The sequence below is a fragment of the Bufo gargarizans genome, chromosome 1, assembly GCF_014858855.1.
Source record: "Bufo gargarizans isolate SCDJY-AF-19 chromosome 1, ASM1485885v1, whole genome shotgun sequence".
In the NCBI taxonomy this organism is placed as follows: Eukaryota; Metazoa; Chordata; class Amphibia; order Anura; family Bufonidae; genus Bufo; species Bufo gargarizans.
In genome coordinates, this window is record NC_058080.1 from 432,792,061 (window position 1) to 432,913,956 (window position 121,896).

Sequence of the window (121,896 nt, forward strand, 5' to 3'; positions counted from 1 at the left end):
ATTTAATTTCACATTTATTACAAGCCTCTTAACGTGTGAAAACACTAAATAAAAGTTTACACATTTCACACATCACACCCCAATAAAGTAAAAATGTCCTATTCATCCCAACGAGTGCACTCAGCTGAAGAGGCATACACCATCCTTGCCTTCGATACTGAGTCTGAGGATGCCACTTTCCTCTATTCCTCTACCCCCTCATCATCATGATCATCCGCTGATGAGTGACCCTCTAGAAGTCGCCCCAGGATAGCAGAGGAGGCAGCCCCCCAGAGTGAACCCACAGGGACCTCACCCCCTGATGATTATCAGCCCCAAATTCCTGAGTTTGTGGGCAACTCAGGAATTCAGATAGATTGTGCGGACATCACTGAGCTAGATTTTTTCAAAATCTTCTTCTTTGAAGATTTTGTAAATCAAATGGTGGCCCAAACCAATATGTACGCCCAACAATTCATTGCTCAGAACCCTAGTTCGCCATACGCTAGACCCTTAGGTTGGACCCCAGTAGATGCAGCAGAGATGAAGAAGTTTTGGGGACTCGTGCTGCATATGGGCGTAGTAAAGAAGTCAAACGTTAGGCAATATTGGAGTTCGGACATTTTCTACCAGACTCCAATTCACAGTCAGACCATGATTTGAATCAATCCGAAAATTCCAACACTACAATGACAATACACAGTGCTCACCCCAAAACGACCCAACATTTGACCGACTGTTCAAGGTTAGGCCTGTCATTGACCACTTCAGCAACAAGTTTGCTGAGGTGTACAACCCAGAGAAAAATGTCAGTGTAGATGAGTCCCTATTATTGTTCAAAGGGAGGATTAGATTCTGCCAATACCTGCCTAGCAAACGGGCAAGGTATGGCATAACAATATACAAACTCTGTGAGAGTAGATCCGGGTACACCCACAAATTCTGCGTTTACGAAGGGAAACATTCCAGAATAGAACCCCCAGAATGCCCCCCCTCCCCGTCCTAGGAGTTAGTGGGAAGATTGTGTGGGAATTACTGCACCCACTGCTGGATAAGGGTTACCACTTCTATGTGGATAACTATTATACCAGTACCCCTATTCAGGTCCCTAACTGCCAGGGGTACTGTGGCTTGCGGCACAGTACGCAAAAATCAAAGAGGCCTCCCTAGATCCCTAGTAGGGCAACCACTGATAATGATCGAAAGTAGGGCTCTCCTCATTGAGAATATGCTGCTGGTTAAGTACAAGGATAAGAGGGACGTCCTTGTACTGACCACCATTCACACTAACGCCAGCTCCCCTGCGGCTGTACGAGGTACCACTACCCCTTTCCCCAAACAAGACTGCATCCTTGATTACAACAGGCACATGGAAGAGGTGGATCTTGCAGATCAACTTATGAAGTCCTACTGTGCCACACAAAAAACAAAAGCGTGGTACAAAAAGCTGTCCGTACACATTGTACAGATGGCAATGTGCAATGCGTACATCTTATTTCAATCTTCAGGCTACAGAGGAACTTTCCTTCAGTTCCAAGAGGTGGTTATCAAGGCCCTAATTTTAAAAAAAAGCCCAGGCTGGGGAGGGTCCCAGTACTTCAGGAAGTCATAGTGCCCGAGTTGTACCAGGGCAACATTTTCCAGGTCAAGTCCCCCAGACAGCAAGGAACGGAAGGACCCCAAAAAGATGCAGGGTGTGTCACAAAAGAGGGATAAGGAAAGACACCATTTACCAATGCGAAACCTGCCCTGAAAAACCTGGCCTGTGCATGCAGGACTGCTTCAGAATCTACAATTCTTCCATGGAATAAAAATTGTTATGCTCCCTGTAATATTTCCACTTTATATCTTATTTAGTCCACCTCGCTTGAATATCCACTTTCCAACAACCACTACATATTCGTTTTTGTGAGACACCTCTTTGTAAAAAGTAACCACTTAAAATGTTCGTACGGGGTGCTGTTTCCTAATTGGGGTCACTTCTTGGGGTTTTTCATTTCTGGGGACCTCAGGGATTTTTTTAAATGTGACATGGCAGCTAAAATCCATGTCTGCCAATTCAGGCCTACAAAAAACATATTTTGCACTTTGCCTTTGTAGAGGCCTGCTGTGCGCCAAAACAGCAGGCTATAAGCACATATAGGGTGTTCGCAAAATGGCGAGAAAATGGGGAACATATACTGGGGTGCATTTTCTCCTTTAACACATTGGGAAAGTGAAAAATTGGGGTCTGCTAGTATTTTTTCCTTTTTACAAATGTGTGCTTTGAAATCCTCTCTCTAGTATTTCTGCCTTCTGCGAGACACCTGTTTGGTAAAAAGTACCCTTTCCATCACTTAAAATGTTCGTACGGGGGTGTAGTTCCCGGAATGGGGTCACTTTTGGGGGTTTCCACTATAGGGCCACCTCAGGGTGTGCGACATAGCTCCCAATTACCATTCCAACTAAATCCTCTCTCCTAACCGCCATATGGTGCTCCTTCCACTCTGAAGTCTGCCGTGCGGCCATACATAATTTTTTTTAGCACATATTGGGTGTTGGCGTATTCAGGGGGAAATGGGCAACAGGGTGCATTTTGTCCTGTTACCCCTTGTAAAAGTGAAAAATGTGGGTGTAAAGCAACTTTTTCTGGAAATTGTTTTATGTTCACAGCCAAGCGTTTCCTAAATCTGTGAAACCCCTGATGGATCAATATGCTCACTACAGACCTTGAAATATTCCTTGAGGGGTGTAGTTTCTGGAAGAAGGTAATTTTTTTGGGGGGTCCACTCTAGGGGTACCTCAGGGTGTGTTCAATTGTAAGATGGCGCCTGTCAATTTTTCCGGTGAAATCTGCCTTCCAGATGCCATTTGGTGCGCCTTTCCTTCTGACCCCTGTGTTACGCCCATATAGCAGTATACAAGCACATATGGGGTATTGCTGTAATCAGGAGAAAATGGGCAATACAGGGGGTACATTTTCTCCAGTTCCCCCTTGTGAAAGTGAAAAATGTGGGTGTAAAGCAACTTTTTCAGGGGAAAAAATTTAATTTTTCATTTTCACAGCCAAGCGTTTTCTAATTCTGTGAAACGCCTGATGGGTCAAAGTGCTCACTACACACCTTGAAATATTCCTTGAGGGGTGTAATTTCCAGAATGGGGTCACTTTTTGGGGGTTTCAATTCTAGGGTTACCTCAGGGTGTGTTCAATTGCAAGAAGGCACCTTTGAATTAGTCCGGTGAAATCTGCCTTTCAGAAGCCATTTGGTGCTCCTTTCCTTCTGACCCCTGTGGTACGCCCATATAGCAGTATGCAAACACATGTGGGGTATTGCTGCAATCAGCAGAAAATGGGCAATAAATTAGGGGGTACATTTTCTCCAATTCCCCCTTTTGAAAGTAAAATAAATTGGGCCTAAAGTCAATTTTTCTGGAAAAAAAATTACATTTTTCATTTTCACAGCCAATTCCATGATTTACCTTTCAGGACAAAGTTATCTCTACACATCTTGAAATATTCATTGAGGGGTGTAGTTTCCAGAATGGGGTAACTTTTGGGGGGTTTCCCCTCTAGGGCTACCTCAGGGTGTCTCTATATGCGACATAGCTCTCGAAAGTCTGTCCCTTTTGGACCCTGACATGCACCCATACATCTTTTTTTGAGCACATATTGGGTGTTGGCGTATATAAGGGGGGGTTACTTTTTTGGGGTTTCCATTGTAGGGCCACCTCAGGGTGTCTTCATATGCGACATAGCTCCCAAATACCATTCCAGCTAAATCTGCTCTCCAAGAGCCATATGGTGCTCCTTCCACTCTGAAAGCCTGCTGTGCGCCCATATTTCGTTTTTTTAGCACACATGGGGTGTTTCTGTAAACTCCAGATTCAGGGTAATAGATTTTGAGTTTTGTTTGGCTGTTAACCCTTAATGTGTTAAAAAAAATAGATTAAAATGTAAAATCTGAAAAAACAAATTTGAAATTTCATGACCATTTTCATTTAATTCTCGTGGGGCACCTAAAGGGTTAAAAACATTTGTAAAATCAGTTTTGAATAGCTTGAGGGGTTTCGTTTCTAAAATGGGGTGATTTATGGGTGGTTTCTAATATGTAAGCCCCAGAAAGGGACTTCATAACTGAACTGGTCAGGAAAAATTTGGGGTTTGGAAACGTTCTTAAAAAGTTTAAGATTTGCTTCTAAACTTCTAAGCCTTCTAACGTCCCCAAAAAGTGTCATGTCATTTTCAAAATGATTCAAACATGAAGTAGACATATGGGAAATGTAAAGTAATTATTATTTTTGAAGGTATTACTATCTATTATAAAGTAGAGAAATTGAAATTTGGAAACTTGCTAAAAATTTTATTTTTTTACGCCATTTTACGACTGTCTTGAAGTACAATATGTGAAGAGAAAACAGTATCAGAATGGCCTGGATATGTGAAAGCGTTTTAAAGTTATTACCACATGAAGTGACACATGTCCTTATTGTTCTTTAATTCCTCCAGTGCGACCATCTCCCCTGGTTAAGTTAAGGCTACTTTCACACTGGCGTTTTGGCTTTCCGTTTCTGAGATCCGTTCAGGGCTCTCACAAGCGGTCCAAAACGGATCAGTTTTGTCCTAATGCATTCTGAATGGAAAAGGATCCGCTCAGAATGCATCAGTTTGCCTCCGTTTGCATCAGTTCAGTCTCCATTCTGCTTTGGAGGCGGATACCAAAACACTGCTTGCAGCGTTTTGGTGTCCGTCTGACGAAACTGAGCCAAACGGATCCGTTCTGACACACAATGTAAGTCAATGGGGACAGATCCGTTTTCTATGACACAATCTGGCACAATAAAAAACGGATCCGTCCTCCATTGACTCTCAATGGTATTCAGGATGGATCCGTCTTGGTGATATTGAAGATAATACAAACGGATCCGTTCAGAACGGATGCAGACATTTGTATTATCTGAACGGATTCGTCTGTGCAGATCCATGACGGATCCGCACCAAACACGAGTGTGAAAGAAGCCTAAGTTGGTAGGGATGTTATCTTTTGTTACTCTAAGTTTATTGATATCTATGGTTACCATTTCTACAAAGGTCTCAATATTATTGTATTGTGAGAAGGCCGGAGTCCATTGTGATCTGGGTTTAAGATCTGTCAATGGAGGTTCAATCTCAAACAGCCTTCCCTCACTTTCAGCATGCAGGCTCTCAAGTGTTCTTAATGTTTGCTGTTCCCTCTGGATTAGTTTGCGAGTGTCATACATAGTGCTAACATGTTGTTTGTGCAGTGCCAACTTACGTGCAAATAAATTTACATCTTTTACCCAACTAAACTTATCAAAATGTGGTACAGGTGTGAATGTGAGGCCTTTTTGTAATATTGTGATCTGTCTTTCAGTTAGTGACAGTGATGACATATTAATCACCTGGGTACTGTTAGATTCTACCGTCACATTGTCGGGGAATTGTCCCATAATCTCTGGACTGTCCACAGTCACTTTCGTGGGAGACCCCATGGTTACCAAGGTATTAATGACTTCCACCATTTTCTCTACTTCAGTATATCTGTTTTTTCTCGCTGGGAAATTGCTATTATTCTTCCAAGTGTAGACATGATCCGTGTCAAAATCCTGGCTATCACGTACGTATTTACGGTGTTTTCTGTCTTTTATTTCCCCTTTTAGGGTATCTAAGTTTTTCTGTAATCTCTGTTCCTGATTTTTGAAGTCAGGATGTTGACTGAAGGTAAGTATCTCTTTTATTTCTTTATTTAATTGTTCAGAAATCCCTGCAAAATAACATTTTTCATAATCAACCATATATTGCATGAGTTTTAGAGAGTTATCAGTCATGACCCTGTCCCATCCCTTGATGAATTCAGAGTCATCTGTATGGCTGTTAGGATTTAGTGGGTTCCTCAGGCCCCTATATACTAGACCCTGGTCTATATACAGTCTCGCACTGGAGGAATTAAAGACCAATAAAGAGATTGTCATAAAACCTAGTGACAAACATATTGTGATTAAAAAAAAGCAGACGACTAACATATGGTTGAGAGATTGTTAAAAGATGACACTATGTATGAGATTATGCCGGAAAATCTGACAGATAAATATCTCAGTGAATTGCATACTATCCTCAAAAGGCCAAAGGATTGTAAATTAATATCAAAAGAGGAATTTGATTTCCTATTTAATTTTACATCCCAGCATTGCTACATTCTATGCGCTCCCAAAGGTTCACAAGAACAAGACCCCTATACCAGGATGACCAATAGTCTCAGGCAATGACTCTTTCACTCAACCATCCAGTAAATATGTATTTGTACTATTAAGACCCTTTGTAACATTTCTACCCTCATATCTCAAGGACACCAGTGATATACTGGTGAAAATTAATGACATCACGTTACCAGCCTCAGCGTTTTTAGCCAGTCTCGACGTTGAGGCGCTATATAGTAATATTGAACATGAAATAGGCATCAGAGCGGTCAAATCTTTTCTGGACACTAAAAGCATGTCTCTTCATGAACACATTTGTTTTGTTTTGGATTTATTGAGATTTGTACTTACACACAATTATTTTATCTGTGGCGGTACTTTTTATCATCGAAAGGTACCACGATGTGTACGCCCATGTGCACCGACTTTTGCTAATTTATTTCTAGGGTAATGGGAGGACCAAATTGTTTTCTCAGAGACATTTTCACATTTTACTAGGCACATTTTATTCTGGGGCAGATTCATTGATGACATCCTTTTGTTTTGGGAAGGGGAATTACCACTGTTCTCTGAATTTGTGGAAAAATTTAATGCCAATACCATAGGGATGTATTTCACAAGAAAATTTACTTCTTGGATTAAAAAATCAGCAAAGATGCAAACTGACACATTCTGATTTTTAGGAAGACAACCTCCACTAATAGTCTTCTCCACTGGTCCAGCTGGCATCCGACAGCACTAAAGAATGGGATACCAGTGGGCCAGTACTTAAGAACTAAAAGAAATTACGAGGCTTTTGAAAAAGAAGCTGGCGAACTCTATAGACGCTTTAGGGAGAGGGGATAGCCATAAAAATCACTTAAAGGGGTTATCCCATCTTAGACAATGGGGGCATATCGCTAGGATATACCCCCATTGTCTGATAGGTGCGGGTCCCACCTCTGGGACAAGGAGAACAGAGCCGGGGGAATTGCGGCTGGAGGACCCCGGGTTTTCCAGGGTCCGTCCACCACCAGGCGCAGCTCCCCGCCTCTTCCATTGAAGTGAATGTGAGCGAACCGTGCATGCGCGGCCACTGCTCCCATTAATTTCTATGGGGCCGACGGAAATAGCCAAGCCAGCAGGCGGCTCCATAGAAATTAATGGAGGGCGGCTCCGCATGCGCAGTGCGCCCTCCTCAACTTTCCCTGCTCCGTTCTCCTTGTAGGTGCAGACCCGCACCTATCAGACATTGTCTAAGATGGGATAACCCCTTTAAGAGAGAACACAATAGAGCGAAGAACCAACAAAGCGAGGATTTGTTACTACCAAAAAATACAGATGACACCCCACAGAAGACCCAGAAGAATCAGATGTATTGGTACTTTTGACAGCCAGCACAAGTAATGAGGATTAAAAAAAAAAGTGCAGGACTGATTCCCATGTGGGAACTGCACTTTTTACTAATACTTACCCAGGATAAAAAAATTCAGTAATCCAGTTGATGGACGGGAATACATTATCACAGACTTTTTCAATTGTCGCAGCGGCATTGTGTATGTGGTGACGTGCACTTGTCCTAAGCTATATGTGGGCAAAACAGTACAGGAACTAAGAAGAAGAATTTCAGGACATGTTAGTGCCATCAATACTAAAAAGGACACTCCCCTGTACAGGCGCATTGCCTATGCACACAATGATAATCCTGAAGTGTTAAAATTCTGGGGCCTTGCAAAACTGAAATTAGGACTGAGAAGTGGATACTTGAATTTGAAATTGTTGCAGGAGGAAGCAATATTGATCTTTAGATTACAATCTTTTTTATTTTTTATTTTTTTAAACATTTTTTATTATGGGAGATTGTATACTTAACAAAAAAGACATTGCATATATCAGCCATATACAAGTGAGTAGGTGTACATATGACAATCGGGCTTTAGATCTTCACATCAAAATTGACCTTTTTCATGTCATATACTTGGCCAAGTTCAATCCAAAAGATTTATATTCTCCCAATTTTTTTTGGAATATATCCCCAACCATCCAATGCCTCCCCCCCAACATATTCCCAATAAACAGTGTCATGATAACAACTCTTGTGGTTCTTGTCAATTTGGCTTGGATGCACCATCATAATCTAAAGAATATAGAATATGGGTCCCCCCTTTCCCACCTATCTTCGATTTCCCAGCTATGCTCCTCAAACTAACTCCAGACTCCCCAAAGTCCCTTTTAATCTCTCCTCTAAGTACCATTTAGTATCCATAAATGGTGTCATTACCTCCTTTTTTTCCGTAAAAGGTCAATGAGTGAGTAATGAATTTTCTCCACTTACGGAAAAAAACTTTTGTTGATTTCTCCTGTTTTTTTTCTGCATCTAGTCTATCCATATACATGATATATTTCATTGTCCCTATTGCTTCTTGCATGGTAGGAACAGTGGGATATATCCAATGCCTGAGTATTATTTTCATTGCTAAGAGAAATAAATGAATTCCCTTAAGTTGCGTGGAATGGGAAATTTCTCCGTTACCATCAAAGGGAATATAATGGAATATACAATGCAATGGTGTAAGTTGGAGTTGTATCCCCCAGACTTGCTTTATATACCCAATAGTATCTTCCCAGAGGGTTTTCAGATTTGGGCAGTTCCATAATCCATGCAATAAATTGGCTTTTTGTAATAAACATTTAGGACACCATCTCAAATAATGCACCGGAGCATCCCTGTAAGGTAAGTCAAATGCATATGCCGCTTTATGTAGGATTTTGTAATGCATTTCCCTCCAGGTCTCGCTGCTAATTGCCTGCCAAACTCTTTCTATCCCCTCTCTCAGTTTAGGTGTCACCATCTCCTCTTCCAATTCCGCTTCCCACTTCTTATAAACAGAGTCTCCCAGTGAGGTAGATAGGATATTTTGGATTCTATTATAAAGGTCCGATAATGAAAGGTCTTGGGATCCCACCAAGGCTCCGAATCTCTCAGGTTCCCCCAATCTCTCGGCTTGGGTCGTACAGTAGGAATGTATCTGTTTATATGGTAAGAAGTGGGAAGCGGGGATCTGGAACTTGGATTGTATGTCAGGCCATGTGAGGAGTTCAGTACCCGCTTCATTCAGCAGTTGCCCCACTGAGGTGATACCTTTGCTTTTCCATAGTAGAAACATGCTGGACTGTCTGCCTTCTGGGAAGGCCTGAAGGGTCCATAGTGGCATAAAGGGAGTAATGTACATAGATAGTCTATACATTTTTCGTAGTCCCCTCCAAGCGGCTAATGTGTCTTTTAATAGTACATAATGTTTAAGCGGAGAAGGAAGATCTCTCACTTTAGTATGCAAAATTGCTCCTAGATCCCATGGGGCCACTAGTTCTTTCTCCAGGGGAGTATTAGAAAATTGCAACGTTCCTCTCAGCCAGTCTCTAGCATGTTGGAATAAAGAAGCTAGATTATATCTTCTTTTGCACGGTAATTGGAGTCCTCCCTCCCATTTCGTTAGACAGAGGGTAGAGTCGCAGAGAGCGATGAGGAGAAAGCAAAGCTGTTAAATATTTTTTTCTCCAATCTATTCACTGAGGAAAATAAACTGTCAGAAGAAATGCTGAATGTAAAAATAAATTCCCCATTAAAAGTGTCCTGTCTGATCCAGGAAGAAGTACAACAGCAACTTAAAAAGATTAAAATAGACAAAATCGCCAGGACCTGATGGCATACGCCCCCGTATCCTAAGGGAATTAAGTTATGTCATAGCCAGACCCTTATTTCTGATATTTGCAGACTCTATACTGACAGGGAATGTCCCACAGGATTGGTGCATAGCAAATGTGGTGCCAATATTCAAAAAGGGTAAAGTGGAAACTATAGGCCGGTAAGTTTAACATCTGTTGTGGGTAAACTGTTTGAAGGTTTTCTGAGAGATGCTATGTTAGAGCGTCTCAACGGAAATAAGCAAATAATGCCATATCAGCATGGCTTCATGAGGGATCGGTCATGTCAGACTAATTTAATCAGTTTCTATGAGGAGGTAAGTTCTAGACTTGACAGCGGCGAATCAATGGATGTCGTATATCTGGACTTCTCCAAAGCATTTGACACTGTACCCCATAAAAGGTTAGTATATAAAATGAGAATGCTTGGACTGGGAGAAAACGTCTGTATGTGGGTAAGTAACTGGCTTAGTGATAGAAAACAGAGGGTGGTTATTAATGGTACACACCCAGATTGGGTCACTGTCACTAGTGGGGTAAGTGGGGTACCTCAGGGGTCAGTATTGGGCCCTATTCTCTTCAATATATTTATTAATGATCTTGTAGAAGGCTTGCATAGTAAAATATCAATTTTCGCAGATGACACTAAGCTGTGTAAAGTAATTAACACTGAAGAGGACAGTATACTACTACAGAGGGATCTGGATAGATTGGAGGCTTGGGCAGATAAGTGGCAGATGAGGTTTAACACTGACAAATGTAAAGTTATGCATATGGGAAGGAATAATGCAAGTCACCCGTACATACTAAATGGTAAAAACACTCGGTAACACTGACATGGAAAAGGATCTAGGAATTTTAATAAACAGCAAACTAAGCTGCAAAAACCAGTGTCAGGCAGCTGCTGCCAAGGCCAATAAGATAATGGGTTTCATCACCACTTTACAAATCACTAGTCAGACCACACATGGAGTACTGTGTACAGTTCTGGGCTCCTGTGAACAAGGCAGACATAGCAGAGCTGGAGAGGGTCCAGAGGAGGGCAACTAAAGTAATAACTGGAATGGGGCAACTACAGTACCCTGAAAGATTATCAAAATTAGGGTTATTCACTTTAGAAAAAAAGACGACTGAGGGGAGATCTATTTACTATGTATAAATATATCAGGGGTCAGTACAGAGATCTATCCCATCATCTATTTATCCCCAGGACTGTAACTGTGACGAGGGGACATCCTCTGCGTCTGGAGGAAAGAAGGTTTGTACACAAACATAGAAGAGGTTTCTTTACGGTAAGAGCAGTGAGACTATGGAACTCTCTGCCTGAGGAGGTGGTGATGGTGAGTACAATAAAGGAATTCAAGAGGGGCCTGGATGTATTTCTGGAGTGTAATAATATTACAGGCTATAGCTACTAGAGAGGGGTCGTTGATCCAGGGAGTTATTCTGATTGCCTGATTGGAATCGGGAAGGAATTTTTTATTCCCCTAAAGTGAGGAAAATTGGCTTCTACCTCACAGTTTTTTTTTGGCCTTCCTCTGGATCAACTTGCAGGATAATAGGCCGAACTGGATGGACAAATGTCTTTTTTCGGCCTTATGTACTATGTTACTATGTTTATCATACGCTATCCGTGGTCGTTTCCCCTGCCACAGGAAGCGTACCAATGCCTTCTGGAGTCTGCTAACATCGGCATGTATTATTATAAGGGGTATAGTCTGAATGGGATAAAGCAACCGAGCGAAACTCACCATCTTCAGAAGGTGTGCCCTACCAAAAAGTGATAGGGGCAAATTAGACCACTTGTCTAACTCAACTTCAATCTTCCTAATTAAGGAGTCATAATTTAACTTATATAGTGATGACGAGTGTCTGCCTATGCAAGTTAAATAATGGGGTACCACCTCAACTTCGCATGGTTCCTGCTGGGTTGGGAGCCTACGCATAAGGTTACTCAAGTAAAGCAGTTGACTTTTACCTACGTTAATCCTGTAGCCAGTGGTATCTCCATAATATTCCAGTGTATTTAAGATCTTTAAAAGATGCAGATTCGGGGCATTGATAAATTTCAAGATGTTGCCTGCAAAGCCGACAAGTTTTAATTCCTTTCTCCCAATCCAAATCCCCCCCAAAATATCGGACTGGATAAGGTATTGGACAAGTGGCTCTAAGGCCAGGTTAAAAAGAAGAGTGGGACAGAGGGCAGCCCTGCCTCATACCCCTGCAGAAATGGAAAGGCTCAGACAAAAAACCTGGGGTGCTGACCCGCGCCTGTGGATTCTTATAGATGCTTTCTAGTAGGGATCTAAATGAGCCCTCTATCCCAAAAGCTTCCAGGGTCCTCCTTAGCCACCTCCAGTTCACAGTATCAAATGCCTTTTCCGCGTCAACAGACAAAAAGGCAGGGCCGTCCCCTCTATGTTCATTATGCAGGATATAGTCTTGCGCTGCTAACACCGTTCTAATATTTGCTACCGCGGCTCTCCCTTTTATAAATCCCACCTGGTGGGTGCCTATAAGTTTCGGCATGTATTGTGCTAGTCTGTTAGTCATTAATTTAGTCAATATCTTAAGGTCCTGATTTATTAATGAAATCGGCCTATACGAGGATGGCTGATCAGGATCCTTACCCGGTTTCGGTATAAGTTTAATATACGCCATATTGCCTGAGTGCATAATATCTTTTCCTCCCAGGCAACTGGTAAACAAGGCTGTCAAGATAAGAGCAACTTCCGCCGACAGGCCCTTATAGAAATCCGCCCCATAGCCATCTGGGCCTGGTGCTTTCCCGTTTTTTTGTGATTTTATAGTGGATTTAACTTCCTCTTCTGTAACCTGTTTATTAAGATTTGATCGCATATCTTCCGTGCGGGAGTGTAATTTTTTTTAGAAGTTCCTCTTCCTTAGCGTGGTCATAATCAGTCTTACAATACAGCTTAGCGTAGTATTGCCCAAAGCATTCAACTATACCTTTAGGATCCATAATCCTTTCCCCCAAGGTATTTACAATACGCCTGATACCTGTGCCATGTACAAATGGCTTTGCCAAATTTGCCAGCATCTTTCCTGCTTTGTTGCCAAATCTAAAGAAATGCGCTGTTTTATGATCTAAAAATAGCTTTGTCTTCTGCTCAAGATAGTGGTCATAATTGTGCTTGGCCGTGACCCATTGTATCCTATGTAACTCAGTCGGATTCACCAAGTAGGCTGTATACATCTTACGAACTTCATCTGTTGTGGCATTTAGACTCAGGGTTAGTTTCTTCTTTTTCGCTGCGACGTAATATATAATGCGTCCCCTAAGGACAACTTTTGCCGCATCCCAAAATAATGAGTGATTATCTCTATGCTCCGCATTTGTATCTGTATACTCCCACCACCATCCTTTTAGTCTTAGGATAAAGTCCTTATCTGTAGCGAGATAACTAGGCATACGCCAAATATAGTCTGTTCCTCTAGGTAAATTTTCCGAAAGAGTCAGGGATACCGGAGCATGGTCTGATATTACCATGTCCGATATATCGGACCGTAGAACCTTTCCCAAGAATTGGGTCGAAATCAGGATGTAGTGTATTCTAGACCATGACTGGTGGGCGTGGGAAAAATGTGTGAATTCGCGCTCAATCGGGTTTAAGTGTCTCCACACATCTATCAGATTTGTGGACTGTAAAAAGTGTTCAAGAGTCAGTCTGCCCGTGGAATTAGCACGCACTGCCTGCCCTCCTACTATCCTCCTGTACATTATGGATGGCATTTAGGTCTCCCGCCACTATAATTCCACCCTGATCTTCTTGTAAGATCTTCAGTTCTAGGTTTTTAAAGAATCTAACTTGTGCAGATTTAGGACCATATACATTAAACAGAGTTAGTTTACCCGCGTCCGTGTCTAAGGTTAATTTCAATAGTCTTCCGTTGTCATCATTTTCTGCAGAAAGAACTTCATATCTTAGTTTCTTATGTATGAGTATCAACACCCGCGCTCTCCTACCATTAGAGGGGGAGCCGTAAACCTGACCTACCCATAAGCGTTGAATGCGCCAGAAGTCAACCTCCCTCAGGTGCGTCTCCTGTATTAAGGCTATGTCTGCATTTAGTCACTTGAGATGCTTCAGCAACATTATTCTTTTTTGGGGGGAAATCGAAGTCCCTTAACATTCCACATGATAATTTTCATAATTCAATACCCCTAGTTAATATAAAGAGATTTTTTCCAAAGGGAGGCTTACTCCTGCCAGGCGCTGTTATTCTCGTCTTACCGGTGCATCCAAGTATCATGACAAAAAAGAACATACCCAATTTTTCCCCCCTTCCCAACAAGCTAACTGTAAACAAAAAGCTCTGTTGCATATAACATAGCATATAACAAAGAAACCAGCATAATTTCCATGCGGACTTCACTTTTTTGACACCGACCTGGTCAGAGCCGCTGGAAATCACCCGAACAGAGTCCTCCCACAAAGCCATTTACATATATCAGTGCTCTTCTTTCCCCAGAGGAATATAACATTATGAACCTCAATTCGTCTCCCATTTAAACCGCCCCACCATGTAACTCAGAATGGGGCCTTGCCCATAATATACTATGTGCGCAATGTTTATTACCCACGTCGGTATGACTCCTGGTTACGTCTCCAAGACACAACCCAGATGTGGTCTCAGGAGGTCAGTCCCGTTCCGGACTAGACATGGGATCACGCAACCGTCCAGGTGAAGCCGGAGAGTTCGCAGTAGATCTAGCGTTGCATCTGTTCCCATTATGGATTCCTCTCGGTGATGATCCTCCTCTGTTTGGTGTCCCCGAAATGGAGCCTTTTGAAGAGTCAGTCTCATCCAATGCCTCTGCTGCATCTGCTGGCGATAGGTACATATCAACTCTACCATCCCGTCTGAATTCCCCTTAAGATGGCGGGACATAATAGTGCAAATTTTATCTTCTTGTGCACCAGCTGAGTACACACATGGGAAAACGCTCTCCTTTTTTTTGATACCTCTATGGAGTAATCTCCAAATAGCAAGAACTTATTCCCGCGTATTTTAAGCGGTTGGTTAAGATGTTGGTATTTAAGCAATATTGACTCTTTATCCAATTGAGGAATTTGACTATAGTCGTCCTCAGTCTCCTTTTAGCCCCTTCTTCAGGTTGTTCTCTCAGTGGGCCTATCCTATGCGCTCTTTCCACCGTTATTGATGTCTGAAGTACCCAACTTGTGGTAGTTCAGTGGCACAGATTTGGATCAGCTGGTGGACCGGAATGCTTTCAGGTAGTCCTAGGATCCGTAGATTGCTCCTACGGGAGCTGTTTTCTAGGTCCTCGACCTTGTCCTTCAGCTCCCTGTTATTTAGTGTCACCTCTCTGATCTGGGAATGCGCCTTCTCCAGCTCATCTTCTATGACCCCCACTCTTTGCTCCAGCTCCTGAATATGCACTGAATTTTGGGCCACTGCGGCTTGCAGTTGCTGCATTGTAGCTGTAATTGTAGCCTCCAGTGTGGCTTTTATGTATGGGGCTAATAGTTTAGCCACTGTATTGGCCAATTCTTTACAGGGCAGTTCAAGTCCAGCAGTAGCTGGGTAGTTTCCAGCTGATAGCTCTGGGACTCACCTGCATCCTTTGGTGGGGGAGGCTGGGACGAGGATTGGGTCGCTCTCCTCTTAGCGTCGGCCATCTTGCTTTTCTGCTGCACGGAGATATCTCGTGGTGGGAGGGGAGAGCTTGCCAGCGGGGAGCCACTGCGCACCACAAACTTCTCCATGGACCTCCCGGTGTCAGCAGGAGGTATGATATTGGGGTTTTTAAGCCCCGGGTCTCGGCTGTGCCCGCAGATAATGTCTGGGGAGACGGAGCTCTCCTTTCTTGCCGCCTTATACAATACAGACCAAAAGTTTGGACACACCTTCTCATTCAAAGAGTTTTCTTTATTTTCATGACTATGAAAATTGTAGATTCACACTGAAGGCATCAAAACTATGAATTAACACATGTGGAATCATAAACATAACAAAAAAAGTGTGAAACAACTGAAAATGTCATATTCTAGGTAATGGATGTCAAACTCATGGCCCTCCAGATGTTGCAAAACTACAACTCCCATCATTCCCTGATAGCTGTAGTATGCCCAGGCATGATGGGAGTTGTAGTTTTGCAACAGCTGGAGGGCCACGAGTTTGACATCCCTGTTCTAGGTTCTTCAAAGTAGCCACCTTTTGCTTTGATTACTGCTTTGCACACTCTTGGCATTCTCTTGATGAGCTTCAAGAGGTAGTCACCTGAAATGGTCTTCCAACAGTCTTGAAGGAGTTCCCAGAGATGCTTAGCACTTGTTGGACCTTTTGCCTTCACTCTGCGGTCCAGCTCACCCCAAACCATCTCGATTGGGTTCAGGTCCGGTGACTGTGGAGGCCAGGTCATCTGGCGCAGCACCCCATCACTCTCCTTCATGGTCAAATAGCCCTTACACAGCCTGGAGGTGTGTTTGGGGTCATTGTCCTGTTGAAAAATAAATGATGGTACAACTAAACGCAAACCGGATGGAATAGCATGCCGCTGCAAGATGCTGAGGTAGCCATGCTGGTTCAGTATGCCTTCAATTTTGAATAAATCCCCAACAGTGTCACCAGCAAAGCAAGATCACACCTCCTCCTCCATGCTTAACGGTGGGAACCAGGCATGTAGAGTCCATCCGTTCACCTTTTCTGCGTCGCACAAAGACACGGTGGTTGGAATAGTCTAGGTCTAGTGGAATAGTAGCACTGCTACATCTGTGTGTTAGACGGTGTGAATGAATGATGGATGCTTGAAATATAGGAAATTAGGAGCATATCCAACCCATCAATAATAGGAATTTTCTATTTATAAGTGTCCATCAGGACATCACTGATTCACCATCAGGGGCCATACCATAGAGTCTGACACATAGTAAGCTGTGGCGCTATTACACAACCTATTTGAGGAGTAGTGCCATTATCTTTCTAGTAGATCCACAGTATCTAGCACCTGTTAATCAATACACCTACCCTACAGAGTGTAAAGCCTAGTGACAGAGATCACTTCAGATAGATAGTGAACATACCCAAGCCCTTAACTGTCTCCTGACAGTTTTAAACCACTCAATAGTATGGTTTTCTTCGAGTAGTATTTTAATTATTCAATAATAAAGTTTGTAGTTTTAAATATAAACAATAGGACCCCTAAATGACATTTTTGGTCAATTGACCGTATGTTACATTTTTTTCATCCCTAAAATATCAATGACATCCAGTGCACTTCTTCCGTAGACAGTGTCCGCTGTGGACAGTTAAATTATCCGCGCCACATCTCCTGTTTAAAGTGTGCGCATCCCTAAAATATCAGTGACATCTTGTGCACTTTTTCCATAGACGGTGTCCGCTGCATACAGTTAAATTATCCGAGCCACATCTCCTGTTTAAAGTGTGCGCATCCCTAAAATATAAGTGACATCCAGTGTACCTTTTTCTGTAGACACTGCGAACAGTGACATTACCTGTGGTACCTGTCCTGTATAACGTTTCCTAATCACAAATACCTTTGTACGTGTGACATACTTTCAAGCATATATCACATTTAAAATGAAAAAGGCGAACAGTAAAGGACGGGGCAGTGGCCGTGATGCTGATGGTGCACGCAGAGGCCGTGGCCCTGGGAGCGGAGAAACTGTGCCTGCTGCCAGAGCACAAGAAAAACAATGATCTACGATACCTAGCTTCATGTCCCAGTTTTCAGGGCAGCGCAGGACACCACTCTTGAAGTCAGACCAGTGCAACCAGGTGAGCGGTTGGATTGCAGCAGATAATGCTTCCAGTCAGTTTAGCACCACCCTGTTTTCCACCAAGTCCAGTCTCAGTAGCCAGTAGTCTGGTCAACACAATCCTCACCCTGATCCTCCATCCTCCCACCATGTACAGTCTGGCCAAACAAGTGATCCCACTCTCGGATATTCCGAGGACCTCTTTTCATCACCATTACTTGATTTGGCTCTTTCGCCAAGCACGCTTGAAGAGGGACTTGAGATCTTGTGCCCTGATTCCCAACCTCTTGAGCATCCACAGTCACCAGAACATGACGGTGGGGAACGGCAATTAGTGTTTAATGAGGTGGATGATGATGAGACACAGTTGCCAATGAGTCAACCGCAATTACTGTCTCAAGAGGTTGATGAAGAGGATGAGGAGCAGGAGACAGTTGCCTCCGCTACAGAGGGTAGTACCCATGGAAGTTTAATTTGATCTGTTCAGCATGGGTGGGCCAAAGAGGATAAGGAGATTGAGAGTGATCCTCCTGATGACGACAGCAAAGTTTTGCCTGTTGGTACTCTGGCACACATGGCTGACTTCATGTTAGGCTGCCTTTCCTGCGACCTGCGCATTATACGCATTTTAGACAACACGGATTACTGGTTGTTTACCCTTCTCGGCCGCCGCTACAAAGATAACTTCTCATCTCTCATTCCTCTGGTGGAGAGGACAAGCAAAACGATTGCTCCAAAAATTTATATCTGACAACACTGGCGGCAGAGTCCGTAGTTCCTTGGCCAACTGAGGAGGGGAGACAAGGGGAACACATAGCAGTTCCAACAGAGGCAGAGCAACACTCTCCAAAGCCTGGGACAGTTTCATGACACGCCGCCAGCACCCTCACCCTGATGCGCGGCCTAGTGTCACAAGGAGGGAAGAATTTTGAAAGATGGTGAAGGAGTACATAGCAGACTGTGTCAGCGTCCTCAATGATCCCTCAGTGCCTTACAACTACTGGGTGTCCAAGCTGGACAAGTGGCACGAACTGGCGCTCTACACCTTGGAGGTGCTGGCCTGCCCTGCCGCCAGCGTTTTGTCTGAGTGGGTATTTAATGCTGCTTGTGGGACTATAACAGATAAGCGTATCCGCCTGTCAACTGAAAAGGCTGACAGGTTGACTATTATAAAAACGAACAAGGCCTGGATTGACCATGACTTCTTGACTCCACCAGAGGAAAGCTGATGAACATAAAGGCATTTTAAATGTGTTGTTTATAATGTACTGAATACACTGTATTCCCATGCACCCCTTCCACCACAAACAAGGGTATGTGGTTGAATCTTCCTTTTTTCATCCTCCTTCTCCTCTTTCATCATATCAACACATGCTTATTCGTTGCATATAATGGCCTCGCATATATGCCCTTCGCATATAATGTTTTACAGGGTCAGCTCAGCTGCAGGCCCTCGCATATAATTTTTTAAAGGGGAAGCTCACCAGCAGCCCCTCTAGGGTGTTTCATTTTGTAATGGAAAAAAAATATGTAACATTTTTGCAGACTTTGCTTATGCCCGAGTCTCAGTGATGTAAAGATACTCTATATATGCCAAATTTCCAAGTGAGTTGAGCAGCTTATATGGCAGTAACACAGATCTGTGTTGAAGGAGCTCTCTAAAAAGCATCCATCATGATGTTCAGTCAGGCTCCGCCCCACCCCTCAAATTATTCAAACCTGGTTTTACAAACTATGTTAAACCTTTAGGTGTTGCACAAGAATTAAAGGAAAATGGAGGTGAAATTTTAAATTTTCAGTTTTTCTGCAGGGTTTTTCTTATAAAACGGCAAGGGTTAACAGCAAAGCGACCCTCAATATTTATTACCCTGATTCTGCAGTTTACAAAAACACCCCAGTTATATTCGGCTGGAAGGGAGATGGCAAAAACAGTAATACTGCTACTAAGTTTTTACATTATAAGTTTTACAGTGTAAATTTTTCGGTATAAATAAAATATATCTTTGTTCTCAGTAGGATTACAGCGATACCAAATACATATAGTTTTACTACTTTTGCTCACTAAAAACCCTTTTTGTTTTTTAAAAGGAAGAATCTTTTAGCATCAACGCTTCCCAAGACCCATAACTTTTTTATTTTTCTTTCTATGGAGTTGTGTGGGGGCTTGATTTTTGCGGGACGACTTGTAGTTTTCCTTGGTATCATTTTGGAGTAAATTACGCTTTTTTATCGCTTGTTAAGTTTTTTTTCAGCAGCAACTAAGAATAAATTAAGAATTTTATCTTTTTTTTTTACGGTGTTCACCGTAGGGGATAATTTACATGATCTTTATGTAGTGCAGGTCGTTGCAGAAGCAGCGATACCAAACATATGGGGAGATTTTTTTTTTACTGTAATTTGTTTTTATTTAATAAATGTTTTTTTTTTATTTAATAGACCCACAAGTGGACTATAACAGACATAATTTTGATAGATTTTAAAATACAATACACTATCCCTATAGTGCAGTGGTGGCGAAATGGCACGGGTGCCAAAGTCGGCACTCAGAGCCCTCTCTGTGGGCACCCACACCCTGGAAAAAGTCTATGGTGTGTATGGACACTTTTCCTGCCATTCATCAGAGCAGGGCGCACTATGAACAGCACAGGCAGCGCATTAAATCTAGGCAGGCTATTATAGCTAAATGATAAAGTACATGGAAGATATACTATATTGGACTGTAGAATTCAGGGTAAATTGCTGTGTTGGCACTTTGTGATAAATAGGTGGGTTTTGGGTTGCAGTTTGGGCACTCGGTCTGTAAAAGGTTCACCATCACTGCTATAGTGCATTGCATTTTAATGTCAGTGCTTTACTGACATTGACCAGCAGGATGCGCCAGAGAGGCACAGCCTGCTGGAAAATACTTAAGGCTGGCTTGGGACCTATATTAGACCCCAGACAGCCTTTACAATCATCGGCACCCCACGATCACATTTGCTCTGTCTCTTATTTACATGCGGCGGGCGCCATTGTGAGGATGGATGGTACATTCTGATGGTTTTAAGGAATAGGTTGGTTACCCAGGAGTTCTCTTCCCGGGTACCATGTGGTCAGCAAGAAATTCGTTTTCACTTTTACTTGGATATGTTGTGGTACATAGTAAGTATAAAACTTTCCGAAAGTTCAAAGAAAACCTTTTTTTTTTGTACATTCGGAAGATTATATCCAATTGATTTGGAGTAGCTTAACTTATTTTTCCAAAAACAGTTTATGAGAGGGTGCCTGGGGGTTATCCACACCTGCACACTACGTTTCTTGCTTCCGGAAAATGGAGTTTTGTGCTGCTCTTGGTGCATCTATTTTTAGAAGGCTCTAATCATCCAAAAATCATACAAAGATACGTGTGTCCAGCTTTTTCAGGTGGCAGGGATATGACACAGTTTAGCTCGGATGCAGAGTTCGTCTGAACTCTTCAACGAAATGGCAAAAGCAAGGGATGGATCCAGTGAGTAAAATTTAAATATGCTTTATTTCTTCCTTTAAAACATATATATTACAGCACAAGTCTCCATAGTAGTTATCTTCTGATGCATTTCGACTGATTAAGTCTTAGTCATAGATTATAAAATACAGTAAATGCTAAGCAGCTTTGTGACACACCAATTAGGCAACTTGTGCGCTATAAAATACAGGATATGCCAAGTAACTCTGTGACGCACCAATTAGGTAACCTGTGCGCTATAAAATATGGTATATGCAGTGACCTGGTATGAGGTGTCCACAATGCTACACTGAATCTCCCAGACAACGTTGAGGTGTCACTACGTGTTGCTGCTCTCCGGAGGGGTAGTAAGGTTTGGTGCATTCAATGGGAATTGAGTCCAGACAGTCAGAGGTTGCAGAAAACTAGTGTGCTCCTTTACCCGAGAAACGACAGGGAGGACATGAGGAATGGTGGGTCATCCTTGCTAGCGGACTCTGTATCAGAAGCGACAATGGCATAGGCCTTTTCTACTGTATACATACTTTTGTACATTTTTTGTGCGCTGTAAAATACAGTATCTGCTATGTAGCTTTGTGACGCATCAATTAGGCAACTTGTGTGCTGTAAAATATAATATATGCTATGTAGCTTTGTTACGCTCCAATTAGGTAACTCATCCGCTATCAAATACAATATATGTCAAGTAGCTTTGTGACACACCAATTAGGTAACTTGTGCACCATAAAATACAGTATATTCCAAGTACCTTTGTGACGCACCAATTAGGTAACTTGTGCGCTATAAAATATGGTACATGCAGTGGCCAGGTTTGAGGTGGCTCCAATGCTACCCTGGGTCCCCTGGACACAGTCAAGGTGTCACTATGTGTCCCTGCTCTCCAGTGAGGGTGTTAAGGTGTGGTGCACCCAATGGAAACTAAATTCAGATAGTCAAGGTTTGCAGTAAACCAATGTGCTTATTTACTGGAGGAACTCAAGTGCAAAACAATACAGGCAACACACTGAGCTGGCTTCTCCAGTCTCCCTTCTGGTAGCAGAAGGCTCTGTGGTGAGGAAAGGTCTGCACAAGCTGTCTCTCTATTTCTTAGAAGGCTGGTACCCTGACCAAAAGGGCTGGTGGCCAGGGGTCTGTGGTTCAGTCGTCCAGCTGGCTCCTTAGACACAAAACACGGACACAGGCCATGTGCGTTCTTCATTTTGTGGAGCGCACAGGGCCGGCACTATATAGAAAATGCCTATTTTTGTTCACAATTGCGGACAAGAATAGGACATGCTCTATCTTTTTTGCAGGGCCGCAGAACAGAACAACGGATGCGGACAGCAAATGGCCCCATCTTTTGCGACCCCATTGAAGTGAATGGGTCCGCACCCGTTCTGCAAAATTGCAGAACAGATATGGACCGATTCATACGGTCATGTGAATGAGCCCTAAGCATCAGCAGCAAGGAGTTTAGATGTGGAATGGTCCAGGGGTTGGTAGTGGGTGGAGTTAGGGGGGCCCAATTCAGATTCTTGCTATGGGGCCCAATGATTTCTGTGTACGTCCCTGGCACTACATATATGCTAAGCAGCTTTGTGATACACTAATTAGGTAACATGTGTGCTCTAAAATATAGTATATGCCAAGTAGCTTTATGGAACACCAGTTAGGTCACTTGTGCACTATAAAATACAGTATATACCAAGTAGCTTTGTGACACCCCAATTAGGCAAAAAAAATATAAGTTAGGAACCAATTAGGCATCAAGAAAATGTGATACACCAATAAGGCTACTTTTTACAAAGCAAATAATGCAAACGCTTGTATCCGTTAATAACGGATCCATTTGCATTATTCATTCAAAAAAAAGTCTAAGTCAAAACGGATCCATTTTTACATTGAAATTCAATGAGGGACGGATCCGTTTTCAATTGCACCATATTGTGTCAGTGAAAAACGGATCTGTCCCCATTGACTTACATTGTAAGTCTAGACGGATACGTTAGGCTCCGCATAGTCAGACGGTCACAAAAACGCTGCAAGCTGTTTAAAAGGATTAAAGTGGTCATCTCTCTACTGACCTTTATAGGAAAGAGACAGATAGAAATAGTATCCTCTTTTACACCAGTGCCCATCCTTCATCTTTGAAGAAAGCAATACCTAAGTCCCAATTCCAGAGAGTCCGGCGTATTGTTACGGATCCTGCAAGGCAAACCTCCAGATTAGAAGAAATGACCTTGAGATTTGTTGACAAGGGATACACTAGATCAGTCCTTGATGAAGTGAAATCTCATTTGAGCACACAGTCCCACCCCCCGTCCGGGAGAAAGCACGGAGGTTGGCATTCATACACAAATTCCATCCCTATAACTCGGGTTTTGATAATATGGTACGAAAACACTGGCACCTCTTAGTAAAAGCTTATCCAGGGGTGGAAGAATTTAAATATCCACCAATAATTTGTAATAAGAAAAACCCGAGCTATAGAGAGGAATTGGTGCATGCTGATTTGGGCAGTGGCAAAGAAATTTGCAGACAGAGCATTCTTGCTACACAGACTTTTCTGTGCCTCCATTGTTTTCAATGCTCTCACATTATTAAAGGCCCTTTATTTTATCACCCCCGTACAGGACAGACTTTTAAAATAGAAGGTTTTTCTTACCTGTGAATCGACTAATGTCATCTATAAAAAATCCCTGCAAAAAATGCACCAAAATGATACGCAACTGACAGTACTAGCTAATTCCTCAGGCCGATGTTAAAAGCTGAGAACGTTGCCAATATCTTGCAGTCAGGAACATATCGGAGCCCCTCATGCACCACGTCACGGTGTCTCAGCACGCATGGGGTCCTACCACTAAACTGCCCATGGTGTGTGAACAGGGTCTGAACAGTGCTAGAAACCAACTCACAGCCAGACATGCCTCCGTGGTGGTATCACCAATGCAATGCGGGGTAGGTAGAATAAAGCTGTGAGCCGCACCCACAGCAGACCATGTGACACAGAAGCTACCAGGTGCAAAAGAATGTTACCAACAAAATAAAGTGGCACATTCCATACACATAAGGACAAAAACTCACTGGCCTAAACGTGTGGAAATGCTCCAAACCCAGACACTGTAGCGTGTCTATAACCGGGGGAGCAATTCCTCCGTATGCAGTCCGCAGATGACAGCAATCCCCAGCAAAAAATGCGTACAATGGAGGATGTCGGGGCAGACCACATGCACCACAAGAATAATATGATAAAATGCCCATGTGGCTTGTTAGATATCGGGGAGACTATGCAGACAATAAGGGATTGGATTTGCAAACATAAGTCCACAATAAGAACAGAAAACCTATTGTTACCTCTCCCAAACCATTTTGATAAATATAAACACTCGATAGCACAATTAAAATTTCAAGTTTTGGAGCAAATCAAGAGACCAAGGAGGGATGGTGACATAAAAAAGCTTTTGTTGTGCAGAAAAGTATATTGGATCCATACATGGGATACACTTTATCCCAGAGGTTTGAATAGGGATTATGAGATAATGCGATTGCATTTTTTTATTTTTGTCCTATGAAGTGTTTCTTTAATATTGGTTTTCATTATATTTTTTTTTATAAACTTTGTCCTCGCGTTGAGTATGTATTAACACGGTTGCCTAAAAGTGAAACTCTTGTATTCACCGCCCACGGTGGGCATCTGACGTCATAAGCTTGTGATTGATTTACCTATATATGTACCTTTTAGATTCTGTCTTACTACCTGTTGATGAAAGCTATAATGCCGAAACGCGTCCTGGTATATCTTTGATGTATACAATGATCAGTAAATAAAACAAGAATACTGATAAGCAACGGCTGCTGGGATCTTTTTGGACTTACTGAAGTGAGACAAACCCTTTTAAGACCCTTGTGTACATAGATTGGCAGTAATGTAATTGAATGTCTCAGGCCCCCTTGTAAATAGGCGGTAGATCATTATGGTACGACAACCCTTTTAAATATACGGTAGATTATGTGCAATCTGAGGAGGTTTAAATTTAATAAATTTCATGCCACACATTTATGCTTAAAGAGGTTGTCTCACTTCAATAAATGGCATTTATCATGTAGAGAAAGTTAATATAAGGCACTTACTAATATATATTGTTATTATCCATATTGCCTCCTTTGCATTACATTATACAGAGCACATATCCATGGTTACGACCACCCTGCAATCCAGCAGCGGTGGCCATGCTTGACACTATAGGGAAAGGCTGGAAGTGCGCATAGGTCAACACCTTTACCTATAGTGTGCAAGCACGGCCACCGCTGCTGGATGGCAGAGTGGTCAAAACCATGGATACGAGCTGTGTATAATGTGATGGAAAAGAGCCAATATGGAGAATCAGAATACATTAGTAAGTGCCTTGTATTAACTTTCTCTACATGATAAATGCCATTTGTTGAAGTGAGGCAACCCCTTTAAGTGTGCTACACTTAATAGGGTTAGGCAAAAAAATTCTTGGTGCGTGCATTGCATGTTTCCTACGTGTGATAGAAACTGCATGTGTCTTGTTTCTGACTGACTTAAGAGCAACATATCCATATATGTGTAAGGCTACTATCACACTTGTGTTAGCAGGGTTCGGCAGGCTATTCCAGTGGGGCAACAGCCTGCCAGATACCCACTGTGCCGCCAGTGGTCGGCTCCGGCCCATTTCACTATAATGGCGGTGGGCCGGCGGCAGCAGGGCAAACATGCAGAGAGGCGGCCGAATAAAAACTACAGCGGTCTTCCGGCAGCACAGTGGGCTTGCGTTAGCACGGATGCGGCAGGCTGTTCCCCCGCCAGAACATCCTGCCAGACCCTAGCCTAAATTCTGCCACATGTATGTTTGTGCTTTTGCTGTGAGTGTCTACCATCATACTTCATTTTTAATATTTCTGTTATCACTGTAAGTGCTCATGAACACGATTGTTGGATGTTTTGCAGGCAGCAAATTGCGGATCTGCAAAACATGGATACTGGGTGTGTGCATTCCACATTATGCGGAACAGAACAGCCGGACTCTAATAGAACAGTCCTATAGTGAGATTGAGAAACAGCTCCCAATGTTTGAACACTGTTTTTGTGTGGATTAAATTACATGTTCTGGACTGACGTTTTGCTGTTTGGCCACAAGAGTGAAGCTGATCATTGTACAAGACCCAGATCCTGTCCAGGGAAAGGAGAATTGCTTCCATGAAGGCTAAGGAACAAGCTGCATACCCTGTGGGACTGCATGTTTGCTGGAAAGATTGGTTGTTCGGTTCAGAGACATCAGCGGATAAAGAGCAGACCGGGGTCGGTAAGATTGTGCACACATCTCACTGCAGTTTGGTGCCTAGAGACTTAGACCAGACCTGTAGTTAGCTAGTTAGGGTCTCTGCTTTGTGTCAGGTCTAAAAAGTTGCTACTGGTACTACAAGGACTCCATTACTAAAAGGGACATTTCACAATTGGGAGCTGATAAACACCCCCACGAACTCTATCCAGTTTAGCGTTGTGCTCAGGAGTAATAATCAGGCACGTGCTACAAGACTAGTTATGGGAGGGGGGAAACTATAGAGCACAGTAAGATTGTGAACTGTTGTGTTGTACTGCAGGCCAGCCCGTACTAAGCACCCAACCAATTGTTTGTGGGGTTTTTTCAGGGTAATAATTTGTACAGCGAGGCAGTTTTAGTTGTGCCCGCCAATAGGTAAATTACAGCGAAATTTTTGCTGCCATCCATCAGGGGGTGCCATGCTGTGCAACACAGGGGTCTCAGCCTTTGGGCTGGGTGTATGTAAACTTATTTTATGTTCTCAGCATTTGTGGTTGTGTTCCTTATCACGTGTTAGTAAAATTCAGTTTTTGCAAAAGCTGGTGTCAGAGTTGCTTTTCTCGTTCGTGACTTCGCTGTATCCTGGGAAGCTCAAACACAGCTCCTCAGCTCTCTCCTAAGATGGCTGCAGCTTTTTCTAGCAAGCTCTCAAACTCCACCTCTTTTAAATATTCAAATATCTGCAGTCTATTAGCTGTGTTAAAGAAACAGCGGCCTCTTGTGGCCAAACAGCAATACGTCAGTCCAGAACATTTAATTTAGTCCACACAAAAACAGTTTTCAAACATTGGGAGCTGTTTCTCAATCTCACATGCCACCCCACCCTGGTACAATGCTTACACTATCCTTGTCTGTAATGCCGACAATAATAGGAAATTTTGCGTAACGGCCATGGGGACATACAGACACGGAATGCAAACAGAGTTATTTCCGTTTTTTGCGGCCACATTGAAGTGAATGGTTTCACATACAGGCCCAAAGGTTTCACATACAGGCCCAAAAAAAAAAAAATGGTACGGACATGGAAAAAAAATAAGTTTGTGTGCAGGAGCCCCCTGAATCAGTTACACTGATGGGCCCTAGGTACCCCAGTCCGACACTGGCTGCAGGTGTCAGACCCCCACTGATCTGATACTGATCATCTATAAAAAGATGGACAACCCCTTTAGGTTCTTGAAATTGAACTCTACTGTTTCCCCTATGAGAAGACCAGCCACACAGTGCTTCATCCTCTCACTTTTTGCAACCAGGATTCTGAAGTTCAGGGCTTTATAAATTTTCCCCTTGGGCTATAGATTTTTTGAGGTTACTCAATTTGTTATTACAATGCCAGTGACACAAAACAAAGCCATCACATCTCATTGATACAATTACACCATTGAGAAGATTTAAGGAAATTGCATATTAAATAATAATCATGTTATGGAGACTTTTGTTTGAAAGGAGAATCCTAATCATTTCCTGCCTTTTCTTAGAAAAACGGACAATGCTCCTTCAGCTGGGATTTCTATATTATAGCTTAAATTTACCATTGTTTTGGACGCTGTGTCTATTGCACATGATATACTGCTTACTTACTGACTTTACAGTTGTTTTCTGGAGAGACTACAGAGGGCATAAGGGTGTATATTTTTATAAACTGCAGCTATCCAACTCTTTTTAGCTATCTCTGATTCTCTTTAAGGTGACCACAGTACAGTTGGTTCAACTAATCTCTGTTAATACATGTTGAGTATTGTCTGTTATCAAACAAGTGATGTTTGTACATACCAAATCAGTCATTCTTGAGAAGCATTGATTACATGGTGAATTTGAACACAATGGGCCTTCATTTATCAAAATTCTAGATGGCTGAATGCTCATTTGGACGCCAGCTATCTCTCACAGCTGCCCCCCACACACAAATGCTCAGGTCTGCCAAGCGTAAATGTGTGAGGAATGGTAGTTGGTCAAAAGTTGCTGTTACACTCCTCTGGCATCTCCCCAAGAACAAAAGGTGAGGGAGTCAGGATGCCCTCATACAAAGTCATAATCGAGATTGGGTCAAAATAGTTTGGTTCATCCTACAATGACTTAATGTGTATGACCAGTTTAATATCAGAGCCACACAGTCAGGTTTCCTGATATACAGGTCCTTCTAAAAAAATTAGCATATTGTGATAAAGTTCATTATTTTCTGTAATGTACTGATAAACATTAGACTTTCATATATTTTAGATTCATTACACACCAACTGAAGTAGTTCAAGCCTTTTATTGTTTTAATATTGATGATTTTGGCATACAGCTCATGAAAACCCAAAATTCCTATCTAAAAAAATTAGCATATCATGAAAAGGTTCTTTAAACAAGCTATTAACCTAATCATCTGAATCAACTAATTAACTCTAAACACCTGCAAAAGATTCCTGAGGCTTTTAAAAACTCCCAGCCTGGTTCATTACTCAAAACCGCAATCATGGGTAAGACTGCCGACCTAACTGCTGTCCAGAAGGCCATCATTGACACCCTCAAGCAAGAGGGTAAGACACAGAAATTTCTGAACGAATAGGCTGTTCCCAGAGTGCTGTATCAAGGCACCTCAGTGGGAAGTCTATGGGAAGGAAAAAGTGTGGCAGAAAATGCTGCACAACGAGAAGAGGTGACCGGACCCTGAGGAAGATTGTGGAGAAGGACCGATTCCAGACCTTGGGGGACCTGCGGAAGCAGTGGACCGAGTCTGGAGTAGAAACATCCAGAGCCACCGTGTACAGGCGTGTGCAGGAAATGGGCTACAGGTGCCGCATTCCCCAGGTCAAGCCACTTTTGAACCAGAAACAGCGGCAGAAGCGCCTGACCTGGGCTACAGAGAAGCAGCACTGGACTGTTGCATGTCATTCGGAAATCAAGGTGCCAGAATCTGGAGGAAGACTGGGGAGAGGGAAATGCCAAAATGCCTTAAGTCCAGTGTCAAGTACCCACAGTCAGTGATGGTCTGGGGTGCCATGTCAGCTGCTGGTGTTGGTCCACTGTGTTTTATCAAGGGCAGAGTCAATGCAGCTAGCTATCAGGAGATTTTGGAGCACTTCATGCTTCCATCTGCTGAAAAGCTTTATGGAGATGAAGATTTCATTTTTCAGCACGACCTGGCACCTGCTCACAGTGCCAAAACCACGGTTTACAGTGCCAAAACCATGGTTTACTGACCATGGTATTACTGTGCTCAATTGGCCTGCCAACTCTCCTGACCTGAACCCCATAGAGAATCTGTGGGATATTGTGAAGAGAAAGTTGAGAGAAGCAAGACCCAACACTCTGGATGAGCTTAAGGCCGCTATCGAAGCATCCTGGGCCTCCATAACACCTCAGCAGTGCCACAGGCTGATTGCCTCCATGCCACGCCGCATTGAAGCAGTCATTTCTGCAAAAGGATTCCCGACCAAGTATTGAGTGCATAACTGAACATAATTATTTGAAGGTTGACTTTTTTTGTATTAAAAACACTTTTCTTTTATTGGTTGGATGAAATATGCTAATTTTTTCAGATAGGAAATTTGGGTTTTCATGAGCTGTATGCCAAAATCATCAATATTAAAACAATAAAATGCTTGAACTACTTCAGTTGGTGTGTAATGAATCTAAAATATATGAAAGTCTAATGTTTATCAGTACATTACAGAAAATAATGAACTTTATCACAATATGCTAATTTTTTTAGAAGGACCTGTAGTTTTGGATCATAAAAGGAGAGAAAGCATAAAGGACAGGTACAACCTCTCAACTTTTTAATTCACTGCTGGTTTAGGCTTCCAAAACTGCACCAGGAAACCTGTGTGTGTCTATACCCACAGGGTACCTGCACACCAAACACACTGTACCATCCATACCAAAACCACACATAAATCTGCACTATTTATCACAGTTTTGGTGTGTTTTTAAATGTTGTTTTTTTTTGTTGCAAGATTTTCATGTGGATTTTCTGCTTATGTTAACAACAGGTCAATTTCCACATGGAAGAAAAAAGCAAAGTGTACATGAGATTTGTCAAATTTCATTCACTTTGCTGGTGCTGTATTACGCTGTGGTTTTGGTCCGCACGAAAGTCAAAATGCAAGTAATCCACATTATGTATAGGTATCTTCAGGGTTCTTTTACAGGGGCCTAAACCAAAGTGCAAGTAAACAATGTGATAATAAAACTCTTTTTGCATTGACGTTTTAGAAAATAGTCTCCCTTGTACTTTACATCTAGACTGCACTCTACGTAATAAATTTCTGGACAGGGCCAGACTGGGACTAAAAGGCAGCCTGGGCATACATGTCATATGAGTGCAAATACAATGTAGCAAACCCCCTAATATTGGAGAAAAAGAGTTTTGCAGTGACCCTCACCACACCCTTAGGCCTCTTGCGGGAAAAGGTGCGGGTGCGTTGCGGGAACATGCACGATTTTTCCGCGCGAGTGCAAAACATTGTCATGCATTTTGCATGCGCGTGAGAAAAATTGCGCATGTTTGGTACCCTGACCCGAACTTCTTCACAGAAGTTCGGGCTTGGGATCGGTGTCCTGTGGATTGCATTATTTTCCCTTATAACATGGTTATAAGGGAAAATAATAGCATTCTGAATACAATAGTAAAATCTAGTATAATAGCGCTGGAGGGGTTAAAAAAAAATAAAAAAATTATTTAACTCACCTCAATCCACTTGCTCACATAGCCGACATCTCTCCTGTCTCTTTCTTTGCTGATTGTAGTCAAGGACCTGTGGTGAAGTCACCATGGTGATGGATCATCTGATGGATCATGTGATGACCGGAGTGACGTCACCACAGGTCCTTGACTACAATCAGCAAAGAAAGAGACAGGACAGATGCCGGCTACGCGAGCAAGTGGATAAGGTGAGTTAAATAATAATAATTATTTTTTTTACCCCTCCAGCGCTATTTTACTATGCATTCTGTAGTCAGAATGCTATTATTTTCCCTTATAACCATGTTATAAGGGAAAATAATAATGATCGGGTCCCCATCCCGATCGTCTCCTAGCAACCGTGCCTGAAAATCGCACCGCATCAGCACTTGCTTGTGGATGCTAGCTATTTTCACGCAACCCCATTCACTTCTATGGGGCCTGCGTTGCGTGGATTATCGCACCGCAATGCACAATATAGAGCATGCTGCGATTTTCACGCATTGCATAAGTGATGCGTGAAAATCACCGCTCGTGTGCACAGCCCCATAGAAATGAATGGGTCCAGATTCAGTGCGCGGAATACTCGCCCGTGTGAAAGGGGCCTTAGGGTCCATTCACACGTCCGTGTGTGTTTTGCAGATCCACTGATCCGTGGATCCGCAAAACACAGACAACGGCAATGTGCACTCCGCATTTTGCGGACCCCACATCGCCGGCACTTATTAGAAAATGAAATGCCTATTCTTGTCCTCAATTGCGGACAAGAATAGGACATGTTCTATTTTTTTCGGGAACGAAATTGCGGATCCAGGCAGCACATTGTGCGGCCCCATAGAAATGCGGAACAGCATTGCGGACGTGTGAATGAACCCTAAAAGAGGTATTCCGGTTTTCTCTGTCACGGTCTCTCCCCTGACAGGGGTCAGAAGATCTAAGAGACTGGCTGCAGCCTCTTTTGGTTTCACTTGTTTCTGTGTTGTTGCTGGTTAGGACCACACCTCTTGTCTCAGGTGTAACTTAAGTGGTCATTCCCACTCCTCCATTTAGTCTGGTCTCACCCATCATGCTATGCGGTTGATAGCATCTTCTGGTTCTGGAAGTGCTGGTGTTTGGTTCTCCTCTGAGTTCCTGCTCATCCGCGTACTTCGGAGTTAAGTGTCTTTTCCCTGTTTCTTGTTTGTTGTATTCCCCTATCTTTTGGTATTAGGCCTGAGGGAGTCTCCTGTTCCTTCAGCTGGGAAGGAACAGGTCGTCTTTTGTCCTGACACTATTTTCAGGGTCCTTTAGGGTCAGATTGGACTCTAGGTTCCTGCGTATGAACATTCCTACCATCGAGGTCTGTTCATACTGATAGTAGTCAGGGCTCAGTTTAGAGATTCACTAGGTGATGACCTTTCCCCTTTCCCTAGTTTCCAGGTCTATTACCTATTCCCTTCCCTCCTGTGTTCGGTGTGGAGTTTACCACCCACACCGCGCCGTGACATTCTCATATTGATGACCTATCCTCAGTTTAAGTCAACAATATTAGATCAGTGGGGGTCCGACTCCCAGAACCCATGCTGATCAGCTGTTTGAAGAGACCACTGTACTCGTGTGTCACTGTTTAGCTGCTTGCCATCGACATTGCAGCAGCGGAGCTGTGTAATTACTGCTTCCACTTTCCATTCACTTAAAGGAAACCTGTCATCACTTTCTAAGCCTATTTATCTACTCACTTTTCTAAAAATACTTTTTAATACATTAATGATATTAAAATCAATTCTGAACGAACTATCAGTTCAGAGAAAAACCTAAAATAATTGTTCCTGCCATATATGTAAATGAACTTTAGATGAGTCCTGTCTCCTCCATGCTTCAGAGATGATTCCAGCAATCTCTGACTCTCGGAGTGCAGCCACACCCACTGTGAAGGAGCCCCGCATCCTCCGAATCTCCTCCTTGCTCCCCGACATCACAAAGCTAGAGCGCCGTAATCTTGCGATGCGCGAGCTAGCACATGCGCAGTTCGTTCCCTGAGACTAATGCCAGCACCGGGAAGGAACAATATGCTGACACTGCGCATGCGCTAGCTCGCTCATCGCGAGATTACGGCGCTCTAGCTTTGTGAAGTCAGGGAGCAAGGAGGAGATTCGGAGGATGTGGGGCGGTGCTGGGCTCCTTCGAAGTGGGCGTGGCTGGGCTCCAGAAACGTTAGTAACAGCTACTTGGGCTTCTTACTTGCCTTAATTGCATATATATATATTTTTTACACAATAAAAGTACACAGAGCTATGGGGACTGGGTATTGCGGATGTGCTAGCTGCCATCTAGCAGCCCATGTCCTCAGCTCTATACCCAAAATCCAGGTGACAGGTTCCCTTTAAATGTAAAGAAGCAGTTGTAGTTACACTTAGTCATATTTAAGAGAATGGGATGGGGAAGCTGTAATTACACTACTCCTCCGCTGCAATATTGACGGTGAGCAGGTAAACAAATTAGCTGTAACCCTTAGGCTTCCAGCACCGTATGGCACTGGGGGGGGCTTAAAATATGGCGCCCGCTTGGAGCACCGGGGATGCCATAGCCAACGGGTCCCTGCTTATTCAAACAGCAGAGGCCCACAGCTAATGTCTGCAAATAGCATTAGTGCTGATCCCAAACATTAAACCCTTCAGATGCCATGGACAAGATTGACCATCTTCCAGGTTAGGACCGGCTCCCCTGTGCACCGATCGAGGGAGCCATACCTTTACTCTAATGGGCTGAGTCACACACAATCCAAAAGGGTATCAATAAAAACTACAGATCATCCTGTAAAAAATGAGCAAACCACCCCCTCCCCCCACACACACACAGCTTGGTAGACATAACTCTAAAAAAGTTATGGGTGTCAGAATATGGTGATGTAAAAAAAAGACTTTTTTTTTTCAAAGATTTTTTTTTTTCAGTATTGAAATATAAAAAACTTATACAAATTTGGTATATTTGTAATCGTACTGACCCAGAGAATGAAGAGCATAGGTCAGTTTTGCCTTATAGAGAATGCTATAGGGACAAAATCGGTAAAAATGGGTTTGAATAGCATTTTTCTTTTCAATTCCACCCCATTTGGAATTTTTTTCCAGCTTACACCTACACTGTATGTCATATAAAATGAGAATTAGAAAATACAACTTGTCCCACAAAAAACAAGCCCTCATATGGCTATGTGAACAGAAAAATAAAAAAGCTATGGCTCCGTGACAAGACGGAAGAAAAATGAAAATGCAAAAATGAAAAAAAAATACGTATTCAAGGGGTTAGAATTAGCTAAGCCTATCTGATGCCAACAGATGTAAGATGTGCTAATCTTCATGTATTTTCCCCAAAAACCAAGAGAAGCATTGGCTGACATTATTGCTCATATAAGATCAGTTAATCTTACATAACACTCATTGCACAATATGAAATGGAAGTGAAGTGTTTAAATACACAGGTATGATGGGAAAAAAGTTGTATGGAGAACCTGGAATACATTCCATGAGAATGACAAATCGCAGTACAATTAAAAATAGGAAACTATATTTCAATCGGATAACAATAGAATGCTGCCTACTAATAGAAATACGATAAGTCAGTTCTCAGATTCATACCCAAAGGCTAGTTTCACACTAGCGGCAGCCTTCTCTGGCAGGTGAACAGCCTGCTGGATCCGTGCTGCTGCTAGTGCACGCGTGCTGCCGGAGGTCCGCTCCGGCTCTATTGGATACAATTGGAGCCGGTCGGAGTTCCGGCGGCAGCTCAGCAAACATGCCAAGAGGTGGACGGAATGAAACTCCGACATGTCGTAGTTTTATTCTGGCTGCCTCTCGGCACGTTTGCCGTGCTGCTGCCGCATCTCCATCTCGGCCTGCCCCCATTATAGTCAATGTGGCCGGAGCGGACCTCCGGCAGCACGCCTGCAGGGCCGGCCTTTGGGGTGTGCGGGCTGTGCGGCCGCACAGGGCGCCATAGCAACAGGGGCGCCGGGCGGCCGACAGCCCGCAATGTAATATGGGCAGGCGAGGCGGCACTTATGTTTCCCCCCCCCCTCCTGTACTCAGCAGGGGGCGCCCGGCGCCCGTTGCGGTAAAAAAAAAAGTTGCTTATATAAGTTGGGGGCGGCTGGCGGCGCCCCTCATTCTGCGCCGCCTGAGTGGCTTGCCGCTCTAAAGAATCCTGCCTGCGCCTGTTAGTGTAGCGTGGCCGAGCTCTGTTAGGTCCGCGGTACAGGAGCTTTTGTTTCCTGTACCCGGCCGGACTGACAGGAAGTGCTCACTTAGTGTGCACTTCCTGTCAGTCCGGCCGGGTACAGGAAACAAATGCTCCTGTACCGCGGATCGAACAGAGCTCGGCCACGCTACACTAGAGGTACACTAGAGTGACAAGGGGGGAGGAAAGAAAGAGAGAGAGTGACAAGGGGGGAGGAAAGAAAGAGAGAGTGACGAGGGGGGAGGAAAGAAAGAGAGAGAGTGACAAGGGGGGAGGGAAGAGAGAGAGTGACAAGGGGGGAGGGGGGAGGAAATAATGAGAGTGATGGGGGGGGAGGAAATAATGAGTGATGGGGGGGGGGAGGAAATAATGAGTGATGGGGGGGGGGGAGGAAATAATGAGTGATGGGGGGGGGGGAAATAATGAGAGTGATGGGGGGGGGGGAAATAATGAGAGTGATGGGGGGGGGGGGGAAATAATGAGAGTGATGGGGGGGGGGGGGAAATAATGAGAGTGATGGGGGGGGGGAAATAATGAGAGTGATGGGGGGGGGGGAAATAATGAGAGTGATGGGGGGGGGGGAAATAATGAGAGTGATGGGGGGGGAAATAATGAGAGTGATGGGGGGGGGGAATAGTGAGAGTGATGGGGGGGGGAATAATGAGAGTGATGGGGGGGGGATAATGAGCGTGACAAGGGAGGGCGGGTGGAATAATGAGTGACAAGGGGGGAGGAAAGAAAGAGAGAGAGTGACAAGGGGGGAGGAAAGAAAGAGAGAGTGACGAGGGGGGAGGAAAGAAAGAGAGAGAGTGACAAGGGGGGAGGGAAGAGAGAGAGTGACAAGGGGGGAGGGGGGAGGAAATAATGAGAGTGATGGGGGGGGGAGGAAATAATGAGTGATGGGGGGGGGGAGGAAATAATGAGTGATGGGGGGGGGGGGAGGAAATAATGAGTGATGGGGGGGGGGGGAAATAATGAGAGTGATGGGGGGGGGGGGAAATAATGAGAGTGATGGGGGGGGGGGGGAAATAATGAGAGTGATGGGGGGGGGGGAAATAATGAGAGTGATGGGGGGGGGGGGAAATAATGAGAGTGATGGGGGGGGGGGAAATAATGAGAGTGATGGGGGGGGGGAAATAATGAGAGTGATGGGGGGGAAATAATGAGAGTGATGGGGGGGAAATAATGAGAGTGATGGGGGGGGGAATAGTGAGAGTGATGGGGGGGGGAATAATGAGAGTGATGGGGGGGGGGATAATGAGCGTGACAAGGGAGGGCGGGTGGAATAATGAGTGACAAGGGAGAGGGGGGATAATGAGAGTGACAAGGGAAGGGGGGGGGGGGGGAGAGAATGACAATGGAGTCCCCAGAGCCAGACTGCAGCCAGAGTCCAGATCATCTTATTGTCCTGGTGGTAAGTAGACAATGCAATATGTTTATTATTTAATTGTTTAGTTATTAATACTACATTGGAAACAAATTTTCTCAGCTGGACACCGGCCGACACTGTGCATGCGCTGGGAGCCTCACCAGCGTTTAGGGTAGGGAAAAAGCACTGGCCCGTACGTAATTTTTCCCTTCCCTAACCGCTGGTGAGGCTCCCGGTGCATGCGCAGTGTCGGCCGGTGTTCAGCTGAAAACATCCATCCGATCACTGCGCATTGGCCCATAGTTTTTCCCTACCCTAACCGCCGGCGAGGCTCCTGGCGCATGCGCACTCTGCTGTGAAATTTCCCTAACCTGTCGTTGTGCGCCTGCGCGGCGCTGCACACCTCCTCACGTCATGTCCGGTGCGACCGGAAGTGACGAGGGTAGGGAAATCTCACGAACTAGGGAAGTATAACATTACACCGGCCTTTGGGGTGTGAGGGCTGGTAACTACTTGGTTGGATAGTCAGCCAGCCTATGCCATGATGCCAGCAACAAGCAGTGTTTTTATTTTTTTTTGGGGGGGGGGGGGGCGCCACAAGGTTAGCTCGCACAGGGCGCCTGAACACCTAAGGCCGGCCCTGCACGCCTGCACTAGCGGTAGCATGGATCCGGCAGGCTGTTCACCTGCCAGAGAAGGCTGCCGTTAGTGTGAAACGAGCCTTAGGAGATAGACTTTTAAATGTTAAAATCCAAAAGGCCTCGCTCCTTTTTGTGAGTTGTAGGATTTATTTTTCTCATGTCATGTGTTACAAGAAAACAATATCAGAATGGCCTGGATAAGTAAAAGTGTTCCAAAGTTATTTCCACATAAAGTGACACATGTCAGATTTGCAAAACTGCGTTCTGGGCAGGAAGGTGAAAACTGGTGTGGGGTAGAAGAGGTTAAAGGGATTCTGTCACCAAGTTTTGGGCTATAGAGCTGTGGACATGCACGGCTAGATCGCCGCTAGCATGTCCGCAATATACCTGTCCTATAGGGCTGTGTGGTTTTAATTTCTTAAAAAAATGATTTTATAGATATGTAAATGAGTCTTGTATGTGTCCAAGGGGCTGTACGAACCTTACTTGTGCCCAGCCACGCCTGCCTGTGAAGGAGCCCACCACCGCCTATGTCCTCCGAATCTCCTCCTTTCATCAACTATAGATTGCCGTAATCTCGCGATGCACGAGCTCGCGCATGCGCAGTGCCAGTATAGTGTTCCTTCCCTGTGCTGGCATCAGCCTCACGGAAAGAACTGTGCATGCGCAAGCTCGTGCATCGCGAAATTACGGCAATCTATAGTTGATGAAAGGAGGAGATTCGGAGGACATAGGCGGTGCTGGGCTCCTTCACAGGCGGGCGTGGCTGGGCACAAGTAAGGTTCGTACAGCCCCTTGGACACATACAAGACTCATTTACATATCTATAAAATCCTTTTTAAAGAAATTAAAACCACACAGCCCTATAGGACAGATATATTGCGGACATGCTAGTGGCGACCTAGCCGTGCATGTCCACATCTCTATAGCCCAAAACTTGGTGACAGAATCCCTTTAAAGAGGATATTTCATGGGTTTATGTATTAAAAGCTGGCAAGCTTAGTGCAGCCCCTATAGATGCAAAAAATATTTTAAAAAATACCCCTGGGTTCCGCAGCTGTGCCTAAGCTGTTTTTGGCACCTGATATGCTAATTTAGAGTATCGGTACAGGGAGGAAGAGACATTTGGGTGTCTCCTTCTCCCTGGCTGTGATACCCGTCCGATTGCAGCGGACCACACCACAGCCAGAGAGAAGCTGAGCTCTTCTAGTGAGATTATCAGATTTCACGAGAACAGGCTATGTAAGTGAGCATAGCAAGTACTATACTCATGTACAGTCGTGGCCAAAAGTTTTGAGAATGACACAAATATTAGTTTTTACAAAGTTTGCTGCTAAACTGCTTTTAGATCTTTGTTTCAGTTGTTTCTGTGATGCAGTGAAATATAATTACACGCACTTCATACGTTTCAAAGGCTTTTATCGACAATTACATGACATTTATGCAGAGTCAGTATTTGCAGTGTTGGCCCTTCTTTTTCAGGACCTGTGCAATTCGACTGGGCATGCTCTCAATCAACCTCTGGGCCAATTCCTGACTGATAGCAACCCATTCTTTCATAATCACTTCTTGGAGTTTGTCAGAATTAGTGGGTTTTTGTTTGTCCACCCGCCTATTGAGGATTGACCACAAGTTCTCAATGGGATTAAGATCTGGGGAGTTTCCAGGCCATGGACCCAAAATGTCAACGTTTTGGTCCTCGAGCCACTTAGTTATCACTTTTGCCTTATGGCACGGTGCTCCATCGTGCTGGAGAATGCATTGTTCTTCACCAAACTGTTGTTGGATTGTTGGAAGAAGTTGCTGTTGGAGGGTGTTTTGGTACCATTCTTTATTCATGGCTGTGTTTTTGGGCAAAATTGAGAGTGAGCCCACTCCCTTGGATGAGAAGCAACCCCACACATGAATGGTCTCAGGATGCTTTACTGTTGGCATGACACAGGACTGATGGTAGCGCTCATGTCACAAGGGTGTCAAGAACCACGCCTGACTCCGTTATACCCGGGGTCAGGAAGTCGCAGCGGTTGGCTGGACTGATGGTAGCGCTCACCTTTTCTTCTCCGGACAAGCCTTTTTCCTGATGCCCCAAAAATTCGGAAAGAGGCTTCATCAGAGAATATGACTTTGCCCCAGTCCTCAGCAGTCCATTCACCATATTTTCTGCAGAAGATCAATCTGTCCCTGATGTTTTTTTTGGAGAGAAGTGGCTTTTTTGCTGCCCTTCTTGACACCAGGCCATCTTCCAAAAGTCTTCGCCTCACTGTGCGTGCAGATGCGCTCACACCTGCCTGCTGCCATTCCTGAGCAAGCTCTGCACTGGTGGCACTCCAATCCCGCAGGTGAATCCTCTTTAGGAGACGATCCTGGCGCTTGCTGGACTTTCTTGGACGCCCTGAAGCCTTCTTAACAAGAATTGAACCTCTTTCCCTGAAGTTCTTGATGATCCTATAAATTGTTGATTGAGGTGCAATCTTAGTAGCCACAATATCCTTGCCTGTGAACCATTGTTATGCAACGCAATGATGGCTGCACGCGTTTCTTTGCAGGTCACCATGGTTAACAATGGAAGAACAATGATTTCAAGCATCACCCTCCTTTTAACAGGTCAAGTCTGTCATTTAACCCAATCAGCCTGACATAATGATCTCCAGCCTTGTGCTCGTCAACATTCTCACCTGAGTTAACAAGACGATTACTGAAATGATCTCAGAAGGTCCTTTAATGACAGCAATGAAATGCAGTGGAAATGTTTTTTGGGGATTAAGTTAATTTTCATGTCAAAGAACGACTATGCAATTCATCTGATCACTCTTCATAACATTCTGGAGTATATGCAAATTGCTATTATAAAAACTTTAGCACTAACTTTTCCAATTTCCAATATTTATGTAATTCTTAAAACTTTTGGCCACGACTGTACATAGCCTGTTCTCCTAAATCTCACAAGAACAGCTCACCTTCTCCCTGGCTGTGGTGTGGTCCGCTGCAGTCAGATGGGTATCACAGCCAGGGAGAAGTAAACGCCCTCTGAGAAAACCAAACGTCTCCTCCTCCCTGTACCGATACTCTGACTTAGCATATCAGGTGCCAAAAACCGTGGGGGGGGGGGGGGGCACAGCAGCGGAACAGAGGGGTATTTTTTTAACCTTTATAGATTGTTGTGAAAAAACTGTCATCTGTAACATTGGTTGAACCACTTAGCGCTACGCTAACGCCGAAAGGCGTCATCTCTGCGGCGCTCCCAGGCTACGCTAACGCCAATAGGCGTCATCTTGCGATCGCTCGCTGGCAGGCTGGAGATGTGATTTTTTTAACCCCTAACAGGCATATTAGACGCTGTTTTGATAACAGCGTCTAATATACCTGCTACCTGGTCCTCTGGTGGTCCCTTTTGTTAGGATCGACCACCAGAGGACTCAGGCAGCTCACTAAAGTAGCACCAAACACCACTACACTACACCCCCCCCTGTCACTTATTAACCCTTTATAAACCACTGATCAGCCCATATAGACTCCCTGATCACCCCCCTGTCATTGATCACCCCCCTGTCATTGATCACCCCCCTGTAAGGCTCCATTCAGAGGTCCGTATGATTTTTACGGATCCACGGATACATGGATCGGATCCGCAAAACGCATACGGACGTCTGAATGGAGCCTTACAGGGGGGTGATCAATGACAAGGCGGTGATCACGCATATAGACTTCCTGATTACTTCCCTGTCATTGATCACCCCCCTGTAAGGCTCCATTCAGACGTCCGTATGATTTTTACGGATCCACTGATACATGGATCGGATCCGCAAAACACATGCGGTGGTCTGAATGGAGCCTTACAGGGGGGTGATCAATTACAGAGGAGTGATCACCCATATAGACTCCCTGATCACCTCCGTCATTGATCACCCCCCTGTAAGGCTCCATTCAGACGTCCGTATGATTTTTACGGATCCACGGATACATGGATCGGATCCGCAAAACACATACGGACGTCTGAATGGAGCCTTACAGGGGGGTGATCAATGACAGAGGGGTGATCACCCATATAGACTTCCTGATCACCCCCTGTCATTGATCACCCCCCTGTCATTGATCACCCCCCTGTAAGGCTCCATTCAGACGTCCGTATGATTTTTACGGATCCACGGATACATGGATCGGATCCGCAAAACACATACGGACTTCTGAATGGAGCCTTACAGGGGGGTGATCACCCCATATACACTCCCTGATCACCCCCTGTCATTGATCACCCCCCTGTAAGGCTCCATTCAGACGTCCGTATGATTTTTTACGGATCCACGGATACATGGATCGGATCCGCAAAACACATGCGGACGTCTGAATGGAGCCTTACAGGGGGGTGATGATTTTTTTTTTTTTCCCTTACAAAGTCTCATATTCCACTAACTTGTGACAAAAAATAAAAACCCACCTAGGCTGCAAAAAAGTGTTACACATCTGGTATCGCCGTACTCAGGAGAAGTTGGGCAATGTGTTTTGGGGTGTCATTTTACATATACCCATGCTGGGTGATATAAATATCTTGGTCAAATGCCAACTGTGTATAAAAAAATGGGAAAAGTTGTCTTTTGCCAAGATATTTCTCTCACCCAGCATGGGTATATGTAAAATGACACCCCAAAACACATTCCCCAACTTCTCCTGAGTACGGCGATACCAGATGTGTGTCACTTTTTTGCCGCCTAGGTGGGCAAAGGGGCACACATTCCAAAGAGCACCTTTCGGATTTCACAGGCCATTTTTTACACATTTTGATTTCAAACTACTAACCACACATTTGGGCCCCTAAATTGCCAGGGCAGTATAACTACCCCACAAGTGACCCCATTTTGGAAAGAAGACACCCCAAGGTATTTCGTGATGGGCATAGTGAGTTCATGGAAGTTTTTATTTTTTGTCACAAGTTAGTGGAATATGAGACTTTGTAAGAAAAAAAAATAATAATAATAAATCATCATTTTCCGCTAACTTGTGATAAAAAATAAAAAGTTCTATGAACTCACTATGCCCATCAACGAATACCTTAGGGTGTCTACTTTCCGAAATGGGGTCATTTGTGGGGTAGTTATACTGTTTGGGCATTGTAGAACCTCAGGAATCATGACAGGTGCTCAGAAAATCAGAGCTGCTTCAAAAAGCGGAAATTCACATTTTTGTACCATAGTTTGTAAACGCTATAACTTTTACCCAAACAATTTTTTTTTTTTACCCAAACATTTTTTTTTAATCAAAGACATGTAGAACAATAAATTTAGCGAAAAATTTATATATGGATGTCGTTTTTTTTGCAACATTTTACAACTGAAAGTGAAAAATGACATTTTTTTGCAAAAAAATTGTTAAATTTTGATTAATAACAAAAAAAGTAAAAATGTCAGCAGCAATGAAATACCACCAAATGAAAGCTCTATTAGTGAGAAGAAAAGGAGGTAAAATTCATTTGGGTGGTAAGTTGCATGACCGAGCAATAAACCGCTAAAGTTGTGGAGTGCCGATTTGTAAAAAAGGGCCTGGTCACTAGGGGTGTATAAACCTGTGGTCCTTAAGTGGTTAAATCTGATGAAGGGTCCTAAACGAAATCATACTTATCTTCTCATCCTTGTTCTTCTGACCCACCGAGAAGAGTAGAGCCACTTCTTCCTTACAGGGTAACAAGCATAACAGCTTCCATGGGGCCCTACAAAAAAGGGGACCATCTCAATTCAGGCTTAGGTGTAGTTAGTGATGGCTATGGACAATGAAAGGAGATGTTTTGCAAAAGGTCTGTGCTGTAACCTCACTGCGTTATCCACAGTATATCCAAAGAATGAAGTATGGAGACAGCAAGTACTTCTTGTGAAGTTTATTCCAGATTCCAAACTTCACAAGGAGGATGTGCTGTCTCCATACTTTATTCTTTGGATATATGGGCTTCCGATCAATTAAGGGAAGCTCACCACTTTCCTTGGAGACGCGCACCCACTGCTTATTTTAAACAGGAGCGCTGTCAGATTTTTATTTTTTGCATTATCCACAGTGTTACATTATACAGTACATTTTGACTTTTTTGGTTTGAGTTGTCCATTTACTTGGATATCTCTGTATACATTATCCCACTTTTTTGACACCACTGTGTGCATTATCCCCGTATTGCGACATCACCCTGAACATCCTTCTGCTATTAGCATTGTAGGAATTAGCTCTGTGTATTACCAAAAATGAAATAATCAGTTCATGCTCTAAACTTTCTGCTGAAGGTGATTCTGGTGGAAGGGGGTCTATTCCAAGTTTTGCAATGGGACCATAAGGTTATTTGTTGTGCCCCTGGTTGCAGTGAATGGGCATAAAGCCCTGTTCCTGTCCTGAACTTCCTGTCTTGTGTGTGAGCTCACGCATTGGCCATAGCCTGTCTCTAATCAAAGATGGAGGGATTGTGGGGTGAAAGCACTTCTTTGTGTGCAAGCAGGGGCGTAGCTATAGCAGGTGCAGAGGTAGCAGTTGGTCCCGGGGACCAGGAGCCCGAGGGGGCCCTTGTGCCGCATAAGAAAACACTGGTATTATAGAAAGTGCATGCAGGTTAAGTTACACCTGTCCCCATTCCTAAAGCTGATATATCCCTATTGCAGCCCTACAAGAACAGAATAAGGGAGCAATAAACGCTCCTAAATATATACATGAATAAATCTGGTGCAGTAACCCGACGCGTTTCCCCTTTGACTAGAGGTTCGTCAAGGGTGGCAAACATTGATAGACAACAAAAAACGTAGGGATAAAGAAACATGGAAAATCAGATAACTGCTGATAATACTTACAGGAAATCATCTGTTGCGTTCCAGGGTGCATTCCACCGTAACTCCCCTAGCGTCCGGAAGCTCTATGCGGCGCTGGCGCTAAAATTTGGGCGCCGGCACCGCAGCCATCAGCTGCATAGGCTATGTATCGACCAGACTGTTTGAACGTGGGCTCCCCATGATTAGTGAGTAATCCAATATGAGATCGTCATACCTCATTTACTTATTTCCATATACATCGCTATTATGTACATCTTCATATCCACTTTTCAGGATATTACCTGGTTTCATCATTCTACCTTGGGGATCCTCTTGTCCCACCTCCGTCCGGGAGCTAAGTGTTATCAGCAGTTATCTGATTTTCTAGGTTTCTTCGCCCCTACGTTTTTTTGTTGTCTATAAATGTTTACCACCCCCTGATAAACCTCTAGTTAAAGGAGAAACGCGTCGGGTTTACTGCACCAACTTTATTCATGTATATATTTAGGAACGTGTATTGCTCCATTATTCTGTTCTTGTAGGACTGCAATAGGGATATATCAGCTTTAGGCCTCATGAACACGACCGTTCCGTTTTTTGCGGAAGCCGCCCGCGTGCTTTCCGCAATTTGCGGAAAGGAATAGACGGCCTATTGTAGAAATGCCTATTTTTGTCAGCCAAACGGACAAGAATAGGACATGTTATATTTTTTTTTGCGGGGCCACGGAACGGAGCAACGGATGCGGACAGCACGCGGAGTGCTGTCCACATCTTTTGCTGTCCTATTGAAGTGAATGGGTCCGCACCCGAGCTGCAAAAACTGCGGCTCGGATGCGGACCTGAACAACAGTAGTGTGCATGAGGCCTTAGGAACGGGGACAGGGAACCTCCACCATCAGGCTAAGGGATATACAGGGTGACGTAGGGACGGGTCACCAAAGCTAATCCCCCAACCTCCCTATTGCATATATGTTCATCGTTCACTTCATAGATTTTTTTCTGTGGGGTTTTGTTACTGGCTATATAGCAATTCTAATATGGGCACATTTGTTCCCTTACCATCTATGTGATACATTAAAGGTATGTTAGAAATAGTCTTTTTCACGTTAGCTCTGATTACCTCGATTTCGTTTTCCGCGTGACTTATTGTATATCCAGCTATATCTCAATCTTGATTTTCCAAGTTACACCTCTGGCTGGAGGGAAAGGGTTAGGTCAAGAATTCGGCATGGGGGGGGCCTTCAAGTTTTGCGTCAGACAGCACAAAGCCCCTGGCCACAAAGCACTGAGGTAAGGGGGTCCCAAGGTGAACTTGAGCCTTTAGCTACGCCCCTGTGTGCAAGATTTCTCCTCAAATGTTACTTTTAGCAGTGCGCAGAGCACCTTGTAGAGCAGGGATCAGCAACCTCCGGCACTCCAGGTGTTGTGAAACTACATCTCCCATCATGCACACTTGCTTAGCTGTTCTCTGAACTCCCACAGAAGTGTAAGAAGCATGCTGGGAGTTGTAGTTTCACAACAGCTGGAGTGCCGAAGGTTGCTGATCCCTGTTGTAGACTAATGTGCACACAACCAGCTCTTTACATGTTTTTGGCTTTACAAGTTTTAGGTTCCATTCCATATGTGCCTCTCTTTTTCCATCCAATGTCATATTTCTTGGTCACCATTTGAATGGGATCCAAGACAAAGAACAGGTGTACATAAAAGACTGACACCTTCTTCCCCTTGGACCCAGTTCTCATTTTTAATACAATAGCAGCCATCTACCTCCAGGCCGTGTGAGGTGTTTGTCAGCAGCACTTGGCCTCCATTGTCCACATCTTCCATGAGGACATTCTGAGGAGAGCTCAGCAGTGAAAGTGTCACTGAACAAGTGATGAGGAAATAACAGTGATTCACCGTGAGCGAAATAAACAGCGAGGCGGGACGAGGAACAATGCCCATTTATTAGGGAGGAGGGCGGCCAGGTTGGTGAGGCAGTGCCCACAGGTACTCGTCATTATCAGCCCTTCCCGCCAGCAGCAGCAGCAGACACCTCCGGGCTCCTGCCGCAGTCACACAGTGCAGCTCCGCATCGTCACACGCCCCCGCATCGTCTCCGCCATGGGGAAGAAGATGAAGAAAGGCTGCGACTGCAAGCGGATCCTGAAGAACAACTGGCTGCTCATCACCACCGTGGTGGCTGTGGTCCTAGGTCAGTGTGCTGCATCCATGTCTGTGCTATGGGGACGGGGGACATCCTACACAAGGCATTGCTATGTGCTCTGGAAGGCAGGAGGTGGTAATGCTGCAGAGGAGCAGTCAGATAATATGGTGGTTACCAAGGACCAGGGCACCGTCTCCATGTGGGCCTGTAGGAATGGGGGCTGCAAGAGGGCTTCATTCTGCACTAGCTAGTCTATAGATGGGGAGAAGCTTCATGGACATCGTGTATGAGATAGATGTCAGATGGATGGGTATTAGATAATATATATTAGACAGACAGATGTTAGATAAATAGATGATAGACAGATGATATTAGCTTGTTAGACAGATAGATATGAAATAGATTGATAGATATTAGATACATAGATAGGTAGATACCTATCTGTCAAACAAGCTAATGTCATCTGTCTATCATCTATTTATCTAACATCTGTCTGTCTAATTTATATTATCTAATACCCATCCATCTGATTTCTATCTATCTACTTTAATACCTATCCTATAATATATCCTATTATAATATATGTATCAATCCATATCTATCTATCTATCTATCTATCTATCCGATTTCTATCTACGTTATATTATCTATTAGATAGCGGTAGATAGAAATCAGATACAGAGATAGATATAGCAATCCATCTATGATCTGGGGTCCTAGGTTTGAATCCGACCAAGGACAACATCTGCATGGAGTTTGTATGTTCTCCCCGTGTTTACGTGGCTTTCCTCCGGGGACTCCGGTTTCCTCCCACACTCCAAACACATACTGATAGGGAACTTAGATTGTGAGCCCCACTTGGGGACAGTGATGATGATGTCTGTAAAGCGCTGCGGAATATAGTAGCGCTATATAAGTGAGTATACTAAATAACTAGATTTTAGCATAGAATAATGAATAAAGCAGAGATGCAAGTCCCAAGGAGCTTGACTCAAGGACCCAAGCTGAATGTGAACGGAGCCTAAGTCAGTTACCTTTACAGTCACTTAGATGCACAACTTAGGCGCTGTTCGCACCTCTCCATTACCCTCCGTTCCAAGGTACACATCAGGAGAATACCACTCACAGCAGACTGCAACATAAGCCCCTGCATCAGTATACCGTGGCATACATTGCCCATATAGGACCCCATAGTAATAAAGTATATACCACGCAGTTTACGTTTTTCTCTTCTGTATAGTCTACTATACCAGAGAAATAAAGTTCTGCCCCTGTATACGGGCCTGGCATATGCCAAAAGGACCCTTTCGATTAGTTTAGCATATGGACCTGGAATTTTCCAGCTTTACAGCCATGCAGTTATAGAGTAATACATTCTTGCTTTATTACAAAGTCCACTGTAATATAGATTACTTATGGGAGCATCCCTTTATGGTTAATGTATGATGGATTGAACAGTACGGGATGTTTTTCAGTACATTCACTTTTATGAATGGGGAATACACCCACTGTACCATCCCCTGTGAATATCTGTTGGGTCAGAGACCCTGGGTCTCAGGTACTCCACCAATTTTTAGATCACTGTTCCCCTTTGACCTGTTTTCACGTGAACCTGGAGAGAATCCACGGCAAAGCTGCCGACCACTCACTTGTCAGTCACGCGGCACCCCCCATCCCGTATGTGTAACCTGCGGACTACACGTTCACTCTATAATATCTATCTATCCATATCTATCTATCCATCCATCTGATTTCTACCATCTATCTATCTATCTGATTTCTACCTAATATCTAGCTATCTATCTATCCATCTGATTTCTACCTAATATCTATCTTTCTATCTGATTTCTACCTAATATCTATCTGTCTGATTTCTACCTAATATCTAGCTATCTATCTATCCATCTGATTTCTACCTAATATCTGTCTGATTTCTACCTAATATCTATCTATCCATCTATCTGATTTCTACCTAATATCTATCTTGTTGCATACATTTTTGAAACTGAAAATCTGTTCCATATATCTGAATGGGTTTTTTGGTAGCATAGGGGTTTCTGCAAGCTTCATTCAGATAAGTAGGGTAACAGCAGAAGTCGTATGCAGCCTTTAAACCGGACTGTAGGCTGACAGGCTATACAGTGGGGCCACTAGTTTATCTCAGGACATATTATGGGCTTATTCACACAGCAGTTTTTTTTACTGTCAGTGAAATACGGACTTTAAAATTTTTTACATGTTCTATCTTGTCCGTTTTTCACTGACAGACTGCTCCCATGCAATTCAATTTCTCAGAAAGGCATTAGTGAAAAAAAAGTCAGTTAAAAAATGGACAGTTTATCCGTTTTTAACAAAAAAAAAATCACTGTCGTGTGCATGTAGCCTTAGACTTTTTTCACATAGGTCTCATGCACACAACATTTTTTTTTTTCCTGCATCCGATTTGCATTTTTTGCAGTTCAGATGTGGACCCATTTACTTCAACTGGGCTGCAAAAGATGGGGACAGCTTCCATATGTCCGTTCTGCAGCACCTGTCCTATTCTTTAGCTGTATTATGGACAAGGATAGGACAGTTCTATAGAGGGCCGGACATTCAGTTCCGCAAAATGCAGAACACGCATGGACAGTATTCGTGTTTTGCTGATCCGCAATTTGCTGACCACAAAAACGGCTATGGCCGTGTATGGCCCTCAGTGATTTCCATCAGTAATTTTGAGCCAAAACACAGAACAGGTGCAGATCTTTCCCTTATATCTTATGTCTATGGAGGCTCCAATCCTGGTTTGGCTCACAATCACTGATGGAAATCACTGACCGAACACTGACGTGTGAATGAGGCTTTAATCTTATGGATAGATATCAGACTGATCAGAAAGAAAAATCATCATGCAGTTACAAATGCTGACGTAGACCTCCAGCAACAGCAGATAGCGGAGCATGCTGTAAAGGATAGTCATAAACCATTTCTGCTGAGCCATTGAGCTTAGGAGAAGAGAGTAATGTAACTCTTCAGGTTATTTCAGGATAGCCTTTCTCTTCCGACCATCTGTCCAAAAAGTGGGCAAAACCCAGGTTTGTCTTTTGTAATAATATGACATGGGTTCTGAAGAGACAATGATCGAGGAGGAGGGTCAAATCCCAAAGAACTAATTACTGTAAGACTGTAAGATGTGAAGTAAGGTGAGTATAAATGGACCGCAAATGAGAATACACGTAGTCATAGGCAAGCAAGTTAGGGTCCATTCAAATGAGTATACGTGCTCCATGCCCATGCACCAGCCATGTGCACCACATTTGCTTGAATGTGTCTGCGATCCACAAGATACGGAAACAGATAGGACATTCTTTATGTTTTGAGCCGAAAGCCCACAGAATCGCTTGGCCTTCAGATCCATGCCTCTGGTCCGCATTACGGGCACAGAGTCCTACGGTCTCTGAATGGACCCTAAAGCTACTTTCTCTGAAAGCTCTCCTGAACTGTCACGAGCAGGAGCAGAGAAGCACCCTTGATGGATAACCACCAGACTGTAGACTGCAGGAAATTGTATGTTATGAAGCATGAGGATACGTGGTCTATAACACGTGGAATGTGATCATTTCCGCAGGAGGTACATTCTGTTACGTTTTGGATGCAGTGAGCAAAATAAAAATCAAGTTAAATGTGCATGCTAGCAGTGGCACAGCTGGACATGGTGGAGGCTAGTCTGTGCACAGACCTTCTTATTGTGGAAGGGTTAATAGGCTGCCTAGTATTAGTTGTGTTGATAGGTTGTTTATGCCAGATTGTAACACTGTTTCAAAGTATCCTTGGAAATAGATTCACAGAAAGCTATTAGCTTCACAGTAGTATTTCTCATATAAAGAGGACCACAAAATGCTATACAGGCAGCATGCTATAGAGCAGGAGGGGCTGAGCAGATTGATAGTTTTATGGGAAAAGATTCAGTAAAACCTGTAATTTATACGTTTATATCTCTGCTCTTTCTGATTTCATTGTTTACAGGGGAGGTGTTATTAGTGATTGATAGCATTCTCTGTGTAAGGGTACTTTCACACTAGCGTTATTCTTTTCCGGCGCTGAGTTCCGTTATAGGGGCTCAATACCGGAAAAGAACTGATCAGTTTCATCCCCATGCATTCTGAATGCAGAGCAATCCGTTCAGGATGCATCAGGATGTCTTCCGTTCAGTCACTGAAAGGCGTTTTGGATGGAGGAAATACTTCAGCATGCTGCGGTATTATCTCCGTCCCAAATTCTGGATCAGTTGCCAGAATGCCGGATCCAGCATTAATTTACATTGAAATGTATTAGTGCCGGATCCGGGATTAAAAATACCGGAATGTCGGACCCGGATGTGAAAAAAAAATAAAAAATAGAGACGGATAAACGGAGAGACATTACTGACAGCTATCTATGTATACACACTTAGAAAAAAAGAGAATGCTAACAATCACTGATAACACCTCCCCGTGTACAACTATCAGTGACTGACAGCTATCTATGTATACACACTTACAAAGAGAATGCTATCACTGATAACACCTCCCCGTGTACAACTATCAGTGACTGACAGCTATCTATATATACACACACACACAGAGAATGCTATCAATCACTGATAATACCTCCCCTGTGTACAAACTATTGGTGACTGACAGCGATCTGTCTATATACACTTAGGCTACTTTCACACTTGCGGCAGAGTGATCACAAATGCATTGCAAGAACGGATCCGCATCTACAAATGCTGTCCGTTTGCATGCAGATTGCCTGATCCGGCAGGCAGTTCCGGCAATGGAAACATTTTGTTTGGACTGGACTGCAGGCATAATGTGCCTTGCGATCCTGTGCAGCCGATCGCATTGCAGCCGCTGGGCATAGTTATGGTGCCAATCACTTCAACAGACCACTACGCCCCCTCCTGCCCCACAAGATAGTTAGCCGGCCGCAATGCGGTGCAGTGCATTCTGGACAGAATCAGGCCGGAACGCACTGCCTGGTGTGAACGAGGCCTTAATGTGATCATAGCAACTAGTTTAGTGCACACTCTTGCTCTTAGCACGTTACTACCCGTACTTCTAGGTGGTTTAGGCAAATTTGCTGCTGATGTGACATGGAAAGGACCCCCTCACCTTCCCAGTTTGACAACACCTGCAGAAAGGGGGTCCTCTGAGGGATGCTGGCAGAGTTGAGAGTTCTATCAATGCCCCTGGCTCTGTAACGGCTCTGTCACTGCTCCCAGAAACTTTCATTGCTCCACCCCTCCAGCTCTGTCATTTCTTCTTCCCCACGCTATCACTACACCGTGCCCCCCCCCTCCTCTGTCACCGCTGCTGCGTCACTGCTCTACTCACACTGCTCAGTCACCGCTAGTGTTGAGCGAACCCGGTGAAGTTTGGGTTCGCCGGGTTCGGCCGAACTTTAGGTCAAAGTTTGGGTTTTAGGACCCAAACTTGACCCCGAACCCGGACTCCATTAAAGTCAATGGGGACGCGAACTTCACTTTATTATTTTCCAATTTTAACATGGTTATAACGGAAAATAATACTATTAGCTTTTTCAGATCTGAGTTTTCACGATCGTGAAAACTCACATCCAATGGTATATTCTAACACAGAGGCGTTCCCATGGTGATGGGGATTCTTGAAGTTAAAATATACCATCGGATTTGAGAAAACTCGGATCCAATGGTATATTCTAAACCCGAGGCATTCCCATGGTGATGGGGACGCACCCCTGACAGGTTGCTGCCATCCGCGGCACCTGAGGGGTTAATTGCACGGACGGCAGCTCCCTGTCAGAGGTCGGTTGCCGGGAATGTTTCTACAATGTTTGCATTGGTGGGCAATGCCCCCCCCCCAGTAGTAAAATCATTGGTGGGCAGTGCGCCCTCCCCCCCTTCCCAGTATTAAAATCATTGGTGGACACTGCGCCCTCCCCCCCATCAGCGACAGTTCTGATCGGAGTCCCAACATTGTAACTCACAGGTCTGTGCGGTGCATTGCTTATGCTTATAGCAATGCGCCGCACAGACCTGTGAGTTACATTAAGAAGGAGCGCTGGGCGGCCACAGCGCATGTAAGTATAATGCTGCTAAGTAACTGACCATGGCAGACAGGACTTCAAAAGCGTCCTGGCTGCCATGGTGACTGATCGGAGCCCCAGCATTACACTGTTGGGACTCCGATCGGAACTGCCGCTGCTGCCAATGATGGAGGACACACTGCCCACCAATGATTTTAATACTGAGGGGGCACACTGCCCACCAATGATTTTAATACTGGAAAGGGGAGGAGGAGGACGCACTGCCGACCAATGTTTTTAATACCGGGGGGAGGGGAGGGCGCACTGCCCACCAATACAAACATTGTAGAAACATTCCCAGCACCCGACCTCCGACCTCAGGTGCCGTGGATGGATTGGGACGCACCTCTGACAGGGCGTCAGAGGTGCGTCCCAATCACCATGGGAACACCTCAGGTTTAGAATATACCATCGGCTCTCAGTTTTCTCTAATCCGATGGTATATTTTCACTTCAAGCGTCCCCATCACCATGGGAACGCCTCTCCATGCCCAGCTTGTCGCCGATCCACTCCAGTAAACAAAGCCATCTCAGCCCTGCTACTTGCCCGCAGCAGGGCTAAGATACTGAACAAACTACCTGCCCGGCACCCGGAACTGCATGACCCGGGCGTCGGGCGATACGATTTCCACACCCCTGGGGAACTTACTTACATACTTACTTGTTCCCTGCCCTTGTTGATCCTGGCTCCTTCACTCCCTGGCCTCGGCTGCCGCGCTCAAGTCCTCCACAGTCAACATCCACTTTGATGCCCCTGCAACCAATGACTGGCCACAACGGTGACGTGCTCCCCTTGTGTCATGTCAATTGCTCACATGATGCAAGTGTGGGACAGGTCAACGTCGTGGCCAGTCATTGGCTGCAGAGGGTCAAAGCGAATGTTGACAGTGAGAGAGCCGAGCGAGCCAACCAAGGTCAGAAAGCGAAAGAGCTATAGCTGGAACCTAACGGCGGGGAGGAGGTAAACATGCTTCCTTATGCAGGTCTGGCCAGGAGGGGCGGCTGCTAAAAATCCCCAAAAGGTGACCAACCCCTGTACATGTAATGAAAAGCATGTACACAAGTTTTCTGGTGCAAATTGCACTAGGATTAAGACACATGTTGATTAGCACATTTCCCCAAGTACGTTTTTGGCCATATTGAGACACATTGGACAGGACTGTATCTGGAAATGCCTGCCAAAACACACACAAAGCAGTTTGAAAGGCCTTTTGTAATTACTGGTGGTTTACATGAAAATCACTTTTGAAATATCACTTTGAAAAAATAAAAAGGGCGGGTAATGTTTTTCAATATTCACAGGGGTTCAGTCTTTTATTATTCGCCACAGCAGTTTATAGTAACAACCAAAATTCAAAAAAACTAAAACTCCACTTGAGTTGTACTGTATGAAAAGAACGGCTGCTTATTACACATTGACAGCTTCCCTATGCGATTCAAACAATACTGCGTGTGTTTGTCACGTTTACTCCATACCCAAAAATATGATGAAAAGACTATAACGTAAATCCATGTAATTGTTTGGAAAGACAAATATATTACAACATAATAGCATATATTTCATAGAGATGTATATGGTATGAATGGTAACTATGGCTGGAGCGAGGGAGAAAATTGACAGAGGGGTTAATGTCTTGTTGCATATTGTTGGCAAATTCACATTGCATTCATATTTCATTCAAGATTACTTTCAGGCATTGTATTTTCACATCAAATGGGTTTTTTAGATCTGTAGGTCCAGGAGTTGGTGACTTACCATAGCTACACTCCCATGTTTTGCTGACTGTGTATATTTTGATGTTTTTGAAGTATTTTTTAAATCAGTCTTTTTTTTTTCTTTTTTTTTGTATATTGGTGCTAATAAAAGCCCTTGTTACTACTATGATTTTTTTGTACAGTTTGTGCATGTAGTGCAGCATCACATACCACGTGTTACTCTGTTTTTTACTTTCTTAAAAAGCATATTTATTAAAATACAGTTCATTTTCCCCTCTCCTACATTGTCATTTGATGACCTCCAAAACTCTTAGATGTCATGCAAACACTCCTGGACCTCCTTAAAGGGGTTCTGCACTTTGTTTAAACTGATGATCTATCCTCTGGATAGATCATCAGCATCTGATCGGCGGGGGTCCGACACCCAGGACCCCCGCCGATCAGCTGTTTGAGAAAGCAGCGGCACTCCAGCAGTGCCACAGCCTTCTCACTGTTTACCACCGGCCCAGTGACATCACGACTAGTATCAACTGGCCTGGGCGCGGCTAGGCTCGGTTCCCTTGAATGGAGCTTAGCCCCGCCCAGGCCAGTTGATACAAGTCGTGACGTCACTGGGCCGGCGGTAAACAGTGAGAAGGCTGCGGCGCTGCTGGAGCGCAGCTGCCTACTCAAACAGCTGATTGGCGGGTGTCCCGAGTGTCCTACTCAAGCAATTCCGCATGTTGATATGGAAAGGGGGCTAGTCTCATAGCATTAGGACCTATAAATTACAACAATATAAGGCAGATGGTGCCTCCCTAATTTTAAATTATATTCACTTGGATGTCATTTAAAATGGAGTTACACCCCAGAATTGTCAAGCAGATTATAATCTGCCCATGTATTTGTGATACTCATCACTCGATGAATGAGCAAAACACTCGTCCATGGGGTGAAATTATTTTTTATGCACCACATTAGATCATCATTTCTGGGCAGCAGATATTAGTGTGGGAACTGCAATCTGCTGCCCAGAAACAGGTAATCTGTATGGAGACAAGTGATGGCAGTAGCCATTACTCGTCCCCTGACAGTGAAGTTCATTGCTGCATGTAACTGATGAGCAAGTAACGATAGGGAAGAAATGGGTCTTTCCCGATAGGTGGTGCTCTATCACCGTATGGCTAGATCTATCCTGTTCCATTAGCTCTATTCATTGCTAAGGTAGAATACCGTTTTTTTTTTTGTATGGACCAGTTTAACACCACTTTACAAAAAGAGAAACTGAAAAATGGTTCCTTTTTTTACATGGCAACCCTTTATTAAAACCAGAGCATTGACTGTTCATACTTCTGTTTATGATTGTTAAAACACACGACTTGGTACGCAAGCTTAATTGTGGTAGGATGCCAATTCCGTTAACATAATGCTTATTTTATTTGGCAAGTGGTGAGTGACCTGCTTGCTTATTGTGTGAGTTCTTCTTTCCCCTAATGTCTCTGGACTGCACGTGGACTGCTATTTTCATCATATACAGTATATATTCCTCAGTAGAACAAAAAGTTAATAAACATGAGTTTTTTAGAACGTTTGTTCCAAGATCCGTAATGTATTATTCTTTTCATTCTACCGGAATGTAACTGAACAAGGGTTTGGAGAATATCTTACATAGTTTTGCCAAAGGGTTAGTGTTGCCCGAAACGCGTCACGCAAACTCAGTCTTTTTTAATTGCATGTGTACACTTCAATAAAGTCTACAGTTCGGAGAAAGGCAGTGCTGGATCCTTGTTTTCCATTTTGGGAGTCTTCACTCACCGTGACACGCCGCATCCACTGACATATGATATAATCCTGGGTTGGAGCTGGTAAGGGAGTTTTTCTTCCTATTTACATAGTTGTTAAGGTTGGAAAAAGATAAAAGTCCATCAAGTCCAACCTGTAATCCTGCTATGATGATCCACGGAACAAATCCCTGGATAAATGTCCATCTTCCTTTTAAAAAGAGGTTGGGCCAAAGGGAAAGGGAGCCTTTTCCAGTCAGACCTTTTCTCCTAAAAGAAAAACTTTGTTGTCCATAGTGACTCATCTGAGAGCAGTGTTCAGGTTCATTTCTTATTCTGCTCTTGAGAAATGAAAGTTGTGCTGTAATTGGTTGCCATAGAGAGTTTTACATTAATACATTTTATAAATTTCCTAAATCTGCCCCATTGCCCTTTAAGCAGACCAGTGCAATGGTCTACATCACCAACCTGTATTTCATAGGTCTTTGGATTAGTCCTTATAAAATGGGCTATTGGTTCCATAAATAGCAAGAAGATTAATGGGGACACTGGGCACAACTGATGAGTCCATTTAGTGATCTGAAATCTTATGTCATTCCTTAATCTGATCCCTCTAGCCGAAGAGCTGAAATTAGAGTTGCCAGCTGGCTTTCTTTGAAGCTGGAGAACCTTGTACACGTTGTTATCATTATTATTATTGCAACAATTTACAGGGAATGCTGCTAATGGCCCTAGGATATACATTACTAGAATCTATTATGGTTTCCTACTTTGTCCATAAAACATTGACTATGAGTTTTGGATATGTTGCCCAGATAAAAAAATAATCAGGACCATAACTTATGGTCCGTGGTAGCGGAATCCATAACGTAATTCTTAGATAACCCGAACTTGAAAACACAAGTTCACTCAACACTACCAAGCCATTATTGCAGAAATGATGATAGCAGAAAACGGAGCTTTATAAGTACAGCTATAACATACTTCTAGATTCTACATTGATAAAAGCACAGAAGGTATGAATTGCTGCTCATCAGGTGCTACTCTCAGAGTATTGTCTGAGGTATTGAAAAGATAAAACCTAATATAGCCTAGTCTGTTAATTTTGCATAGATTGTAATGATAGAATGAAGTAGGTAAGACAATAATTGTCCACCAATCACTCAAAATCCCTTGGTAACCACAATGTTTGCCTCCAGCTTTCAGTCCCTTTTGAAAAAAAAAAAAACATTCTACAAATGGTTGTTGTTGCAGCATAGTCCTTTCAAGTTCAGAAGCATGAATTAAGTGGTTACATACACATACAGTAGGTGTGTACTATATTTTCTGTCAAACCCAGTTCTGCCAATTATAAACTGTATGAACAATTAGGGTTGCTCAATTTTGGAATGTTATTAAGTCTTTCAGATTGATCTCCTGGATTTACTGGGCACTGTACCAAAATATATTGTTTTTCCCGCTAAACGTGTTGTAGAGGTTTGGTAGAGCTTTTAGTTACACATCTCAATTCCCTGATAGATCAGCTATTGTTAAGGTAGTGTCTTGAAAAATGAGCTAGGCTAGAACGTATGAGCATTTTTTTAAATGCAGGCCTAGTTCACAGTGTTTTGTTCAGTATTTGATCAGTTATTTCCATCAGTGATTGGGAGCCAAAACCAGGTGTCGGCCAAAAACACAGAACAGAAACAGAGCTTTCCATTATACATTAGTCTGTGTAGCCTCCACTCTTGGTTTTGGCTCAAAATCACTGATGGAAATCACTGACTAAACACTGACATGTGAACTAGGCCTGAGTCCTTCCTTTAAATTTTCCTTTTCTTTTGAAGTCATTAATGGGATTGTTTCAAAGTACTGCATCAGTCTCTACGTTTCTGTTTCTAGCCTAATGCCTGCAAATCATTTCTCAAAGCTGTAGCTATCGCATCATTTCCAGTTGTTAACTGTATATCCTCACGGAACAAATCAGGGTTTCTATCTATTGGCATTTTTCAGCTATAATTAGATTGATTGGTAAGAAATAGTAAATCTTAAATTTTCAAAGTTTGTCACGCTTATGGAGCTCCATGTGAAATCTTAAGAGGGTTGGGGATGTGACAGTGCATCCTTCTTACAGGGAGTCTGTCAGCACCTTTAACCATGCTAAACTACTGACTGCTCTAGGTGGGGAGAGCAGTACAAACACTCCCCATGTTTTAAAAGTCAGACAGTCCTTTTGACAATGCTAAGTTACTGACAGCACTAGGTCAGGGCTGAGGAGAGAAGTACAAACATACTTTTTTGCTGAGCCTTTATCATCAGGAGTAGTGAGAATGTGATGTTTTATTCTGACAGATTTGGGCCTGCAGGTGCCCTGGATGTGGTACTTATTTGTGAAGTGCTCCAGCAATGGATATAAACAGTGGCAGCTAAATAGGTCTCCTGGTTTGATGCTACAGCTGTCACTAAGAGCAGAGTGGAGGATCTGTGAAGCAGCGCAATGCAGACTCACTGTGAAGCTCTGCCATGGGCACTTAAGAGCAGAATTTGGCAGACTATAACTTCATATTCTCACTACTCCTGATAAAAGCTCCTCCACGTTTGTCCTCAGCTCATACCTTGTGCTGTCAGCAGTTTATCATGGTCAAAAGTGCTGACAGACTCCCTTAAAAAGATGATGAATGTTCATTAAAATGTCATTGACTGCCTGTTTCTCATCCCTCTATTAAACTTTTCAAACATGCCGTAAAAATATAGCAGTGCTGAATTTGTTGAAGAACTGTTTTTAACTCACTGAAATTTTAACAGTAGTCAATAGCTTGGTTATCATCTATGCATGGTATGGAGTAACGTTAACAAGCTGCACACAGAGTGTGTGTTCACACATTATCTTACATTTTATTGTCAAATCTTAAATGATCATGAGACTATAGTTAATACTGGTCCTGTTATAGTTGTAAAACTTCCCATGCAGAAAGAGTGTAAATAAGATGACATTTCCAGAAAGGAATTTCATGTCCAAAGGTTGATACATGCAGATCAATACAATAATGTATTTATGTCCTGCTGGGAGAAGCTAGCTCTAGAATGACAAACATTAACAAGAACACATCAGCCTCTGACACTTAGCGAGGTAAATTTTAACTTCACTGTCTGTGAGCCTATGAGGAAGCACATCAGGGATTAAAAACCTGTTTATGACATAAATTCATTGCCTCAGCTCAGTGTTTCTTGATGAGTTGACCTACATTCATTAATAAGGCTTATTTCTGCCACGATAAAACATGCTTTTGTACATCAACACTTTACACAGTGATGTGGCAATTACCAGTAATATTTCCTTGATGAATAGTTGGAGACTGCCTAAACTAATCACTGAATACATAACAGTTTAATTCAGGACCCTACAGGGAAGGTTCCTGGTGGACCGGTGCCACCCAGGTACATAGCAATCTGACACGTTCAGTGTTAACGCTTGGAGTGTTGGGTACTTATTTACCCAGCTGGTGGCTGCAGGTCCCCTTCCTCAATTCAACTGTATCACATCCTCAGGATAACGATACAGTTGAATACTGCGATGGGGCACGGGATCCAATGGCTCTAAGAGCCCTATAGGGGTATTTCTCTGGGCATTTTTAATACAGGGACACAATAGAGGCATTATGCGGTCATTTTTAATACAGGGACACAATAGGGCCATTATGCGGTCATTTTTAATACTGGGGGCACAATAGGGTGCGTCATTATTGCTGGAGGCACCAGGCCTGGCGCTATAATAAGGCAGACCAAGTGGCTGCCTTAGGGTGCAGAGACGCCGAGTCAAGGGGGGGGAAGGCGGAAAAATTAACTTTTTTTTTTAAATAAATAACTTGCGCGCCACCCGTGGCTTTTCTCCTCTGTGTGGTCCTTGTATCTTCTCTCTGGACAAGTTTGAGCACCTTTCCCACTCAGCCAATCAGTGGCTGCAGCTGTGTCACGTGTCAGGCCAGTGATTCCCCGCTGAGCCAATCACTGGCCTGACTTGTGACACAGCTGTGGCCACTGATTGGCTGAGTGGGAATGGTCCTCAAACTTGTCGGGAGCCCACAGAGAAGATACCAGGACCACACAGAGGAGAAGGGGAGCTGCTGCAGACGGGACCAGGGCCAGGTGAGCATAATGTTTTTTTATACAACATTAATAGAGGGGGGGGTGACATGGGAGGGGGGAAATGTGCCATGGAGGGGGAGAAATGTGACATAGGAGGGTGAAATGTGACATTGAGGGGGAGAAATGTGACATGAAGGGGGAGAAACGTGACATTGAGGGGCTGAAATGTGACAAAGGGGGAGAAATGTGACATGAGGGGGGTGATGTGACGTGGAGGGGGAGAAATGTGACATGGGGGGATGATGTGCCATGGGGGGAAGAAATGTGACACATGTCACATTTCTCCCCCTCCATGTCACATTTCTCCCCTCTCCATGTCACATTTCTCCCTCCTCCATGTCACATCACCCCCTCCGTGTCACATTTCTCATCACCCCCTCCATGTCACATTTCACCCCCTCCATGTCACATTTCACCCCCTCCATGTCACATTTCTCCCCCTCCATGTCACATTTCTCCCCCTCCATGTCACTTTTCTCCACCTCCATGTCACATCACCCCCTCCTTTTTGCATGACCCCTGCCGAGTTCTGGTGGGGGGGGGGGGTGACAAAATGAAGCTTTGCTTGCGTTGGTAAAAATCCTTGCCAGCCCTGGGAGGCACTATAGTGGGCATTATTATTGTGGGCTCTATGGGAACATTAATATTACTGGGGCATTTTTGGGGGACTTATTATTTCTGAAGGCACAATAGGTTGCATAGTACTGCTGGCCCCATCTACCTTTATTTCCCTGCCCATTTGTGTTGTCTCTGCCTACTTGTGTTGTTCCCGCCTACAACATGGTTTAAGTTTTTAGTTTTTTTTTATTCTAGGGCCACTTAAAGTTCCCAGTGCATCCCTGCTGTAATTCATAAACATTTCTATACAAAGAGCCTCACAATAGTACTATAAAGAACTAGGGAAGGGATACACAGCTAGAAGAGGACTATCTGTATAATTACTGATTTTTATTCTGTCTGCTCAAAAGTGTTATTTTTGAGATTTCCGCCTAGAAGGGCTTGCAATATCCAAAGGAGAAAAGTGCAGCACTCCATTTCAGCTTAAAGTTCTTTAGGTTTTATGTAATGTTTCGACTTCCCACATTCTTTATCAATCAGTGCGAATGAGTATCCCCTACACCTATAAATACATACCCACAGTGGTCATGTGATGTCCAATTGCGCAGTATTTGCTCTTCAATATCCATATACAAAATACCGTATTTTTCGCCCTATAGGACGCACCGGCCCATAAGACGCACCTAGGTTTTTGGGGAGGAAAATAAGAAAAAAAATATTTTTTACCAAAAGGTGTGCTGTGTGTTTGGTGGGTTTGGAACTAATGGTGGTCTGTGTATGGCACTATTACTGGGGATCTGTGGATGACTGACACTGTTATGGTGGGGGATCTGTGGATGACGGACACTGTTATGGGGGGGATCTGTGGATGACGGACACTGTTATGGGGGGGATCTGTGGATGACGGACACTGTTATGGGGGAGATCTGTGGATGACGGACACTGTTATGGGGGAGATCTGTGGATGACGGACACTGTTATGGGGGGGATCTGTGGATGACGGACACTGTTATGGGGGGATCTGTGGATGACGGACACTGTTATGGTGGGGATCTGTGGATGACGGACACTGTTATGGGGGGATCTGTGGATGACGGACACTGTTATGGGGGGGATCTGTGGATGAGGGTCACTGTTATGGGGGGGATCTGTGGCTTGCACTGTTACAGGGGGATCTGTGGCTTGCACTGTTACAGGGGGGATCTGTGGCTGGCACTGTTACAGGGGGGGATCTGTGGCTGGCACTGTTACGGGGGGGATCTGTGGCTGGCACTGTTACAGGGGGGATCTGTGGCTGGCACTGTTACAGGGGGGGATCTGTGGCTGGCACTGTTACAGGGGGGGGGGTCTGTGGCTGGCACTGTTGTATATGTGCCATCCACAGACCCCCAGCCCATAACAGTGCCATCCACAGACCCCCCAGCCCATAACTGTGCCATCCACAGATCGCCGCCGCCGCCACCATACAAATATAAGATGTGATATTCAATTAATAATTATCAAACATGCCCCCTCACTGTCTCCTATTACTACCTTACATCCTAATCGCTGCTGTTTTCAGGCAGGCCGGCGTGTCTCACTGACGTCACTTGCCTGCGCCGCCTGCTTCATTCATAAAGTAGGCGGCGCAGGCACGTGACAAGAGTTACGCTGCCGCCCGCCCGGCCTGCATGAATTCAGCAGCAGCGATTAGGATGTAAGGTAGTAATAGGAGTGAGGGGGCATGTTTGATAATTATTAATTGAATATGACATCGTATATTAGTATACCAGAGCGGCGGGCGGTGCTATACTACACTGACTGCACCGCCCCGCCGCTATTGCCAGCCCCCAGCCCCTCCTCCAAGTCCCTCCCCGAGTCCCCACTCGCTCCTACATCGCTGCCAGCGAAGAAAAAGTGCGTCTTATGGGGCGAAAAATACGGTAATCATACATACACCCCCATTATTGCATAATTAGTGAAATTTGTGGCTCTGCCACCATGTGTCCTGAAGGACAGACCATGGAGGAGGATCATATTTCATATCTCCATAATCGGTGTTTCTATTTTGTTAATGCACATGCGCCATCTGGAGGGGGATCATGTACTGGATGTTTCATAGTAAAAGCAAGGCTGGCGTCTCGATTGCGCTTGTGCGCATGCAGCACTACGTCATTTCCTGGATGTAAGGCAACCTAGGGCCTGCATTTACCTCTGCTTTTGTGTATTCTGAATGTTTTTGAACTAATGATTTATACTATGTACTTATGTCTATATAAATTGTTTTGTAGAATATTTTGCCAAAATTATTTCCGAACACTATTCGTGGGCTCTGTTCTAAAGATAGGTGTGGGTCATATCCTATCAATATGTCTCCAATGTCTGAGGTGAGACAACTCCTTTAAAGGAGTTTTCCGGGAGTAGAATATTGATGACCTACCCCCAGGATAGGTCATTAATGGCTGATCGGTAGGGGTCTGACACCCAGCAACGCCTCTGATCAGCTGTTTAAAGGCCGCAGTGCAATTCCAATGAGTTGGTTAAAAGTTTAACTACACAGTATTGTTAATATACAGTCTTATCTGAAGGTGTGTGAGGTGGTTTCTCAGTTCTATAAAAGCCATCCTTCAACATCTCTAATAATGCATTTGAGCTTAGCAAAAACTTTGTAACCCCAGGATTATTTATTCAGTTATAGATCTTTTATGTGACGTGTCTTCTATTTGCAGAGATGGAGCAAGAGAAAAAAACTCAAATACATTAGTTACTTACATAACATGTTAACAGTGTCATAAATTAAGCCTAGTTAGTAGACATTGCAGATATGGCCCTAATATTAAAGCATTACAGTTCAGATTTGGAATTTCTGACCTCCTTGTTGTGAGCACATTTCAAAAAGATAGCAAAGGAATCCCAAATATGCTAACTAATAAGTATTGTTATGTTTTATTCACTAAGTAGTGGGTTTCCTAAATGTAGAAATCCACAGGGATCTGCCCAGCAATGCCAAGTATCTGTTTGCTTTTAGGAGATTATTAAATGTTGCTAAATTTTTACCACCTGTGAAGTACAGATAGCTATGGTACCACTTGGAACCGAACCCGAGTTCAGGAAATGTTTTTTTTACAGTACAAATTAATTTATTAAGTTATTGCACAAAGTCTTACAAGACTTTGCAAAGCAATAACTTCAGCTCATCGGAGCCAATACATTCTAATACTGTACGGAGGTCCTGCTCCATACAGTATTAAAACAAAGTTTTATGCGAATCGACTTTAGATGTTTTATCTGAAGTTGATTCGCTTATCCCTAATTACATCACAGATATAAAATACATTAAGAAAAACTATGAATTCCTCCCTTGTGTATATTCATATGCCTTGTTGCAACATCTGTTTGATAATCCTTAATTACATAGTAACATAGTTTATAAGGCCGAAAAAAGACATCTGTGAATAACCCTAATTTTGATAATCTTTCAGGGTACTGTAGTCCACCCATTCCAGTTATTACTTTAGATGCCCTCGTCTGAACCCTCTCCAGCTCTGCTATGTCTGCCTTGTTCACAGGAGCCCAGAACTGTACACAGTACTCCATGTGTGGTCTGACTAGCGATTTGTAAAGTGGTAGGACTATGTTCTCATCATAGGCATCTATGCCCCTTTTGATGCAACCCATTATCTTATTGGCCTTGGCAGCAGCTGCCTGACACTGGTTTTTGCAGCTTAGTTTGCTGTTTATTAAAATTCCTAGATCCTTTTCCATGTCAGTGTTACCGAGTGTTTTACCATTTAGTATGTACGGGTGACTTGCATTATTCCTTCCCATGTGCATAACTTTACATTTGTCAGTGTTAAACCTCATCTGCCACTTATCTGCCCAAGCCTCCAATCTATCCAGATCGCTCTGTAGTAGTATACTGTACTCTTCAGTGTTAATTACTTTACACAGTTTAGTGTCATGTGCGAAAATTTATATTTTACTATGCAAGCCTTTTACAAGATCATTAATAAATATATTGAAGAGAATAGGGCCCAATACTGACCCCTGAGGTACTCCACTAGTGACAGTGACCCAATCTGAGTGTGTACCGTTAATAACCACCCTCTGTTTTCTATCACTAAGCCAGTTACTTACCCACATACAGACATTTTCTCCCAGTCCGAGCATTCTCATTTTATATACTAACCTTTTTATTCTGTACAGTGTGAAATGCTTTGGAGAAATCCAGATATAGGACATCCATTGATTCGCCGCTGTCAAGTCTAGAACTTACCTCCTCATAGAAACTGATTAAATTAGTTTGACATGACCGATCCCTTATGAAGCCATGCTGATATGCCGTTATTTGCTTATTTTCATTGAGGTTCTCCAAGATAGCATCTCTTAGAAAACCTTCAAACAGGTTACCCACGACAGATGTTAAACTTAACAGCCTATAGTTTCCGGGCTCTGTTTTTGGACCCTTTTTAAATATTGGCACCACATTTGCTATGCGCCATTAATAGCTTTGCTTTCTCCTCGTCGCTCTCTGCGACTCCCCCCTCATTACTCTGTAGAGGGCTGACACCTTTAGATTTATACTTTTTACCATTTATGTAATTGAAGAACATTTTAGGGTTAGTTTTTCTCTCTTTGGCAATGAATCTCTCGGTCTCTAGTTTGGCTGCTTTTATTTGTTTTTCTGTTCTTCCTCGCTACCCTCCTGTCTTAGTGATTTGAATGCTTTCTTTTTGTCATTTATTGCTTTCTTTACAGTTCTATTTATCCACATAGTTTTTTTTCTTGTACTTTAACCTTTTATCCCCATAAGGTATGTACCTCTCACAATTAGATTTTAGGATGCTTTTAGAAATATCCCATTTTGTGGCTGTATTTTTATTTTTAAGGACTTTTGTCCCAGTTAGTTAGACCTATGGCCTCTCTTAGTTGGCTAAATTTAGCTTTTTTGAAGTTTGGTATTTTTGTTCCTCCCTGAAGAAACACTGTCAGGTCTATTGGTTAATACTAAGTCTAGTATGGCCGTCCGTCTAGTCGGGTCCTGAACCAGTTGGGAAGGGTAATTGCCTTTGGTTATTACGAAGGACCTGTTTCCTTTATGGGATATACAGGTTTCAGTTTTCCAGTCTATATCTGGGTAGTTGAAGTCCCCTTCTTTCATAATTTATGAAAATCAGCAGAGGAATTATAAATATGGAGACAAGTGAATATCCATGACAATGAAAATGTTCTTTTGTTCTTTTAGTAGCTGATTTATTCACTGTAAAGTTTGGCTGATATGGATTTGTTTAGGATATATTGCCCAAATCTATGGGAAGAATTTATCATGAGGGGAATAAAGGTAGTTTTGCTTGAGTTTGTGTTGGCATACTTTATATCATATTTATAAAATGCCACATGTTGATAAATTTGTCTCATCCTTAAACCTGACACTCTAGAAAAAAATACTCCAGTTTTTCCACTCCACTCTCCTATTGGAATGAGACTGCACCTTTTTGAAGCCAGAATTCTGGAGTCAAGGCATGTAGATCAGGGCCTATGAATTATGTACAATCAAGAAATACTTATGTCACCAGAGGACTTGATGATATATATGAGAACAGAGAACTTTTATACATCCAGCAGTAATCAATCTATGAAGGTGAACCCAGAAGGGTACTGAAAAGTGAGGCAGTATTTAGAAACGTAGCCTCTCACGTTTATAACATATGGAAAGTTATTAAATATGATGCATTAAATATAGAGATTGAAAGGAAGGAGGCCGACTGCATGTGTGGTTTTCTGACTGTTGAGATAAATACTTAAAAAGAAACTCAAGGGTTTGTAAATTTTCCATGCCATCACCTAACAATGTTTAATTTCTTCAGACACCAAGGCTAGGCTTCCACATAGAGGCCCTGATGTGGTTGCCAACAGCATCTTAAACTCCACCCATGACAGCAGCAATTTGTGGGTTGATGGAGGTATAGCTTTCAAAAATCATGCAACTATTGGCTGCCCTGGGTGGGTGTCTACTATGTGTAAACCCAGCCTAAAAGAAAGGTTTAGAAATATATTCAATTTATGCACTTATATAGCGCTACTATATTGTCCAGCGCTTTACAGACATTATCATCCAACTGTCCCCAATGGGGCTCACAATCTAAGTTCCCAGTATGTCTTTACACTACGTGCAGAATTATTAGGCAAATGAGTATTTTGACCACATCATCCTCTTTATGCATGTTGTCTTACTCCAAGCTGTATAGGCTCGAAAGCCTACTACCAATTAAGCATATTAGGTGATGTGCATCTCTGTAATGAGAAGGGGTGTGGTCTAATGACATCAACACCCTATATCAGGTGTGCATAATTATTAGGCAACTTCCTTTCCTTTGACAAAATGGGTCAAAAGAAGGACTTGACAGGCTCAGAAAAGTCAAAAATAGTGAGATATCTTGCAGAGGGATGCAGCACTCTTAAAATTGCAAAGCTTCTGAAGCGTGATCATCGAACAATCAAGCGTTTCATTCAAAATAGTCAACAGGGTCGCAAGAAGCGTGTGGAAAAACCAAGGTGCAAAATAACTGCCCATGAACTGAGAAAAGTCAAGCGTGCAGCTGCCAAGATGCCACTTGCCACCAGTTTGGCCATATTTCAGAGCTGCAACATCACTGGAGTGCCCAAAAGCACAAGGTGTGCAATACTCAGAGACATGGCCAAGGTAAGAAAGGCTGAAAGACGACCACCACTGAACAAGACACACAAGCTGAAACGTCAAGACTGGGCCAAGAAATATCTCAAGACTGATTTTTCTAAGGTTTTATGGACTGATAAAATGGGAGTGAGTCTTGATGGGCCAGATGGCTGGATTGGTAAAGGGCAGAGAGCTCCAGTCCAACTCAGACGCCAGCAAGGTGGAGGTGGAGTACTGGTTTGGGCTGGTATCATCAAAGATGAGCTTGTGGGGCCTTTTTGGGTTGAGGATGGAGTCAAGCTCAACTCCCAGTCCTACTGCCAGTTTCTGGAAGACACCTTCTTCAAGCAGTGGTACAGGAAGAAGTCTGCAAGGTAAGAAAAACATGATTTTCATGCAGGACAATGCTCCATCACACGCGTCCAAGTACTCCACAACGTGGCTGGCAAGAAAGGGTATAAAAGAAGAAAATCTAATGACATGGCCTCCTTGTTCACCTGATCTGAACCCCATTGAGAACCTGTGGTCCATCATCAAATGTGACATTTACAAGGAGGGAAAACAGTACACCTCTCTGAACAGTGTCTGGGAGGCTGTGGTTGCTGCTGCACGCAATGTTGATGGTGAACAGATCAAAACACTGACAGAATCCATGGATGGCAGGCTTTTGAGTGTCCTTGCAAAGAAAGGTGGCTATATTGGTCACTGATTTGTTTTTGTTTTGTTTTTGAATGTCAGAAATGTATATTTGTGAATGTTGAGATGTTATATTGGTTTCACTGGTAAAAATAAATAATTGAAATGGGTATATATTTGTTTTTTGTTAAGTTGCCTAATAATTATGTACAGTAATAGTCACCTGCACACACAGATATCCCCCTAAAATAGCTAAAACTAAAAACAAACTAAAAACTACTTCCAAAAATATTCAGCTTTGATATTAATGAGTTTTTTGGGTTCATTGAGAACATGGTTGTTGTTCAATAATAAAATTAATCCTCAAAAATACAACTTGCCTAATAATTCTGCACTCCCTGTAGAGTGTGGGAGGAAACCCACACAGACACAGGAAGAACATACAAACTCCATGCAGATGTTGTCCTTGGTTGGATTTGATTCTAGGACCCCAGTGCTGTAAGGCACCAGTGCTAACCACTGAGCCACTGTGCTGCTTAAATCATGATTCTCCTTCATTAATGCTATGCCTTAGAACATTTAAAAGCTATGGAAGTGGCCTTCAGTTGATAAGGTATAGTTTAGCTACATATCGAGTGTGTGGTATAAAAAGGTAAAAGAACGGATATGCACTCTCACTGATCTAGTGTGGATCCTATTCCAACACTGATGGAAACAAGCAGAGGGTTCTGACCAGAATAGATTGGGATAGATGGAATGCCATATAACTATAGGGTCATGCTACACAGAGTTAGTTTAATTACACAGCTTCAAATGAATGCTGCACTACGAATATTAGACTTAGGGGGAGATTTATCATCTTTCTTGTGCCTGAAAAGTGGTTAAACAATTGCAAACTATGTGTTTGCGACTTAAAAAAAAAAAATCTAAATTGTAATAGTAAATCCGACGGGCCGTTTGAAGCCTTGCCCCTCCTGCTAAACCCCTTCCCCTTTTCTTACCACTTCAGAAAAGTGGAAAATTAGAACCTCTTCTGGTCTTGCTTTCTTACTCAACTGTCCACACCACCCCTTTACTGGAGTAAGATTGAGACACTTTTTATTACATTTTAAAAAGTCACAGTTGATAAATATGGAGTAAAACTAAGTAACATAGCTAACTACTCCCACCCATTGTTTGAAACTGGAGTGAGTGGTGTAAAATGCAATGGTACAATATTTCTGTCCTAATAAGGAAAAAGAGTTGCAAATGTCTATTTGTTTCCGACGTTTTTAAGCCACAATTCTGAAGTGCAGAACTTGATAAATACTCCCACTGTTTTCAACAACTGTGACACCACTACCATTCTTATTCTCCAGCCTAGTGAAAATAAAGCAGTTCCTGAGCAACCATGAGTATTCAGATATAGATACAAAACAATGCGCTTAACCTAATTGGCGTATATTCGTTAGGAGTCTACAGGTGCCCATACACCATCAATAGCTGTCGGCCAACTTCTCGTTCGTCCATCAGCTATTCCTCCTTATGCATGCATGCATGATTCTGTTTTCAATGGCAAGACATCTCTGGTCGCAGCTTATTTTCATACTAGAACAAAATCATCAGGCATTGAAATTCAGCTTGCCTAATCCATCTTCCCCCGATATTAACTTCTAGGGGAAGGTAAGGAGGCCCCTATAAACATTAGTCAGCCAGCCATTCCAAAATCAGTAGGTTGCGCCAACAATAACTTAATGCATATGAGAGTCTTTAAATTTTCTTAACCCCTTAAGGACCGGGCTCATTTTCACCTTAAGGACCAGGCCATTTTTTGCAAATCTGACCAGTGTCACTTTATGTGTGAATAACTTTAAAACGCTTTGACTTATCCAGGCCATTCTGAGATTGTTTTTTTTTCGTCACATATTGTACTTTATGACACTGGTAAAATGGAGTAAAAAAAAAACATCATTTTTATTTATGAAAAATACCACATTTACCAAATATTTGGAAAAATTAGCAAATCTCCAAGTTTCAATTTCTCTACTTCTATAATACATAGTAATATCTCAAAAAATAGTTATTAATTTACATTCCCCATATGTCTACTTCATGTTTGGATCATTTTGGGAATGCCATTTTATTTTTTGGGGGACGTTACGAGGCTTAGAAGTTTAGAAGCAAATCTTGAAATCTTTCCCAAAATTTCCAAAACCCACTTTTTAAGGACCAGTTCAGGTCTGAAGTTACTTTGTGAGGCTTACATAATAGAAACCACCCATGACCCCATTTTAGAAACTACACCCCTCAAGGTATTAAAAACTGATTTTACAAACGTTGTTAACCCTTTAAGTGGTCCACAAGAATTAATGTAAAATGGAGATGAAATTTCAGAATTTCACTTTCTGGGCAGATTTTCTATTTAATCATTTTTTTCCGCTAACAAATCAAGGATTAACAGCCAAACTAAACTCAATATTTATGGCCCTGATTCTGTAGTTAACAGAAAGATCCCATATGTGGTCGTAAACTTCTGTATGGGCACATGGCAGGAACACCATATGGTTTTTGGAAGGCAGATTGCACTGGGATAATTTTAACTTGTCATGTCTCATTTGAAGACCCCCTGATACACCCCTAGAGTAGAAACTCCAAAAAAGTAACCCTATTTTGGAAACTATGGGATAAGGTTGCAATTCTGTAGGTACTATTTTAGGGTACAGATGATTTTTGGTTGCTCTATATTACACTTTTTGTGAGGCAAGGTAACAAAAAAATAACAGTTTTGGCACTGTTTTTATTTTTTGTCATTTACAACGTTCATCTGACAGGTTAGATCATGAGCTATTTTTATAGAGCAGGTTGTTACGGACGTGACAATACCAAATATGACATTTTTTTGTTGTTTGTTTCAGTTTTATATAATAAAGCATTTTTGAAAAAAAAAATTTTTTTGTGTCTCCATATTCTGAAAGCCATCGTTTTTTTTGTTTTTTGGGCGACTGTCTTATGTAGGGGCTAATTTTTTTTTGCATGAGATGACGATTTTATTTGTGCTATTTTAGAGTGCATATGACTTTTTAATCGCTTGGTATTACACTTTTTGTGACGTAAGGTGACAAAAAAATAGCTTTTTTGACAGCGTTTTTTTTTTTACGTTGTTCATCTGAGGGGTTAGGTCATGTGATGTTTTTATAGAGAAGGTTTTTACGGACGCGGCGATACCTAAAATGTCAACTTTTTTTTATTTACACTAATATAATTTTTGAAACAAAAAAAAAATCATGTTTTAGTGTCTCAATAGTTTTTTTTTTTTTTTGGGCGATTGCCCTATGTAGGGGCTCATTTTTTGCAGGATGAGGGATTGGTACTATTTTGGGGGGCATACGACTTTTTGATCGCTTAGTGTTGCACTTTTAGTGATGTAAGGTGACAATAATGGCTTTTTTTTTACACAGTTTTATTTTTATTTTTTTATGGTGTCTATCCGACGGGGTGGATCATATGATATATTTATAGAGCCGTCCGTTAGGGACGCGGCAATATCTAATATGTGTGTTTTGTCTTATTTTTTTTCTTTTTTTTTATTATACTTTTTTTTTAAACTTTATTTCTGGGACTTCAACTTTTGGGGGTCTGATCCCCTCTGCAATGCATTACAATACATCTGTATTGAAATGCATTGCCTGTTAGTGTATGACACTAAATCATACACTAACAGGTTGCCTAGGAGACCCAGCCTGAGGCTGGATCTCCTCGGCTTCCGTAGAGGGCAGGTCCCGATGCCGTGCAATGCATTGGGCAGCCTCTGCACCGCATCGGGCTGCCTTCTCACCCATCGGGTCCCCTCCACAGCACCGCGGGAACTCGATTGGCTCCCTCAACCACAAACAACTTCTATGTCGCTGTCAGTGCGGACCATGGCATAGAAGGGGTTAATCCGCAGTGATCTCCGATACAGGGGGTCACAGGACCCCCCTCGGCATTGTCACAGGGTGCCTGCTGAATGATTTCAGCAGGCACCCTTTTCCGATCACCCCCCGCCGCGCGGCGTTGATCGGAAATACACAGGGTGTACCTGTACGCCCTGTTTTCTCAAGGACTCGGACATCAGGGCGTACAGGTACTCCCTGTGTCCGTAAGAGGTTAAAAGGGTTATCCCATGACTAATCTAAAGAATTAAAATCCATCATATAGTACATGACAATCTCTTTCTAACAAAGCTAAAACCAGCCCTGTACCTCACATGGATCCGGAGATCTCCACATTCATTGCTCTGTTAGATTTTTATCAAGCTGAGAGCTCAAGGGGTGTGTCTCAGCTCTCCCTATCACAGCTCAAGGGGAATGTCTTTTCTGCTGCAGCTCAGGGGGCGTGTCTCTGCTCTCGCTATCACAGCTCAGGAGGCAGTTGAAGGATGAAACTGAGTATGTGCGGCCATATCAGTGAGCAGGACAAAGAAATAAGAAAAAATAACAAACAGGGTCTGTGGCTCAGTATCACTGTCTCAGCATCTTCTTCTGGTCACTTGTGCAATCTAATAGAGTCTCTGCTAATGAGCACTGGTCCCTATCTGCAGATAACTAGGGATACAGACTGCTCTCCTTTTATACAGTTTCCAACTGAACTAGAACCTTCCAGTGGGAGGGGTAGAGTGGAGAAGCACAGCCTAACAGAAACAATGTTGCAGTTTCTGTTTTCCATAGACATATATGGAGCCTCAATACAAGGTAATAAGGATGACTAAATGGTTTACAGATGTAAACAACAGTTTAGACAGAGCTAAACCAGACAGCCAAAATGTCACTTTTTTCCCCCTCCAAAACTTAGCTCTGCATATTCTCTTATAGTAACTGTGGGAAATGACTAGCTTCTCAGTGTATAGGTCCTGTAGATAGGGGATAACTTGAAACAACCAGAATACCCTTTAACCCTTTCCACAGTGCAGTGCAAATACAATGCGGTAACAGTGAAAATAAACAGGATATAAAAAAGCAGTTCAACAATATAAAACAGTATAATTGTAAACAACAGCATACATCATAGTGCAAGTTAACCCTTAAAAGTGTAATAAAGTAGGAAGTTGATGGCTTTGCAGTAGGGGTAAATATCCACAAATGTCCATACTCCACAGTACCCCTGCTCCAGGGCTCTACATAAGTATGGGCATGTGTAGTCAGGTTCTTGCTGCAGGGAAATTGACGGGATTATAGTGAGAAACAGCTTCAGGTGGTTATCCTATGTGTGATAAGTAACTGGAATATCATTATTATCTGAATGTAGTTGTCTTCCTGTATCTCTTACTGATATGGAATCTTTGACTTTTTTCTGGTCAGTTAATCATTGTGTGTGTAGATTTCACATGCGGTTATTATTAAGGGGACAATAAAGCATTTAAGTGGGACCTGTTGTACAGTGCAATAAATCATCTACAGACTTGTGGGCCTTTTGCACAGGCGGTCAAAAGGAATGAATGAAATGTTCCTGATAATTGTATGATAGTGAGGTGACAGCTGCATTTACATGCAACTATCATTTACTGTGACTGCTCGTCTCCCTACAGAATTTATTGCCGGCAGGAGATCCCCATTTACCCAGGGTGATCTGCTGCTGAGAAACAAAAATATAATCACATTGGGTGGAGAGTGGCACATTTACATAGGCCAGTTATTGGGAACGATTGTCCGTACTTATAAAAGGATCTTTACATCAGCAGTGAGCTGTCTTTCTGTGTAAAGCTGGCAATACAAATTAGATACATGTTGGCCAAACCTGCCAATTTCAGCAGGACCAGCCAACCCTCTCCCGACAGCAGATGTCGGTACAGAAGGGTCAGGCATGTTGGATTTCAAAATATCTGATCCTTTTGTTCTCAGGATAGATAAGTTGGCACTAGAGGTCTCTAGTAGCGGCTTATTGCCCTCTCCTTATTGAGAACACATTTGTGATTGACCAAGCCATGCATTCATGTATGATGGGGGTTCTGCTGGATGGATAGATGTCAGCCGCTATCTAATGTGCATGGCCAGCCTTAGGGTCCTTTTACAATGAAAACCAAAATATCGCCAACAGGAGCATAACCCTATCACTCATGTGTGGACACATAGAAGCCTCTCTACCAAATCACATAGACCACACATGTAATATAACAAAACATCACTTTATTGAAACACAATGTAACAATGACAATAAACACATATAAAATCATGCGGATGAGTACTGTGATAGAGACCCCACTTGGCCAGTAAAGTGCATCCAATATTAGATAGAGTGACCAGTGCAAAATAGCAAGAACCAGGAATTACTGTAGGGAAAACAACTCAGACTGCCAACTGAGTAACAGGTTTAACCCACATTAGTTGGCCCATACTGGTATCAGAATTCAAGTCTTGATCAATACAGTCTACTGGTGCAGCCATAATCAATGCATACAGTAAATACAAAAATATACATAAATTGATACGCCATACTAACCCAGGGGAGGGAAAATAAGCATTTTCCCTGATGCGTGTTTTGCCTCGCCAAGCTTTTTTTTAAAAAAAAAAAAGCTTGGCAAGGCGAAACGCGCATCAGGGAAACTGTTTTGTCCTTTTACAATGACTATCGGTACAATGATCAGAAATGAACGTCCGTAGAAAGGCTCTTTCCTGATAATTTCCCAGTGTAAAGTTGCCACTGATCACAAAGGTGGGGTGAATAGGGTTGTGCTACCCAGAAAAAATGCATTTGTACAGGATGAACAATCACACTAATGGTCTCTCTGCCCCATTGAAAAGGGTGAAACCAGCACACACAAAAAACACACAATTGACATGCTGCAGATTTCTTTTTTTGCACCACAAATTAAAGGGTTTGCAGTTTGTTTAAAACTGATGATCTACCCTCTGTATAGATCATCAGCATCTGACCGGCAGGGATCCAACACCCAGCACCCCTGCTGATCAGCTGTTTGAAAAGGCAGTGCCTCGGCCTTCTCACTGTTTACTGCAGGCCCAGTGACATCGCAACGTGCTGTCCACATTAATATGTCCGTTCGGTAGCCCCGAAAAAAAATAGAACATGTCCTATTCTTGTCCATTTTAGGCATTGTTACAATGGATCCGCAAAAAAAAATAATGGATGGCATACTTTTTTTTGGCGGATCCGCAATTTGCTGACCACAAAACACATACGGTCGTGTGCATGTAGCCTAAGGCCTCATGCACACGACAGTGTTTTTTTACTGTCAGTGATTTGGCTTCAGTGGTCCGTGTCCGATTTTGCTTCAGTTGTGCTTCCTTGTGTCTTCCTTTTTTTTTGTCTGACAGGGGGGAAAAAGGAAGGTTATTGAAAAGTGTAATTTTATTGCACCAAGGTCTTGTAGAAAAAAGCGGACGCAGACACGGATGACATACCAGTTGTGCATCCGTTTTTTTGGATGGACCCATTGACTTGAATGGGTCCGTCCTCCGTTTTCCACTGACAAGAATAGGACAGGTTATATTTTTTTGACGGACTGGAATCACAGATGCAGAGAAAAAACGGAGGACTATCAGTTTTTTTTCACAGCTCCATAGAAATGAATGGGACCTCCACTAAACTGTGAAAAATGACAGAACGAACGTGGATGCACACAACGGTCGTGTGCATGAGGCCTAAATAGTAGTTGCATATTTTGATGTAGTGAGCAATGCTTTTCAATGCTGGGGAATCCTGGTATACTTTTTACTTTACAATAGGAATCAGTGGGCACTATATGCAATCATACGACATATAGTTGCATATGTTGGAGCTATTCGTGTGCCATATAGATTGCATGTTGTATACGCTGAATGGCCACCACAAATAGGAGTTAAAGGGTTTCTGTCATGAGAAATTGCGTTATGTAGCTGACTGGCGTTAGCGATGGGCTAATGTCAGCAGTACATAACAGTGTGCTTTATAACTCCCTGCCTGCCGCCGTTCTCTTAAAGTAATGACTTTTAAAATATGCTAATGAGCCTCTAGGTCAGGGATGGCCAACCTGAGGCTCTCCAGCTGTTGCAAAACTACAACTCCCAGCATGCCCACACTGCCTACAGCTATTAGCCTACAGCATGGCATGATGGGAGTTGTAGTTTTGCAACAGCTGGAGAGCCTCAGGTTGGCCATCCCTGCTCTAGGTGCTATGAGGGCATTGCTTCAGCACCTAGAGGCTCTGTCTTCTCACCCTTTGCCACGCCCAGGTCCCGTTGATTGACTGTCGAGTTCTCCTCATCGTCACGTAAATCTCACGCTTGCGCCATCCCGTTTAGTATTCTGCGCAGGCGCAGTGAGTGAAGGACTCTCTCCTGCTGCCGGCTTCCTCACTGCGCCGAAGGAAGGAAGCCGGCACCAGGAGCGCGTCCTTCACTCACTGCGCCTGCGCAGAATACTAAACGGGTCAGCGCAGGCGTGGGATTTACGTGACGATGAGGAGAACTCGACAGTCAATCAACAGGACCTGGGCGTGCCAAAGGGTGATAAGACACAGCCTCTAGGTGCTGAAGCAACGCCCTCATAGCACCTAGAGGCTCATTAGCATATTTTAAAACGTAATTTCTCATGACAGAAACGCTTTAAAGAATAACGTTTGTATCTTGTAAATAGTTTTTTTTAACCCGTTCATGACCAAGCTGGTTTGGGCCTCTATGACTAAAGAAAACTTTCACCTTTTGGAGTGCTGCATTCTAAGGCCTAGTTCACACTTCAGTGGTTTCCATCAGTGACTGTGAGCCAAAACTTGTGCAGATCAAAAACACAGAACAGGTGCTAATCTTTCCATTATACATTATCTCTGTGGAGGCTTCACTACTGGTTTTAGCTCACAATCACTGATGAATATCACTGAAGTGTGAACTAGACCGAAAGGTGTTAGGCAAGGGCTAAACAGCAATCTTGGCCGCTCACCTGTTGCGTGACCAAAGATCACTGTGCAGTATAGCTACCTCACTGAAAGGGGGGCAGTGAAACTCACAAGCTGCCACCACTGTGACCCCAGAATCGCATAAAGTCCAGCAGTGCAGATTTTTTTGCAATTCTGGGGTCGTGGCAACTTGTGAGTCGGTCTGCGATCCAATTCAATCCAATAGCTCCACTTCTATACAGCAATCTTTGGACACCATGTGGCCCCAACCTTATTGAGGAAGAAATAGTCAGAAGCAGGGGAAAAAAATAACATTTCATCATTTTTATACTATATTTTAATGTGGTTTTTCAATGCATAATATTTTAGCAAAAAAATGAATCCTCTAGTCAGGGGCGTTGCTAGGGTCTCAAAAGATCCGGGGCACAAGCCCCAATAAATATGCCCGCACTATGCTGTACTTGCTATACAGCGGCACTTACCTGTCACATCCAGGGCCTCCAGGTGACGTCTCCTCTCTGTCATCATCTTCTCTACTTGGTCTGGACAACTTCTCTCAGCCGCCTCGTCTCTGCAGAGTGTGACACACAGACATCTTAGCTTCCTCACATTCTATCATTATCCCCCAACTGGAGTCCCCACAGTGTTATCCTGCTGCTTGCTGTGCCAAAACCTCAACCCCCCCACCCCAATACCCCCAAATACTATCCTAAAGAAACATTACTGCCCCCCATAGTAATAGTGCTCCTCATAGTCCCACCAATAGTAATTCCCTTCTAGAATGCCCTCGTTAGTAACACTGCCCCAACCGTGATAATGCTCCTCAACAATGCCCCCATTATTAGAAGAGCCCTCCCATATTAATAATACCCTCACAGAGTCTGCAGTAGAAATAAGGCCCCCTATTCTTCCCCCAGTGGTAATAAAGCTCCCTACAGACCCCTCAGTAGTAATCAGGCCCCCATAGTGCGCTTAGTAGAAATAAGGCGGATCTCTAAGACCCTCCTATAGAGCCCCCAGTAGTAATAAGACCGCCTATAATGTCCCCTGGATCTGCAGTGCCCCCTGCAGTTATAATCCTCCCTCCACCATACAGTCCCATGTAAATAACATCACCTCCTCCCCAGCCGCCTCCAACGCACAATCCCATTTAAACATCACCTCCTAAAGCTACTTTCACACTTGCGTTCCTGCAGATCTGTCCTGTACTTGTAGAGGACGGATCCGCACTGATATAATACAAATTAATGCATCCGTTCAGGACTGACTCGTTTGTATTAGATTTTAATTTCTAAGTCCCAATACGGATCCGTCCTGACTTACATTAAAAGTCAATGGGGGACGGATCCGTTTACAATTGCACCATTTTGTGTCAATGCAAAGAGATCTGTCCCTATTGACTTACATTGTAAGTCAGGACGGATCCGTTTGGCTCCGCAAGGCCATGCGGACACAAAAACGCTGCTTGCAGCATTTTGGGGTCCGCCTCCAAAATGGAATGGGGGGGCCGTACGGAGCCGAACGAATGCATTCTGAATGGATCCGCATCCATTCAGAATGCATTGGGGTTAAACTGATGCATTTGGGTCTGCTTGTGAGAGACCTGAAACGGATCTCACAAGCTGATCACCAAACGCAAGTGTGAACGTAGCCTAAACCAGTGTTTCCCAACCAGTGTGCCTCCAGCTGTTGCAAAACTACAACTCCCAGCATGCCCGCACAGCCAAAGGCTGTCCAGGCATGCTGGGAGTTGTAGTTTTACAACAGCTGGAGGCACACTGGTTGGGAAACACGGGCCTAAACATTAAGTCCCATGTACATAAACATCATTCCCCCCCACCATCCACTTTCCACATACAGTCCCATGTAAATAACATCACTCCCTCCCCCAGCCACCTCAAGCACACAGTTCCATGTCAATAACATCCCTCCCTTCAGCCCTAACACACATTCCAGTTAAATAACTACAACTCCCAGCATCTGCCTCTCCCTTCACTTACCTCTCCTGTACAGACATCACCATTAGGCTCCTTCTCCTCTTCACTCCGGTCCAATCCTGCACTGGTCACATGATGGTGACATCATCCAGGTCATCCTATCACAGCCCGTTTTGCTGATCACATGACCTGTGATGTCACCAAAGGTCCTTCACCTCTTCCCAGTGTAAGATTCAATTGTATTGCCGTTCTGTGTACGGCAATACAGTTGTATCTAGCAGGCAGGACATTCGGGGCATGGGACAAAACATCCGGAGCCCAGGCCCCGAATGTTTTAACCTAGCGACGCCCCTGCCTCTAGTTCTTCCACGCATAATGATACCAAGTATATGTACAGTCGTGGCCAAAAGTTTTGAGAATTACATAAATATTGGAAATTGGAAAAGTTGCTGCTTAAGTTTTTATAATAGCAATTTGCATATCCTCCAGAATGTTATGAAGAGTGATCAGATGAATTGCATAGTCCTTCTTTGCCATGAAAATTAACTTAATCCCAAAAAAAACCTTTCCACTGCATTTCATTGCTGTCATTAAAGGACCTGCTGAGATCATTTCCGTAATCGTCTTGTTAACTCAGGTGAGAACGTTGACGAGCACAAGGCTGGAGATCATTATGTCAGGCTGATTGGGTTAAAATGGCAGACTTGACCTGTTAAAAGGAGGGTGATGCTTGAAATCATTGTTCTTCCATTGTTAACCATGGTGACTTGCAAAGAAACGCGTGCAGCCATCATTGCATTGCATAAAAATGGCTTCACAGGCAAGGATATTGTGGCTACTAAGATTGCACCTCAATCAACAATTTATAGGATCATCAAGAACTTCAAGGAAAGAGGTTCAATTCTTGTTAAGAAGGCTTCAGGGCATCCAAGAAAGTCCAGCAAGCGCCAGGAACATCTCCTAAATAGGATTCAGCTGCGGGATCGGAGTGCCACCAGTGCAGAGCTTGCTCAGGAATGGCAGCAGGCAGGAGTGAGTGCATCTGCACGCACAGTGAGGCGAAGACTTTTGGAAGATGGCCTGGTGTCAAGAAGGGCAGCAAAGAAGCCACTTCTCTCCAAAAAAAACATCAGGGACAGATTGATCTTCTGCAGAAAATATGGTGAATGGACTGCTGAGGACTGGGGCAAAGTCATATTCTCAGATGAAGCCTCTTTCCGATTGTTTGGGGCATCAGGAAAAAGGCTTGTCCGGAGAAGAAAAGGTGAGCGCTACCATCAGTCCTGTGTCATGCCAACAGTAAAGCATCCTGAGACCATTCATGTGTGGGGTTGCTTCTCATCCAAGGGAGTGGGCTCACTCGCAATTTTGCCCAAAAACACAGCCATGAATAAAGAATGGTACCAAAACAGCCTCCAACAGCAACTTCTTCCAACAATCCAACAACAGTTTGGTGAAGAACAATGCATTTTCCAGCACGATGTAGCACCGTGCCATAAGGCAAAAGTGATAACTAAGTGGCTCGAGGACCAAAACATTGACATTTTGGGTCCATGGTCTGGAAACTCCCCAGATCTTAATCCCATTGAGAACTTTTGGTCAATCCTCAAGAGGCGGGTGGACAAACAAAGACCCACTAATTCTGACAAACTCCAAGAAGTGATTATGAAAGAATGGGTTGCTATCAGTCAGGAATTGGCCCAGAAGTTGATTGAGAGCATGCCCGGTCAAATTGCAGAGGTCCTGAAAAAGAAGGGCCAACACTGCAAATACTGACTCTTTGCATAAATGTCATGTAATTGTCGATAAAAGCCTTTGAAACGTATGAAGTGCGTGTAATTATATTTCACTACATCACATCTAAAAGCAGTTTAGCAGCAAACTTTGTAAAAACTAATATTTGTGTCATTCTCAAAACTTTTGGCCACGACTGTATATTGTGTAAAGAATGACGTTGTTACAGCGCCAAAGAAATAACAAAACCTATTGTAGCTTTGTATGGATTTCAACAACCCCCCACTTCATGCAGCTTCTATATGTGAAGGATAATCATTGAAGTACAGTAAAGGGAAGGGCTGCACTCTTTTGGAGGGGGGCGATGCTTTATTAATTAGCCAATTAAATAATTGTTAGGAGGAAACACATTGGCAGAGATTTATCAAAACTGGTATAACGGAAAACTGGCCTAGTTGCCCAAAGCAACCAATCAGATTCCACCTTTCATTTTCCAAAGGAGCTCTGAAAAATTTAAGGAGAAATCTGATTGGTTGCAATGGGCAACTAGGCCAGGTTTCCTTTAGACCACTTTTGGCAAATTTCCCCCATTATGTTTTTCCCTGCTATCCCCATATACTGATCACTGATCCATAGAATCAGGATATCGTTATAGGTGCTCTATTTTACATACTGTACATGCTGAAAAGACACAGATTGCGCCCTCTCCGCGTGGTTCTAAGCCTCCTCTGCACAGGCAGTCCCTGTGATATCAGTAACGTCATGGGGTGCCTTGGCAACTGCCTAAAAGCAGAAGCAGCGTTTCTGCATCCGGCAATAAAAGATTGGTATGAGCTCTGTTTTCAGGGTTATTCTGTTATAGGGAACTGGTTATTTCACTTCCCTGTCCCAGTACAGGATCGAGCTGTCCACCCATACCTCAGCCCTAGTGCAGGAGCGCGCAGTGCCTGTTAGCCCCACTGTGATTGGCAAGAGAAGGGGCAGTGTAAATATATCTACATGTGGCTTTATGATGTTTACATAGTACTATCTTTTTTTTTTCCTATGGTGTTTTTCTACACACTCAACCGATGTTGTGTAATGTTATCGTTCCATAATTATCAGATTGTAATAGCCCAGTTATTGCTTGGAGCTATTATCAGACTATGTATGTAAAGGCTGCATAGTGTAAGGAATTTACATTACCACTGATTGTGCTGAAGTGTCGTCATTTATTTTCAGTTTTTTATCTTGAACAATTGTACTGCAGTGTATTGTAATAGTGACCACTAAAACCACTAACCTACCCTAGTCACAGTGATTGCAGAGGCAAAATACTGCGATAAGAAGGAATGCAACACTTTGAAATCCATAGTGGTAGAGTATGGTTCTATAGAAGTGGGCTCCGAATTGTTATTAGTATGATGAGGTTTAGGGTACACTGACACATAGCAAATCAGAAAATCAGGTCCATGGGCTTGTGGGATGTTTTGGCAGCAAGCACATGCATTTCGTCTAGCCCTATTCAGACTTTCACACTAGCGTTTTAGTTTTCTGGTATTGAGATCCATCATAAAACGCTTCAGTTTCGTCCCCATTCATTGTCAATGGGAACAAAACTGAACTGAACAGAACGGAACGCTCTAAAATGCATTCCGTTCCGTTTAGTTGTGTTCCCATACCGGAGAGAAAACCTTCAACATGTTGTCGTTTGCTTTCCGTCCTGGGATGCGGAGCATGACCCTCAAGGCAAGTCAATGGGGACGGATCTGTTTTCTCTGACACTATCTGCCACAATAGAAAACAGATCTGCCCTTCATTGACTTTCAGTGGAGTACATGACGGATCCGTCTTGGCTATGTTAAAGATAATACAACCGGATCCGTTCCTAACGGATGCAGACGGTTCTATTATCAGTAACTGAAGCGTTTTTGATGAACCCTGCCGGATCCAGTAAAAACGCTAGTGTGAAAGTAGCCTAAGGGCTTGTTCACACAATGTTTTTTGGTGCAGTTTTTTCTGCATGGAATCCACACCAAAAACGCATCTAAAACACTTCCCATTAACTTCAATGGCAGGCAGAATTAGCTTTTTATGATCCACTCCTGACTTTAGTCTTCCAAACGGCATCAGAAAACTGACCGTAAGGGTACCTGTGCATGTTGTGAATTATGTGCATTATACAGTACCAGCAAAATGAATGAGGATGTGTGATTTTTTTATTTTATTTTTTGTTTGGATTTCACCCTTTTCTCTGCAAAAGGTGAGATCTGTGGCAAATCCATAGCAAATTCCACAATAAAAAATGCAACATGCGTTTGGGTACCTACTCGCGCGGGTTTGCCGCAGTACACCTGGGACACATCCTGAACAAATCTGTCACGCCCGTGTGAACTCAGCCTAACAGAGCAGATCTATCTGTTCAGATCTAAGTCATGGTTTCCCCTATAAACTGAAACCACGACACAGTGGCACATGATAGAACCAGAGGCACTTGAAGGGTCCGTTGTCTTTTTGGTGTAGCAGACTCTACTATGGCATCTCCAGAAGGCACCTCCAACACCACTGAGAACATAGCTTTATTATGGATTCAGGATTCTACACATACAGTATGTAATTAATCATAGAATGTTACCTGCCCTGCTTAATAAATTATACATAAGAAATGAGACTAGAAAGTTCAATTGAGCCACGGGGGCCTGTGGTCTTAACCAGCACATGATAAGTAGGAGTAAAAGAAAGTAAAACAGTAGTCCAATGACTTAAATGCAGTAGACAGTGATACAAAATATACTACATGGAGTCATACATATCAGTATATGTTCTGTATAGCATGTCATCATTAGACACAGTGGCTTGTGAAGTCATTGACAAGTAGGTAGAGGGGGAGATCTAGCTTTTCTTTTACCGGACCTATTATATCTAAGCTATATCATTATGAATTAAAGAATATACTGTACTTTATACTCCTAAAACTTTCCTACTCATTCATGTATTTACGGTATATAGATGTGTTTGCTGCATGCTGGAAACTCTGTATGTGTTCAGTTCACTACATATTAAATTCATATCTTCTACATATGTTTAATATGATTTTGTGTTTTTCCCTTTTAAGGTATTGGACTTGGGCTTTTGGTTCGTGAATATGGGAAACTTTCCAACTTGGACAAGTTTTACTTTGCATTTCCTGGAGAGATTCTGATGCGGATGCTAAAACTCATCATTTTGCCATTGATTGTATCCAGCATGATCACAGGTACATAATGTTTTACTCGAGGAATCGTTTGGGCAAACTGTGGACTGCAGTGGCAACTCCAGGTGCGGCCCAGCATTTAGAAGTAACTGCAGTCCAGTACCAGCGGCTCAGGTTGCACATTTAATAGCACCCTTAAAATATAATGTGGATGTTTGGATGATCTGATCAAGTGCATTTCACTGAACCAGAAATAGTCTATGAGGGGAATTTATTAAAGACCTGGTATTTTAGGCCAGTCTTTGATTTCCCCTGTGTCGCCAGAGGATGCGCTTAATTTATGTCGAGGCACACAACTCATTATACATTAGGTGCATCTTACCGCAGTCCATGACCCTAAACTGAAATCTGTGCCAGCTCACAGTCATTTACACTAGAAAACTGGAGTAAATCATGATAAATATGCCAGACCAATGGCCAACCCACACTCCACTCTCAACATGCCCCTTTTTCAGAAAGTGATGAGGGCAGCATAGCACTTGTGCCTAGATTTATGTGCAATGGCATTTAAGAAGTCGCAAACTATAAAAATTCCCCCATGTCTTTTTTTATACTGTATATAGAAAACCAAGAAACGGTGTAGCCTCGTTAAACTAGACTTAAATATCACCTTGATAGAATGTCAGAATTACCAGGTGCACTGATCATTATTTTTTATATATGGAGAAAGAGAAAATTATACAAAAAAAAAATCATCATTTTCACTGTTGTTCTTGTCCCCAGCAAGACATAAAATCTAAAATAATATATCAAATCTAGCTTATCTGACAGGCAAAGCAGTGGAGATTTTAGAGGAAATCTCTTTGTGGTTATTGAGTGTTATTTGTCTCACCCGACCACCCAATACAATTTTTGACAATCTGGTGCAATATTCTATAGTGAACCCTATAACAAACAAACAAGTAACTAAAAAGAACACTACAGCCAATTTATGATGTACAAACCGGATTCCAAAAAAGTTGGGATACTAAACAAATTGTGAATAAAAACTGAATGCAATGATGTGGAGATGGCAAATGTCAATACTTTATTTGTAATAGAACGTAGATGACAGATCAAACGTTTAATCCGAGTAAATGTATCATTTTAAAGGAAAAATGCGTTGATTCAAATTCTCACGGTGTCATCAAATCCCAAAAAGTTGGGACAAGTAGCAATAAGAGGCTGGAAAAAGTAAATTTGAGCATAACGAAGAGCTGGAAGACCAATTAACACTAATTAGGTCAATTGGCAACATGATTGGGTATAAAAAGAGCTTCTCAGAGCGGCAGTGTCTCTCAGAAGCCAAGATGGGTAGAGGATCACCAATTCCCACAATGTTGCGCAGAAAGACAGTGGAACAATATCAGAAAGGTGTTACCCAGCGAAAATTGCAAAGACCTTTGCATCTATCATCATCAACTGTGCATAACATCATCCGAAGATTCAGAGAATCTGGAACAATCTCTGTGCGTTAAGGGTCAAGGCCGTAAAACCATACTGGATGCCCGTGATCTCCGGGCCCTTAAACGACACTGCACCACAAACAGGAATGCTACTGTAAAGGAAATCACAGAATGGGCTCAGGAATACTTCCAGAAACCATTGTCAGTGAACATAATCCACGGTGCCATCCGCCGTTGCCAGCTGAAACTCTACAGTGCAAAGAAGAAGCCATTTCTAAGCAAGATCCACAAGCTCAGGCGTTTTCACTGGGCCAGGGATCATTTAAAATGGAGTGTGGCAAAATGGAAGACTGTTCTGTGGTCAGACGAGTCATAATTCGAAGTTCTTTTTGGAAATCTGGGACGCCATGTCATCCGGACCAAAGAGGACAAGGACAACCCAAGTTGTTATCAACGCTCAGTTCAGAAGCCTGCATCTCTGATGGTATGGGGTTGCATGAGTGTGTGACATGGGCAGCTTGCATGTCTGGAAAGGCACCATCAATGCAGAAAAATATATTCAGGTTCTAGAACAACATATGCTCCCATCCAGACATCATCTCTTTCAGGGAAGACCCTGCATTTTTCAACAAGATAATGCCAGACCACATTCTGCATCAATCACAACATCATGGCTGCGTAGGAGAAGGATCCGGGTACTGAAATGGCCAGTCTGCAGTCCAGATCTTTCACCTATAGAGAACATTTGGCGCATCATAAAGAGGAAGGTGCAACAAAGAAGGCCCAAGACGATTGAACAGTTAGAGGCCTGTATTAGACAAGAATGGGAGAGCATTCCTATTTCTAAACTTGAGAAACTGGTCTCCTCAGTCCCCAGACGTCTGTTGAGTGTTGTAAGAAGAGGGGGAGATGCCACACAGTGGTCAAAATGGCCTTGTCCCAACTTTTTGGGGATTTGTTGACACCATGAAATTCTGATTCAACATATTTTCCCCTTAAAATGGTACATTTTCTCAGTTTAAACTTTTGTTCCGTGATTTATGTTCTATTCTGAATAAAATATTAGAAGTTGGCACCTGCACATCATTGCATTCAGTTTTTATTCACGATTTGTATAGTGTCCCAACTTTTTTGGAATCCGGTTTGTAGATAATTTCTGTATATACTGTAAGCCTTAACACAGTTCTCAAAAGTTATAAATACTCCCTATACCTCATAAGATTTCATCTGATTGTTTCAAGCCACATTGAACTATGTTTAGTGTATATTCTCATCCACAAGCCTCATTGTTTATCAGAATTACATTAGAGCTGCCAATAACCATATATTTTTTTCTTAGGTGTTGCTGCTTTGGATTCCAGCGTATCTGGGAAAATCGGTTTGCGAGCTATTGTGTATTATTTCAGCACTACAGTCTTAGCTGTTATTCTTGGTAATTATTTATATCATATGGTTTAGTATATTGTAATTTTCCTAACTCAGTGAAAGCCTTTTTAATACATGTGAAGTCATTCACAATGAGGCCTTTTCCGTAATATACTGTCTAGATGATCAGTCAAAACAGCTAAGAATAAGTGCATCTGTGCTAAGATTGCGGTATTCTGTTCCAGCACAGTTGGCACTCAACAAATTCCATTAACTATAATGGGTTCTGTCGGGTGTCCGGAGCGAATACCTAGATTTTACTGGACAGAATACCTCTGCATGTACTTTGTCCTTTTTCTGCCGGAATCTTTAATGAGACTCCTGCCAGGACCTCTGGCGCAGATTTGAACCTGGCGTTAGGCTGCTCATACACATCTAATATGTACTGGTTGAACATTGCCAATTTGGGTGGCACCCGCCATCAATCTAATGTGCATGGGGGCCTCCCAACAACCTCAGTGACAGATGCTGGGTTATATAAGCCATTATAAGTAAGTGCTTTGACCATCCACTGGAATCAGATAGATGGTCCCAATTTTCATGTTTTTCCAAATAGATAATTGTGCTGGTCAGTTTTTCTTCGATGACTCATTGTTAGGCCTAGTTCACACGAACGTTTTTTTCTTTTTGCGAGTGTACGGGCCGTTTTTTTGTGTTCCGTATACGGAACCATTCATTTCAATGGTTCCGCAAAAAAAACTGAATGTGTTCCGTATGCATTCCGTTTCCGTATTTCCGTTTTTCCGTTCTGTTGAAAGATAGAACATGTCCTATACTTGGCCGCAAATCACGTTCCATTAAAATCAATGGGTCTGCAAAAAAACCGGAACACATACGGAAATGCATCCGTATGTCTTCCGTATCTGTTCCGTTTTTGCTGAGCCATCTATTGAAAATGTTATGCCCAGCCCAATTTTTTCTATGTAATTACTGTATACTGTATATGCCATACGGAAAAACGGAACAGTAACGGAAACACAACGGAACTCAAAAACGGAACAACGGATCTGTGAAAAACGGACCGCAAAAACTATAAAAGCCATACGTTCGTGTAAACTAGGCCTTAGTCATTAAAATTCTGCACTGATTTACTGCACTTGTGTGTCTATATATCACCGCTAACATTTTTAGGACATACAGTGTGTATTTGAAATAGCTTATATTATCCCATACAGGAGAGTTTGGTATACAACATACCTGTACTTGTTACTTTGTAAAGTAAATGCAAAATTGAATAACGCTGTTTGTCACAAAAAAAATATACACTTCAGACTTTAAGAACACCATTTATCAAACAGCAAGTTTGAGGTGTGTTGGGAAGGCACTGCAATAGCACAGAAACCACAACTGAACTTTTATTGTTCATCTACAGGAATTGTTCTAGTTGTGAGCATCAAACCTGGAGTGTCTCAAAATCCAGATGAAATTGACAGAACAGGGAGTACACCAGAAGTCACTACTGTTGATGCACTGCTCGACCTGTTAAGGTAGGATAATAGTACTCATGTTCATAGGTAACTGGAAAGTTACATTCTCATTCGCTGCGCATATACTTTTCAAGATGGCTATCTGACATACAAAAGGTGAAATGTTTTTCAGAACAACCCTGTATCAGTAAAGTAAAGAAAATATTATAGTAATAAAACAACATAATCATAATGATTATGGTATTTTCGTAAAATATTGGGGTGTTCTGAGATGGCGTATCTTTGGAATAGGTCATCAATATCAGATCGGTGGTGCCCTGAATCTCAGAATCCCCACCGACTAGCTATTTGTAGGGGCCGTGCAAGTGCTACAGATGCTTCAGTGTTAACCTGTGTTAAGTCTACCTTTGCTCTGTATACTGTATATATTCTCAGCAGTGCAGGGTTGGGTAGGTTTGTCCCAATCGGAGAATACTTTGCACCACCAGACTAAAAGCAGACACAATTAGGTAAAAAACTAAAATAGGTTGTAGGGTTCGGACGAGCATTGCAGTCCCTTCTAATAGCTGATCAATGGGGGTACTGAGTAAGACCCCCACTAGTCTCATATCAATGACCTATCCCAAGGTTCCCAAAGCGTCAGCTGTAAGATAAAAATAAATCTGAAGAACCTAAGGTGGCACCTACAGATAGTACTTGCTAATCACAATATGTTACATACTGTATTTGGCCCAATTTTTTTTTTTAAATAACCGAACTTATAAAAAGCACAATATTTATCTAATTAATAATAGACTGTATTTTCTGGGCAACAGTTTAATACTTGTAGCCATTTCTGCTATTTTAACCATTTTTGGTGAGATTGGTCTATCTAGATCAGGGGTCATCAACCTTTGGCACTCCGGCTGTTGTGAAGAGCAGAGAAGGTATGCATGCTGGAAGTTGAAGCTTCACAATAGCTGGAGTGCCAGAGGTTGTCTATCCCTGGTCTAGATATATAGATATGCTGTATATATCTATTTATACAGTAAATTTAGTTGCAGTTTATATCAGAAGGCATATTTTAAGGTTCCTGTCTCTTAAACGTACCTTCTCTAATTTATATATAAAAGGGGTTTTCTGAGATTTTAATACTGATGACCTATCCTTTGGCCAAGGCCTCTCAGCTTTTCCTATCCATCAGTCCATCAGTCATGTGGCCTAGGAGCAGCTCAGGCCCATTGAAGTGAATGGGGCTCAGTGCAATACCACACATAGCTGCTATACAATGTACAGTGCTGTGCTTCATAAGCTGCAAAAAATCCCCAGTGCCTTCTCAAACAGCTGATCGGCAGCGGTGTCGGACCCCTATTTATCAGATACTGACAACCTATCCAGAGGATAGTTCATCGGTATTAAAACTTCAGAAAACCCTTTTAAAACACTGAATAACGGCTTAGCTTTAAGCAATGTTTGGCAATAGGTTATACCAAATCTATTAGGACAATGGCTGAAGACTCAGGGAGGGATTTCTTGTCCCTCCATGCCTGTTTTTTGGCATAGGTTTTCAACTTATTAAACACCATGATCAAATTTAGATAAACTTGGCGTTTTTACGACACTTTTGTTGGTTTCCAAAAGGGGGCGTGGTGAGGGTGGGACATGGGGGGGGGCCATTGTGTCCAGATTTATCATCATTTACAACATGACTTAAATCTATGCCAGTTGTGTCATGTTATAATGGGCAATGTCCAACTTAAATTAGCTTTACTTAGAAAAAGGTACACTGTGCCATAAATTCAGTGTACTCATTTACGAAAGCTCCTCAAAGGTATTATCAATATATATATGGCATTCTAGGTAATCTTGGAGATAACGGTTGCTGAATAACAGACAGAGAGAGCTGTTGTGACTAGGCAGCTAATGCACAACAAAATGTTGCAGTTAAGGTCATTTATGGTCACAATTAACATCAGTGCTACAGTAAAACCTTCATACAAATTCAGGGAAGACAAATGAAATAGCTTCTGCTATATATTGCACAAATATACATAACTTAGAGCATATGTGGAGGCATGCGATCCAGGGATTAAAGGACTTTTTTGGGAGTTTAATAATGAGGACCTGTCCTTAGCATAGGTTATCAATGTCAGATCAGCAGGGGTTCAGCTGAAGCTTCTGTGTTCCAGAACCAGGCATTGGAATAACCATAGCTCCGCACACTGTGTAGTGGCTGTGCCTGGTTACTGCAGTGCTTTCTCCTGTATGAACAATAGGTCAGTAATATTAAACTCCCCTATAAACCTTTGAATTGATTGGCACTTGTCAGAGTGAAAGGTAGCGCTAGTCATCATTGTCTCCTGTGATAGTTTGGAATTTTTGGGACTTTTCTTTATTTTTTTGTGTTATTTTTTGCAAATAACTGATTTTTCAGAGGTACAAGTCCTAAAGTACAGTAGCTACTGTTGTTACCTTTACAATTGATCAAAGTTGTTGTAAGAGTTTTTACCAAAAAATAATCTGTCTTTAATTTTCATGTTTCTAAAATTATTTGTATATTTTTATTTTCTAAAGAACATTTAATATAGTATTAGATAATCAGCATAGAAGTGGTTTTGTATGAAAGTGTAAAAGAAAGTTAGACAAGCACCTCGAAGCTATGTATAAAAAGAGGCGTTAAAAGTGCAAGCTACCATGGCTGCAGTGTAAAAGCAAACGAGGACTACGAGTAGCAGCACATTGCTTTATGCGCAAAGACACATGAAAATAATGGAAACACGAATAACTGTAAATTGCATTACTGCTATACTTACTGTATGAAAATTAGAAGCTCTTTGAGCATATTTTTGATCAAAAGTGTGTTAGGCCCATCTGCTAACGACAAGGTGGCTTCCAAAAGATGGGACCTACACTAAAAGACTTTCCTATCCTGGGAAACCAAGCTATATGATACTCTTATTAGAAGCACTAGGCATATGGACAGTGCACGATCTAAATAGGAGAAGCCACTCCAACAAAAATACAATTCAAAAGAAAGTAAGACCACCACCTCCAAGCTCTGTATAAAAAGAGGGGTTCATGTGCAAGCTACCATGGCTGCGATGTAAAAGCAAACCTTTAAACTTCGGATTGGCACATGTGCCAGAGTGGAAGGTAGCTCTTGTCGTTATTGTCTCCCATGGTAGAATACCTTTAGTTGTTTGGAATTTTTGGATTTAGATTTTTAGATTTTAGATTTTTTTGTGTTATTTTGTACAAATAAGTGACTTTTTAAAGGTGCAAGTCTTAAAGTACAGTATCTTTTGTTGTCACCTTCACAGTTTATCAAAGTTGTTGTAAAAGTTTATACCAAAAATCATTTTTCTTTAATTTGTATGTTTCTAAATGCTTTGTGTGGTTTTATTTTCAAGAACATTTCATTTAGAGTTAGATAATCAGCATGGAAGAAGTTTCTTAACTGTATGAACCATGAGCCTATGGAACTCAGTGCCTCATGATGTTATGATAGTTGAGCAATGAAGGATTCTAAAAGAGGTCTGGATATGCCTTTCTAGAAATAAAAAAACATTACAACTTATAGGGAGTAGATAGAGACTGGAGATGGGTCATTGATACAGGGAGTTATTATGACATACTTGGATTTGGGACAAAATTTGTAGATGTAACTAGATCAGTCTGCACTTTATTTTGTTACGAAAATGGAATAAGTGTGGACATATCTGTGTTGTATATCTTTTAATACATCATTATTGTCTTTGAGAATGGCGTTCTTAACTAAACATATGCTTACCTCTTAGAAATATGTTCCCGGAAAATCTTGTCCAGGCATGCTTCCAACAGGTAAGACGACACCCTTCATTTATTGCTTTTCACATATAATTCAGTATTGTCAAGTAACTTGCTAATGACCGTAGATCATATGTTATTATTTTTGGATGATTTTGCTTATATCATATCACTACAAGTTATTAGCTTGCAGAAGACTAAAGAAATGTGTCACGACCATGTTTATGGCCGTGACTCCTTGGGAGCCGCATACAGTTGCCCGCGGTTTGGGTTGTAGTGTCAACCGCAGCTGGAGGCATAATGTTGTTTGCCTCAAGTGCAGTTGCCGCGGACAATAGGTATGTGTGCAGTTTCCTTGGAGTTGTATGCGTGTATGTATGCACTTTTGTATGTCTGTGTGCACTCTGATTTATGTTTGGTGTGCACTGACATCTTCCCTTCACTGTGGCTGTCCGTGGCAACGTTTGGTTGTATTGTGTACATGTGGTGGCAGTCCTGACTCCCAGGACATGGTTGCCACCCATGTCGTTGCCTGCGGTAACAGCCACAGTGTGTTCTTGGGTTTGACACTTCCCCTTTAAGTTGTGTTTTCCCCATCCTCAGCCGTGACAAAATGTTGCCCAATATGATAAAATTGCAGAATTATCCCTTAGGAATTATGCTGAGCTCCAGGATAATGTGTTAATGTGTCTTATGGTACTTTCACACTTGTGGCAGAGTGATCTGGCAAGCAGTTCCGTCCCCGGAACTGCCTGCCATATGAGGCAATCTGCATGCAAACGGACAGCATTTGTAGACTGATCCGGATGCAGATCCGTCTTACAAATGCATTGCAAGAATGGATCCGTCTCTCCAGATGTCAACCGGAGAAACGGATCGGTTATATATATATATTTTTACATTTTTACCGGTCTGCGCATACTGTATTTTTAATGCCGGATCCAGCACTAATACATTTCAATGTAAATTTATTTCAGCAACTGATCTGGAATTTTGGATGGAGATAATACCGCAGCATGCTGCAGTATTTCCTCCGTACAAAACGCCGTTCAGTGACTGAACCAATGACATCCTGATGCATCCTGAACGGATTTCTCTCCATTCAGAATGCATTAGGATAAAACTGATTAGTTCTTTTCCTGTATTAAGCTCCTATGACCCTTAATCAGTGAGAAATTCTATAAATGGTTAGTCCAGTAGATGGGGAAAATATCACTTACCAATGTCAACCAAATACTATGGGATTTCACATGGCAGTCTTGGTAAAAACCTTGCAGTGGAAGATCCGACCAATTTATTAAGAGACACATGCCTCTTAATAAGTTTGTCACATCTTCTGCTGTTTGTGCCAGTCAGGCCGCAGAGCTCCCACCCTTTGTCCCCTGGTGTAGTACAAACTGACTGAGCCTTTGTAAAAAATATGATTAGACTTAGGCCTCATTAACACGGCCGTTGTTTTGGTGCACATCGGCGGCTCGGATGCGGACCCATTCACTTCAATGGGGCCGCAAAAGATGCGGACAACACTCCATGTGCTGTCTGCATCCGTTGCTCTGTTCCGTGGCCCCGCAAAAAAATAATAACATGTCCTATGCTTGTCCGCGCTTTGCAGACAAGAATAGGCATTTATATTTAAGGCTGTCCGTTCCGTGTCATAAATTTCGGGAACATACACGGAAGCCATCCGTGTTTTGCAGATCCGCGATTTGCGGACCGCAAAACACACCACGGTCGTGTGCATGAGGCCTTATCTACAGGTATTTTGAGCTTCAAATCTAAATTACTTCAAACCAGACAAAAGTGCAAATACAGTGGGATGCGAAAGTTTGGGCAACCTTGTTAATCGTCAATATTTTCCTGTATAAATCGTTGGTTGTTACGATAAAAAATGTCAGTTAAATATATCATATAGGAGACACACAGTGATATTTGAGAAGTGAAATGAAGTTTATTGGATTTACAGAAAGTGTGCTATAATTGTTTAAACAAAATTAGGCAGGTGCATAAATTTGGGCACCACAAAAAAGAAATGAAATGAATATTTAGTAGATCCTCCTTTTGCAGAAATTACAGCCTCTAAACACTTCCTGTAGGTTCCAATGAGAGTCTGGATTCTGGTTGAAGGTATTTTGGACCATTCCTCTTTACAAAACATCTTTAGTTCATTCAGGTTTGATGGCTTCACACCACAGATTTTCAATTATATTCAGGTCTGGGGACTGAGATGGCCATTCCAGAACGTTGTACTTGTTCCTCTGCATAAATGCCTTAGTGGATTTTGAGCAGTGTTTAGGGTCGTTGTCTTCAGCTTTGTCAATGATTCCTGGACAGTGGTCTCCATAATCTGCTGATACTGAGTGGAATCCATGCATCCCTCAACTTTGACAAGATTCCCAGTCCCTGCACTGGCCACACAGCCCCACAGCATGATGGAACCACCACCATATTTTACTGTAGGTAGCAGGTGTTTTTCTTGGAATGCTGTGTTCTTTTTCCTCCATGCATAACGCCCCTTGTTATGGCCAAATAACTCAATTTTAGTTTCATCAGCCCACAGCACCTTATTCCAAAATGAAGCTGGCTTGTTCAAATGTGCTTTAGCCCACCTCAAGCGGCACTTTTTGTGCTGTGGGCGGAGAAAAGGCTTCCTCTGCATCACTCTCGCATACAGCATCTCCTTGTGTAAAGTGCGGCGAATGGTTGAACGATGCACAGTGACTCCATCTGCAGCAAGATGATGTTGTAGGTCTTTGGTGCTGGTCTGTGGGTTGACTCTGACTGTTCTCACCCTTCGTCTCTTCTGTCTATCCGAGATTTTTCTTGGTCTGCCACTTAGAGCCTTAACTTGAACGGAGCCTGTGGTCTTCCATTTCCTCAATATGTTCCTAACTGTGGAAACAGACAGCTGAAATCTCTGAGACAGCTTTCTGTATCCTTCCCCTAAACCATGATGGTGAACAAGCTTTGTCTTCAGGTCATTTGAGAGTTGTTTTGAGACCCCCATGTTGCTACTCTTCAGAGAAAATTAAGAGGAGGGAAACTTACAATTGACCCCCTTAAATACGCTTTCTCATAATTGGATTCACCTGTGTATGTAGGTCAGGGGTCACTGAGCTTACCAAGCCAATTTGAGTTCCAATAATTAGTTTTAAAGGTTTTGGAATCAATAAAATGACAACAGTGCCCAAATTTATGCACCTGCCTAATTTTGTTTAAAGGGAACCTGTCACCGGGATTTTGTGTATAGAGCTGAGGACATGGGTTGCTAGATGGCCACTAGCACATCCGCAATACCCAGTCCCCATAGCTCTCTGTGCTTTTATTGTGTAACAATCCCGATTTGATACATATGCAAATTAACATAAAAGCGTCATATCTTTCTTGTGTGACCAGAGAAGAGTCTTATTTTCAAGCTCTAACTCATCTCAGGTTAATTTGCATATGTATCAAATCGTTTTTTTTTTTCCACAATAAAAGCACACAGAGCTATGAGGACTGGATATTGCGGATGTGCTAGTGGCCATCTAGCAGCCCATGTCCTCAGCTCTATACCCAAAATCCTGGTGACAGGTTCCTTTTAAACAATTATAGCACACTTTCTGTAAATCCAATAAACTTCATTTCACTTCTCTAATATCACTGTGTGTGTCTCCTATATGATATATTTAACTGACATTTTTTATCGTAACATCCAACGATTTATACAGGAAAATCATGACGATTAACAAGGTTGCCCAAACTTTCGCATCCCACTGTATTGCCTATTAATATGGTACCCCCTTAGTATATTAAACTGCACCAGATTTATCACAATGACTGACTAGTCTAAGGGGGGTAATGTATGTGACTTGTTGGCCTTTTAACTGTTTGGTTTGAAGCCATTTTTTGTGACAAATTTACAAAATGTTGGAAGCCATTTCTTACATTTTTTGCACAAAATACCTATGGATTTTTCAGTCTAAAATCTAATCATAGGCTCCATTAGTTTGTACTCCACCAGGGGACTGAAGTACACTTGCAACAATTTGGCTTTTTTCAGCAAAAAGTGTCAATGATAAATCTGGCTAAAAATTTACCACCACAAAACATCTGGCTGCCCCTTTGTTAATGCTAAAGACCGGATAGTGCACAAACTTACCTAAAAATGGAGCAAATGCGACATAAATTTGGAGCAAATGGCTTCTCCGCCAACAAAACAGGCAAAATCACTCAATTTATCTGGCACAGTGCACTTGATACATTACGCCCCATTTGTTGGCATAGTTTATTCAAAAGAAAATGTGGCAAGTGGCATAGGTTTTGGTGCACGTGAGACATTTAGACCATGCCTCCTTTCCTGTGAAGCCATACCTCTTTTGCAATAAGCCAACACCCTTTGTCAGGCAAGTTGCCTAAAATTGTCTATAACGCTTAATAAATGTAGAAGACATGTACACCGTTTTGTGGCGCAAATTGCACAAGAATCCTGATGCATTTTCATTACTATCATTTTGGGTGGGTTGGAGGTGAAATGCAGTGCAATCTATCTGCAGGCAGCTTGTTATACTGAATATACAAGTGAATCATTTCCCAAATATCTGTATATATCAGTCTGCTCAGCTCCTTCGCTATAACCTGCTTTCTGCAGACTGCACTGCATTTCCATGGTGACAGGTTCCCTTTAAAGATTCATATGCTGCCATCTGACGATTGATAACCTCTTGAAAACCAATTGCATGCGTGTCTGTTTTTCAATTCAGACTGAAATTGGCTCCTCTTTGATATCTTGTTTAATTGTGGATTTCTCAAATAGTAATTTTCTGATTGATTGTATCTGTAGGAGTGGTCTGAAAACACTAGCCTAGTTCAAAATCTATGCTCCTTCATGTACAGTTTATCCCGATGTTGAGCACCCTATAATATACAGACCACTTGAAGACTTCAGACTGATGAATTTCAGATGTGGCGTATAGTTCAGTCAAAATAGCTCCAGAAGTAGTACAGATTCAAATGTAGGTTAACTGTACCAGTATCAGATGAGTTATAGTACCTCCACTATTTTCAATACAGCAATTTCAGGCTGGGTTTCCACATTCAAGTTGTTTGGTGCAGTTTTTGAAGCCAGAACCAGGAACAAGTCATAAACAGCATGAAAAACCTGAATGTGAAAGCCCATCCTTAGAAAAATACATTCTAGGATAGGGTGCACAACCTTTTTTGGTCTGAGGGCCGCATTGTCACATTGCTCTATTTCAAGTTGCAAATTAAAAAAAATGTTGATCGGCGCTAATTTGCATCGGCCTATTACACAGGCATATGTAAAGGGACTGGGGATGAATAATCGCTACCACTGTCATTCCTCCTTCATTTAGTTATATTGATTATCGGTAGCACATCCCTGATTACACAAAGAGACGTGCGGCACGATTATACCGGCCAGATATCAGGAATGAACGTTCCTATTAACACTTGTTCCCAGTAATTGACCTGAATATCTCACAGTGTATTAGGGTCTTAATGGGATTTCCCAGTAAAAATGTATTTTTAACACGTTCCTGCAGCACAGCCCCTGAAACCGAAGAGTTAAACTTACCCGCTCCCCTCCGCTCCGGTCCTCTGCGCTGCCCCCACTGCCTCCATCTTCCAGTCCCTGCGCGGTTTTCATCTGGCAGTGCATGGCCATGGTCACATGCAGCCCTCAAGCCAATGACTGGCTTCAGCAGTGATGTGGCCACAAGCAGCATGTCACCACTGGAGCCAGTCATTGACTGGAGCAGTGCATGTGACCATGACCATGCACTGCCAGGTGTAAACAGTGCAGGAACCAGAAGATGGAGGCAGCGGGGGAAGCGCAGAGGACCAGAGCAGGGTGGAGCAGTTAAGTATGAATCTTCTGTTTCAAGGGCCATGCTGCAGGAACTTGTTAAAAAAAATCATTTTTACAGGAAAAACCCAGAAAAGTGGCGACATTTCCCTCCATCCTGCCCCTTATTCATAAATCAGTGCTTTCCTTTACTGCAGAGGACGGCGCTCATTGGTTATTACCACCTTCTGCCCCACACTTACAGGCGCCATGTAATAACCAGTAGGCACTTTCCCTTACTAGTGGGGAAAGCGCTTATTGGTAAACCCTTTGATAACCAGTCCTGAACATACACTTTTTTTGTGATTTATCGCACTTGGTGGTTCAAACCATTATAACTTTTTTATGTTTTATGTGTTGGGACTACCAAAATAATTTTTACAACAATTTTTTACTTGACACATAGGTCCTTTTTCTTAATTTTTCATTTTTATTTTATACTTTTATTTGTATTTTATTAATATTTTATTGTATTATTTTTTTTAATTGGTTTATCACTTATTTTTTAAATATATTTTTGCCACATAATATGTCCCCAAGAGGTCATAAAAAGACTGTGGGGGACAATGAACACTATTTTTCACTTTTTATTTTTTTCTTTTATTTGTATTTTATTATTATTATTATTATTATTATTACTTTTTATTTTTTTCTTATAATTTTCAATTTATTTTTATATATATTTTTGCCACATAATATAAAATCATAAAAAGCGTGTTGGGGGACAGTGAACACTCTTATATTTTTCAATTTTCAATTTTATTTTTTGTCTTTTTTTTTATAATTTCCTATTTATTTAGCCACATTATATTTTAATTCTTTTTTCTTTCATTTGTGTTTTATTATATATACTTTTTTTTCTTTTTTTTTCAATCATTTTTAACTTATTTTTTTAATATACTTTTTCCACATAATTTGTCCCCAAGAGGTCACTGAAAGACCTTTGGGAGACAATAGAAGATTTTTTTTTTTGCACTATTTCCACTGTAACTGGGGCATTCAAAGGATCCCCAGTTACAGGGGAAACCAGCCTGCTGTAGGGGCATTGTACAGGGCATAGCTGATCAGAGTCTCCTGACCCTGCAGCTCTGTGCTCCTCTGCCCCCAAGCAGGGTCCAGAGTGCCGCTCACCTATCTGAGGAGAAGGCAGGAGCGCTGATACACTGCTTCTGCCTTCTTCTTGGCAGCCGGGGACCCGTCCTGCTCCTGCTACAGTGCGGGAGCAGGAGCTGTAATGCTCTGCCATGCGGTTCTCAGGGCAGTAACACAGCTGATCACATGATCATCTGTGTTTCTGTCCAGCAGGACGGGGGCTGCAAACCATGGCTCTAAGGGCCGCATACGTCCCGTGGGTTGTGCAACCCTGTTCTAGGAGAACCTAGCATATATATGGTTTAAGTTTAAAATCAAGCCTTAGTGGTTCTTAACTATACAATCAAAGAATCTGGGACAATAACACATAGAATATTTTCTATTACAGTACAAAACCAAGCGTGAAGAGCTGAAACCATCAAAGGAACCTGACAAGAACAGCACCATTCAGAATAATAGTTCCTTCGATCTGTTTTCGACAGGAGATCAAGAGGTAAAATGCAGTTTTGCTTAATACGTTTTGTGTTGATGCCATGGATGTATAGCTTAGTTTATTGATGCTTGGATCCAACATTCCTCATTTTGTATTCTGTACATGGTATAATTTTGTCTTTCCATGCATTTTTTAAATAAGATATAGAGAGCCGATTGCTGAAATGCTATAGGTCAGTCTAAAGGACAAACCCATTGTCATTGCAAATGAAGAAACTGTAGTAGGGGCCTTTGCTGTATATTTGCAAGTTGCCTCTTTGGTGAGTATAGACGTGTGTGAAATAAAAAAAGCGTATACTTTTCTGTAAAGGGTGTATTAGACACCCCAATTATGCGATTATCGGGAGGGAAGCATTCTTTCCCAGCCATCGGCAGATAGCTAGCAGAGGACACTGCTGCCACTACATGCAGCGATGTCCTCCGCAGTATGAGGAGGAGCGATCGCTATGCTATTGCTCATCTCCATTCAGGACAGCAGTGTGCTGGCGGCAGGTCGCTATTAGACAGCGCAATCTGCTGCCAGCAAATCCAGATCTTTCAGCATGCTGAAAGGTCCGGACTGCCCAATGAATGAGCGCTTGCTCGTTCATTGGGCATTTAGAGGCAGTATTAGACTGCGAGATGATCGCATAGGAACGCTTGTTAGCGATTATTGGGCAAAAAATCTGGCAGTCTGATATACCCTTAAGAGACGATTGAACTGGATTGTCCACTTGGCAGCAGAAATTGAGGTGTCTCTATAGAATTCAGCTTTCAAGCCAACAAAATGTAGGTAGTAGAGACAATGGAGCACAGACAGGAGGGGGCGAATAGAATAAAACAGCATATTTGAATAGGAGAGATGTATGCGAGATGCAGTAACTTTGGTAAAGCATCCATTTTTGTATTTGTTCATTAAGATGATAGATGTTTGTTTGATCGACCTGTCCTGTATTCTTTTAAGTTAGGATTCATTTTGCTCTTACAGAACAAAACAACGGAATACAAAATTGTTGGCCTCTACAGCGATGGGGTCAATGTCTTAGGCCTCATTGTCTTTTGCCTTGTATTTGGCGTTGTCATCGGAAAAATGGGGGAGAAGGGACAAGTTTTGGTGGATTTTTTCAATGCACTAAATGATGCAACAATGCAAATAGTCCAGATCATCATGTGGTAAGTGATGAAGATTTATCATACCTAGCAAGCAACACATGCACATGCCTAAACTGGACCTGTTACCACAAAATGCACTGCAATTGGTAAGCACCATGTTATAGGACTGTAATGGCTAACTCCAGCTGTCCAGCTGCTTGGCTGTTCTCAGAACCATATAGAAATGAATGGAGCATCACTGTTATACGAGAAGTTGCGCGGATTGATATATATATATATATATATATATATAATTATAGGAAAATATTCAGTAAAACCAGTATTTTATAAATGTAGCTATCGGTGTAGGGAAAAAAAATCTATAAAACTTGTAATTTATACATTTATATCTTTGCTTTTAACACCTCCTGTGAACAGCTATCGGTGTAGGGAAGAGGTGTTACCAGTGACTGACAGCTATCTCTGCCCTTATACACACAATGCTATCAATCACTGATAACACACCCCTCCTGTACCGATAGCTGTTCACAGGAGGTGTTAAAAGCAAACATATAAATGTATAAATTACAAGTTTTATAGATTTTTTTGCCCCACAAAACTATATAGTAATTCACTCAGCCCCTCCTGCTCTATAACATGGTGCGACGGCTGAGCCTAGTGCTCAGGCGCGGGATCTGTCAGAGCGACGGGTGGGATTGCGGAGGCGGCGCTGAGCTGTAGAAGGCGGCGCAGAAGACAGCGAAGGCGGCGCTGGGCACCCTGTATTAACGGACCTCCCCTTGGGCACCTTAAGTGAGTGATTGACAGGTTATAAAAACCTGTTTTTTGGGAAAATAGAGCCACAGTGAAGTTTAATAAGGCCAGCTTAGTATTATTCTTATTACTCCGGACATGAGCATATGTTTAGGTTATAGGGGTAAAATCTCATGACAGAATCCCTTTAAGCAAAACCTGTACCACTCTGTGCATGATTTGAGACTAGGACGGAGGTTCACCTTCCAGCAGGACAGTGACCCCAAACACACTGCTAAAGCAACACTTGAGTGGTTTAAGGGGAAATGTGTTGGAATGGCCTAGTCAAAGCCCAGATCTCAATCCAATAGAAAATCTGTGGTCAGACGTAAAGATTGCTGTTCACAAGCGCAAACCATCCAACTTGAAGGAGCTGGAGCAGTTTTGCAAGGAGGAATGGGCAAAATCCCAGTGGTAAGATGTGGCAAGCTCATAGAGAATTATCCAAAGCTGTGATTGGAGCTGTGATTGCCGCAAAAGGTGGCTCTACAAAGTATTGACTTTAGGGGGGTGAATAGTTATGCACATTGACTTTTTCTGTTATTTTGTCTTATTTGTTGTTTGCTTCACAATAAAAAAAGAATAAACATCTTCAAAGTTGTGGGCATGTTCTGTAAATTAAATTATGCAAATCCTCAAACAATCCATGTTAATTCCAGGTTGTGAGGCACCAAAAAAAAAAAGGGGGTGAATACTTTTGCAAGGCACTGTATATATATATATATATATATATATATATGTTAGGGGCGTTAATAGGGGCAGTGCTGGAGCTGTGGCAGAGAAAGGAGAAGTGCATTATGAATTTGGAAGCGCTACATATAGTACGTAAACAAATCAGAATAAGTTATTTACATGATGAAAATGGGTTAGGAGAGTCCAAACTGAAAAAAACATGGGAAGATGATGTAAGCAACTACATGAGTATATTTGCTAAAAACTATAGTATGTCCGGAAAATCGCTTTAAGCCTGTCACTACCATTTATATGCAATATAGGTATACAAAATTTACTATAAAGCCCACTGAACTTTAAAGGGAGTCTGTCACCTCCATATGGCCATATACAGTGCTCACATGGCTCTGTAGCACACCTATACAGGATTGTAACGGTACCTTTGTCTTTGTCTTTAGACTTGCACCAGCAGGAAAAACTGAGTTTAATTCATATGCAAATGAGCACTCGCAAGTGCCCAGGGGCGGTGTTCAGTGTGTAGGTGCCCAGGCTGCTCTGCCTTCTTTTCACTTTACTCCTCCCCAGCCTCTGCCTTTGCCCGCCCTCCAAGTCCGGACCTATCAATGAGGCAAGAGACTTGGAGGGCGGGCAAAGGCAGAGGCTGGGGAGGAGTAAAGTGAAAAGAAGGCAGAGCAGCCTGGGCACCTACACACTGAACTCCGCCCCTGGGCACTTGCGAGTGCTCATTTGCATATGAATTAAACTCAGTTTTTCCTGCTGGTGCAAGTTTGAAGACAAAGACAAAGGTACTGTTACAATCTTGTATAGGTGTGCTACAGAGCCATGTGAGCGCTGTATATGGCCATATGGAGGTGACAGACTCCCTTTAAATAGTGTGAAAAAATTAGTTTAGGAATAAATGGGTACACTTTTCAGCTGATCTCTGTAATAAACAGTGAAGATATAGTAACTAGAAATTATTGAACTCTGGTGATATTTCCGAAATGTACAGTTCACAAGTTGGCTGTTTTTCTTCCAATTCTTGTCTCTCTTCCTGAATTCAATAGTTTACTTACTGTCATTTACAGGCTGTCATTGTTTCTTACTAGTCATATAACTTTTCATTCAAATAACACATATACTTATTTCATGCATTTTAGGTACATGCCCATTGGCATCTTGTTTTTGATTGCAGGGAAGATAATTGAAGTTAATGACTGGGAGATCTTCCGTAAGCTTGGTCTTTATATGGCAACAGTATTAAGTGGGTACGTTTTTGTGTAACATATAAAACATACATGTGTTTCTTGCCTCAAGGTTTAGTGATGGCAGGAATGAGCAATATAATGTCAGGTTGACACATTTCATAATGGTGTGACTTTTTTTTTTTTTTTTTTTACAGACTTGCCATCCATTCCTTGATAGTATTGCCACTTATTTATCTAATAATAGTACGAAAGAATCCTTTCCAGTTTGCAATGGGTATGGCACAGGCTCTTCTTACAGCTCTAATGATATCATCAAGGTAAGTATTATTTCATTGTACCATGTGTTACTACTGTAAACACTTCCAAGTTTTCATACACAATTCTCCTGCGGAAAATCTGCAGAGTTTACTCATATGTGGCTGTACACTTCCTTCTCAATAATTTTTATTGCCCTCAATAACATAAAATTGTGCAAGAAATGGATTATAAAATACAGATGTTTAGCACCCAGGCAGATTTACCCTTCGTGCTGAAATCCATCCAAAGTAGTCCTATAAAATGATGTTCACCTAATGTAGCATGTACATAAAATAATATATTATATACCAGTATGTTTTCTTTAGTAAATAAGTATTATAAATTCATATACTTTTGGTCTAAAGAAGGAATAAGCTACATAATTATGTGCAGTGTTAGAGGATAACTGACTATTCTGTTATTCATAATGTCACCACAGAAAACTTCTAGTCGTAGAATATGCAGCCAGGTATATTACTTCTAATATGATGTATTAATGCTTTTCAGCTCAGCCACCCTACCAGTAACTTTCCGATGTGCTGAGGAGAAGAACAGGGTGGACAAAAGGATAACGAGATTTGTTTTACCAGTTGGAGCCACTATCAATATGGATGGCACAGCTCTCTATGAAGCAGTGGCAGCAGTATTCATTGCGCAGCTAAATGACATGAACCTGGATGTTGGTCAGATTGTCACAATTAGGTATGTAGATTCAGTGTTAGCAACCAAAATGTTATTATAGGATTTTTTCTTTCAAATTGCAGTCTTATATCTAATACAATTTTCTGTTTCTGTTTTGTATGACTGTGCAATGCAATTATTATTTATTTGAAAGCACCATTAACTCCATGGTGCTGTACATCAAGGAGGAGCTATGCATACATAATATAAAACAACACAAGTACAATAAGCATGAAACGTACTAACAGACTGAGAAAGGAAAAGAGAAGAATAGTCCTTAAGATAGTCCTGACCAGCAACCCCACTGAAGCAACCAATCACCAGCCTTTGTTGCTGTAGTCAATATCCTCCATCTGTATCTCACCCTCTCACAAAGACAAATGGAGTATCCATATAGTAAAGAACCGTCACTCAGAGGATATAAACTGCAAGATTTAATGCGCCTATGAAATCCAGCACATATAAACCAATAAACACCTTATATTCTCTGAGTGGCAGTGCTTCACTATTTGGACACTCCATATGTCTTTCTGAGAGTGTGAGATACAGGTGGAGGACGTCACGTACAACAACAAAGACTAGTGTTTGGTTGCTTCAGTGGTGTTGGTCATAGGAGAGTGTACTTAGGATCCTCAAGGTGGATTGGAGTGGAAGACTGTGTGTGAAAACCCCGACATGAAAGAAGCAGGGCAGATCTGTTTTGTTACTTTATTAACACACTGGGACTAAGTGGTAGAGGGCCCTGTCTGTGAGAGCCCACAAGGGAAAGGACACAGTAGGTGAGTGTAAAAGCTGCTCAACTGGCTCCATGCTTATTGTAGGTGGTGGGCTTTCTTAAAGAGGTGGGTTTTCAGGTTTCTTTTGACGGTTTGAATGTTGAGGGAGAGTCTGGTTTGCTGGGGTACTGAGTTCCAGAGTATGGGAGATGCACATGAGAAATCCTGTAGATGATTCTGTGAGAAACAGACAAGAGGTAAACAAAGAAAGAGATCCTGTGAGGATTGGAGATTGTGTGTGGGGATGTATCGGGAAAGCAGATTGTGGACAGCTTGTGGACAGCTTTATATGTATTTGCTAGTATTTTGAACTGCATTCGCTGGGCAATGGGGATCCAGTCAAGGGATTGGCAGAAGGGAGAGTCAGAGATGAAAAAAATGGGATATATGAATTAAACAGGCAGCAGAGTTGAGGATAGATTGGACGGGTGCAAGAGTACTAGATGGGAGGCCACAGACCAGGATTTTGCAGGTCCAGGCGGGAAATGCTCTAGCATTTTAGTTGACTCAGTGGGCGAATATGATACATGTAACAGGAGTCGTCCCAGAAGATTGGAAATTAGCAAATGTTGTGCCCATTCATAAGAAAGTAAGCCTGACATCAATAGTGGGGAAATTAATGGAAACCATACTTAAGGAGAGGATTGTGGAACATCTAAAATCCCATGGATTGAAAGATGAAAAACAGCATGGGTTTACTTCAGGGAGATCATGTCAAACTAATCTTATTGATTTTTTTGATTGGGTGACTAAAATAATAGATGGTGGAGGTGCAGTAGACATCGCTTATCTAGACTTTAGTAAGGCTTTTGATACTGTCCCACATAGAAGGCTTATCAATAAAGTGCAGTCTTTGGGCTTGGACTCCCATATTGTTGAATGGATTAGGCAGTGGCTGAGGGACAGGCAACAGAGGGTTGTAGTCAATGGAGTATATTCAGAACAAGGTCTTGTTACCAGTGGGGTACTGGTCAGGGATCTGTTCTGGGACCCATATTGTTTAATATCTTTATCAGCGAAATTGCAGAAGGCCTCGATGGTAAGGTGTGTCTTTTTGCTGATGACACAAAGATTTGTAACAGGGTTGATGTTCCTGGAGGGATACACCAAATGGAAAAGAATTTAGGAAAACTAGAGGAATGGTCAAAAATCTGGCAACTAAAATTTAATATTGATAAGTGCAAGAAAATGCACCTGGGCCGTAAAAACCCAAGAGCAGAATATAAAATCAGTGATACAGTCCTAACCTCAGTATCTGAGGAAAGGGATTTAGGGGTCATTATTTCAGAAGACTTAAAGGTAGGCAGACAATGTCATAGAGCAGCAGGAAATGCTAGCAGAATGCTTGGGTGTATAGGGAGAGACATTACCAGTAGAAAGAGGGAGGTGCTCATGCCGCTCTACAGAGCACTAGTGAGACCTCATTTGGAGTATTGTGCTCAGTACTGGAGACCATATCTCCAGAAGGATATCGATACTTTGGAGAGAGTTCAGAGAAGAGCTACTAAACTGGTACATGGATTGCAGGATAAAACTTACCAGGAAAGATTAAAGGACCTTAACATGTATAGCTTGGAAGAAAGACGAGACAGAGGGGATATGATAGAAACTTTGAAATACATAAAGGGAATCAACAAGGTAAAAGAGGAGAGAATATTTTAAAGAAGAAAAACTGCTACAAGAGGACATAGTTTTAAATTAGAGGGGCAAAGGTTTAAAAGTAATATCAGGAAGTATTACTTTACTGAGAGAGTAGTGGATGCATGGAATAGCCTTCCTGCAGAAGTGGTAGCTGCAAATACAGTGGAGGAGTTTAAGCATGCATGGGATAGGCATAAGGCCATCCTTCATATAGGATAGGGCCAGGGGCTATCCATAGTATTCAGTATATTGGGCAGACTAGATGGGCCAAATGGTTCTTATCTGCCGACACATTCTATGTTTCTATGTTTCTTTAGTTAAAGGTGATAGGAGGTGGTAAAGGATTTGGGTTTTCTGGTTTGAAGGACATGGCAGAATCAAATGTTATCCCAAGTCAGCAGACCTGTGAGACTGGAGAAAACATGGTGCTGCTAACTGTGATGGCTACGTCTGATAGGGGGGCTAAGTGACATGGAGAAAAGATGATGAATTCTGTTTTCTGCATGCTGAGTTTTATGACGTGAGAGGAGAAGAATGAAAATATTGCTGATGACATGGCAGGTAATATTGGAAGCCATGAGACTCTATGAGTTGTCCCAGGCCGAATGTATCAATAGTGAAAGTAGGGCTCCCAGGACACCAACAGAGAGAGGGAAGGAAGTGGTGTATGAATAGGAGACACTGAATGTTCTGTTGGTGAAGTACGAGGAGATTCAGAAGAGGACCAGGTCCCTCATGCCGAGGGATGAGAGGGTTTGCAACAGAAGTGAATAGTTGACTGTGTCAAAGGCAAAGGACAGGTCAAGAAGGATAAGTACAGAGTTATAACGTTTAGCTTTGGCAGCTAGCAGATCAATGCCGATTTACCCCCTTTCCAAGTGAACTACAGTATTGTATAGAACCTGACATTTTGGGGCAGATTTACTAATGTCTATTAAGCTGCATAAACTTAGACCGCCAAATTTATAACAGCGATGCACGCCATTAATAAATTTGTCACATTTATTGACCTGTCCCCTTTTCTAAACACGTTTTGAAAGCATCAAGCTTGGCACAAACATCTGTGCTTTTTTTTTTTTTTTTTTTTTTTTTTTTTACGCATTTAATTGATACATTTGTCTAAAATTTGCTCCAAAAACATAACACCACTTAGACCAGAATTCTGGCGCAAAAAAAATTGTAAACCTGACTCTTTTTTTCCATACAGATGTGCTCTACTCTCACAACAACCCACTTTTTGGAGCAGAATATAATTTTTATTATATATTGTTTACAGGAAAATGTGTGTTATTATTTAACATGCATTACACTTTTTACAGCGTGACAGCTACAGCAGCCAGCATAGGAGCTGCCGGGGTACCTCAAGCCGGCCTGGTTACCATGGTGATCGTCTTAAGTGCTGTGGGGCTTCCAGCGGACGATGTCACTCTTATCATCGCTGTGGACTGGCTCCTGTAAGTGTATAATATTATATGTAAGATACTGGTAAAAGGCTGCATCTTTATTTCTAATTTATTAAGGATTGGAACACAAAATGCAAACCAAAATAGAAGACAGATTATATAAAAATATGTAAAAACAGAAGGAAAGCAGTTGTGTTCCCCTGGCAACCAGTCATTTTATAACTGCACGAAAAGAACACATAATGTGGAAGGAGATGCATGTGAAGACGATATATTTCTTGAGTTAATTGTTAAATGTTACATCCTTGACCTGTAGATTGCAGATGGTGTATTATCACACAGTTTATGGCCCAGCTATTACAGAATTACAGTCTCAGTTAATTGCACTCAGTATAATTACTTGAGATAAAAAAAAAGGTCATCAGATCATTATGACCCCTCATAACCTTTCTCCACAGTTTATAAAATTGATATTTATGATGGAGCACAGCAGAGGCCACATAAATAATAAAGGGATGTTGTGGTAATCCATTGTCAGTACAGTCTAAAACGTCACAATAGCAATATACAATGCATCTATGCATAAAGCAGCATGCACATACTCATTCATAGCTGTATAGAACAGCTCCAAGGCACATGCCTGTTCTATACTAACAACCAGAGGACATAAGAGGTGGCTGGGGACAGATAATGCGGGGTGGCGATGGATGGGAGCTACTGCACATGCGCGCCAGCTCCTGCAACACCGGCTACCAATACCGTGTGAATGAGCCCTAAGCCTGGAAACACTTTGAGGCAGATGTTTGAAGGGTAAGTGCACACAGTGCGTATTATGCACGGATAATCTGCACAGGTTTTCATGCGGAAAATCCGCAGCATAATAAAGTACCTGCTAAATTGATGATTGTAGAGATTTTAAAATCCACAGCACGTCAATTGTTTGAGGTGAGGGTGAGATATGGAGCAAATCTGGAGCAAAATCGGAGACAAAAATCCGCACGTAATAAGTGCAGATTTTGGTGCCCATTTTGTGTGGAAACGCCGCAAAAACCACATGAAAATCTATGCGGAAAATCTTCATAGACTACAATGCCATGTGCATACACCCTTAGGGCTCATGCACACAACCGTGCCGTTTTTTGTGGATCCGCAAAAAACGGATGCCATCCGTGTGCCTTCCGCAATTTGCTGAACGGAACAGTAGGCCCATTATAGAAATGCCTCATAATTTTTGCGGTGCCACGGAACGGAGCAACGGATGCGGACAGCACACAGAGTGCTGTCCGCATCTTTTGCGGACCCATTGAAGTGAATGGTTCCGTATACGGACCGTATAAAGAATCAAAATATGGCCCGTATACGGAGCGCAAAAAACTTTCGTGTGCATGGGACCTTAGGCCTCTTTCCCATGAGCAATACGGATTGTGTGAGGATCTGTTCTGGGAAAAACTGATGGTTTTGCACTCAAGCAATCTGGGTTGTATCCGGATTGCATGCATTTTTTACATACGTGAATCAAAACTGAACAATAGAAATCTAGCAACCATCAGTAAAAAATGCATTGCATCCAAATTTCTTCAATTTTTCACCCAAGCCCCATTCACTTCTATGGAGCCAGAGCAACGTGAAAAACGCACAATATAGAACATGCTGCGATTTCTCCTGAACGCAGAGATGATGCGTGAAAAACAACTTTTATGTGTGCAGACCCATTGAGATGAATGGGTCAGGATTCAGTCTGAACACTATGCATTCGCTACACACATCGCATCCGGAGGGAAAACTCATTAGTGTGAAAGAGCCCTAGTATAGGTTTATTTTGCACCAGAAAATTTGCTCTTGTTTATCAAAACTAACAGTAAGGCCTCTTGCACACGTTTACGTTCCGTTTTTTACGTTCCGTATAAGAACTGTTTACGGAACCATTCATTTCAATGGGTCCGCAAAAAAACAACTGAATGTACTCCGTATGCATTCCGTTTTCCGTATTTCCGTTTTTCCGTTCCGTTCAAAGATAGAACATGTCCGATTATTGTCCGCATAACGGACAAGGATAGTACTGTTCTATTAGGGGCCAGATGTTCCGGTCCACAAAAAACGGAATGCACTCGGATGTCATCCGTATTTTTTGCAGATCCGTTTTTGGGCGGACCGCAAAACACTAAAAAAGCCATACGGTCGTGTGCAATAGACCTAATACTGTCTTTGTAGCCTGTAGCATCCAATCACAGCACAGCTTTCATTTCTTAAACTGATCTGGAAAATGAAATCACGGCTCAATGTACCTGCACTATTGTTATTTAGTTTCAAATTTATGAACCAGTATGTATTTGGATTGTTAAGTGCATTTAAAGCGGTGATTTGTTTAAAATAAAAATAGAGTATTTCTTTTTTAAGACAGTCTGAAGGAAAGATGCAAGACAATGCTCCACAAGGCTTTATAATATCAGAATTTTACACCACCTTGGAGCTGTTATAGTTTTGGACCACAAGATGTGCTAAAATCTGTCTAGAAGTCACAAAGTAGGACCAAATAGTTGACGGAAAAGTTGACTTTCAGACAGTCATGTCTAGCATATTGCGAATGGGCACAAATTCTGGCACATTCAATTAGTATATCATCACAAATTCTGCCGCAAATAAAGTAAGATTCTAGGCACACATACAGTCAGGTCCATAAATATTAGGACACCGACACAATTCTAACATTTCTGGCTCTATACACCACCACAATGGATTTGAAATGAAACAAGATGTCCTTTAACTGACATCTGCAGACTGTCAGCTTTAGGCCCCATGCACACGGCCGTGTTTCACAGCCGTGTGCGGGCCGTGGAACCGCGGCCTGGATCCCTCCTGAGAGCAGGAGCGCACGGCGTCACTGGTTGCTATGACGCCGTGCGCTCCCTGCTGCCGGCACAGTACAGTAATACACTGGTATAGATCATACCAGTGTATTACTGTATTGCGGCGGCAGCAGGGAGCGCACGGCGTCATAGCAACCAGTGACGCCGTGCGCTCCTGCTCTCAGGAGGGATCCAGGCCGCGGTTCCACGGCCCGCACACGGCTGTGAAACACGGCCGTGTGCATGGGGCCTTGATTTGAGGGTATTTATATCCAAATCAGGTGAACGGTGTAGAAATTACAACAGTTTGCATATGTGCCTCCCACTTGTTAAGAAACCAAAAGTAATGGGACAGAATAATAATCATAAATCAAACTTTCTCTTTTTAATACTTGGTTGCAAATCCTTTGCAGTCAATTACAGCCTGAAGTCTGGAACACATAGACATCACCAGACGCTGGGTTTCATCCCTGTTGATGCTCTGCCAGGCCTCCACTGCAACTGTCTTCAGTTCCTGCTTGTTCTTGGGGCATTTTCCCTTCAGTTTTGTCCTCAGCAAGTGAAATGCATGATCAATCGGATTCGGGTCAGGTGATTGACTTGGCCATTGCATAACATTCCACTTCTTTCACATGATTTGGATGTAAATACCCTCAAATTAAGGGCGAGTGTGCGAGTGTGCAAATAGCGGGCCGTAGGTCAGCTGCATCGGATTGCGGACCCATTCACTTTAATGGGTCCGCGATCCGCCCGTTCCGCTAAAAGATAGGACATGTTCTATCTTTTTGTGGAATGGAGGTACGGGACGTAACCCCACGGAAGCACTCCGTAGTGGTTCCGAGGGGTCCTGTCCCGTGCGGCCATTCCGTGATTCCGGATTTGCGGACCCATTGAAGTGAATGGGTCCGCATCCGTGATGCGGAATGCACACGGAACTGTGGCTGTGTATTGCGGCCCACGATTTGCGGGCCGCAATACGGCCACAGATCACACACGTTCGTGTGAACTCGGCCTAAAGCTGACAGTCTGCAGTTAAAGCACATCTTGTTCGTTTTATTTCAAATCCATTGTGGTGGTGTATAGAGCCAGAAATGTTAGAATTGTGTAGATGTCCCAATATTTATGGACCTGACTGTACATTAGTATATCTCCCCTCATGTTCTGTATAGAGCATCTAGGAGTCCTACTTTTCTATTTATCTGAGCCTAGAAGTTCGGGGATCCATTACAAAGCAGAGCACGGGGAGTTTTCAGGCTTATTGTGGGGGAGGGAAAGTTAGTTCACAGGTAAGAATAACATTGTTGGAATCTGTGTCTCTTCAGTTCTCCGCACATTATAGTTGTTGAGGGTGCATTTTCTTTAATGACTTACATGCATTAACTCACTGAATGCAGTCACATCGGATGTTGAATAATGCACTGTTTGTGCGTACATTCCTATACCTTACGTTTAGTTATTAACATTGAGGTGCCATAGCCAGCCGGTGACTGCTCTGTTATACAGCAATATAGCTCTGATCACTAATATTTAACTTCTCAGATGCCATGGTCATTTACAATCACGGTATCTGAAGGGTCATTTACTGGGATGCTCCCAGTGACCCCACCCCACCATCCGATGCCGGAGCCGTTCAGTTGCTTTGGTAGTCTATGGTATAAGTTATTTAACAATCACGTGTTCAAGTCACTTAGAGAGGCTAAAAATCAAGTTATGAAAAGGAATTAAAAGTTTTTAAAAGTATAGAAATCTAAACATAATTGGTATCGCTGCATCTGAAAATACCCAAACTATCAAAATATTAAATTATTTATCCAATATAGTGAATACCATCATGGAAAAAAAATGTTACTTCGCCTCCCACCCAAAAAAAAAGAAATAAAAAGTGATCAAACAGTAATAATACATACCTAGAACTACAGCTTGCCATTATACAGCTCTGTAAACAGAAATCTAAAAACGCTATGGGTGTCAGAATATGACAATGCAAAGACATTTTTCCAAAGTTTTTTTTAACCACTTATGCCAGGGCGGTAGGCTGTTATCTGTGGACCTGTGGTGCTGCAGATCTCTGTGACTGCACTGTTAAGCCTCATTCACATGTCAGTGTTTCACGGACGTGTGCTGTACGTGTTCTCTACGGACAGCACACGTCCCTATTCATTTTAAGCTACATGTTTTTCTCTGCGTCCGTTCAGTTTTTTTGGCTGATCGGATGGTTACCCATGCATTTCTATGGAGCCGTTAAAATTGCGGTGTAGTCAACCATTTATTTTCCGAGTCCGCTGTCCGTGTTTCCCATCCTCAAAAAAAGTATTGCATGTCCTAGTCTTGTCCGCAAAAATAGTTTTGCGGACCCATTGAAGTCAATAGGACCGCAAAAAAATGCAGATGAAAAACGGAAGCCATCTGTATATCATCCGCATCCATTTTTTTGCGGATGTTTGCTGGGAATCCTGTCACACGGAGTCACACAGAAACACAACCTACAAAATTTGCGGACAAATGGAACGGATGTGGATGTAAAAAAAAACAGGAACACAGATCCGCTATTTGCGGACCGCAAAAAACATCTGTCGTGTGCATGTAGCCTAAATGTGTGTATTCAGACATCAGTGTTTTAGCATAGTCTGTGGGTTTTCAGCACGGATGCATGCTCTATTTCGTGTGTTCCTATTTGTGTTCACGGATCCATCACGTCGATTATAGTCTATGGATCCGTGAAAACCACGGAGGCAACACGGATGCCATCCGTGTTGCATTCGTGTTTCACAGATCATTAGGAAGAGATGCTTTGAAAATTATTTTCAGCTGTTCAGTGTCAGTGAAACACGGATGCAACACGGACAGCAAAAACGGACACACGGACCCAACACGGATCCTTCATGGACAGCTTCACGGATGCATCACTGACCACCTGCTCATGGATTTCAGCATGGACACAGAGGTGTGAATGAGGCTCAGGCTACATGCATACACGACTGTATGTGTTTTGCGGTGCGCAAAAAAAACTGATTACTTTACGTATGGCATCCGTTTTTTTGCGGATCCATTGTAATAATGCCTATCCTTGTCCGCAAACTAGAAAAAAATAGGACATGCACAATTTTTTTTGCGGAGGAACGGACATACTGATGCGGACAGCACACAGTGTTCCTGATGTCAAACATGTCCTGTGTAAAATAAACACTTTTTCCAGTCATAAAAAAAAAACAAAAAAAACATTTTCCTCCTTTGTCTTTCGTACATAATAAAAAAAACTTAGTTATTAGTTTTAGCGTTAGTTCAGGCGGTCTTTTGTCTGGGTATACAAGTCAGTATGCGTATTTTCTTACATAAAAAGTTAATATTCTTTAGTATTATTAGTGTACAGCGGACTTTTGCTTACATCATGTAACTGCATTTACATCTTTTTGTGTGCGCTCGCCGTTCTTTTTATTTGAATTTTTTTTATTTATTATGTGTTACTTTTAGTAATAGTAAAGCAGTCTTTTGTGCAAGACTTTTACACACAGGTATTTTCTTCCATAAAATATTGGCATGGCAGTCTTTTGCATACATTATATAACCATCTATACGTCTTTTGTGTGTATTTACACATACATCTTTTATTCTTTTTTCATTAACAAAAGTATACATATAGGTCTTTTGAGAGCATAATATACTGTATCTGCATATATTCCTTCTTTCATAAAAAATAAGAATATGGCTTTATTACTTTTACTTATAGTTATGGGTCTTTTGTGTGTTTCATATACACACATATGGATGTTCTTTTTCATAAAAAAGCACACAAACCTATTTTTACATATATTTGTACACATCTATGTTTGAATGAATTTTGGTAATTTGTATAAAATTTCAGTGCTGAAGAGGCATTTGCCTTTCCTTGTTCCACCAGTGAGGAAAGTAGTGTGGAAGAGGTTGTTTCTGAGTATGAACCTTTTGAAAGCAATGACACAGTAAGGGTGGGTTCACATCACCTTTATGGATTCCGTTTTTGTTTTCCGTTATAACATGGTTATAACGGAAAATAAAGGAATCCATAAGACCGAAGTCAAAATGGAAGCCTTTAAGAGGCATTCCGTTTTGGTTCTTCATAATACAAGTCTATGGGTAGCATAACGGATCCATCCTAGTTTACATTATGCAGTCCAGTCCTACATAACTGAAACCAGGACGGATCCGTTATTCTGCCCATAGACTTGTATTATGACGGAAGTCAAAATGGAAGCCTTTAAAAGGCATTCCGTTTGGCTTTCAGTCATAATAGCAGTCTATGGGAATCATAACGGATCCGTTTGGTTTCCGTTAGGCAGAACGGAAAATAAGCCCTGACGGCAGGACTTTGTTTTCCGTCTTACATAATGCGAACCAGACGGATCCATTATGATTCCCATAGACTTCTATTATGACAGATCAAAACGGAATGCCTCTCAAAGGCTTCCGTTTTGACTTCCGTTTTATAGATTCCGTTATTTTCCGTTATAACCATGTTATAACGGAAAACAAAAGCAGAATCCATAACAGTAATGTGAACCCGCCCTAAGGCTGCATTCACATAACAGGCAACATTTATTTTTCTTCACTTAATTTCATTCAGTTTTCCTCTCCTAGTTCGGCGCACTCTCTTGAAGTAAAAAAAATAGTCGTATTTATTCATGTATTTTTACAGCAGTTTCATTTAATCTCCAATATATTTATGCTAGCAGTGTAAAATTGTACATTCAGATGAATGACGAATTGACACTTCTCAAGTTTCATCTGTGAGATAGAGGATGTGGGTATATTGCTTAAGAGAAATGTTTTGTCATGAAAACTTTTGTAACGGAAAATAAATATTTTTTTCATAATTTTCAGTTTTTTTACAGTGCTGCCCATAATTATTCATACCCCTGGCAAATTTTGACTTAAAGTTACTTTTATTCAACCAGCAAGTAATTTTTTGACGGGAAATGACATAGGTGTCTCCCAAAGGATAATAAGACGATGTACAAGAGGCATTATTGTGGAAAAAAAAGATAATAAGACAATGTACAAGGTCCTTGAAAGGCCGGAAAGGATAACTAAAACAATAAAGTGAAAATTGGGCCGGTCCTTAAGGGGTTAAAAGTGTAGCATGTGACACACTTGTCCTTTGATGGGCACATTGCCATGTTGCTTTCTTGTAACGGAACTCTGTTGGGTTATTGAGTTTGGTTAACAATTACTCAAATATTTCTGTTCTCTAGGGATCGATTTAGGACCATGGTAAATGTTCTTGGTGATGCTTATGGAACCGGGATAGTAGAGAAGCTCTCCAAGAAAGAATTGGAGCAAATGGATGTCACATCAGAAGTCAACATTGCCAACCCTTTTGCTATTGAGCCAAGTGTACTGAAAAATGAAGACGACGGTGAGATAAAAAAATCTTATATTAATGGAGGATTTGCAGTAGATAAGTCAGATAACATATCTTTCACTCAGACATCGCAGTTCTGAATGAGCAGGAGAGCTGAGCGCATATGGACTTTATGGAACACTGAGTGTACGATAGAGGCGACAAAGTGAGATTTTCCTCTTCCATATTTGGACTCATACTTTTTTTTTTTGTACTCTTACCAGCAGGTTAAATGGAAAAGAAAGCTGCAAAATATTTTACTTTTTTATATGGGGACATGAAGTTCCCAACATTTTGGAATGTATTACCAGTTAGCATGTTCTTTACCGGGATCCAGGATCATGACATCTGCGTCAGCAATTTGACTCTTCTGCATTAGCTCTTTTGAAGCACAGTCTCTCATCTTACGTTTGGAGTAGCTCACCACCAATGTAAAATGCAGGTTGCCTTTGATATAACCTAGTCTGTAATCCAGAGGCTGTTCATGTTCACCGCAGATGCTTGTTTGTATCTCCCTATAGTTTTCTCATGGCAGGTAATTGTTGACCACATTGTACATGGTTACTTATTTGCAATATTCACAAGGTTGAGTTTTGCCAATCCTCTTTTGAATAATAGCTTGTAAAGGGACAGTCACAAAAAGCGCCATCACAATATGCGGCCATTTTTACATTATGCCATTTCATACCAGACCAGTTATATTTTAAACCTTGTGCTCCTTTACACAAAAATGCCTTGAAAATTGTCACACGCTACAGCATTTTCTGTACTTTGCGCCCATGTTTTATTTTTTTGTCAGGTAAGAAAGATTCACTCTTACCGCGTCTTCCAGATGATTTTTTGGAACAGAAGGATGGGATTTCTGCCTGTCTATGTGAAGCGATCATGCAATAAAAGGGTATTTAACATACATAATTACTTAGCAAGCATGTAGGGACTGAGGGAACCCACTGTAGAGCATGCCATCTTGGTAGCCAGGGGGATGGGAGATGTATTCTACCAATACTGTTTGGAGTTCTCATTACAATTCAGTGTGCCATATAGCTGTATTACTACACAGAAAGTCACCACCACTGATATCTATTGTACAAGTTAATAAGACATCATGTGAAATACATTGATGGGTATAATAAATGACCCATCACAAGTTTACTGATTATGGTCAGTAGACATAATGTGAAACACGCATGTGAAACCTATTAAAAAAGAAATGATTACTTTAATACATATCTATTGAAAAACATATTAATCTGTATGCACTTTAGGGATCTCAGATGATCAAGACCAGCTGTATTATAAGGATTGTTCCTCTGGTCATGGATTGATTTGTATTGATGATTGCGCTAGAAAATCTGAAATTATTGTGATTACATAGCTGGTCTATACTTCTTTCTTTGAGCTTTTTAATAGTAAGTCGTTTGTCTTTTACACAACAGAGCTGAGAAGTTTTGGACATTTGTTAGAGGAGATGGAATAATTCAGTATTAGTGGGTTGTATACTACTTTGCCTTAGCATGGTAGACATGCCATTGAATCATATTGCCAAATAAAACTAGAATCCTTTATATTAAAAGATCTTTGAAAAGATTTCTTTCTATGCTAGTCTTATGTGAACACCAATCGGTAGAACAGTAGCACACTGTATAAGAAATCCCCTTTATAAACTTACTTTTGTCATTATTGATACTATGTTTTTATGGTTCAGACGGGTAACAAAAGATTTGCTACCTTTAAAAAGTGTTCATCACAACTCAGTCTTGTTGAGTTGCAGGAAGCATCACTGTGAAGTGTAATGTGTCAGGAAAGAGGATTGAAGCCTTGAACATCCAACACTGAAAAGATGAAGCACAGAGGGCACATGCACATTGATTTACTCATGTGACTCTTATTGTGAATATGTGCTTTTTATACTGTCACAAGAGAATTAGTACTATAGTTTATTCTATGAACAGAATATACATTTCAGTAGATTTCTATTATTTAATTCAGCATCATCAACTTTTTTTTGTTTTGTTTAAAAACTGCCCTTTTGTATCCCACGTTGCCTCCAAAAACATGAGAGTTTTCTCTATGAAAACCCTTTAGGTTGTGTCTTCTCCCGATAGTAACTTTTCACCATGACATGTTGCAATTAGATTAGTACTTACACAAAAAAAAAACTGAAAAGCACTAAGGGTACTGGCACACAATCAGGTTTCCTGCTGCAGTTTTGGAAGCCAAAATCAGTAGTGGGTCATAAGAGAAAGTATAAAGGATGAATAGGACTTCTCTATTTTCTTAATTCACTTCTGGTTTTGGCTTCATGCAGAAGCCTGAGAGTGTGGCCGTACCCTAAAAGTATTTATTAGGGGGTCAGAGATGCAAGAAACTGTGTGATTTGACCCCTCTTGGATCCATTGAATAGCTGAGATGACTTATATATGAGCTGGGCAAATCCAACATGCTATTTTTCATGTTATGACATCTGTATTGTGGGTCCTGAGCAATGAAGCCATTTATTATATATTGAAGACCTTTTCTTGAATTTGGATATGAAATACTGTATACATTCTGTGCCAATGGATCTTAGCTATACTTGAATACACTGCTCAGCATTGAAATTGCAACACCAAGAAGGAAAAAGTCATAGAATGATATAAGTCACAGGATCGATAGACATGTTAATGACATGAAAATGCTGAAAAAAAAGGAACTTATTTGTTATCAAGTATGAGCGCCACGCACAGAAATACATGCACTTATATGCCTTGGCATGCTATCAATGAGGTTATTAATGGTTGTCTGAGGAATGTTCTGCCATGCTGAATGTACTTTGTTGCACAAATCATCAAGATCCTCTGTTGGCAGCAACCTTTGCAATTGCTGACTAATGACATCCCAGAGTCCGGAGATGCTGCAGGCCATGGTAGCACATTTAAGCCATGCAGGCTGCTCTCAGTAGCCTGGCATTGACCTGTTGAAAAATGGCTCCTGGGACACTTTGGAGAAATGGCAATACCACTGGTTGCATAACAAAATCAATTTAACTCTAAGTTGAGTACCTGAAATGAAAACTAGAGGGGTTCAACTACAGTTATACCGGTCCACAACATAATCCTGGTAATAGGAATGGGGTGGTGTTCCCTTGTGAAGGCCACTTCATCTCTAGACCAACCTCCAGCTATCATTGCATCCGAGACAAATCGGAACTCATCACTGAAGAGACCTTCATTCCAGCCTCCATTTCCGTCTTGCTGTGCACCATGGTATCCTTTGAGAGTTGTAGCGTAAGAGCAATAGATCACCAACGTATCCCAATGTTGCAACATTCTTTTTAATCAGACGATTATAAGAATGTTGCAGTTCACCTCTGTGTATCTCTTGCTGTCATGCCAGTTCATTGTTGTTCACCCAACCACTAGGACACACAACAGTGAATAGTGCTGACATCAGAGCCCGGGCATGTAGCAAGTGATAAATCAAGGTCTCTCCGTTCAAGGATTTTGTCCCTTTATCAGTTTGGCAATAAAAAGCTGGTCCCAGACAAACAGGTGGCATTGCACACTTATACTACACCACTTTATCCAGTTTATGAGGTTTCATGTGGCTAAAAATCTTTGCTTCCAATCTGGCTTTTATGCCCCTCCCGTGTGCCATAGATTGGAGCTAGGTGCTTGAAAACTTGATCATCATGCTACTGCCTCAATTTGCAGAACCTTACGGCTTGTCCTTCTCGGTGTTGCTATTTCAGTGTTGAGGAGTGTAGCTCACTAACAGCTTTATTATGGCACTGCTATGCAAAATATGAATGGCAAGTTGAAAATCACGATATGCATAATTAATGTCAAATACATTCAGAATGCAAAACAAGTTTATATTGTTTGCATTTTTAGACATAAACCTAAAATGCCTGGGAGGTATGAATAAGATGTCTGTGGTATTGTTATAGCAGAGGACGGTTTGACCTTACATTTCATCCATTTATAAATAGATGTTTATTATTCAATCAAAATGTTGTGGCATTATCGTAACATTTTTAATTACATAAATTAATACTCATTTGCACTAATTAATTCAGTACAATACAGTCATGGGGTTCACATGTCTCTCTTTAATAGGGTGTATTCAGTTATCCATAGGCAATTATGTTAGCTATTGGCAAGAACAGAGCACTCTGTAACCCCTACTTCCAAGCAGACCATTTATGGATCTGTCCCACCATCATAGCTTTCTATTATAAAAGCCATAACACCAGTGTGAACAGAGCCTTTACAGATGTGCTTTTTATGTATTGAATGTGCAGATTTGTAAATATATACAGTATTTAAACGGGATGTCCTATCTGGACATTTATGGCATATCTATAAAATATGCCATGAATGTCTGGTAGGTGTCAGTCCTACCTATGGGACCCGCTTCCAAGAACAGGGCCCAACTGTAAATTAAGAGGAAGCCATGCACAAGAGAAAGTCGCACATGCGCTGTTTGCTCTCCATTCACATTCCTGAGGTAGAACTGTGTTTCAGAGGTGGGACCTAAATCACACATTTATGACCTATCTGAATGATAGGCCATAAATGTTCAGATGGGAATACCTCTTTAAAGGAGGAGCAGCCTTGTACTATAGAAATATATGTACTGAGCAATTATTTGCATACAGTGAAATCTTTCATGTATTCAGGAAGCATAATGAAGAAGCTTTATTGCAATAAAATATGAAATTAATGGATGTAATAAACAAAATTTGACACATTAAGGCCCTGAAACTTGTCCAGCCATCACAAGAATCATATAAATGAATCATACATTAAATTGATTTTACTTGACTTGCGCTTTAAATCTTTTCAGTGTTGTGACTAACGACCAAAGTGAGGTAACATTATAGCAGCTATATTATGGCGGTTAAACCAGCATTAAATATTATATTCTGTAAAATACAAAACTGTGCATCTATACTTCAGCAAGTATCTTATTATCTGCACTCCCAAAATCAGCCTCTTAGGCTACTTTCACACTTGCGTTCAGAGTGGATCCATCTGGGACGGATCCGCTCATATAATGCAGACGGTGGCTACGTTCAGAACGGATCCGTCTGCATTATATTGTTAAAACATTTCTAAGTGTCAAAGTAGCCTCAGACGGATCCGTCCAGACTTTACATTGAAAGTCAATGGGGGACGGATCCGTTTAAAGATTGAGCCATATTGTGTCATCTTCAAACGGATCCGTCCCCATTGACTTACATTGTAAGTCTGGACGGATCCGCACGCCTCCGCGCGGCCAGGCGGACACCCGAACACTGCGAGCAGCGTTCAGGTGTCTGCCTGCTGAGCGGAGCGGAGGCCAAACGCTGCCAGACTGATGCATTCTGAGCGGATCCGCGTCCACTCAGAATGCATTAGGGCTGGACGGATGCGTTCGGGGCCGCTTGTTAGAGCCTTCAAACGGAGCTCACAAGCGGAGCCCCGAACGCTAGTGTGAAAGTAGCCTTATCTGAATAGCATATATTGGTTAGCTAAAATTAGAATATTACAGCGGATTGCCTTATTCACTATTATCTATGTCAGCAATTAGATGACTGGAAGCTAAAATATAGGAAATGTTACTTCAGTTTGGTCTCAAATCTTTAAGTCATGTGCCAAAAATAATTAAATTTACTCTTTGAGTAAATGTCTTTTACATTTAAAAAATATGACAAACTGTATGTTTTAATTGTACATGTGTAAATTAAAAGCAATGTAAAATTTTGAAGTACCAACATATCCTAATAAAGAAAATAAAATGTGTGCAGTTACATAAATCAATGACTCCTGGTAGTATGTAGGTGGTTATCAGTGTGTGAGTTCATATTGGATTTGCATGTTGACAGAGCAAAACAATTGATCCTTTATCAGAGCTTTCTGAAGATAACCATATACTGTATGATATACATCATCCTATGTTTAGCTATCTTCATACCATGCATATGTCAATAAAAATTGGAAGTTGGAACACAACAGATATCACCATGAAGAATCAAGAATCAGAACACAATGACACCATTACCAAACCTCTGACGCCTCTTAGGAAAAAAAATATTTTACAGTGGCCTTCATGTAGCCACATTTACCAAAAGTAAACCTGCTGCATAATATCAAAGGGACTATGTTAAAGGAGTTGTCTGAGATTTTGATATTGATTAG

The 121,896-nt window shown here is 42.2% G+C and overlaps 1 protein-coding gene across 3 annotated transcripts; it reads left to right on the top strand.

The window, feature by feature from the left end:
• The first annotated feature begins 46,046 nt into the window (after nucleotides 1-46,046).
• On the top strand, nucleotides 46,047-119,346 carry SLC1A1 (solute carrier family 1 member 1). Of its 3 annotated transcripts, none has more exons than XM_044272032.1 (13): nucleotides 46,047-46,289; nucleotides 83,385-83,525; nucleotides 86,247-86,339; nucleotides 87,705-87,819; nucleotides 91,536-91,578; nucleotides 98,847-98,951; nucleotides 99,918-100,102; nucleotides 102,667-102,774; nucleotides 102,909-103,031; nucleotides 103,519-103,713; nucleotides 107,429-107,563; nucleotides 115,587-115,750; nucleotides 115,960-119,346. In XM_044272032.1, exons 1-13 carry the CDS (start codon nucleotides 46,199-46,201, stop codon nucleotides 115,965-115,967), a joined length of 1,506 nt encoding a protein of 501 aa, XP_044127967.1. In that variant the 5' UTR covers nucleotides 46,047-46,198; the 3' UTR covers nucleotides 115,968-119,346. The 3 variants fall into 3 exon arrangements, with proteins under 3 accessions (XP_044127967.1, XP_044127976.1, XP_044127959.1); XM_044272041.1 differs by having other exon boundaries at nucleotides 115,963-119,346; XM_044272024.1 differs by having other exon boundaries at nucleotides 46,048-46,289; nucleotides 115,587-119,346.
• Nucleotides 119,347-121,896: the final 2,550 nt, after the last annotated feature.

Coding starts and splice junctions, on each gene's coding strand:
- SLC1A1 (XM_044272024.1), top strand. CDS start 46,199: ATGGGGAAGAAGATGAAGAAAGGCTGCGACTGCAAGCGGATCCTGAAG. Junction 103,032..103,518: donor GCTCTAATGATATCATCAAG/GTAAGTATTATT, acceptor AATGCTTTTCAG/CTCAGCCACCCTACCAGTAA. Junction 103,714..107,428: donor GGTCAGATTGTCACAATTAG/GTATGTAGATTC, acceptor CACTTTTTACAG/CGTGACAGCTACAGCAGCCA.